This window comes from Passer domesticus, chromosome 3, assembly GCF_036417665.1.
Source record: "Passer domesticus isolate bPasDom1 chromosome 3, bPasDom1.hap1, whole genome shotgun sequence".
NCBI classification, from domain to species: Eukaryota; Metazoa; Chordata; class Aves; order Passeriformes; family Passeridae; genus Passer; species Passer domesticus.
The window spans coordinates 54699084-54826809 of NC_087476.1; the positions used below are offsets into that span (position 1 = coordinate 54699084).

At 39.1% G+C, this 127726-nt stretch overlaps 2 protein-coding genes across 19 annotated transcripts; one reads left to right on the top strand and one right to left on the bottom strand.

Moving 5' to 3' along the window:
• The first annotated feature begins 256 nt into the window (after nucleotides 1-256).
• On the top strand, nucleotides 257-78386 carry L3MBTL3 (L3MBTL histone methyl-lysine binding protein 3). 9 transcript variants are annotated; one of them, XM_064413139.1, is made up of 22 exons: nucleotides 257-489; nucleotides 10296-10407; nucleotides 22851-22962; nucleotides 25106-25265; nucleotides 26245-26383; nucleotides 27652-27736; nucleotides 29883-29974; nucleotides 32445-32549; nucleotides 33875-34010; nucleotides 37436-37527; nucleotides 38064-38215; nucleotides 46925-47001; nucleotides 48406-48491; nucleotides 50625-50735; nucleotides 52333-52447; nucleotides 55584-55686; nucleotides 63225-63371; nucleotides 64765-64929; nucleotides 68552-68643; nucleotides 73024-73187; nucleotides 73967-74029; nucleotides 76493-78386. In XM_064413139.1, exons 1-22 carry the CDS (start codon nucleotides 413-415, stop codon nucleotides 76634-76636), a joined length of 2529 nt encoding a protein of 842 aa, XP_064269209.1. In that variant the 5' UTR covers nucleotides 257-412; the 3' UTR covers nucleotides 76637-78386. The 9 variants fall into 9 exon arrangements, with proteins under 9 accessions (XP_064269209.1, XP_064269210.1, XP_064269211.1 ...); XM_064413140.1 differs by having other exon boundaries at nucleotides 447-579; XM_064413141.1 differs by lacking the exon at nucleotides 257-489 and adding an exon at nucleotides 694-828.
• A 1692-nt stretch (nucleotides 78387-80078) lies between these two features.
• SAMD3 (sterile alpha motif domain containing 3) lies at nucleotides 80079-119827 on the bottom strand. 10 transcript variants are annotated; one of them, XM_064413150.1, is made up of 13 exons: nucleotides 119797-119814; nucleotides 118917-118970; nucleotides 118103-118238; nucleotides 115022-115129; nucleotides 114090-114279; nucleotides 110139-110246; nucleotides 102657-102842; nucleotides 102275-102359; nucleotides 95213-95380; nucleotides 83064-83267; nucleotides 82526-82697; nucleotides 80843-80925; nucleotides 80090-80613 (listed from the first exon to the last, which is right to left on the bottom strand). In XM_064413150.1, exons 4-13 carry the CDS (start codon nucleotides 115098-115100, stop codon nucleotides 80296-80298), a joined length of 1593 nt encoding a protein of 530 aa, XP_064269220.1. In that variant the 5' UTR covers nucleotides 115101-115129; nucleotides 118103-118238; nucleotides 118917-118970; nucleotides 119797-119814; the 3' UTR covers nucleotides 80090-80295. The 10 variants fall into 10 exon arrangements, with proteins under 10 accessions (XP_064269227.1, XP_064269226.1, XP_064269225.1 ...); XM_064413149.1 differs by lacking the exon at nucleotides 118917-118970 and having other exon boundaries at nucleotides 119787-119827; XM_064413148.1 differs by lacking the exon at nucleotides 118917-118970 and having other exon boundaries at nucleotides 119797-119823.
• Nucleotides 119828-127726: the final 7899 nt, after the last annotated feature.

Consider the following 127726-nt stretch of genomic DNA (forward strand, 5'->3'; position numbering starts at 1 on the left):
TCTGCGCAGAGGATGGGGCCAAGAGCCACAGACAGGCTTTCCCGGGTTCCCCGGCGCCCACCACCCGACCTCGGCAGCACCTGGCGGGACCCTGGAGGACCGGACCTCCCCCTCCCCGAAAAGTGCAAGGCGTTATTTTTGAAAGCGCCCAAAATAGCGCGCGACTGCTGCACAAGTCTCCTTATTATTCCTCCAGCGTCGGCAGTAAATCAGGGGGAGGATGCACCTCCGCCGGAGCCTTCGCCGGCAGCCGCGTTTTCGGCGAGGGCGATGCCCGCCGCCGGTGCCGGCTGCCGGGTGCCGGCTGCGGGCGGCCGGGGCGCAGCGGCAGCGCAGGCGAGGGAGGAAGAGGAGCCGCGGCGGCGGCGGCGGCGGCAGTTTCCCCTTTCCCCAGCCCTGGCTCCGCGGGCGCATGCTCACTGTGCCCGCAGCCCTGGACCATATTTGTCAGGACTACTCGAGAGACGGAGAAAGAGAGAATTTGGGGGGGTAAGGAGCGGCGGGTTCCGATCTGATCCGCAAGCCGTTTAGGGAGCCGCGATGGCAAAGGCTGGTGACGGGTTTTAATTTTCCCCCTAGGTGAGGATGAAAGTTAGAGAGAGCGCGAGAGATAAAGGGAGAGACGCACCTCCTCTCCCTCCCTTACGAAACGTATCTGGGGAAGGGGAGGGGGGCTTCTCCCCGACCACCTCGAGCAGAAAGGATGGAAGTTAATGCCGGGTAAAGTGGGCAAGTGACTCGCAAGTGGCTGGGGAGCGGCCGGGGCACCGGGGATCTCACTAAATCATAAGTGTACGAGTGTGAAAGAGGAACAAAAGAAAGAGAGAGGTGCCTGGTATTTCTTTTTCTCTTCCCAAACACATGAAGGGAGTACATGTATATATATATGCGCTGTATATTTATATACATACACAGGCACGCACGCACGTATGTGTATGTACATATATATATACACGGGGGAGGGAGCTGTGGAAATGTGTTTGGGGGGGCCTTTTTTTTTGGGGGGGGGTGTAGTGGGTTCCGAAGGGAGGGGGAAGGGAAGGGGAGAGACATTTTGCAGACTTGCCCCACCAATGAGCTTGTCAGTTGGCTCCATTTAATGACACTTACGGGGCACCGCCGTGCTGTTGGGAACAATGTGATGCGGGTGCCGCGGCCGGGCGGCGGGGGGAGAGGCTGGGGGGGCACGGGTGTGCGTGTGAGCGCCGGGCGGGGAGGGAGCGGAGCGGAGGGAGGGGGCTCGCTGCCACCCGAGCCCCCCCTCTGCAGCCCCGGCTCTTTGTTCGCACAGGCTGAAGGACGGGGAGAAGTGCGGGCTGCGAGGGGGCAATGCGCAGCGGAGAGGGGTGCGAAAAAGGGTTTTTTGGTCGGAAGCGGCGAGAGGTGGCGGCTGCCGGGATATACCGGTTGAATGTGCCGTGGGTCCCCGTGTGCGAAGGCCTCTACCAGCGCGCAGCAGAGAGTTTGTATTTTCCGTCGCTCCTGCACTTTGTGTGATTGTGTGCGAGAGATATTTAAAATATAATCATCTCCCAATTTCCGCCATTTTGGGGAAAGTTTGCACACACATACACATACAAAAAAAAAAAAAAAAAAAAAAAAGGCGAGCTTGTAGCAATTTTTTTTTTTTTTTAAGAGACGAAAAAAAAAAAGTCTTTTGCTCGAGTGCTCAGTTCCTGCCTCTGTGCGGTGCGTGCGCCGCGCTCGCTGCGGCAGACATGTGAGGCGGCGGGGGAACGGCCCCTGCCCGCTTCGGGCTGCGTGCGGCGGCGGGGGCCGGCGCCTGTCACCGCCGCCGGCTCCGCGGGCCGGCCTCGGGGGGCTGCCGGGGGCTGGCCCCGGGGTGCCGGCGGTGTGTGTGAGCGCACATACACGTGAGTGCGTATTTTGCCGACGACGGGGGCAGGGAGCGGGGGGGGGCAGGCAGGGGCAGGGAATAGGACGCGGCTTTTCTGTTAAGTTGCGCGCTCTCGCCTGAAGTGCGGCCGGGGTGGGGGAGCGGCCCCCCGCGCACACGCCCGTCTCTCCCTCCCCGTCTCCGCAGCCGGTGCATATAACAACAGGATATAGGCACACTTGTTCTCGCTAGCGCGTGTGGGGCGGTGTTTTTTCGGTGGGGGGGGCGGAAAGCGATTTTTTTTTTTTTTTCGGCGGGGGGGAGGGAGCGGCGGCCGACGGGAAGGCGCTCCCGCGGAGCGGCCGCCCGCCCCCGGCCGGGGCTTCGGAGAGGCTGCCGGGGCTACAGCGCCCGGGGCGGGGGGCGCCGCGTCGGGGCCGCGGCGGCGCCCGCTCCCCACCCCCATGGTTTTCCCCCCTCCCCGTCGGAGCGGGCGCACGCGAGAGCGTGAGAGAAAAAGTTGCAGCGCGGGGCCGGGCGCTGGCGGCTGCGGGGCCGGGCGGGGGCGAGCCCTCCGGGGAGGCGGCGTGTGCCGGCCCCTCCCGCGGGAAGGGGTGACTTCTCTGCCCAGGGATGCCCGGAGATCGGCTGCGAGCGGCCGAGGAGCGAGCCCCCGCAGCCCCCTAGGAAAAAAGAGAGCTCGCCCCCCTCCTCCTCCTCCTTCTCCTCCGCGCTGGGGGAGGGGAGGAGGGAGGAGAAGGTAACATTTTTTTAATTTTTTTTTTTCCTTTCCACTCGGAGGCAACCTCCTTTTCCCGGATCCCGGTCCCGGGGGGTGGAGGCGAAAGAGGGGGGGGGGGTGGGAAGAAAAAAAAAAAAAAAAAAGCGAGGGACCCGGTAAACAAGCGGAGTCCCTCTCTCGTTGTGCAACTTCCTCAGGAACACTTAACACCCAGTTCCTCTCCCACCCCCGCCCGCACCGCGCTCGCCCCCACCGCCGCCCCCTCGCCGGGGCCGGGGGGCACTCTTCCCCCGCTCCGTTTAATTGCCCGGGGCGGGGGCGAAGGATAAAAAGGCAAATTCGGGAGGGAAAACGGAGAGACTCGAGAACCGCTTTCCCCGAGCGCTCCTCCCGAGGAGCCGGGCGGGCGCTTTTGTCTCGGCGGTTCTGCCTGAGCCTGGGGAAGACGCGGACCTGAGCCCGGGTTTTCTCCAGAAAGTTTCAAGTGCAGCAAAAACACGCCGCAAAACTGGCCAAGGAGGGACCTCTGCTGGTAGGCCGCGGGCTGCCGGCGCGGGGAGCGGCGGCCGCGCCCGCCGGGCCTCTCCGCAGCGTTCCGGCCGCCGCCGCGCTCCGCCGCGCCGGGCAGCGGGCGGGGAGCGGCCCCGGGCGGGCGCTGCCGCGGGCACGGCCTGCGCGGGAGCGGCGCGGGGCGCGCTCCGCGGCCCGGCCGCCTGTCCCGCTCCAGAGCGCGGCTTGAGCCCCCGGGGTTTTTGGGCTTGAGGAGGGGTGCGCGCGTTAGGAGGGCCCTGGAGATGCGGCAGCCTCCCCCGGGGCGTGAGGGTCACGGCCTGTTCCGTGTCTTTTAATTACCTGTGCTTTAGCAGCGCGGTGTAAAAGCTTTACAGCGAAAGGCGGCAGGAGTTACGTTTTTAGTTTTGTTGTATTTTCCTTATTTCTTCCGTATAGTTGAGTGGCACTGGACCGATCATTTTTGCCGTGTCTACTCATGAATGGATGCTTGATCGTGGGTGCTAAAAATCAGGTGGTGAGCATAAATAAAGCTCATGATATAAAAAGTTCAGCCTATGTCATTTTAGGAAATAGTCTGTGCTCAGGATTGTAACAGTTTTCTTAGTGCAGATCTTAAAGCTGTTCAGGAACCAATGCTTTTTACCAAGAAAGTTACCACGTTCCCAGAAGTCTATGATGAACATCTGTACTTGAGAAACTCCCTGGAAGTAGTGGCTGAAGGCAGCAGAGCTTTCCGCTTTTTTCCGGGTAGTGCCGGGTAGGCGTTATTTCCCGGTGAGGCTTCAGGAGCTTTGGCTGTGGTCCAGTTTGTCTCCTGAACTGGTGCTCTAGTGAAGGTGGCTGTAGCAATCATCTCGGATGGTGTCAGTTGGGCAGTGGTAATAAACTCTGGTTTAGTTTGTGGTGTGTGTTTTCCCTTCAGTTTACTGAGGTTTTTTTAGAGTATTACTTTAAAAGTTTCAATAACTTGTGATGACTTCTTTTCTGCTAACTTGTTGAGGTTTCTTTTATGGCATCACCTGCTCTGTGAAGAGAGGTGCTTGAGTTTTAGTGGGCTGTTCATTTTAATCTTGTCTGTTTTTTGATACTGCTGGTAAGGAGGATGATGGATTGTGAGTGATGGGTGTGAGGAATCAGTGATGAGCTGGCATGAGGCTTACTGAAGAAAGTGGTAGCATGTGTGTAGTCAAAGCTTGTTAGTGCTCCAATAGTAGGACGCTCATCACAATAGGGGATGCCAGCAGCTCTTTATGAATGGGGGAGAAGGGAAAGTCTATAAATGCTGTAATCTGCTGCATGTGTTTAGAAGCTAGAAAAGGTGAACTAATTGTTTATGAACAGCAGAGCTTATGGAAGCTGATAATAACTGAAGAGGAGAGCATGAGTCAGACAAAAGGGATGCTCAGATTATTGTATTAACTTTGGGTAGGAAATAACAATTTGAAACAGGTCAGGTGGTAGGAGGTGTGAAGATTCAGTGCAGGCAGTGTCTTCTTAGGGGAAGGAAGAAGGAACAAATAAACAGAGAAGATTTTGTAACTTTCTGTGCCTGGTTCAAGCACTTAAGAGAATTTAAGACAAAGGATTTCAGAGTTTTTGTGTACAACTCTTACTATCTGAGTAGGTTAAATCTCCACTCAGGCCTGCACAGACAATAGCAGAAATAAGGGAACCATGAAAGCTTTGCAGAGGAAATACTTTTCTAGTGTGAGGTACAGGCTGTTTATAAACAAGGAAAATCTGTCAGTGGTAAGTTTCATTAGATGACAGAATAGCTTTGGTATTGGGTAACTATTGTTGTAGTGTCTTGTGGATATTTGAAAATGAGACAGTAGATGGAGGCTGTGTGTAATTGTTACCCAGTCTGCAGCAATGGTACAGCAATAACTGTGTTACCTTGCTGACAGAGACCAGACTCAGATGAGGACAGCATGAACCTCCTTTAAGCACTGGGGCAGACCCAGGCTTTGCAGTATTCTTTAATGCTTTTGTGGCCAGATTCTTCCTGTAGGGAAAAAAGGTGTAAAGCCAAAATGTTGGGAAGGAGGACCGAACATACACAGTAGCCTTGGAGCATCTATTAGTCAGAAGAGTAGCAATAGATAAAATAAGAGTAAAAATGCTAAGGGGACATCATCCATAGGAACTCTTGTCCTTTTCCTGTTACAACCTTTGAGTGGCAAAAAATTTTAAATTGTGTCTCTTTGTGAATACATATAAAAGCTATATCTCATCTTTAAAATACCTTGCTTGTAATAAACTTCATGAGCAACAGGCAAAATAGTGAAATTTACTCAGATGACTTTTCAACACAGAGAATAGAAATATGGCAGAACTAGTAGTTTCTAAACAATGAAAAATAAGATTTTTTTGAGAAAAATGGGTATCTGAAAATACTAATTCTAATGAAATATTAAAATAATTAAACCTTTAAACAGTACAAGAAAAAACACATATTAAAATGTGGTGGGTAGCATCAAAGAATTATACCATTTCCTGCACTGTTCCTGTTGTGGTTGTTTTTCTGTAAGTGAAGAGTCTGGTGCAAAGATATGAAGGGTGAGAAAAAGGCAAGTGTGAGATGTGCCCAGCTCAAAGAGAGGACTGTGAAGAGAGAAGAAGGGCCCACCCCAGTGGGTTTACAGTCAGCTGGTTTTGCTTTTGCTGTCATGAAGCTTGAACTCACTACTGTTGTCAAATGTAGGGAATGTACATTGCAAGGAGTAATTCTGCTTCATGTGGCTTTGGGAGTGTAACAAGTCAGTGCTGGTAATATTCACATTCTTACATGTTAAATAAAACTAAGCTGAGTATCCACTTGTCCCTGGTGTCTAGAAGTTGGTGTATTTGCAGCTCTGGTACACGGAGTTGTTCCCTTCAGATCCACTTTGTTTTCCTTATTTACTGGTTATGGGGAAAAGTGTCCTTTTAGCTCATGAGTGCTAAATCAGGCAGCCTTGGAGATGTCCAAAGTAAATGTATACAATATTAGGACAAAAAATGCTACTGTTGCCTTTGTTTCTGAACTCCATCATTGCTGGTGTCACCCAGTCCTGTGGGGAAGAGGGACCATGGCTTGCCTGCAGAAGGATATTGTCTCTCTTGGGGTCTCTTTTTCTATTAGAACTCACTCTTGGTGTCACTTGCTATGATCTCTTCTGGCTCTGTGTTCCCAGTTTTGGATCTCCTCACAGGAGCTATCAGAGGATCAGTATGGGGCAAGTCTGCTAGGCTGTCTTGTCATGGCAGCTACAGAAATCATCAAAAGTACAAATAAAAATACACAGAGATGAATGAGAAGAAATGGCAAATTACTGTGGATGTGTTATACCAGTCTCACAATGATGGCTGGTGGCTTTACTGCTGAACTCTTTCTGCTGCCCAGTGACCATTATTGAGTTGACCCCACTGGTCAGAAATCATACAGGCATTTCACAGTTAGCATCTTACCTGTTAAAAATTCACGTAGGGGTCAGGTAATTTTTTAAAGCACTGACTGGAAGGAAGACTCTTGTTACTACTTTCTGATGTATTCACTACATAACCCTATAATTACTTCAAAAACTACTTGTAAGTCTAATTGGCATATTCTGTCCTGCTTCTTTGCTTTGTTTCTTTCAGTCTCTCACCAGATGAAACTATCTAATTTTTAGTGCTGTTATTCTCAGTAAGTATCTGCTCTGTGAGGTACACATTTATCACTGAACCTGTTGGTAAAAATGAAGGATTTTCTAAAGGACGTGTCTTAATCTTATTAAATGTGCTTGTTTATTTTAGTGGCTTTATTACATATGTCTGAAACAAAGTTAATGTTGAAATATTAATGTGGAGCACACTTCTGTTATGGCTGCAAGAACTGAGATAGTTACATCCCTAAAGGCAGATTTTGGAGATGCTTTTGGAAGATGACTGCTCCAAGTACTTACTATTATGTCCTTTCCTTCGCATTTGATGGCATTCACTGACAGGCCCCTTATTTGTCTACTATTTTACCACTTTTCTGGCAGTGCAGCAGCAGCAATGGTACCAGATGAAATCATTATAGAAAGAGTTATACTAGTTCAAAGAACTGCATCAGAGCTTTAAAACCAAAAAAATTAAAGGTGTAGATAAGACATTCTTTAGTTTCTTTGTTCTGAGATTTAGATGTAGCTATTGCAATGAGTTCTTCCTTTTTTAGTACCTCAGTGCTGTAACAATTTTACTAGTCTGTATCTTGTTTCTTGCTATCATTAGTGGAGAGATATAGGCCTATCTTTCATCTGTTCAAAGTCAGCAAAGCTGGAAACAGATACTTTGTTAAAAGTGATTTCTTTTTTTAAATTAATTTCTATCTGTGTTGCCCTGTGACCTTTTCATTCCCACCAAGAACACTTCTGAAGGCTGCAGAATGTGAAACATACACAGATTGTGCCTTTGACGTTGAGTTAATTTCAAAAGGAAAGCAATAATGAATGTCTTTAGACATCTCCAGAATGTATCATTATTGCTGTTTGTTACCTGAGGAAAGTTTCTTATGTGCAATTAAGTCAGAATTTGTATGTTTTCTTGAGACAAGTATGCCCTGAACATTTCTGTTACCAAGTTTTCATTACCTTTCATGGTTTACTCCCTGCCTAAGTAGGCTAGACTCTCAGTTTCCCAGCCCCCGAGTAATTTTCGTGTCTGTAATGGGAGTGGCACTGTGGGAGATGACAGCATTTGATGGAGCAGCTGTGCTGTCCGAGGCTCCTTGCTCTGTGGTACAGCAGCTGCTGAGAGGTAGCATTTCTCCACAGCCTTCCAAGTCTTTTCCCAACTCCTGTCATACCTTCTGCAGAAATCATTGGAGCGTGTTTTCTGTAATAAACCGCAGGAGGGTTGAGCGAAGTGTCCTCTAAATAGAATGATAATTTAAGATTACTTAGAGACTTTAGTTAATGCAGAACACAGCTTTGTGTTTGCTTAGCCAGGCTAATCCTGGGGAGCTTGTTCCACCAATGTGCTTGAACCAGCATGTTTTGTGTCCTTAAAACTTCACAGGCGCCTGGAGAGATCCCAGCTTTTTCAGCTACTCCTTAGCAGCTGGGGTCTTGTGTTCTTGAGGAAAGGCCTGTGCCTCTGCCACTGTGCTGCAGTCCAGTTTGCTCAAGCCTGCTTGAATTGGTTTACACTGGTACCTGGTACTCAGATCAAGCAGAGATCCCAAGTTGTGTTGCGGGAGCTTGCCCTGAGGTAGGGTGGTGGATTTTGCCTGGGCGTGATTATAAAAGATGAGATCTATGGCTTTGGGGAATTTCTCAGTTTGTGCTGAATTTGTTTAGATTTATTGATGTTTTTAAAAATGAATTTTTGTACGTTTTTTGTTATGGTTTTCAATACTTTCCCGCAGAGAATTACCTAAAGGTGGGAAAGACACATTCAATCATTTTGTTCTTCTTACTTCAAACTTGTCATGTGAAAAATGTGAAGTTTGCTCAAAAAGCATTCTGTGAGCCCTGCCTGCCATATGAAATAAAGAGGAATGCAAAGTCTTTTACTCTTAGCAGTGGATGCTGACTGAGGTCCAGCTCCTGTTATCTTGTTGATAACTCTGTAGTTGCTGTAGTGTAATGAAAGAACTCATGGAGTAAGGTGTTGCTTAGGATTTTAAAGACTTCTGCTAAAAATGAAGAAGAAACCAAGGAGAAATGAAAGGGAGTTCAAGTTGGGTATCCCAAACCAAACTAGTATGTGTCTGTAGTGGTGATGTTACCGTGATTGATACTATTTTTCCAATGAATACAATGTAAATTCAATTATTTTTCATGCAACTAAGTGTTTTGCTCCTCAACCTTTCAATAAAAACCTTCTAGATGACTAGAGTTTACTTCTGCTTGGTTTGCATGTTTTTCTGTTACCAGAGTGAACAAATAGGACCTTTTTGGTTGTTTGTTTGTTTGGAGTTTTTTTGTGAAAAGTGAGGATCTCCAGAGAGTATTTGCAGATTCACAGTGGGACCTAAGTTAGAAATTAGGTTTTAGAAAACAAGGTTAAACTTTGCAGAAGTTCTCTATCTATTTGAATTTCAAATACTGATAATTGCAGCAAAAGTTTGCAGTCTCCAAATGGGGTATGAGGCTTAGAAAGCGTTAGTTTAAAAGTTCAGAGAGTTTACATTCCAAAAAGTTCAGAAAGTGCAAATTTCAAAAGTGGTGAGGTTTTGCTAATAGTTCACAAATAATGACAGCTAATTTTGCCACAGATTATTTCAGCTGCTAGGCATAATGCAGCCATTCTTCCGAAACAAAATTAATAAGTCAGATTCCACATTGCACAAATAGTAAATTTAGGTGCCAGGCCACAGATTTAAAGATTGCTGGGTTTTGAGAAGGGGAAAGGAAGAAGTTGGTTGCACTCACAACTGGCTGCTAGATGTTGATGGGGTGTTTGTGGCAGTGACGAGTGGTGAGCTGAAGCCAGGGGTCAGAGGCAAGTGCAGTGCACTTCTGTGGCTTGTGCAAATTTTTTATCACAGAAAGGGATGTCCAGATGCACTATTTCTGAAGGTAAATATTATCTTCTCTCCATTCACTGTTCTGAAACAGAGGGATCCAGTAAAGTCAACTCTTGCAAAGCAGTAGGTTTCTCTGGGTATATATGTGCTTCTCTACATGGAAGCAAGTTTTAACAAATGCAATTCAAAATTTATCTGTATGGAAACAGATAAAGAATGTTCAAGTGTCGTAAGTCAGACCAGGAAACTTACAGTTTCAAATTAATTTTGAAATTTCAATTTGAACTTGGATAAAGCATTCACATCAGCATGCTGTCCAGTATTAAGAAAATCCAGTTCTGTTAATCAGTACTTAGTGTATTTATTAGAGGCATGCAGTCATGTCTTGCCTTTCTTAGAACAGATGTTTTTAGGTGCACTTGACATGTTTTCCTCATGTCAATTCATTTGCAGTTTGAAATTTTTCTTTTCTCTCCAGTACAGCCCCATTGCCTCCTAGTGTGTGAAATGGGTATTGTTTCAGAGTTTCAGGAAGATTTCCCCTTAATTTTATTACATCATGTATGTTATCACCCTTGTCATCAGTTGTCCACGTTGCCAGTGTGCAGAGGGAAGCATTTGATACAAATCTGTGAAATGTATTAGAAGAAATATTTGGTGATATAAGCATTAAACCACTTATAGAATTTTCAGATAACTTTTTTTCTTTTTTTTTTTTTTTTTTCCAGTACATGCATCATGAATGAATCTGCATCTAGTGGAAATGGTCAGGAGTTTGATGTATTTAGTGCAATGGACTGGAAGGATGGCATAGGTACTTTGCCAGGAAGTGACCTAAAGGTAAGATATGTCATTTTTTTCAATAAAAATATTAAATGACAAAAGGAGGCATTTGAAAAGCTGGTGTGTAGGTATCTGCTTTTATGAATAAAACATGAATCTGCAGTTCTGAGTTAAGAGACTGTAGCCTGTTAGGTTTTAGCTCTGGAGTTTCTTGATTCAGTTTGTGGTGCTGGCACAGACAGCCGTCATCCCCGTAGGAAGGCATAAATTAGCACTGCCTCACTATACAGACAGAATTAATCAAATGCACAAAATCTCAAAGAAATCTCAAAAGTGTGAAAATGCAGTCCACTTAGAGCATTATATTACTCTATCACTAAGAATTTTCATACTGTCATTGACTCTCATGGTCTTACATTCTTAGGTCTTTTTATTTCTAAAAATAGTTTATTTTTGCTATGCTTTTGTCATGTGGGTGCCTAGAAAGATGAATAAAGTGAGTGCTTCTGAGCTGGTTGCAGTTTAGAGATTTGAATCATATCAGAGTAGTAATTTTGCTTACATTTCTCACACTGGTTGAATTTCCTGAAGTAAATCACAACTCTTTTGTTTTCAGTTTCTTTTTATGTATCTGTCGTCAGAAGGTATCCTTTGCTGTGCTTGCAATTTTGATGTTAGAGACTGTCTTGTACCTATTTCCTCTTGATTAAAGTAAATATTTTTTGTATAATTCAAACTAATATGTTTTGCTTGTAGTTTATGTTTTGAAATTAATCTCACAAGAAAATGTGTGGCATTTAAAACAAATTTTATCTTGTGGTGCCTGATAGGATTTCTGTTTTAAAAAATGTTTGAAGTTTGGGACATACATGTTGTGAATGTGGTTTTGTGTTGGTGTTTAGGTTGTTTGTTTGTTTTATGGGTTTGTTTGAATTTTTGCTTTTAGTCACAGAACAGTAAAATAAATTTACAGAATAATTTTCTTTGCAGAGGACTTCAGGCCAGCACCCAAACTGAGTATCCCAGACCTCAGGGTGTGTTACATCAGGTTGCTCAGGATTTGGTTATCTGCAGGGCTGGAGATACCACAGTCTATCTGGGCAACTTGTTCCAGCATTTGTCTACACTCATAGTAATTTTTTTCCTTTTATGGTTACTTTGTTGGAATTTCTCCTTCTGTAGCTTATGCCTGCTGCCTCTTGTCCTCCTGTGCACATCTGAGAACAACCTGACTCCATCCTCTCTGTATCCTCCCAGTAACTGCTGGAAGACAGCAGTAAAATCTCTCCTGTTCTTAGGACTGAGCAGATGGATTCACCCAACTCCTTGCATGTCATCTGCCACAGCCTTACCTGGTTTGGTGGACTTGCTGCAGTGTGACAGTGCCTTTCTCCTAGCAGGCACAGCATCCTGCATATGCTCTCATCAGTATTCACTGGAGGAGAATGGTGTGTTCCCCTCTCCTGCTGGCTGCCCTCTTGCTCAGGCAGCCTGGGGTGCTCCTGGCCACCTTTGCTGCCAGGGCACATTGCTGACTCATGTTCAACACTCAGGTTTTCTGAAAGCTGCTCTCAGGTAGTCAGCCCCTGGTCTGAGCTAGTGCACAGAGATGCTCTGTTCCAGGTGCAGGGCCTAGTGCCTGCTTTGGTGGACCTTCATGGCATCTTGTTAGCCCATCTTCTTCAGCTTGTTGAGGTCTAGATAGACCAGCAGCCCTGGCCTTCAGTTCATCAGCCATTCCCTTCAATTCCATGGTTTGATTTTCCTTCCTACTCACAGAGAAGCCTTTCTTTTTCCATTTGCTAGTTTATTCTCTGGCTGAGTTTTGGATTTCCTAATTCCATGACTGTACACTACAGTTATATCACTGCATACCTTGTCTGTGAAGTTTCCTTTTCCATGTTCTGCTTGCCTCCTTTTCCTTTTTGAACTAAGTCAGGAGTCCCTGGTTCATTCATGTTGGCCTTCATCCACATTTAACTTGTTGCACACTGACATGCCTCATTCTCCTGGTGTGAAGTCCTTGGGGAGAGAGAGAGACAGATTTCCTGGGCATTTTACCCTTTAAAACAGTCTCCTGTATGATCCTGCCAAGCAGATCTCTGAACAAGCCAACATATGCTTCTTCTGAAGTCCAGGGCTGCTGTTTCATTATTTGTTTCTCTGGCTTCTTTCAGGATTTCAGACTTCATCATGTCATAGTGATGATGATAGCCAAGGCTCTGATGAGCTTCCACATCCCTGAACAGTTCTGTATTTTTAAGTCCAGGCTTTCAAAATTTCTTTCTATTTTAATATGCATCATTGTGTGAAAGGGAACCATAGTGTTGCAGTATTTGAGCAATACAAAAGGAAACAGTGCAGGAAAATATAATAATCTCATATAAATCACTGGTTTGTGCTTTTTTTCAGTTGTGGTTACCCTATGTTGAACAAAACTAAAGCAAAGTTAGAATCACTAATGAGTAAAGGAATGGGAAAGTTTCCAAGTAAAGTAAGGGAAAGGAGCTGGGAGGTAGCTCAGGGTAACTTCAATGAATCATGTAGAAGATTCTGAACTATGTCATTTTTAGAAAAGCATGAGCTTCATTTTAAGGCTGCTCTTACGGGTTTTTAAAATTTATTTATTTTAATTTAGAAACAAACATTTGATTTTTGGCCAGAACTTCTGTCTTTGGTCCAAGCATTAGGGGAGGTTCATTCGGAGGGGCAATAGTAACCTTCCCAGAATGGTGAAATATACAGAGTTTTGGCCAGGCAGCTCCTTTTTGGGTTGTTATTATTTGGGGGTTTGTTTGCTTGTTTGCATTTTGTCAGCTACAAAAGCAAGGGGTTGAAGGGATGAAAGGGATGAAATTGAAATGGAGCCATTTTAAGACTGACTGAAGGAAGAATGTTTTGTAACAATGCAGAATTATTCCAAGAAGGTCAGTGTACTGGGGAACATCAAGATTCAGTGAGAGACTAGGTGTTCACACAGGTGCCAAAAAAACAATTTGAGCTGTTAAAATAGTAAGAACTTTGAAGCTTTTATGATAATTGTAACCACTCATATTTCAGGACTGCTTCTAAATAGTGATGGTTAAAATGGTGACTAATCACTTGAAATTGTAAATGTGATCATGGAAGATATGCTATGTTCTTTGTGGAATTCTCCGAATGGGTTTAATGAGGATTATTTACCTGAACTCTCCTGGTTACAGAGTATTTTACTATTGTCTCCTGAACCTAAAGAGAATGACCTTACGTTACTTATTGTAGGCTTGTGTAGCAGTTTCTTATTATAAGCTTGTGTGTGTCTTTCAAAAATTGCAATAGACTGGTTCCACTAAAGGCATCAAACCATTGTTGTGTATTTACATTGAAATGCACTTGAAAAATCTGGTGAAAACACTGTAATGGCAAGATACTTAAACACAAATGTTCTATTTTTGCAGCTTGGTAATAGATTAGAGTGTCTGAGACATTTTATAACAAATAATAAGCAATAGCTTAAATATCCATTGTAGACAATGTATTTTTTAATTTCTCACGTTTAATATTTTCTCTTTTTACAATGTTAGGGGAAATTGAACAGTCATATTTGGTAAACTGTATTGTATCAGCATATTAACATTCAGTTAAATGTATACCAAAATATTGACATGCTGGTTTTTAATATAGACATTTTAGGGAGTTACCTAATTAAAGTCCTTATTTTTAGTTGTATAAATAATAAAGCATTTTCTTGTCTTTACTGCTTGCATGATGAAGTGTCATGCTTATTTTAACGTATGCATATTTTAAGAAATCTCTTTTATTGTGTGCTTTATTAAAATCCAGCCTAGGGTTATCAGGCAAGTATATATGAGCAACCATTCTTTTTAGAATCACTTAATTTTTGTGAATATGAATTCCTGAATGATGAAAAGTTGGTAAAACACTATTGTAAGTAGAGAAAAATGTTTCTGAAACATCTAAAAATAACTTTTCTCAACATTTTCTTACAATTTCTTACATCTGTCTTTTCTTACAGTACAGAGGAACATCTAAATTAGGAATAGATACTTGGATTATTTCTTTTTGTTATTTCCCAGTTTAATCAAAATGAGGGAGCCAAATCAGATACCAAGCTTCTGTTCGCAGCCATGCCACAGTCTCTTATTCCTGAATCTGTTTCTATACCAGTAAAATGCTGAAAATGTTCTTTTCCTATGACTTTGGGCACTGTTAATTCTTAGGGTTTTGTCACTTGTAGTTGGAGAAAGCTGTGGAAATACATTCTTATGATTTTGTTAAAAAAATCTTCAGCAAAAATAGTTAACACTCCTTGAGCACTGCTTTGAGCATGCTGTGTGACAGATAAGTAGTGAGTAGTTGTGGAAAATGCTAGAATTTCAAATTACACAGGGAATGGAGAGAATTAAAAATTGTACAGGATGATGCACTGAAGACTGTGAACAAAAATTTTAGCATTGTATATTAGTTCTTTCAATATGTTTAAATAAAACAGAAAACTTGAATTCCAGTAGAATTTAAAATAGTTTACAAATTACAGAATGCCTTCATGTGGCAGGCAAAGTAATGTATGCTCATCTGAAAAACATCAGTGCTTACCAGTTACTCTGCATGGTGTGAATGTAAATGTGAAACACTCCTCTTTTTTCCCTTTTTTTTCTTTTTTTTTTAAATCTCTGTGCTGAGTGCACACAGTAACACTATAGCTTCAAGATTTAAATATACTCATTAAATTGGAAAAGCTGTAATAATTTGCAGTCACTTCCTACTGCAGTGACAGAAGTTTATGAAGTACTTCTTAATGCATTTTCTAGTGCTGTGTTTGGAAAGTGAGCAGTTATAAACTGCGTGGACAGAATTTTGGTTATTTCCAGCTTGCAAATTGTGCTTGAACATAAAGGAAAAAAAATTAAAATTTAATGATGAAGAAATCAACCAGCAGGAAGTATTGTAGGAAACCTGACAGAGTAGTGGATGTGAATGGTGGAATAATGACCAGTGGTGTTTGGTATTTCCAGCAGTGCTCTAAAGAAGGTAAGAGTGGTTTGGATTTCTGTGTTTCTGTATGCAGGCGTGCTGCAGCAACTCAAGGCAGTAAAGTACATCCTTCCACCTGCCTGTTTTGGAGTTGTGTTCCAGCTTGCCTGGGATAATTAATGATTTTAGAACAACTTGTTTTCTCACACTGTTATGGAATCGTCAGTAGAGTCTCGGGTGATGACTTCGTACAGTGCTTGTACAGTGCAACGCTGCTCCTGTTCTCTCGTGGTGGCATGGGCTGCACTCTGAATCTGGAGAGGAAGGGAGAGTCCATGAGAGTGGTGTCCATGGGAAACATCACTGGTAACTGGTTAAATCACTGCCAGCACTGGGAAGGTGCTGCTCCAGAGAGAAGATGGATTCCCTTCAGGAAAGGTGGTGAGGAATAGCGTGGGGAGCAGAAAGCAAGGTAGATGGGTACTTCCTCTGACCATGTGTGAGCCCCAACAGTTCTACCTAGTGGCCTGGTCCTTTCCACATGAAATTAACTTTATTCTGTTGCAATCTAATGTAATTAATTAGCTCTTGATCTGCTTCATTGCCATAGCTTTCTGGTTAAAACTTTGCAGTGTCATAAAATGAATGAACCTTATGTAAGGAAAAAAAAAGACCAAAAAAGGAAATTTCATTATTAAAATCATTAAAACTGCAAAGGCAAGAAATGCTGGATTTAGGTTTGCCTTTGGATCTTTATTTGGGTTCCCTCATGTGTATTCATGGTAGTCTTCCCTTAAGTGATCACATGGTATTTTGCTACAAAATCTCCTGTGCTGTTTGCTGTAGATGCTGTTAAATTTGCAAACAACTGGGCAGAGGGTTTTGGGAAGGAAAAGGAATAGTTTTGTGGCTATTGCAGGTAGATCCCATACAGGAACGCTTAGCACCGCACTTGTTTCTACCGCAGCCTTTCTGCGCAATGCTGAACAACTCACTGGAACCAAATTTTTGGCAGGTAGCCATTTCTTATTTGCTTGCTAGCTTGGGCTTCCCATGAGATGTTAGTGTTTTGTATCTAGAAATATTCTGGTCAGAATAATTTGGAGCCAGTGTTGCCTTGTAGGTCAACTTCTGGATCAATAAGCGTCATCTTGGCAGGCCTTGACTTCTGGCTCTGTTGCTGATTTATGTGTCACCTTAAGAAAGTCTGTTTAGCTGCAATTTCCTACTCAAGTGGAGATAATAAGGCAGACTGAGTTTGCAGTGTAGAGAAATCAGTGGGAAGCCCTCTGGTACAGAGATAATTCTTGAGCACTTGAAGTGGGATGGGAGGGGGTTTGGAAGAGCCTGAGGAGTGTCTAAGAATAAAGTAGATAAACATTACTGCAGACAGGACTGAGGTATTGGTATATACTGGGAAAATGTCAGTCTCTCTTACTAAAGAGATATGTTTTCTGATGGTACCTTAGCTTTCTGTTCAGCAGTGATGAACAGAATGCTCCTATTATTTTTATTTTTGGAAGGATATAATTTGATAGCAATTCCTTCCTGCTTGTGCCTGCCCAGATAGGAAAAAGCCTTTCTTTTTGGGTGCAGATTGTTCTCTCTTCTTTGTTACTTCAGGATTAGCCTATTGCAGTGTTACTGAAGCATCTTAAAATCAGTCCAAGATTGGTGGAAGTGCTTGCCTTTCTTGCTGACAACATCTTTCCAGTGAGAGTGGGTCTGGCCTTGCCCCTCAGTCGTGGTGAGGAATTTAATTTCTGCTGACTGTGATTTAGGGAGCCCTAGATACCCTGTGATCCCGCTTAAGTTTGTCTTTTGCCATACTTTCAGAGTAGCAGTGTGCAGGCAGGCTCCTTTCTCATGACTGAAGAAGCAGAATTGGCAGGTGCAGGAGCAGCACATTTCCCCAATATTCTCTGTCCCTAAAAGAGTCAAAATTTTGTGACAAGTGTAAGGGGTCATGTGCTTACTGAGTGCTTTAAAATAAGCTGGGAGCAGAGTACTCAGAAGGATGAAGAGCTACCAAACGGAGAGTTTTTTCTTTTGTAAGTGGCTGAGAACAGAGATTTTGTTTCAGGAGTTACTTTACACTGTATTGTAACAGTAATTGCTCGAGTGCCTAAAGCTTTTTTAGATACGTGTTCTTTGTTGTACATAGGGGTTTTTTAAAAAAGAAAATAAACAGTCATTCTGCTTTCAAACCATGCAGAGTAAATAAGACTGGCTTTGCTGCTTGAAGAAAGAGTATAAAAATACCAACAGCTGCCTCATTTTGCTGAATGCTATTCAGCCCTTGCCTGGGGCAGGGGTTCTGTGGAAAAAGTAGTATGTGATTGTGCATGTAAAGAGTGTATCACACACACAGGGAAGAGGGTACTGGCTGAATGGACAAACTCTGGCATTTAATAACTTATCCAACTTAAGTAATATGTTAAAAATAGTTCAGCATGTAACTGAATGTTCAGGATGTCGTTGGACAATTCAATGGTGACAGGCAATTCCTTCACTTTAAAAAGACTGTAAAATGCCAGGAAAGCTCTGATTTATTTGAGGAGTCCCACTGAAACCACTGTGACTAAATAGGGATGATAACTTTTTTCTAGCTCAAGATCAGTGTAGTTCTTGTATCACTGAAGTCCCAGGTGTCAGACTTCTTGACAAACTGCTGTGGAATTCTGCTACTTTAAGCTTAGCTACTTCATAGGCATTAAGAGTATTGAACATTTACTCAATTTACTTGTGGTTTGGATATTAAAATCTTTGCAGATTTCTTCTGAGAGTGTCCACAGTCACTGTTGTGGTGTCAAGATATGTTTTGTTGCTGAAGTTGCTGTCAGAACGCAGCAACAATTGTCTTTATTGCAATGAACTCTTTGTCCTTGTCTTGCCCAGTAGATGGTGGTGTTGGCTGATTTTTCTAATTTATTTTAAAGCTGTGCATTAACATATGTGGAGGTTTTGTTCTTTTGTTTTTCTTTGCACTTCAATTGTTCTTCCTTTTTTTTTTGTCTGTCATTCCAAATAATAATTTTACCATATATAAAACAATAGCAACTTTTATTCTGATTTGATACCTGTGGGAACTGATGAGATCTTTTACATTCTGAAGAGGGCGCAAGCAACAGCAAACATAGATAGTTTGATCTGTGTTGCTCTGAACTGGACACATGTAACAGTGGGGACTTAATTTGAAACTAGAATGTATGCATTTGCTCCCAACAGGTTTGAGTTTTTAAGAATTAATCTACAATATGATAGACATTTTGCATTGTTTGTGATTTTTGTTCATCTCACAGAGAAACAAATGCTCAAGACTACTTCTATGAAATGTGGAAAAGAGAACTGAAAGCCCTTTTAGCATTCAGTTAGCCCTATATAAAACCACAGTGTCTTCCAGCCATCAGGGTAAGGCAAAGAACTTCCATTAGAAATGGAAATTCTCTAAACCCACTGGAGTTACGCTTTGTCACGTTCCCTGGGATTTCCATGGTTCAGTGTAGCACATGGTGGACGAAGAATGACAGGCTAAAAAGGAAGACAGAGAATATTTTCATAAGAGCAGAAGGACCATATGCTTAGCACAATAAAATTGAGTTTGAGGAGGTACATAATTCCTTGCTCTATCATATACCAAGAGAGTAAGTGTTGGGGTACTACAGCCATGTAATCCATAGGATGATGTCCCTTAAGAAAAAATAGGTACAAACTGACAATGAATACGTGGAAATTAAAATATAAAAGGAAGTTTTTCAAGAAAGAAATTAATGAATTTTTAGGTTCACTGGTAACAGAAAACATGTCTGTTTCCAAAACATTTATGAAATATTTTGGGTGATACTATTGCTTGTAGTAGACAAAGGCTTCATATCAGTGGCTTATGCTACTTGCTTCAGTCCTGTGTAAATTTTCAAACAATTTTAAGTTTTTGGAAAATGTCTAATGAAAGCAGTTTTGGTCCCAATAGAAAAACTTAGCAGGTGGATGCACAGGAATGGTTCAGAAAGTATTGATAATGTTTGATTATTATTTATTTATGCCTTGGATTCCCTCAATTATCTATTGAATTAATATTAAAATCTTCCTGGGAGTAAAATCAACAGTCATAAAAACTGAAGTTTTAGTATATCAAGGCATCATTTCCCAAAACCATGAAAATGTATCTCAGCTCTGAGTGGAAGGCATCTCTAATGGTGTTTAATTGGAAGCTACTGTTCTTGATCCTTGTGGAAACTGCAGACAAGGCAGCTGAGTGAGTTCTGTGTTGTAGACTTACCTGTTAGGAGCTGGACTCTTCCTGCCAGCTCAGTTACAATATGTTTGCATTAAAAGAATTGCAGTTACTTGAGCATGTGTATTTTTGCCCTCATTGCTGGCCTGTACATGAAACTTTGGAAGTTAAATTTCCTATCCAGATCTAATTTGTTCAGGAAAGCTCTTGAGGTTTCTTTCTCTTCTCTGTTGCTGTCTGATCTTTTAGGACCATTGGCTTCATAGCACCGTTAGAGATTACTTAAAATTTGCAAACAGGCATTTGACAAAAGTCAAGTGGATTGAAGTTATACACAATTAGCCTTATAATTTATTATCTTTAAAACATTGAAGTGACAAAAATCAGTCCTTTTTGTGAGTTTATTTGTTAAGTGCTTGGTTATGGCCTTTGTTTCCATCAAGGGGAGTTTCACTGTTTGATGCAATGAAGGCAGATTTAAAGGAAATCCCTTTATCCAATGCAAATTTCTGTATTCACTTAAGGAGTTTTGTGACTTGAAAACAAATTTTTACTTCTCAGAAAGCTATGGATCCATCCTCAGAAGTTGGCTTAATGGCACTGTCACCTGCTGTGACATTTCAAACTGTCAAGACACCTAGGAAAGTGTCTGGGAGGACTGCCCTTACTGTATTTTGGCTTGGAGGAAATACTATGATGAAACCTTTACTCTTTAGTTTTCTGTTGCCTACACTCTTAAGTAGAAGAGGCTTACAAATGTGTTGAATTTTTTCATAGGCACATAAACCACCATTAATCTAGATCCTTTTTTGTCATGCTTCCAGCAGTATACACTAGTTGGCATGTTGCTCTGGCAGCTCTTATCCTGTGATGACTTTGTGCAGCATGCTGCTTTGTACATCTATTTATCCTCCTTTTAAGCAGTTAACCTTTGTCACAAGCTGTTCATGTCTTTTTCTCCCCAGCTAAAACCAGAGGTTACTTCCCAAGTCTGAGGTATTGTTCTGGTTAGCCACAAAGAGCTTGGTGTATACATTTGTGCTGATTCGGGAGTGAGAGCAGTCATGAATTCAAGTTTGCCTCCAAACAGGAGCTGGAGGCCTCTGACACCGGGAAAGGCAAGGCTGCAGGCAAAGCCAGAAGTTACAGTGATCAGTGAGGCAGTGCCCAGTTGGACTGTTGTGCCCTCCTGCCTGCTAAGGCAGTGGCAAGTTGTCACTCCCCGTCATTGAGACCATCTGATCATGCTTGCCTGGCTTTGAGGAGCTCCTTGAGGAGCTTTTCTTTAATGGTTCAGATCTTGCTGCTGTTAACAGCCTCCAGGGAAAGAGTGGCTGGGAGCTGCCTTACCTGCAGTCATCTGTCTTCCATTGTTTGGTGCTACCAGTGAGCAGTGAGCCCTCTGGAGCCAGAAGGGCTGGCAGGTCACTGCACTACCTGGGGGGATGTCCTTGCATTCCACAGTAGGCCCCTGCTGGAGGAAGAACATGTGTGTGGTGTCAGGGCTGGCCATTGATTGAACCATGCAGAAACATCCCAGGTATTTAGGTGTCCCAGGACTGTTCAGAAACACCTTTGGTGCATGAATCTTCCAGCTGACACTGTATGAAGGTGTGGGAGAGTGTTTCGAAGAGCTGCTCAGTAACCTCCCTGTGCCCAGCCTGCAGGTGTCTTGGCTCATGTTCACAGCTTGCCTGCTGTGAGACAGCTCTTGCAGAGTTGGAGCTCTTGAAAGCGAGGAAGGTTTTCCCTCTGACATCCACCTGTTGCAGAGACAGCACAGCACAAATAGCAAAAATGAGCCTAACCAAAATAGGAACAAGACTGAGTGCGTAAGTCAGCTGTAAGACTTCTGAATAGTAACTCTGTTGCTTTTCTATGGTTGGAACAGCATGAATGTCTCTCCACAAACTGAAGCATCAGCACGTGGTGTTTAGTGCATTTGGTTGCCTTTCAAAGTTGAACTCATGGTGTTTCAGTCCAGATGGATTTATCAGCAGTTTGTCCATGTTTTCATATCTGTTGTGAGCACAGCTGATCAGAAGCAAAAATCTTAGCTCCAGACATCTTATGCTTGTGTGAGGGCCTCTTCTTCCTTTCCTTCCCCCCAGCTTATTTCTTAGCTGTTCACATTCCTTAGGGCTGGAAGGACTGTATTAGTGAAAGCACACTTTATATGTGTATGAATATGGGGGTCACCTTTGCTTGCAGCCAGAAAGGCTTATTTTCAGTACTGTACTGTGGCAGGGTCCAAAGTGAGGGGCTGTGATGTGTTCAACAGCCTCTGGAGGCACAGAAAGGGTCAGTGTAGTGCCAGGCAATTGTTCCTGTTCTCATTTTCACAAGGTAAAGTTGCCTGACCAGAGAAAAAGAAATAGGCTTCGTGCTATGGCCTTGAAGCAATATCCTCTCTGGTGGATGCTGGGGAGCTTTGAAGGACTCTCTCAGATGTAATTTTCCCTGTAGAAAGCTGTTGGTAAGAGCACCACACTGATAAAGACCTGTTCTCTGTGGCAAGGGCACCCCTTCACTGTTCAGAGCAGGCACAAAACACTGCCTTGAGCTAAACCCATGTCACCAGCTGGGCTTGCAAACCACGTAGTGACTGGGAAGCAGAATTATTTTCATGTGGTAGTGCTGTAATCACTACAGCATTGGGAAGAAACTTTTCTTCTGGCAGCAGGACGGCTCTAACTCGCAGTGCTGCAGTGTAAGCACAGCATGTGGGGCATTGTTGAGCCTTGTGTCTGGCTGACAGTAATATCACATTCAGCGTGTAATTAAACACCTCATAAACTGCCTTGAGATGTTTGTTTATGTGTGCTTTTTAATGGAGAAGTACTGTGTTTTCAGAGGATGCTGAAATTTCTGTACTCTGTGAAGCATTTGGTGTGTGATGTTCATTCAGCTCCCTTGTCCTCAGAAAGAATACTCGCTGTCTGGAGTGTGTTATTTTGCTGGCAATGAAAAACATATGGTATGGGGATGTTCCCATGAATGTGTGTTACTGATTTGGTTTTTTTTCTTTAATATGTGTGTGTAAGTTAGATATTGGAGACATCTGTATCAGTATCTATTGCAAATTAATATTTACAGATATCAAAATGAATTCACATTTGGCTTGATCAAAACAAGAATGGCTTGTTTTGAATTCCATGGGGATAAGCAGAAACACATAGAAAACAGGCAATGTGATGACGACACCATGTAAAAACTATATTGAATAGAAGATACTTCAAGAGACCTCCAGTAAATTTTTACTATGCTCTGTGCCATTTGTTTTGTCTTACAGTTTAGAGTCAATGAATTTGGGGCCCTGGAAGTAATTACAGATGAAACTGAGATGGAAAGTGTTAAAAAGGCAACTGCTACCACAACCTGGATGGTTCCAACTGCTCAAGAAGGTCAGTTAAGAAGCAGTAAACATTTTCTGTGGTAGACTGTAGTTTCTTTAATGCATCAACTTTCCTTAAAGCTTGCATCCAAAGTAAAAAAAAACAAAACAAAAAAACAAAACAATTTACTTGCTTTAATGGGCAAAGTATCTCTGATGAAGTAACCTGTTTCTTGGGATATAAATTACTGTGAAAATAAATTCATTTCAATTTATAATTCCACTGTTAAACATCTGAAGTTTAATTACAGCCACATTTTTTTCCTTACAGTAATTTTCTCTAAATTTAGAATTGGTATTTTCCCTCTATTTAAATTGCAAAATAGTGAATTTCTTTTAATTATTGAGAATTTAAAATTTTAAATTATAGAATTTTTTGTTGAGCTGGTTCTCCCAGGCTGCCCACAGACTTTGCTAACAGCCTAGAGTTGATTTGTGCACTGCAAACTGCCTTGGTGTGGTCAGCACAGCTGCCACCACCGATGTCAATGTTAGATGTGCGGTGTGTACCCCCACAGATGCCTTGTTCCTGCCAACCATGCTTTTTTTGCAGCATTAAAATCAATCTGCAGTAATGGCTAATGTTTATCTTGAATGGTGAAATTCTTAGAGTTGTAGTATCTATCTACCAGATAAAGTGTTTCCTGGATTTAAAATTCTGAAGAAGCACCTGTTTTGTTCAAGTTGGTTTACATGGTCATAAATCACTGCAATCTTTTTACACTGACTCCAGTAATGATGGAGTAGCGTGAAAGAGAATATCACAACTGATTTTGTGATTATTTACAACTACCTAGTTTTTTTCCTTGTTGGTATTACATTTTATCAATTTTCTTTTAAAATATGTATTCTGTAAGCCCTTTGAAAAGCAGACATCACAATTTTTGTTTCATAATCCTCCCTATAAGCATGAGAAGTGAGTGAGAGCTTTCCTTTGCTGCTCCCTCACCGTTAGTTCATAATTGTCATGTGGGACATTAACACTGGTAGGAAAGTGGTTTGGGCCCCCCTTGAGGTCTGAAGCTGCAGACCCCTGTTAATGTGTTCTTTAGCAAGGCTGTGATAGTTAATTTGGGTTTCAAATCTGCGATGAGAGTAGCATCATGTGACAGTGTAGTAACACAACAGGTTCTCTGCTCAGACTGAGAGATCAGTTACTGACAGCAGCTGCATTCCCTCCAGTCTGACAAACTTAAACAAAAACTTGTGTTTCTACTGAATTGAACTCTTTTTATGGACATGTAGAGGTATTGAGTAAGCATTCTGCTACTACCCTACGCCATCCTTGATTAATTTAGTGCTCCCCAAAAGTAAAAACTGCTAAAATTTTCTGTTGTGAGAATAAATAGTTGTTTTGAACCACTTATGATGTTGCTGTGTAGATATAACATACATTATATATTCTTCTGGGGGAGGTAGCCTGCATACAAGAGTTCATTTGACTCTGCTTTCAAAGACAGTACAGTGCTTAAGCAACATAAATAGTCTGTGACCTGAAGTTTGCCTTTTGGGGAGGTACAAAGACATCAACCTGCTCTAGAGGCTGGAGTACTTGACAGTGCTTCATACTTCCTTGTGAGGGAAAGTAACAGCACTCTCTCCTACATATAGCCTCTCCTAGGCTCTATGTGGGGAAATTTCAGTTTAGGATCAGTTTAGTCTTTGCTACAAGTTCAGTGATGTTTCACTTCTGGTGGACCTCAGGCAGGTTGAGCAGTAGCTGCTGCTAGAGACTGCAGACTGTAGTCAGCTATTTGCTTCCAGAAATAATTTCACCTAATGAAAAGATACTCACCTCAACCTTTTTCTCCCAAATTTAGGTATAGGCATATCAGCAAGAGATGAGGTCATGGATTCTGAGTGGTGATAACTCTGTGGGCAGTCAGTGCCTGTCACAAAATGCAGTCCTTCCACAAGTAGCCACATCAAGCTGTGACTGAACCATAGAATAGTGGTTCCTCTCTCCTATTGCAGTGTGAAAACCTGACTTGCTTGTCAGCAATGTGGACCTCATACAAACACTAATTCCTACTTGTTCATTCTGACAAGAGTGGTGTGGCTGATGTTTTTCTGTTTGCTTGGCAAGGCCTGCTAAGGATATTTGGGAATGTATCACCTCCACCTAAGTGAAGTTAACTTTTGTCGTTGTGCAGCCTTTTCAGAAAAGACAGGGATCCCCACCAGGTTGAAGGAAACTGCAAAAGTGGATGGACTTGTTTTCTGTGAAAACTGTTACCGCTATGGTTCCATAGAAGAATTTGTTCCTGAAGGGAAATTTTGCAGCCAGAAATGTGCCCAGCAAGTAAAAAACAAGTAGGTGCTATAACAAAGCATAGAAACAAAGAATTTGTCATAAATGCAGCACAAGAGTGAAGTGATGGGATAAAATGTTCATGGTGAGGCAGAGGGAGGTATTAAGCAGACAAGTTTCAGTGTCACCATTGGTTTATAATGTTCTTTCACTGTTTTTTGTGTAAATGCCTTAACAACATTTGGTTTTGTCTAACACTGGCATTGAAGGCAGTCTTTTTTACTTAGTGTGCTGTGTTCTACTGTCAGATGCAAGCAGTAAAACAGTCTATGGGATGTATGAATCAGTGTCAGACTCCCACCCTGTTTCAGTCATTGGAATTAAGATAATCAGTAATGAGATGGTTGGGGTGGTAAGTTAATTATAATTAAGTGCAAGAGCTGTTTTATAGTTGACAGTGAGTGAAAACATGAGCATACTGCAGTTTCTCAGCTCCTTTTTTTTCAGTTAGTGCATTTCATCTCATCATAAAAGCATGTTTGTGTCAGTGTGTCCATTTTGTATTGCATATTGCTAGATTATGGCAGTTTTAAACATTTATGATTTTGGACATTTGCCTTCATTTTAGCTAATTGCTTCAAAGTTTTCTGTTCTGATTTCTTGTTTAGCAATTTGTACAGTCACATACCAGCTTTCTCCAATTGGATTTGTCAGACTTAACAATTACCTGTGCCTTCCTCTCTCTAAACTGCCCTGCAGTCCTAAACATTTCACAGTTTGCTTCTCCGAGAGACTTGATGGTACATGAAAAAAGACACACTGTTTAAAACATGTAAAACTTGTTCAGCATAAGCTGACAGCTTTCCTTTTACAGTTGCTATTGTGTGTCTCTCAGATTAATTCTTTTGACAGACTTAATTTTCTGTAGTATTTCTAAGAATATATTCAGTGTAATACTATGGGACCCACACACTTGCTTTTTTACTGGTTTTATGAATATGAGAAGTGAAATAATATTGGCTTTGTGTCATTCTGTGATAGAGAACCAAAGGAGGAAAATCCCAGCATGGAATGCAATGGGGAGGATGATTCTAAAGGCATTCGGAAAAGAAAAGCAAAAGTATCTCTCAAAGAAGAACCCCGGGATAATGGGGAGAAGAAGGAGAATCCAGATGAAATTGTTAGTATGCATCATAAACCCATTCCTGCAAGTATTTGGGTGGGAGTTTTGCCTTGTATTGCAATGTCAGTAGCTCCATCAGTCCACAAAGAAAAGAGGCTTCATCACTCTGTCAGAGCCACAATAAGTAGTTGTTTCGTTTGCCAATTTAATTATGCCTCTGCAGTAAATTGTAATTATTGACAATTAATTGATAAAAGCTAGTTTTGGTCTCTTTCCCCTGCTTTTTAAAGAGCAGAACAAAAAGAATTTAAAGGAAAAATGATCCTAACATTGACTTGACATGTCTTCAGCATGGAAAAACAGGAGTACACGTTTCCCAACACCCCTGTTATTTTGTCATTGTGCACATGAATAAATAACTATAGACCAATAATTTATTTACAAAGAAAGCTATGCTACAGTTAAGAAGGGAATACTTTGGATTTTCTTAGTGTAATTTGCCTTTAAAAATCATAGCCCAAAAATTGTTTTGCTTTTGTGTTGCAGTGTAATTTGCTTTGGGGCACCTTTTGGGTTTTTTTTCCTTTTGTATTTATTCTTGATTTTAGAAAAAGCTTACCCCACAGTACCTTCCCATAATGCTTGTTTTCTGTAGTATGTGTTTTCTTCCCAATAGCTGTCACACTGCTGGGGGTAGCACAGTTTTCAGGGAGAAGGGGAGAGTTCTGCAGCTACAGAATTGTCAAAAGGATGAAGACACTAGAGTTGTCAGGAGGGAATTTGCTGCTCTCCTGGATGAGTACTTACTCTGCTCATCTGCTCAGATGTTCACAAAACTGTTAATACAAAAACAGTGAAAAAATTGAAAGGATCACAGTGCCATTTTGTATTTATTAAAACAATTGTACATTTGAAAAAAAAAAACAACAAAAAACAAAGAGTAAAACTGTGAGAGGTTTTCTTTTAAATTGTTTTGGAAGCATGAACATGCCAAAGGTACTGTTATTATCGGTGTCTCAGTGGGGTCTGCTGAAGGCTTCATGATCTGTCTCTGGGTCAGGCAAGGCTGGCTGGCTGAGTGCCAAGTGGTGAGAGTCCTTCTGCCTGCCATTTTCACTGTGTTTGTTGTGATTTGTCGCTGATGGCTCACTTTGCTTCTATTAGACATCTGCATGTTTGTTTGAGGTAGAAGAGAGCTTGGTCAATAGCCATTTAAATGAAGTCACAGTTTAAACTTCAGTATCTCAACTTTTATCATGCTAGACTTCTAAGATAATGAGGTTACTGTACTTTTTGGTTTTTGTTTCTTTTTTTTTCTAATTTAGGAGGACAAACCTGAAGGAAGGATCTTGAGAGTCTCGCAGAGAGCCAGGAGGAAAAGAAAAGGGGAGATAACAGTTTTGAAACAAAGTAAGTTATATTATGAAACAAAACTCTCAACCATCAATTCTTTATGTAATAGCCTTATCTTATTGTGAATTGTCAGCATTGTTTCACAAAATTTGTATTCCCTATTGATTTTTTTTCATTACTGTAAAAAGACAGTGACAGTGTTATTTACAGCAATTTTAAGGCAGCATAGGGGAGGATCTGGTGAGTGTAAATGCAACTAATGTGCATTTTAGGTTTTTCTCTTTTCATCCCTCTAAATAGTGCCAGTATTAGAGGGAATCAGCTGCATTGAGTTCCCAGATGCTGAAACACATGTATCAAGCAGAAGTGAAAGTTTACTTTTGTTTCCTTGGGGATCAATTTTGCATCTTCATTATGTGCTGGAAATAGACATGTTTATGGAACTGTTTAGGAATAATTACTATAATCAATCCAAAGGGACATATACTGCATCAAGCAACATAATAAAACATATTTTAAATGAGTGCTGTTCTTTCAAGCTATTTGTATGATAGATAGTTTTAGGAAAAGTGGGAGAATCAGCTGCTATTATACCTCAGTGGTACACCAACCACAGACCTACATCTTGCCCTCCAGAGTGCTTCTTATGGTAGATGGGGAGACGTTAACAGAGGTTGCCAGGCCACTAATCAACACAGAACTCCAGTTAGCTCTGATGTACACCAGGCAGATGAGCTACTGGTTGAAGATGCAACAATAAATGTTATGAAACATCCCCCTCCGAAGAAAGAATCACTCCTGAGATGTTTCTACAGTTGCTTCTAAGGCTGAAGAGATAAGAATCATGTGAGACACAAGCACAAAGCTGATGCTTTGTGGAAATCACTGCTGTCCACTGACTGATTTACAAATGTCTTCTGTTGTTTTTTAAAAAAAATTATTTGGTAAAACATCAGTATAAAAGTATAAACTGGTATCAAAGACCAATTTGTATTCAGAACCAAGCACAATTAATTTCTTTAATGGAATAGATAAAAACTGGGTAAATCCCAAATAAAATTAATGTGGTCTAATAGTGTTGAGCGATTACTATCACTCTGAAATTTATTACCTTTTGGTTACATTATTGTAAGCTTTCTTCAGGAGAGTTTGGCATTACTATTGTTATTGCTCATGTTTTAATCATAAAAATGCTAAGCCAGACTGTTACTTAAAGGATTTATTTTTCCTGTGAGTAGCCCACAGTCTGGATCAAGCCAGAATCACAGTGTGGACTGTGATGAATCCTTCTGACAGTGTGAGCTTATGGTCTGAAATGCTAAGCTGCCTGTGCAGAGAAGGCATTTTAGGTGAAGATCAGTAGAGCAGAGTAGAGGTGTATGAAAGTAGATACATAACATGGCCATCTGTTCTTGAAGTTGCTGGCTATTGCTGTTGTGGAGGTAGTGCCTTATCTTCAAGGCCTGAAAACTGTGTGACTGTAGCCATTAAGATGGACTGTAAGCAATACTGCAATTACTGTGCAAGTGTTCATGCTGTGTGAAGAAACCTGAAACTGGAGGTTTCTGTCATATGCTAATGACATCCTGAGGAAAAAAAGCACTGGTGACAGTTCTGAAGACTTGCAGAAAATACTGTTAAATCACTGCCTTTCTACCCAAAACCATCAAACTACAAAGTGATAGAGTAGGTGAGAAACAGTCTGAATACTGTTAAAGAATAGGGTCTTTCAATCCTGATTTAAAAAAACTTACTATGAGCAGTATCCACTTGAAAATGCTTTCCAGTTAAAGAAGGACATGGGGGGAAAAGAAACCCCTTAAAATACTGAGCTATTTTGTGATTTGAACTCATCTTTTTACACATTTGCAAATTGTGTATCTTAATACTTCTTACGAGCAATAAAGAAAAATGTGTTGGAGCAAGACTTTGTAAGTTGTTTTTGTCACCCGAAGGAGCTTTTTCTTGTTACCATCAAGGTTTGAACTGCTGGAAATGTTTCTGGACAAACCAGGAACCTTTGTGTTCCTGGTGCCTTTCAGCCTACAGAACTTCTTTTTTCTGAAATAAGTTCTGAACAACACCATGAGTGCATTTCATAAAACGTAAATTCAAGAATGTTATGAACTTGTGTTGTGGATTTTTTTTTTCTTGAGAGCTTAACAGTTACAGAATTATTTCACTGTTTTATGCTTCTTTGTAGCTGTACCCTCTAAAGGAAGGCAAGCATGGTGTTGGGCATCCTATCTGGAGGAAGAAAGGGCCATTGCAGTGCCTACTAAGCTTTTTAAGGAGGTATGACCTTTGAAATTTAAGTCAGTCAACCAGCTAAGGTCATGAAATTCCTAGGAAATCAATAAAGAAAAATAATTTGAAGATGTTATTCTTTTCTCTGCAAAATGTGCATGATGAAAATAATGCTGTGTCCATCAGCAATTAGGAAAGCAATTATCTCTCTCTGTTTTTTCAGAGAATTCTGTTGTAGATGAGTGCTGTCAGATCAGACTGCAGAAAGCAGATGCTCTCCCAAAATCTGCTGTTCTAGCCATTCCTTCTAGTCTCTGAAGCTAAAAAATGTGATACCCACATTTTTTCATGCCATATAATTTTCTTTAAATATGTTTAGAAAGGTGGTACAAAGGTCATCTTTTGTCTTGTTGTTTTGATTATATTGCCTGTCTTCAGCTTCTGCTGACATTATATTTTGTTACTACATCAGATACTACTTTGTCTGCTTCTCCTTTTGCCTGTCGTCTGATTGGATGTCACATCATCATGTCCTGCTTGTCCTTTGCCTGCTATACTTTGTCATTTCAGTGCTTTCATTAGTGCCACTTCTCTTGCTTGGAAGAGAGCTCTGTATCCAAATCCATAAGATTTCTGTGCTGTTGTCTTCCCTTGCAAAACCTGGTGAAACATGTGAACATGTCTCAGCTGCTGTATGTTACCTTTTTTTGGACAATTCTGTTCTTACTTGTAGTCTGTTTCTTGCATCCATTTCTTTCTGTATGCTTCATACTTCAGCTGAAATCATCCCTGTAGGAATTACCTTTCAGCTTACACATGCTGTGTGATGCTGGTCTTTAATTGGTGGTTTAGTTGCTATTGAGTTAGAAAAGTGAAGAACTGGGGTTTCATTTTTCCAGAATCCACAGATTTGCAGGTGCAGGAACAACAGTCCCCTGACTATCTTCATTTGTGAAGACAGTGCTATATACTGGCTCAAAAATTAGCAAGAAAACAATCAGGATAAAGAGTGTCCTAGTGGGAAGGTAGATTTCCAAAGCATTGCTCTGCCTGTCTGAAGGCCCACGAATAGCTATGGCAGTACAAAGGCTTTGCAGGGCACTGCATAGTACTGAAGTCTGGAGTTAAGCAATGTTTCCTCCACATTGTACCTTTCTTATTCAGTGCATCTTAATTTACTAGTTTCTTTCTAAGCCTTTAGCCCCTGAGTAGTGCTTGATTTAGTGTGCAGTATTTAAAGCGTGTAGCAGAAAGAGAATTTTTAATAACACTCAGAATTGGCCAGGTAATTTTTCTGCATTTTACAGATGAACGAGCAAGCCACATAGACAGGATAAAAAAAACTCATACCAAACATCACAACCAATCATGAATCCTTGATTTCTGTTCGGATTTTGAGAATTACTCCTTTTTTCTTTTTATTTTACCATTTCAGAAGCAGTACTTTTCACTGTGCTGTTTCTTACCCTTAATTAGGAATAGTCAGGATGATGGAGGGTCCTTGCTATTTCCTTAGACCTTAGAGTGATTTCTAAGCTGTGTCTCACAAGGTTTCCCATCCTTCAAAGTAGGTGATACCTCTCTCAGTATTTGCTTTGGTACCCTTCTCTTCCCTTTGACTGCAGAGTACTGCAGTTGACTCAGGAACATGTGTCACCTAGGCAGAAACAGAAGGGAAAGGGAACGTTTAAGAAGCTTTTCCTGTGTTTTTTTTCTGTAACATAAAACTGACTGTGAATTTTCTAACCTGTGGAAAACTGTCTTCAGTTTTGTTTACTTATTTTTCTGATCTTTCCTCCAATTTAACCTTAATATCTGCTACCTTTCTTCCTCTTTAACAGAGGAAGAGATGGTTGATGATGATGCCTGCTGATTGAAAAGGTGGTTGATCCATCCTGCTTAGCCTCGTTTTCACTTTCTGTTTTTTGAAAGATATTCTTCTGGGTTCATTGTAGTGTGATGTAAGGGTAGTCATGTTCTTGTGATGTAGAAATTCTCCTGGAAGACTACATAGTCTGGGCTTAGCATGTAAAGGACAGCAAATAGGCCATCTCTACATACAGAGTGTTCCATATTTCTGCCTTTCAGTTCATCTTTCATGGCCTGAGATGTGGAACCAAAAAGGCAAAACAGAGCATTGTTGTGATTATTATAGGAATTATGACCACCAGGAAAGTGTCACTGTACAGGCTGAAAATTAAATAATTAAATTGCTAAGATATTTTACTGTCAATTAGTGAAAAAAGTTGAAGAAAAATGGTGTCATCTTTCCATTGACTCTTTTGCTAATTCTTCCTAATTTTCTTACATGCTCTCAGGTTTCAAGTCATTGTGTTTTTCAAACAATCATCAATTTCTCTTTTCCTCTCCACTTTTTGAAAACGTGAAACTTAAAGTGATTTATTAGTTCCTTCAGAAACATGAATAATAAATAATGAATGTTCTGTTCCTTGTAAAGATATTGTATCTTTCTCTGGTGTACTCTCAGAAGTATTGAAACTGCTCTTTTCCATTGCAGTATCAGTCTTTCCCATACAACAAGAATGGATTCAAGGTAGGGATGAAGCTGGAGGGCGTGGATCCTGAGCACCAGTCGATCTACTGTGTTCTCACGGTGGCTGAGGTGAGCAAGCAGCCACAGTGCTGGGTTACAGTAGAGACTGAAATGAAACAGCAGCAGCTAAAAACCCTCACTCTTACCTAACAGGCAGACAGAAACTATATGTAGGAAGATGATTTTTAAATTAATAATGCTGTACTATTTCTGCCTGATAGACATGTAAAGAATATATCCAGTGTCAATGCAGCAGTACATATATTTAACATACACAGAAAACAGTATTAGACTAGTTGGATGGTATGTGGTTTTATCTGTAATCCTGTAGTTTTTTATTTAAAATAAAAAATAAATAGAAAACAAACATGGCAACTGATACACAGCAGTTTTATAGAAGTTTGATAGTATTTGCAGTTGCTCCATTCACTGATACAAATACCTAAAAGTTTCTCATGTTGCTGTAGTGCTACAACTTTTTCACGCTGACAGCTAAAGAAACTGCCTGTATTAGCAACCTGTGCAAGTTAACAAAAAATATATACACAGGTTTTTCTTTTTGCTGTGGTTCATGAAATAGTTTTTCTGATGAACAGCTTCTTGGCTTTTAATGGAGCCTGCTTCTCAGGCGTATTTTGAATAACTTTTAAACATACCTTACTTTAATTTTTGCATAGTTTTAATGGGTTTTTGGATTTCATTTGTGAATTAAAATGGGGAAACTGGAAGTTGTGTCAAAGTACAAATTAAATACAAAATAGGGTTGATGTTGAGATTTTCACTGATGCCTGCAGTAAATTTGTGGCATTTGGCATTCAGGGAGATGAGGAGAACTTCCCTGCAGAGACAGTGTTGTGTCCTGTTTTTATCCTCCTCTCAGTGGTTGACTTATTACTTCATGGAATAATGAAGTTCTGGGGAATATCTCCACTGACTTCTCATCTTTACTTAAACAGTTTTCAGTATCTCTCTGGAGAGCCTTTTGAACATACTTTTTGTTCGCTGCTCCCTTGCATGCCAGTTAATCAGGATAGCTTGAAAACCTCATTATCTGCACTTTGTCCTCAGCTGTATCAGATGTATTCACACTCTTCTGTAGGGCTTATGTTTTACTTTGATGCTGGGTTGAACCATTGTCAAGTTTTTGAGCACTACTGGCAATAGCCAGCTTTTAGTTAAATTCTTTTGACCAGAAGAGGAGGCACCGAGACTGAGAATAGCTTTGCCTTTTAATTCTCTCCCTATTATGAAATGAATTTATTAATCCAATGCTGGATTGGGCAGAAGTAAAAAGCTGACTGAAAACATACAGTTATTATACATAATATTGAATGGAAATGGTTATGTGTAGGGCAAAGGTCTTAGTGTTGTATGTTGTCAATTCTTGCTTTTAGGTTTGTGGCTACAGAGTAAGACTACATTTTGATGGATACCCAGATTGTTACGATTTCTGGGTGAATGCTGACTCTTCAGACATTCATCCTGTTGGATGGTGTGAAAAAACAGGTCACAAGCTTCATCCACCTAAAGGTATTGCTTAGTTTAAATTTCCGTGTCTTACACAGTTCTGAGATTGAGAGTACCTGTGTAATGCTGTAGCATTTTTTTGGCAGAAATGTTTTAGTTTGTTTAGTCAAGAGTATTTGAAAATGGCAAATTAAATACATATCTTGCCTAAAATTTCAAGTTGGAAAGCTTGCCCCTTCTATTCAGTGGAAATTCAGAGAAACCAAGAAAACAAAATGGGCTATGAGAGTCATCCATAAGGCATTAGGAAAAAAAATACTGTGCAGCAAACCTAGACCCCAGCTTATTCCAAGGAAATTGGCAGCATACTGGTGACACATATGCTTAAACTGAGGTCTCACAGGCATCTGAGGATCCTTTAGTGGAAGGTCTTAGGACATTTTTGCTACTGCATAGTGATCATTGTTACTGTACAAATGTTGGTACAGACTAATAAAGACTGTGCTATTTCCACAAAGATTAAGTCTGAAATAGAGACAAAAATAGGAATCAGCAGATCAATAGGGAGTAAAAAAGGTAAGATTGCAAGCCTGAAAGTGTTATTTGTACATGGATTATGTAAATGGTATACAGGTATTGAAATGTGTGTAATTTACTTGCATAATTTGCTTCCATTTCACATTGTGTAACTTCTTTTGGCAGGAGGGCATCTGCACTGAACTGTACTATGAAAAATAGATAAATGTGGTCCTTTTGGAATATGGAGGGAGTATGTGGGGTGAAGGGAGCAAGTCCTGAAGTCTGAAAAGTGAGAAATAAATGAATGTGCCATTTTTGCATACACAGTGAGGGTAGTATAATGTGATTTAGAAAGGCTGGAAAATGAGGAGTGCACAGATTCAAGAGGATGTGCTTGCAGAGAATTATACTGTAGATGTAAGGGCTCAGGTGTGCAAAAGTGACAGTAAAGCCACTGGAAGTGTAGGGGCAGAGGGCCTGCCAGTGTGTGAGAGGATGGTATTTCTTTGTGTGAGCCTTGAGAGGCATGAGCTGCTCTTCTGAGTGCTTTGCAAGCTCCACTCTGATTACAGGGTCCTACTTGCTTTGGGATGCAGTTCTGTATAACTGGCTGTGTAGAAATAGCAATTCCTTGAACATAAATAAGAATTTCTTAGAAGGATGGCCTCCACTGATGTAATAACTTGTATGTAGCAAATGGGTAGTTCCCAGTTACAGCATTCCTGATGTTATTACAGTGTGCTTAGTAAGTTTTGTATCTGTGACAATGGTTTGTCACCTTTTACATCTTACATTTTAGAGAGCTTTTGTTTGCCAAGAGTGATTGCCCCTGGAAGAATTTGGTGGGGTTCTGCTTTTCCAAGGGGAAGGATAATATGCCATTTGTAGGTTCTGTTTTAATTGGAATGGACAGATTGGTTGTATTTTGCTGTGTTATGACATTTTAATAATGATTTCTGTAGTGCCCGTTGCAAATTTTGCAGATGCTAAAGCAAATGAGAGTTATGACATAGGGCACAGTATTTATATAAAATAGCACCCCAGAGAAGAACTCAAAGGTTTGTGTTAGTAGCCTTTAATTTTCCATCTAAAATACAGATTTATGACCTTCATGGTGTAAACCCTAGGCAATTTGGAACCTGGTCTGACTTGTGGGTGGGCAGGGGGTGGGGAGTGAGGGACATGAGACAGGAAGAATATTATTCTGGATGTTTTCTGAAATGTATTTCTATCCATGTTTATTAGAATGGAAAGGGTGGGTAACTCTTAGTGCTGCTGGGCAGGACAGGTCTTGTGATGGGATGTCTCCCACCCCCCACAGCAGCAGGGGCAACAGGCAGCTGCTGCTGGGCTTCCAGCAGGTGTAGGAGAGCTAAGAGGCAAAATTGAACTAGATTTCACAGAAATTAAAAAAGATGGTGGTCAGGACACTATTCATTTTGTGTGGAAGAGGCCACTTTTTTATCTCACACAGGCAAAATCTGCAGTGAGAATGGAGGTACATGTATATATATGCATGCAAAAATTACATTGACTGATCTATATTTGCAGTGAATAAATCAAATTGACCTTTGGTCTTTTTATGAGAGATGAGTTAGGAGCTTAAGATCTCCCTTTCTCATTTGGTGGCAGGAAGACCCACACTGCCCAGAAACTGTTTCACAGTCTAATAAAACCAATTTTTTTTCCATGAGCTTTGTCCTCATCCCAATAACTGATCCCTTCACTCATGCAGTAGGTGGGAGTTTTTTATTGCCTGCTGTGAGCTTGGACTTAGGTTTGAATACTCTCTAGAATTACAAAGCAAAAATGAAAAGCCTAAATACTGTATTGCTTTAAAAATGGTTTCAAATGATCTACAGCTGTAGAGTATCAAGACAACAGACAATGGGAGGATAAGGAAAGTATTTTTGTTTGGACTTGTAGGTTAATTTATGTTGACTACTAATTAAAATGAAAAGTGAGAAATCCCTATGCAGAGAACTTGAAGGGTTTGAAACTTGCGATTCCTGGGATAATATGAGAATATAAGATGGTTATAATATCAGAAGGTTAAACAAAGCAGTTGTCTCTGGCATATTTGAGTAATACTTCGAGTAGTTAAGAGGTGACACATTTCAGTAAAGGCTGAAATTTGTTGTGGTCTTGGTCTTACTTTACTGGGTTGTAACATATTGACTAAAAGAGATGTTTCTACAACTGTTACATAACAGAAAAATGAAGGAGGAAATCTATTTGCTTCCAACTCAAAATTAAGGAGGAAATCTATTTGCTTCCAACTCCTACCATTGTTTTTTAGATTAGAACTACAAATGGTATTTTGAAGATTATGTTATGCAGTTCAGTATATTAAGAATTATATGTAATTTTTTTCCCCTAAGAAACAGAACACTAACAGAAATAGAGTTTTCTTTTCTAGTGTTGTATACACTGAATAAAAAATATACAATGTCCATGTGGGGGACAGTTTATACTGTAAATTGAGAAGGGGTCCTGAGGCATTGGTAGTGTAAACAACTGTTTTGATATAACCTAGGGGGGTTGTTTTAAAGCTAGTAGTGATGATGCTGTATTAGTGATAGCCTGATGATGTAATATGGTGAAGTCTGGAGGAGGAGGGTTTGGTGGTTTTTTTGGACTGACTGGCATAGTGGGAAGAACTTCAGGATCTGTAGGTCTTTTTCTGAATCTGAAGTAAAAGCAACAGACTGAAAAGCAGCTGGAGAACCCTTTGTTGGTCTCATTGACACACACACAGAACCAACAAGTGAACTTAGGTGGTACCTGTGAGGCAGACAGGTGGTGGAAAGATGAGGTTTTCTTGGGGAGAGACAAAGAGGTGACTTTTAGCCCATGCTTCTTGGACATATTCGTTCAAAGGGAAGAAGATAGAAGTATAAAATTGGTCTCTTACTGATATGTGTCTCATGCCCATAATTTCTTGCTCTTCTTTTACAACCCTCATTTAGGTTATAAGGAGGAAGAATTCAGCTGGCCCTCCTACTTAAAGGCATGTAAGGCTCAAGCTGCTCCTAAATCACTGTTTGAAAACCAGAATGCAGTAAGTACTCCCTTGTTACTAATGGTGTAGTTGAGGAAGCATGCTTGTGTGTGGTAGAGACTCGTAGCACGTTTCAGTGATGGCAGACTTGAGTCTGAAATTTAAAACAAAAGTGTTTACAGCAAAATGAATAACATTTTAACATTCTCCACTGCACAGCTAACCACTGCAGTTCCAGTTCATTACTCTTCTACTTATCTGTTTAAACTTCTGATGCATTCTTAAATTAAAGATTTGTTATTTGTACTGTGTCTTGCACTGTAATCTTGTGGGACAAAAATGGTCTTTCAGAGAGAGTATTTAAGACAGCTAAAACTAACACATTTCATTTTAGCAGCATGTTTAGGACTTTTTTCTTTCATAAACCGCAAGTCTGTGTGTGAGCATCTCTCATGTCAGCTAATTAGGCTGCTGCTACTCTGTTGGGACAGTTAATTGAGAAATTTGGAAATGGCCTGAATATATTGGTTGTGGACAATGGGGAGATTTCTGGATTTATAGTATTTATCTTCAGTTAAATGTCTTCCTCTATGTAGACAGTGATTCCGTCGGGATTTCGAGTGGGGATGAAGCTGGAAGCTGTAGACAAGAAGAACCCGACTTTCATTTGTGTTGCCACGGTAACAGACATGGTGGACAATCGTTTTCTGGTTCATTTTGACAACTGGGATGAGAGTTATGACTACTGGTATGATGTTTTTGTTTTGTATCCTAGTGAGATGTATCAGAAATGTGTTCACTTTAAGTGCTGTTTTCTGTGATACTTTCCAGACTGGTGATACAGTTACCATACCAACTTTTGCTGGGTTTTTAAGTATGGCCACCAAAGTAGGTCTCAGTGGCAGACTGGAGGAATTAATTTTCCCATGTCAAGATTCACATAAAAAATGCCAAGGTTGTGTTAAAGGAGTGTTCGTGTGTGCTGCTGCATCTGGAGTTGTGGATTGATGTCAATTACGTATTATCTCTGAGGCTGATCTCTTCAGTGGAGAATATACACCATGATAATGAGACTAAGTGTACTTGGAGTTAGTTTTACTTATAACTGTAAATTGAATGAACTGTAGTCATGTTCTATAAAGTATCAGGATAGTGGCAAAACCTGCTTTTGGTCCTCTGTGTTCTATATTCCAGTGGAATGTGAGATCCTGCTATCCTGACCTGTGCTAGAGGTGACCTTTCTGCAAGCTTTATGGTGGAGGGGCTGTGTGTATCTATAGGAAAGGCAGTGGAAGGAGCAGGATGTACTAGGAGCACAAAGACAGTGAAGGAGATTTAGGCTGTTGCAGTACAGGTTTTTATTTGCACTTGGATCTTCATTTGATAGATCATTTAGAGCAATGTAGTTTACCTTACATTCTTTGGAGAGGAAGTTACTGCAGAACAGGTAGAGAGCATTGTTATGGATCCCCTTTATGGCCAGGATTTGGCAGTGGCAACTTAATTGTATAGCTGAGCCTATAAAATAAATGAAGAAAAATTTCTTTTTCTGTATTTGATGACTACTTTGCACTCCATCAAGGGGAATGTCACAAGACTATAAAAGTAACTTCAAAACTTCGTGAGGCCATCTCTTGAAATAGTAATTTTGTAGCCAATATGACAAATAAACTGAAGTAGAACTGAATTATTGAAGCAGTAGTGAACAGTTAAGTGAAGTCAAGAACTGAATATCAAGATAATAGCCCATATGAGTCAAAGACCAGAAAGACCAGAAATTATTTCCACAAAAAGTAATGCAAACCATACATTTTCTCTACCAAGCATTGGAAAAGTGGGGACTGGGGAAACTTAGTCTGAATATCTTGGCATTTGACTGTTCACTAATAATAGCTATGACATTAATTAATAATTAAAATGGCAGTTAGTCAAAGCTTTTCGGGAAAACACAGTTTTCAACTGTGTTGAAACAATATAACCCATGGTTTGTTCAGAGGTAGCATAGTCATCTTTCTAAAATACTGCAGTCTATATAGCAGACATATACTGAATTTCAGACTTGTTAATATTCCAGTGTCAACAGGAACTTTGTCCACCAGTCTTTTCAGAGGAGGGAGAAGCAGTTTTCAAGTACATAACCAAGCTTTACATTTATAGTATTAGTCAGAGTTATAGTATCCTGAAGTGGTTTTTCTGAATTGTATGTGTAGACTACATGACATAAAACCCTCCTAAAGGATGAAGAAAATTTGAAGTGGAAAGTTTATAGGTTTCCCTATAGGTTTTCAGAAATCACTGGAGCTGTGTTCACACTGAGGTCAAGCTTAAGTTTTGTTCTTTTGGTGAAATTGTGAAATACCTTTCTGGAAGCAGCAAGGACATGTTCCTCGAAGTACTGTGCATGGATATTAAATTCTCAGTAATGTGGTACCTCTCAGCATTGCATTGAGAATAGTGAGTAGAGAAAGGAAGGAAGAAAGAAGAAAGAAAGAAAGAAAGAAAATTAGAGAAAAGAGTGGCAAATGAAAATAGCAGTGGAGTGTCTGACCAAAAGAGAGCCTGAAAATATAACCTGAATGCATCCCACTCACATTTTTAATTTTAGATATCAGGTTTGTAAGTGCCTTAAAATATCTTAGGTGCACACATTTCATGTCTACCAACTGCTGTCTCTAACTAAAAACAGAAAGGTTTTTTGAGATTATCCAGGCCTGAATCTCAGTTTCCTTCTGCCTGCATGTAAGTTTCAATCTCTGAATAATAATGAAGATGAAATTACTTATTTTGTGTATGTTGGTTATTTTCAAACAAGTACCTCTTTTCTCTGTATACCTTCTGTGTTTTATTTGGAGAAGACTGAACTTTCTCACTGAGGTTAAAAAAAACCTTTTCTATTTTTGTATATGTAAAAGAGAGTTGACTGATATTACTGACTTCAGGCAACATAAACCCATTACGATTGCCTAAGGCTTTTTAGGCTCCGGGCACTCAGCCTGAAGATACTCTTCCTTACTTTCTTTCTGAGCATTAGAAAATACATTTTTGGTTGAAAGTAAGTACCCTGGTTAGAATTAGTCATTACAGCAGCTCTTTAATGCATGGTCATGCTACTTTCAGTGTATTATAAATCCTATTAAATTTTCCTTTGATAGTGGCTTTTAGATGGAACAAAAGTGAACAAAATTGTAAAATTCAAGATTTTTTTTAATGAAGGGAAGTTTGACCTATAGAACATAAGCCTCCGGGTCCTTTCCATCTGTTCCATCTCTTTGATTAAACATAATACTGCTTTGAAAGCTGAAGGCATTCTTGTTCAGTGGAACCTCTCAATTTTCTTACCATTGTCTGAACCTGGAAATGGAATTGAGAATATTTTGGTATGTCAGAACTATGAATTAACTACAGGTCCATCCTATATTCCTGCATTCCCTTACATCAGATTTGCTCGCACACAGATCGATGTTGCCTCATCTTCCTAATTTTTTTGTGACCAAATGGAAACACAGCCAGAGCTCATGGAAGAGGTGAAGCTGCACCAGCTTGTTGCTGTTTGCCCACAGGAGAAGTGGTGCATTGGCTGTGCTGCACACATTGCATCCCAGACTTGCTGCATCAGAGGGCTCTGGGTGCCCTCGCTCATCCTTGGCTTGGTCTGAACTTCCTCTTCAGAGAAGGTTGCACAGGCAGATTTTGGGATCCCCTTACCAGGAGTATGTTAAAATACAATGGCCTGTGTGCCGCTCACTGCTCTGTTCCTGTCTGTCTTGCATAGAAAAATGATTTCTGAAGCCTGCTGTGAAAATAAAATAGCTTTTGATTTCTGGAACCATTTTTTGATCTGTAGGACTTAAGGAACAGACTTGACTTTGTAATGAAGCTAAGTAAGAGGCCAGGCCTGTTGTCCATCAGTATTTATTACTTTTCTAGCAGCCAAGTCCTTAAAAGTTGCACTCTGCTTGTTTCATCTTTGAGATAATTAACTTTTCTTCACTCTCTCTTTGAAAGGAAGCATGTTTTTGGAGGGGTGATATTACATCAAAAAGAAGATAAAACAACCGTAAAGAAGCATGAGTCACAGCGCATGCGTTTAACTATTTAAATGGATAATGAACCATTATGTGACCCTAAGTTTCCTGTGAATCACTGTGCAGCTTTCTTATCAGACTTAAAACAGAAAATACGATAATTTTTTATGGTAGTGCTATACCACCTCTCGATGCATGCCATAACCTCCTGGATTACATTTTCAGAAGCCCTGACCTAAAATTGTATCAGCTTTATACTCGTCAGTGATGAAGTATTCTCAATTATGCACTAGATGGGGCTGCAGGATAGTTTTTATGGTTTTTTTTTTTTTTTTTAATCTCTTGATGACTGACCTGTCACAATCAAGAACTTGTATAAGTAGCATTCTTGAGAGCACATTATTTTTTATGGGTGTATGGGGCATATGTGTGTAAGTGGTTTTTGATAGATAACATTTTCATTACAGACTGTATCTACACTTATTAAAGTGAATATCAAAATATCAAAAGGTTTTTTCCCAAAAGGGAAAATCAGAAATAATTTCAAAATAGAAAATTATTATAATAATGATAACAATTACTATAATTATTATAGTAGAAAATTATTATAAATACAATGCTGACCATTTAATTAAAAAATCTGTCCAGAGCATGAGGTGGAGACCTATTTAAGAAAATACTTTGCTGAAATAATTGAGTATAAACTTTTTCAGCAGCAAGCATTATCATCCATCTCTCTTGATCTAGTTGGGATAAGCTGTATATGTGAAACAGAGTTTTAGGAAAAATTAGCAGGACAGGTGAAAGTGATCAGTAGAAGAATATTAAGCCATCTTCCATGTGTGCCTCCCGCACTGGGATGTGCCCTCCTGCCGTGAGTTAAGGACTGCTGAACCTTACATGTGTTCCTTTCAGGCAAGGTGGTGCACACACTGGGGAATCACCTTGTCAGCTGCCCTTGCTTTTCCTTATTGCAGAGTCCTGTCTAGTTGCATCATGCAGCTCTTCCCTGCTTTGTTGTTTTTTTTCTGTAGTTAAGATGTCTACAACTCAGCAAACTGTCTCTTGTTCTGTCCCTCTGTGTGGCTCTCCTACGGGTTCAGCTGGTGCATTCTGCTGCTTTTGGCTCCACTTCAGCTTTCTGGATTAGCTTCAGTTTCCAGTATGGGTATTAGATTTCTATTTCTGTCTGCATATTCTCAGACAACAGAAAAAATGGTTCACAAGTGACATGAATTGTGTGGACATTGTAATCTTGTTTTATTAGCCAAGCGTGCATTTGTCACATTTCTACCTCTCGGCAGAAGGTGGTGTTGGTGCTCTGCTGTGGTCCAGGGGTGGGTAGTTGGAGGTGCAAAATCCTTCAACTCTTGCTAGCATTGGTAACCTTTATTGGCCTAGTAAGCATCCTCACAATTCATGGATCATCGTGTTTTATGAAGCATGTGAGCTGGATGATCTGCCTTCTGTTTTGGAACAAAGGAAATAGAAAGCTGTGGGATGTGGCAAATTGATTGTGAAAGGTTAGCATAGACTTTAACATTCCAGTTGACAACTCTTGAGGCTTAGTCTATTGTTGTTCCAAACTGGATACATGTCCATTAAATAACATTAAAGCATAATAATTTTACTTTAAATTGTGTGTGACTTTTACTGATCTCCTCTTTCTATTGTTAAATTAACTGTTAGAAGCTAAAATGGGTGTGTGAAATCATTAGGTGAAGATGGACTGTGTGATCTGATTTTGCTGGGATCTTTCTTTTCCCCAAGTCCACTGCAGTTCCAGAAGCTGCTCATCTGTAATGACTGGGTTTTTTCTTTTAAAGCAAGTCAAAGTTTGTAGATGTTTCATAGTGCTATTTTGCTGTTGAATCACAGGTTGCTTTGTGTTCCATGGTCACTGTAATGTCAGAGCATTTTCCAGGAATGCATCTTTCATTGCAACATTCCTTGGTCATTTGCTTCTTCTTGAATCTTCAAGGCAAGAAATGTGTGCAGTGGCATTCACTTTTCAGAGTTCTATTAAAATGTATGTTCAAACTATGCTTGAGAAATCAAACCAAACCGAATGCATTTAGGAGGTTTGTCCTCATAAGTGTTTTTACACATCGGCTTGATTATTTTAAGTATAATACTGATAATACCATAGTGATCCTGAGCACGGGACTTGTTCCCAAATTTAACTTGGGAGAGTTTTGAAAATAATTTGTGAACTTTACTTCAAAACATTTTAGGAAGTAAGAAGATATGTCTTTTCCATGCAGAAGTATACCTCATACATGTAAAACTCCCAGTGTGAGAGGGATTGAAGAGAGGAGTGCTGCCCCACATTCTTGTTAGCTTCTCTTCAGAGTTACTGTAAAGAGAAAGGAAGAGGGCAGAGGTAGCATGAAGGACTCACTGGTTTTTTTTCTTATTTTTTGGAGGCAAAACATTTCTAGGAGTCAGGTGCTGAGTTTTAACAGTGCTAAATTACCACAGAAGGTCTCTTGCTTCCTTTTATTGATGGCAACTTCAGCGATTTAGAGAGTACCTGGTGTGATACTATAAATATTAAACACATACAGTATAGCTTTTTGTATTGTAGGAGGACAAAAAGTTGCTATTTGTGAACTGAGTTAAAATCCTTGGCTATTGTTAGAGACATTACAGAGTCTATCTAATGTAGGTTTTATCTGCTTGGAATTACCTGATTGGCATCATTACAAAGAAATACTAGCAGAATTCTTTCATATGTATAGCCTTAAGATAATGATGTTATGTTGGCCAGTATTTTTCATCATTAGTGCTTCTCTCTGTTTAGGTAGAAGGCTGGAGGGATGCTTGTTATGAGACCATGTTCTGGAGCACCCAGTCAGCAATGCTGTTGTTGAAGATTATCCATACCAAGTTTTAGACACCATGTAAAATACTTCTCAGATTTAAAAAAAAAAAAAAAAAAAAAAAAGTTGCTCTGTGTATTTCAATTATGGTGTTCTCCTTAATTTTTCTTTTATGCAGTGAAGGTTCAAAACTGCAGTGTGGTATAGCCCAGGGTCTAGTCTACAATTTTTTCTGTGCTGTATTTCCTTTTGCAATTCCTAAAGTATGTTTGTGTCCCACATCTGCAGACCTGGTGTTTTGAATTTTAAGACTATGGAGTGCCTGCATAATTTACCTTTAGTTTCTTCTCTTCTCATGCACAGTTCATTGCACCCTTTTAGGTATTGCACGTTATCAGCATGTGATATTTTAGAAGTATATTAATTAAGGGAACCTAATTAATTTGAACTACCAGCATGCTAATACTTTCTGGGTAGATACAGATAAGGATTATTTTATAACACTCAGAGAGAGCAGCCCATACTGTTCGGTATTTTGCATTAGTAACTCAGGTTGAGATAAAGTGGAGAGAATACCTGTTATTCTCCAGCCTAATGATGGAGACATTGACTTCAGAGAGGGATTAAACAGAAACTGGGTCATGGGTGGTTTGGTGTTTTGCTCAGTGATTATTATATGAAGTATGTGTCTTCATGCATGGTTGCTCTCTGTTTGTCTTCTTTTCTCATTAAGTATTTGAGAAGTGTTTGGAAAACACAGGAGGGGAAACACGGTCTTTGAGTCTAGACTATTGCTTGGCTGCTTAAGGTTGGTTTCTTGATCTCTCCCTGGGGAGCTGGGAGTGAAGGCTTTAGCTACTTCAGCTTACTCGGGCTTCACTTTTTTGGCCTTGCTGAGTCGTTGGAGTGAGTGGGACACTGAGCTCGTGGCCAGTTGGAGAGATGGAAATACTGGTGGGGTTTTCCAGAAGAGAGAGGTGGGGCATAGCTGGAAGTATTTAATGTCAGCTACTGAAACAGATTTAGGAATAGGAAATAGTGGAGGAGAAAGGTAGTGCACTGTGATACTGAATTTATTTAACTAAAGAAGAACTTAGGTGGGGTAGGCTCCTAAGAGCAACGAGGTCCTTAAGGGCAGATCTACATGAGTATTACATGGTTATAATATATTAATAAGTAGAGGCAAACAGTGTGTTTGCACAGCACAGTGCAGTACCATGCAGAGTGATGCTGGCCTTTTGTGTCAGCAGCATGTTTCTTAGTCATCCTGGCTACATAAATGCTAAAAAAGCACTTTCACTTGTTCAGCCGACTGAAAAATCATCAGTAAGTATCAATGCACACATAGGGATGGTACATGTTTCACAGTAGAGTCTGATAGCTTTTTACTTTTTCTGTAGATCAGTCTTACTTCTTGCCTTTACTAATAATCCTGAGTACTAATATAATAATTGTGTTTTATTGTGCAAATTGTGATCTGTTATGAAATAATATCCTAATATGTAATAAGGATATGTAATATTATATTACATATCCTTATTACATATTAGGATATTATAATTTAATATTACAGAAGACTTAAACAGGTTTTCTCTTGTCTGCTTTTAGAACAGTTTCTTTACAGTGTCTCTTTTGTTTGTTTTTGTAAGAGGACTTGATAGCCAGCACTCACTTTTGATTTCCTCTGTGCACAATGTAACTGACCCAGTGAGCACAGTGAGAGTGATCTCTCACTGCTTGAGATGTGTGCCAGCATATGTAACTCACCCTGCCTCTGTTAGTCTTCTGTGGCTCTTTTGGCATGCCACAAGCAACAGCAGTAGTGCAAATTAGGATGCGCTTTACAGAAAATATGGGAAGTTGCTAACCCTTTGAGTAAGAGAGTTTAAACTGTTTTTTAAGAGCGGTTTGCAGTCTTGGATCACTAATTCTTTCATGCAGTTTGTTTGTAAAATGCTTGTAAAATGTTTTGTTGGTTTTTTGAGTTGTTTTTTGTTTTGGTTTGGGTTTTTGGTTTGGTTTTTGTTCCAGGGTTTTTCTCAGAGTTTGCTTATGTGCTACTGGGTTACAGTAACATGTTTACAGCTCCATTTAAGCCACTCAGAATCTAGTTCTGAATTTTTGCTTGCTATTGGCAGTGTGTTGCAGTTATACATGATTTGTTCTCTGCCTCCAGGTGCAACCTGGACCATTAATCAAGATCTTAAAGTTTTTGGTTTCAAATTTTGGTCTTGGCATTGCAAGACTCCATCCGTCTTTGATAGGATTATGGTGTTCTTGCAGCTAGCCAACATGATTCTACCAAGAGTGTCTGCTTGTGAATTTTTCAGATCCAGCATCATAGCTTCTCAAAAGAGATCTACCACTAATTTAAAGGACTTGATTTTCTTGATGTTCCAGCAAAATTGTAAATAAAGCCTTATGCTTGCATAGGTGGTAACAAGTCTGTGTTAGATGTGTTGGTGTCTTCAGGTTATGTTTGCAGTTTAAGTTGAAGGTGTTGTGGGTTGTTTGGAATTTAAGTCTCTCTTGTAGGTCTTGGTTTGTAAGCATAATAGGATGTCTGAAGAGCTGCAATTTCAGGCCCTTTTTTTCCTCCCCTTCCTCCAGGTGTGAGGCAGCTAGCCCACATATTCATCCTGTTGGATGGTGTAAAGAACATAAAAGAACTCTCATCACCCCACCAGGTTTGTATATTGTTGCATGTCTGAAAGATTTAAGGTGGCTGTAGTCAGCTAGCATTGTTAAAATTTACAGTAAGATTTCTGTTACCTCTCCTGAATTTTTTTCTTTCTGTAATCAGGAATTGATATTTGCAGAGATGTAAATTTTTTTACAGGACTTAATATATTGAAAACTTAAGTATAATAGATGTTTGGCATTAAGTATGCAAATATATACTGATTTAGTAAAGAGACATCTATTCAAAAGATATCCCTTGAAATCTGAACAAGTTTGTGATTTTGGCTGAATGGCTGACGAGTACTGTAAGACAGTCTAAAAATGCTCATAAAGCAAATTCCAGGTGTCTGAGATCATTGCATAAGAGAAACATCTTCATGTGAACTGTGTGCAAGGTAATGGATTGATGAGAAAATTGTATTAACATGATCAAAGAATCAGACTTGTAAGGGGTCTTTGAAATGAAGGAAAATGCTATGAGAGAGGTGATAAAGAAGGAAGGAAGTGTATTTGTTAGTGTGAAACTTGAGACTGTTTTTCAGGACTGTTGTGTATGGCTGGATGACCTAAATGCCCTGTTGCAGAAACTGGCATCTGGCGTCTGAGAACATGGGAAGTTTTAATTGGTTAAAACCAACTTTAACAAAAATTCTAATAGCCAGCACTCTTGAAAAGTCATAAGCAGTCTATCTGCCGGGAGGTTAATTGCAGCCTATTATTCAGTGAATCCCTTGTAAACCAAATTAGAATTGGTTTTGTTCTCTTCTATCTTATGAATATTAATATTTAAACTTCAAGTTAAACTTCTGGTGCAGAGTAAAGGTGAAGGACAGGCACTGCCTTTTCTTTAACAGCCAAGCTGTCTTTGTGTTTCTTCCCTAGTGTTTATAAGCATGACATTTTCTAGGAAAGGCAACATAATCTTTGATGATGTCTGTAGATTATTCATAAATGTCCAGGGTATTTTGTGACAAACTTAGTAAAAAATTTCTCACTAAAAGACTAACAAGTAGTTAGGTGTGCTCAACCATGGTACAAAGCTATCATGATTAGATTATTTACCAGTGAATGACTGTTCATTATTTGAATTAATTTCCTCAGTTAAGTGGACAGATTTTTCTATTCCACATTATTTATATTGCAAAGGGAATGACACAATATTCTCATATCCAAAGCAATTGTGTACTATAGTTATTGAGTAGTGTGTATGAGAGGATTGTTCTCTCTTTTGACCTGTATGGTGAATTTGTCAGAGACAATTTAGAAGAGCCTTTCTTGCAATGATTTTGTAAGTCCAGTGTAAAAATCAAAACAGTATTATAAACGTTGCTAGGCACTCTGTAAATTAGACATTAACTTCATTTTTTGCACTGCTGTGTTTAATTTTGTTCGTGTTTCTTCTGTGCCAGATTATCCGCACGCTAAACATTTTTCTTGGGAGAAGTATTTGGAAGAAACCAGTTCACTACCTGCACCTGCAAGGGCTTTTAAAGTGGTGAGAAAATGCTTAAATTTCTTTCATGCTTTTAAGTTCATGTAATTAATTTGTTTAAGAAGGTAATACATCTATGGTGTTCCTATATTTCTAAATGTATCCAATTAATTAGATGCATATAGGTGATTTATTTTTATGCAAGTTTGGAGTTCACTGTTAGAAATCAGATTATTATAAATAACTATTAATGTATTATTTTAATTATTATAAATGGGATTAAATGCTACAAATCTATTACTAATGAGTGTAATTTGCTATGGAAAATTACTGCCTACTTATTACAAATAATGAGATAGTTACTGCATCATGATAACATATTTTGAAGATTTGTATTTCTGTTTATATGATGCAATAGATACAGTGTAAAAATGAATGTAAGAGGTTAGTTTGCTTGTCCATCTAGTCCATCGTGTTGGGCTCATTTTCAGTGCCCTTTAGCAGACTTTTTCTTCTGCTAGCTTGCAGCTGGGGCATGTGGGCAGCATCCACAGGCAGCTCCCCAGCTTAGCTGTGGTGTTTGTGGGCAACATCCTTTTGTTTTATCTTTGTACTTGCTAGTTTCTTTCAGTGATTCATCTTTTAGAGCTCTTAAGATTTCAGTGATGGTCAGTACTGCAGAAAGGAATCACACAATGGCTTGAGCTGGAAGGAACCTTAGATATCATCTGGTTCCAATCCCCCTGCCATGGACAGGGACACCTTCCACTAGACCAGGTTGCTCAGAGCTCCATCCAGCCTGGCCTGGAACACTTCAAGGGGAACACTTCACATTTCTAGGCAAACTGTTCAAGTGCCCCATCATCCTCACAGTGAAGTATTATTTCCTAGTGTCTAATCTAAACCTACTCTCTTTTAGTATGAAATCATTTCCCCTTGTCCTGTCACTACATGCCCTTGTACAAAGGCCCCTCTCCATCTTTCTCGTAGGCTCCCTTCAGGTATTGGAAGGCTACAATTAGATCACCCCTAAGCCATCTCTTTCCAGGCTGAACAAACCCAATTCTCTCAGGCTTTCCTCATAGGAGAGGTGCTCCATCCCTCTCTTCATCTTGGATTGCTGTTGGGAGCCAGCATTGGGTGGCTGGTAGCTCCCAGCCCTTGTCTCACAGCACCACTGAACCATCTTTGCCTCAGCTTTTCACATTAGGGACACTAATTCTCAACTTTGCTAAGAGCTGGATTAACAAAAGGCAAAGCATGGTGTTTATAGCAGTTCCTGGGGTCAGTAGATTACCAGAGGTTATTCATGACCTGTGGTTTATCACCTAAAGGTGTGTCTGTCTTGGTAATGTTTCTCAATCATACATTCTCAGCCAAATACCCCAAGCAATGATGAGGAAGTTATTTGTTTATATCTGAGACAGTAACAGTGTTTTGAGTTGTATTATGGGGGAAAACTGAGTTCTTAAGCTGCAGCTGAAGGAAAAACACCAATACTCTGCAAAGTCCTAGAGCGACAGATACATTATTTTCATTAAAAAATAGAGTAAACTTAATAACTTGTCTTGTGAATATGTTCCTTTAAAATGGAAATAATTTTGCTTTAGTTTTCATAACTACAAGTGACGAAATCTGATATTCCTACCAAAGACACTAATTTTATCAAAATAGTATTACAAATCCAGGCATTTGGTCCCCTTTGTTACTGTTATGCTGTGAATTAGTTATGTTTTCAGTAGGAGACTGAAAAAGGGTTTGATTCATGAAACAAAAATACATACCAGAAAACACAAATATGTTTCCGGTAGACCATTTCATAGACATTTCAGGCAGCTGGTATGTAATGCCTTATTAATTACTGTAATGAAACTGTTGGCCAAAACCTCTAGGGTAACTGTTCTAGAGAATTTAGGGGAAAAAAAATTGATTAAAACCTAAGATACCCATTTACATCCTTGGATGGCTTGAATCCAGTCCACTCCAGGAGAACCTAGAATCCCAAAGTAATTACCTTGTTTCACTATATTGATAAACACTAGTTTGAATTATGTTTTTATGCTTGAATTTCTAATTAAGGGAGGGCAGATTTGAAAAAAATAAATGTATAATGTTTTTGATGGATTATATATATTTTGTAGCTGCATCAGATTTTGAAGTTTTTTTGTTTCACATAATATTGTTCTTCTTTTGTAGAAACCTTCTCATGGCTTTCAGAAAAATATGAAACTTGAAGTGGTTGACAAGAGAAATCCAGTATTTATCAGAGTAGCAACCATTGTAGATACAGATGACTATAGAATAAAAGTAAGTTTCTCTCTCTTAGTGTACTGTCCTACTTAAGTAAATTATGAGGACTTCGTGAAACCAAAATCCTGTAGTTGTAAAATTAACCATGTAATGAAATAAGTGTTAATGCTCTGTCCTGCTAAACTTTTGCTCTTGCTTTTCATTGATTGATATATGCATGATTCCTTTGGAATGGGTTGTGTTACTGTCCTCTTAGATACTTCTTCTGAGGTGGGTAGTTAGAGAGCAGAGTTGAATACATTGGAAAATTGCTTTGGGAATAGTTGATAGAAGACAATTGTCTATTCTATCAAAAAATGTCATTATTTAATATTAAGTGTCAAAGGGCTGCTTTGATATTTGTATTAGGGACCATAAAATATTTGGTCTAGGTTAATTTGATCTGTTTTTATAAATTTCTAATGGGAAGAGAGATATATGTGAGATATGAAACAGCCCTAATCTTTTGACCTTTGTCATTGATTTCTGCAATTCTGAAGTTTCTGTTAATTATGGGCTTTGGATTGGATTAAGCTAAGTTAAAGTATTTTAAATGTGTTTTGCAGAAGCTGTGTACTTGAATTAATTCTCTTTTGTTGTATGAGACCAGTTTCCACTCTGAAGGCCCTAAGTGTTAAAAGGGATAACATATACCAGATATCCAGTTAGAAATGAAGGATGTGCATGTTTGCAGTTTGTACTGATTTACTAGGCATACCTGTTATTTCAAGTAGGAGATGGAGCTGACATTTCATTTTGAATCATCTGAATTAACTGCTGGTACGAAGTCATCAGAACTAGCGTCTTCACACCTACACATTTTCCACTTCAAATCGGACATGCAAAATAAATAAAAAAACCAGAACAAGAAACCCCATCCCAAATTAAAGCAAAATCCCACTCCCCAGTCTGATGTATTAAATGACAGGATTTGTAACTTCTAGGGCAGTAATTTGACTCTATTGAAAGAGCTCTGTCTGTGTGTACATACATCCACACCTGGGTGTGTGAGAGATTGGAGAAATTTACTGGTACGTGGGTCATGAAAGATTTGAAGATATTTAGCCTTCATGTGAAAAAAATGTGTGCATAACCCATACTGGTGCTGTCCTGTGAAGTCACATGCTTCATTTTCTCTTCAGTTTCAACTCTTTATCCTGTGTAGTCTGATTTTAGTAAAATTGTTGCTTGTATGATGGGGGATTGTTTGTCTCTTATAGATAAATTCAATTTTTGTAGTCCTTTGCTTTACTTCTCTGCTGTTCTTAAATCCAGTTCAAACAGAAGATTTAAAAACATTTGGATTTTTGTGTGTTTTTTGAGACATGAAAAATGCAGCAATTCATGCTTTAATATAAGTATTAATGTGAGAACTGCATTGTGTCTGGGATTTGAGCCTGACAACACAGTAAACAACCATATAACATATGTTTACTTTAGTGAGAGTATGCCTGAGTCCAGAAGGTAATGTACATGTATTTTCTGTGTAACTTAAATAGTTCTCTGAAAGTGACTTCTCTACTGGACGTGTAATTTCTAGAGATTACTCAGATAAACTGATTACATGGAGAATTTTCCTGATCTAAAATGCACTGTTCTCCTTTTTGTATTTTAGGTTCATTTTGATGGCTGGGATAGTATTTATGATTATTGGACTGATGTCGACAGCCCTGATATCCATCCTGCAGGCTGGTGTACGAAAACTGGACATCCTCTTCAGCCCCCACTTAGTAAGGGAAACCACTCTGTAATGTAATGATGGTAAAAGGCATGTGTGCTGTGCTATCTTTTGTCCCTGCCAGTGCCATTCAAAGAAGAGAAGCCACTAGGATATGCAAAATAATTGCAAATGTGACATTTAGTGCAAAATCAACAGTCAGTAATTAATCACTTTTTAGTAGATGGTTTTATTGACCCTTAGTGCAATGGAAATACAAGAACCACAGTCAAAACCAGAGGTGATGTAAAAGATCTGTTGTGTAAAATCCTGGTCCTCTCAGAGCCAGCACTGAAGCTGCTGTGGCACTCAGTAGGGGTGTAGGGTATCACTCTTAAGATCCTTTGTTCACATCTCTCTTGATGGTTACTATGCTTTTCGGCTCAAAGGAGTCCAGAGTGCACTGAGAAGGCACTGCTTTCAAATGCTGTGGCAAATCCTCAAAAACAACAAACTTCCTTTTCTTCTTCAGCTGAGCAAAGAGGGATTAATGGTGCCCACTTTAAAAATAAATCCAACAGAAGCATGGTACCAATAACAACACTGGATTTACCAGCTTGTCCTCTCTGGGGATTTTGTTTTACTTGTTGAAGAAGTGGGAGAGGTTGCAGGGAGAAGAGACTTTTTGGTAAATATATCCCTGCCTAGTCCACTGTGTTTCTGGATAATGGCAGTGAAATCACTTTAGCCAAACTTTGGACAGATGAGTTTTTAAGTGAGTGCTCTTCTCTGCAATTGGTTTATGTAGTGACTCTGAGGTGTGGTTTACACAAGTGCTGACTATTCACAGCTGTTAGAAGGTCAGAAACAGCTGTGCTTGGAAAATAAAAAATGCTGAGCAATGCCAAGTATTCAGAGAAAAAATTAATGTAAAATAACTGAGATAAGTCACCACACAGTGTGAATGTGTTACCTGAAAATCACAATACCTCAATTCAATGTCTCTGAATGCCAAGAAGAAATTATTCCTATCCAGAGTGTGATCAGAGTATATTCATTAGTTTTCTGAGCACTCCAGCAGTACAATGATGACTGCCTGTTAGGAAGTTAATCATTCTGCCTTCAGAATCTGAATAGAGTGCCGTAAGTGCCAAAGCACAAAGAGAATAATGAGGAGAAGACAGAATGCTGCATATCTGCTTCTTGATCTGAGATGTGCTGTCCTGTGTGCTGAACCAGCAGCCCAGAGGGAAAAGTAGTCTGTGGCCACATATATAAAAATTGTATCATATGGCAGAAGAGCTGAATAAGGTTACAACATTTATATTATGTAAGATTGATATATAAATAAAATTCTTAGCCTAGATGGGAGTATAAAATATGTAAATTCATTTTCTTGAGACATTAAAAGAAACGAGGTACAGATGCCCAGCACTATTAACATGTCATCTCCTCTAGGTGGTGGCTTATCCCTTTTAGGATGTGACTGGTAGAAGTAAATTTCTGCTAAGCTACAAAAATTAAGATGGATGATATGACAGGAGAGGAAGTTGACCGTCCATTAAATAGGAAAAAAGTAATAATCTGCACAAATACTTATAAAATAGAATTATTACTGAATAAAATATTAATCCAACAGTATGACTTTGTTTTATTACCATGTAGAATATTTTAAAAATGTTAATATTGCTTCCAGGTAAGTTAAAATACATTTCCACACTTCTCTAAAGAAAATATTTTGCAAGACAGTTTCTGCCTTAGTCTGTATCATAGGACTTTCAATGATGAAGTCGGGATCTTTGCCTTTCACATTAGAAGTTTTTGTGAATGCTGTGCAATGTTAGCAATATTAGTCTAGGGCAGTTCACAGTATTCATACTGTTTTCAGATGAAAATGAAGTCATAATGAAGGATTATGACCTTTCTGATAGCAGTTAGGGAATTAAGAGCCAAGTATTGGTGTTGATTTTAACATTGTTTCACAATAATGTGAACAGCAGCTTCTCATGTAGACATGGACAACCAGTTGTAGTTCTTTTAAATTACATTTTTAGAGTTCAAAATTTTTAAGTGAAGAGAGAATACTTCTAGGGAGTTAATTTTTTCAAAGTCAGCACATCAGTGAAGGAAGACTTCTCTTTACAGAAACATCCCTATTCAGATAAATCTTCCTCTGAGTCCACTTGCTATATTATAAGCATGATTTCTGTATAAAGGTAGAGAAGGTAAAATTCCCTGTTCTCTCACCAATTACAGTCATTAAAGGCTATACAAGTCTTTGGACTTCAGTGTAGTGATGGTTTTGTAATTTTTGCATAGCTGGAACACTTGGTAAAAAAGGCTTTTAGACTGCTCTAATTATACATAATAATTCTCTGTCTTTCATTATCCATCTGCGAGCAAGAATCTTTCATCTGGAAAAATATTTAAATAGACTTTTTCGTGTTTGGATTGTTATCTGTAGGGGGAGATACAAGTTCATGTGCTGTTCAAGAAGAGCTGGTACAAGAGGGGGCCAGTGCATTCCTGCAGAGGCTCAGCAGGTGTTCCCAGTGTCATGTACTGGAGCACAGCTGTCTCTCACTTGCTCTGAAACTGTGGGTTATGTATTATGTTTGCTGGGGCCTCAGATCTCCTTTTGACAGCCTTTAATGTCTCTGCAGGCATCATTGCACAGGTTGATGAAAATCAGGTAGACACATAAATTCGGAGAAGTGAAAAAGTAAAAAAATCTCCTGATGGCTTGTTCTTTTTAGCAGTATTTTCAGCCTTTGTTTTCACATCGTTTTTACTGGAAAAGTTCAGCTAAAAATGTGTAAAGGCAATACACACTACAAATACATCCCTGTCTACAGGAACAGGGATGGGGTAGCTTACTTTTTCTGTGCTCTTCCAAAACAACCAGGTTCCAACTAAATGTAGATAGTAAAAGAGAAATTTGATGTCATGCAGCTCCTTCAAGATCTGTGTTCTTTATATAGACATAGTTCTGTTGTAGAGATTTACTTGCATGGAATAAAATTATTTCTCCAGTGGATTAGGTTGTTTAAATCTCCATCATGCTTTTACAGAATATATTATTAAAGTATTTCTGTTTACTTATTTCTTCATGCTTGCTACGATGCACTGGTATTCGTGCATATTTATATAGCTTTTAAATATTAGATAATTTTCTTAAATCTCATTTTGTAATTTCACCTGGCATGCAGGTCCCTTGGAACTGGTGGAAGCTTTAGAGCATGGAGGGTGTCCCACAGCAGGATGTAAGGGAGTTGGACATATTAAAAGAGCAAGACATATCGGCCATCATAGGTATGTTCTGTGAAACTGATTTTATTCTTTCAGTTGAGGGATATGTGCAGATGGTTCTTTTAAATTGTTGTTCGTAAGAAAACAGATCCAAGCTGGAAAAAAATAGGAAGTCTTGTAAACCTAAATATGCAGTTATTTCAGTTGCCATGGTGAGCATGCTGAAATAAACATTAGCAATCTGTAACTTCATTTCACCAGGGAGTGCTGAGATAAGATTTGCTGTACATTACTTTTTGTCACAATTGGTAAATTCAGTTACTCTGTATTTTGTTCCTTTGAGGATTCCTCAGCTTGCTGTCCAGTTTGCAAAATATCACAGGCAGATACATATAATCAATAACTTTTGTACCTTTTGAAATACGAGGTCACTGATTTTATTATGGCTTGGGTGTTCTTGTTCTGCTTGGTTGGTAACGGTTTGGGTTTGCTTGTTGGCTTGGAACAATGCTAGGAAGGAAATTCCAGTTGACATATTCCTGAATGACAGCTCGTTGCTTCTTTATAGTGTTTCTAAGGATGCTTTGTTGGACACCTTCTGAAGTAAAATTCAGAAATATGGGCATCCCATCCTAGAGAGTAGTTGATATTAGCACTGGAGAATGGAATGGAAGGGACAGAGAGACAATGACCGAGTAAATAAAAAACATCTCCCAAGTTGAAATTTTATTATTTTAAAAATATTTACAGTGTGGGGTGAATCCAGACTGTTTCAGTAAGGGATGTACAAGTAATGTAGTGTGTTAAGTTGAGAATGAAGCACCATAAATATCATCCTCTTACCTTTTCAGAAATTAGAGCTTCCAAAAGCTGTAATTTGTCCATTACACATTTGTCCATTTGACATTGAGACAAATTTGTCCATTTGTTCTTCCTGCTCTCTGATATGGTTAGATGACTGCTCTTTGGTTATTTATCTATACATTTTTTAAAGTATCTTTTCAAACTGCCTTGATGTTTTTGATGAGATCATTATGTGCTGTTCACTCAAGTTATGCTACAAGGTTTTGCTGGTGTATCACCATGTGTTAAGGCCCTGACTAATCCCTATCAAAGATACCTGGCCACAAAACTCACTGTATTACTGCATTTTGATATGCAAAAGGCATCTTCTGCTGCAAGTTCTTCCCTGTCTGCAGCAGAAGCATTGTTTTGTGCTGTTAGGAACAGAAGGGCTCCTGATGCTAGGACTTTAGCTTTATCCCCAGGAAGGGATGTAGCTATGATAGCTCCAGTGACAAAATTTGTTGCAGTATGAGCTGTGAAGGGGTTGCCATGACACAGTATGCCACAACTATCTTTCAGATTATTCTCACCCTCTTCCGGTTGTCTTTTTCTGTCTCTGTTATTTTTCTTTTCTTTTCTTTTTTTTTTCCTCCCAGTTTTTCTACCCTTCCCTTTTCTACTTTCCCTTTATTTCACTCAACAAGTAGGGTAACTCCTTAAACAGTCAAGTCAGTCGTTAACAATATTGTAACCTTCTGCATTCATAGCATTAGTCCACTGCAAATGTGAACTAAACTAGATTTGCCTAAAAAGCTTCCTGACTGCTTATCTGAAACCTATTTAAGTTCATATTCTAGTAGACTTGAGTATTGTATGGTTTATTATTGCATCTAGTCTGGGAGGCAATAAATTCCAACTCCTTATCAAGTGCTATCTCAATTACTTAGAATCAGGTGGATATGCCATGGGTTTCAGCCCAAAGTTAAAACTTAAAATGAGAAAAAAAAAGAAAGTAAATTTTTGTGAAAAGTTTTTCATTTATGATCTCTCTAAATAAATATTGGCAATAAAAGTTCTAATGTTTTAGATGGAAAGGATGAGTAAGAGCTGAGCTATATGTCTATTTACTTTGTGTAGCCTTTGTTTTTATAGCTACGTTTTCCATGCTATTTAAAGGTCGTTATACTTACTCATCCTAAATATTAAGAAAAGAAACAAACTCATGGCATTTCATTGTGCTTCTTTTTACTGTAGTCTAAGCAATCCAATTATTTGCACATTAACTGATAGTTCTAGGGTATAAAAATATAACCAAGGAGATTTTGTTGAACATAAGACACATATTAGCTGTTTCATAGTGAATATATTTTACCAGTAAGTTTCTTATTCACTAGCTATTGATTTGTCCTTTGTGATGATATTCTAGTTTTGTTATTGAGTATCTCTATGGAAAATAATGAGATTTGTTCTCTTCTGGAGCCTACATATTTGAGGGTCCAGGTTTCCACAAAAATTTTAACATTGTACCACCACTTTTTCCTGAATTAACCAAGAGATTTTGAAATTTGTACAATTTTCCACATCAGGTAGCATTCCTGTGGCTCTTTTATCTTGGCAATCCTGAAATGTATTTAACCATGCTTATCTTGTTTTTTTGCGATGAGGTGCAGCACACAAATGCCGGTGTGCAGAAAAGATGATAATTTAAAATGCTAAGTAGTTCTGAAATAATTTTGAGAGCTTGTTCCTTAGGAATCAGATGAAAGCCTTGGTGATTAATTATATAGCAGTGCTAAAACATTTGCTTTTTGGAAAAGTTGATGTGACTAAGGACTTGGTGTCTATCAACAGTTGATCTAGGATTATGTGTGGTGCAGCTGAAACAGCCTGACATACAGATTGTTAGCATTATGCAGATCACCTGCATATTTATGCTTGTGAATTGTGTACCCTGATGTTTAATGCATGCAGTAATTCTCAAGTTCAAGCAGAAGCACAAAGAGGTCAGTTATAAGTGTGGTTCATTTGAGTTTTGAGTAATTTCTTCATGAGTAAAGATTTTTGCCTGAAACTTCAAACTTTCCATGCATTATGTGTAAGTTGAAGTGAACTGAAGTGCTGTGTTGAAAGAGAACACATGTTGTATAAACATGGAAATCTCAGGTCAGCAGGAGGTCACATCTTTTTGTTCAGTGGTTTTTGATGCCAGTCTCAAGGTGGCACCTGCCAAATCTGTTCTAAAGCACTCTTGATTTCTTGATTCACCTTTAGACTGTTGAAGCAGCTTTCTCCTGAAAAGTGAATGCTTTGATGATAAACATGCACTGCAATTTGTGAAAGACAACAGTGGCATTGATTGTTTTGAGACTAGTTAAAAATGTTTTCATAAAGTCTGAAGTAAAGAGATCACTTAACAAAATCCATCAGAAAAAAAAAACAAAAAACACGTCCCTCAGATGCTGTCAGGATCTTTTCCATGAAGTTTTCTTGCTAATCATGTATTGCTACCAGCTGATGTGATCACCTGGACACAGGCTGATCTAGATAGTCTAAGCCATTCATTAGTCCAGTCTGGAGTGCTCATACAGCTTCATCCCTTGGCAGTGCTCAGCAGTAACTTGCACCTGAAAGGCACTGAGGAGCTCGCGTTGGTGACATTTCCAACCAACACAGCTGAACCAGGACACTTGTCTGTGGCTTAATACAGGTTTGCAAAATATTCCAAGTGTTCAAAAGGACTAATAATCTAGATTTAATGGTATTTCATATGCAAGTTCTTAGACCTAAGAGAGTGCTACCTAACTCTTCTTTAGTTTAAGAGAGAATCCTGGCCTATGTTCCCTTCTGATATTAGGAGTAGCTGAGAGTATTGTCTCTGGACTCTGTGCTTCAGAAAACTTGCATACTGCTACGAGATAGGAGCATCTTCAAATGTCTGGAGAAGACTAAGGTCCATGCCTATCAGCAGCCCAGTTTTATCCTCCTACCCTTGAACTTTACAGAAAAGAGATAGGGATGTAACTGCACCTAGAGACAGATCTTGAATGTGACAGAAGAGCAGTTGCAAATAAAGACAGGTGGGGTGTGCTACTCAACTTCTGTTCCATCAGACAGTTCTGGAAAGGGCTAGTAATGTAAAACTTCTGTTGACTTGAAAATCCCATGCCTGTGATCAGAGTGGTACATTGCCTTTTTCTCTTCATCTTTCATTATTCAGAAACTTATTTTAATGCTCAGTTTTTACTCAGCATGTGCAGGACTCTGGAAACAGGTCTCCCTTTCCTCGGAAAACCGTGTCATGGACACACACATTGCCAGCCAGTCTGCTGCCATTTCAGCGGTGCCCTGCAGACAGCTAATTATTGTGCTGTGCTGATCCCTCAGCGTTTGGAGACAGCTGATTGCTCTCGTGTGTGGGGGTGTGTGTGTGTCAGGTGCTATTAATGTGAATGTTTGTTTACTGAGGCAGCTCCAATGATAATTGAGATCTTCATGTTGGATTGGTTCCAAAGCTCTGGGGCAGTGCTGGGGGCTCTGTCAGAAGAATGGCAGAGGTTTCACATTGAGTACCTGTTGCTGCTTTTGCTTCCTGCCATTCTTTCTGAGCCTCTGGCAGACCTTGGTATACTCAAGCCAAGGGCATCTGATCATTTTGGAAACTAACTTCTGCACTGGTGCTGTTTTCAAACTGGTGTGCTAAAGCACAGTGTAAGCTGGAGCAGAAATCCAGGTTTAAGGTGACAGAAGAGTTAAAAATCCTTATTTAATATTAAATAACCGAAACACCAAGAATTCTGAGCCCTTGAGATGAATTGTGTTAAAAACTTACAGTCCTATATTAATCGAATACTTGTATTATGTAGGAATAACAAGATTAATTTCTTTTCATTTTTGTAGTAGACAAGTTAAACTGAACTGAAGGCTGGAGGCATTGAGGTTCAGGAGGATTTACTGATTGAACCAAAGCCATACGCAGGTTCATTCATGCTGTGTTTTGTTGTAACCTAGCTAACAGTGGAAACCACATGGGTTCTTTTTGTTGCCTCAAGTAACAGTGACATCAAAGGACTATCAAAGAGTTTTTTAAAAATTGCACAGCAACTTGAATGATTAATTACAGAGAAAAAGTCATCTGAATGTAGTGTTCCAAAGCATTGTTAATATTATAACTATTGTTGACTGAAACTGTCATTCAACTTCAGTTTTTCCAGAAAATACTAAAGAGAAAGGTGGTATATAAGCAGGCAAGTTATAATAAAGGACTGAATTTTTAGGCTTTTTCTTAGGTTGTTTTTTTTTTTTTTTTTTAATTTAAAACTTTTTAGTGGTGTTGGTAAACAGAAAACCTGCTGGAGTCTGACAATTATATTGTCAGATTTCATTGGGAGCGTAAGGCTTGCTTAATAACACACAACTGAAGTTAAATACCACATTGGTAGTGTTCACTGTTTCCTTGTGACAGCCCTTTTACTCTCAGAAACATGGCTCAAAACACCTCTGTGAGCCTAGGAAGCCAAAAGAAAATTACATGCTTTGCCCTGTAGCAATGGCAGGACTGAGATTAACCAATATATTCATGAACTTCTGAAAACTGTATTTCATCAGTGGTATATGTTTGTCACAGCAAGAACTTTAATCACACTAGCATTGGTGCCTTAAAACTTTTCTCTGAGCAGAAGCCTGTATCTTTTATCTTGTATTTGTTTTGAAAGAGAAAAAAGACATCATTGTGATAGATGCAGCAGTGTAAGTGATCTGGCAGAGGCTAGTCCTAAGACACGCAAAACCAGTAGGCTGAGAATAAATGTAAACATCTATAAATAGATTTTAAATAAAATGCCCCATTGTGCTTAAGAGAAAGTAGAAATAAAAGGTGAAGGTTCCAAGTTAATTTCTATTTGTATATTTTCTTCCATGTATCTAAAAAATTTCATTAACAAAAGCATACCATACTTCAAGTTTAGTGTTTTATAGACAGTTGGGTGGCTGGACTCTATCTGATTTGGATGTGTAAACAAAAAGTTTAAGAAAGCAAAAAGATAACTCTTTTGTGCTTCATTGGATCACCTGGGGATATGGCTGCATGTCCCTTAACAGCACTGTACAGACTGTTACATCTGCTTGGAGTAGCCTTTAACAGGGATCCCATCTTGATTAGAAAAGCAGAAGCTATTATATATTTTTTTCTTTTACAATTCAAGTTCAGCATAGCCACTCAATTATTTTAAAATAATATAATATTTAAAAAAAACAAAACTTGATACTGTCTTGTTTTCAAATGAGCCAACTGAAGAAATCAGACATACTGTTGATATCCTAACGTGATGAACCCAGCAAGGGCTGACTGACTTGGCCTTAAGGAATTTTCTCCTTTTATGCAAGTGCTGATAGAAATGTAAGTTTCCACCAACTTTTTGTTTATCTTGGTGACATCAAAATTAGATTACCCATATTGGTCCAACCCCATTATAGGAGCTGTTACATACTCATTTTTGAACCCAGAGCTTTGTTGGTAAGGGAAGAGGAGAGTGTACAGCATATTTTAAATTAAAAGGCCGCCTTCTTTTTTAATGCTGTGCTTTCTAGAAAGAAAACTATAGTGAAAGCTGTTGTTTTTCTATTAATTTTTGAAATTTGGAGGTGGCAAGGCATATGGCTGTCAAGGTAGAGTTGTTTATATTAGACAGTTCTCTTTGGAAATCATGCATGTAACTATCAGTGAAACAAATGAACCATTGCAGTGATTTATGGAAAGATGGGCAATTACAGCCTATCTTGAAAAGAAAAGAAGCAAAATTGAGAACATGGGGCTTTTACCTTTTAAAATTATGGAAGTCATTGTAACAGTACAGGTGAGTAGGAAAGCATAATTTCAAAATATAGTTAATGTCATAGCTCATGAGCCACAAATGGAGCATCATATTTAGTACAGTCTGTCCTGTATCTTACATAGTTTTGAAAACTTGAGTGTGATGCTATTCACAGTTGTAACATGTATATACTATTCAGAGTATAGGATATTATCATTGATGTGTTGAGTATGTGGTCTGGCTGACTAAACAGCACTAAAGCAAAATCCTAGTTCAGCCCCACGTGTTTCGGTTTGTGTTGCTGTTTTTCCCTTTACTACTTCTTGTGCAAACACAGGTTTTCTGACTTTGGTACAACTTTCACATTTCTTAGAGCGGTATTTAAAAGTCATTGTGTCAATGTTCATTGTCAAATTATTTCCCTAGCAGGAGTGTGGGGAAATAGGGAGTGTTGAATGTTAAGAAAGACTGTAAAAGTATCAGTCTCTTAAAGGAGTATGACAAAATAGCATTTGCAAAGATGGGGCACTCACTCTGCAGTAAGAGGATGTACTCCAATCCTCATGCTTTGCTCTTGAAATGCAGCTTCTGTGTAGATATTATATAATAGAAATATCCTCCTTCACATAAATAAATAACCATGGTAATAAGACTTTATTTGGAGAGACATGGGTATAGTCAAAGGCATCCTGTGTTCTATTATAAATACCATTAAAATTATGAGGGAGCAGGCTAAACATTTATCAAGCAATTTTCCACAATGAGTGTTGTAATAGAAAATAATACAATTTGTGTTACACAAGTTGCTGTCAAAAGGAAATGCTAAATTGAGGTTTTTATTCGATGGATTTATTAACATTTTAAAGTACTACTACTTACTGCATTTTAAAAAATCATCTTTATTTTAAGTTATTGCATCTACTTCCAGGAAATTCCAATGTCATTTTGTTTGAAATCAGTAAAGTGTTTGAGAATAAGGAGTAATTGTTGTTCTTCAACTTCTAGTGCAGTCAGCTGTCCATATTCAGAGATGAACTTGAACAAAGAAAGCCTCTTACCTGACCGATTGAGTGGGGAGATGCCTGCAGCCAGTCCTATCCCCAGAAACAGAAAAGCGGAAACGAATGAAAGATCCACCTCTCCTGTAATCAAGTAATTATGATTGAAGCGATGTCCGTGACTAACAGCAGTATTTCATTCCTGTGTTCTCCAATGCAATTTATAACTCTGCAATGACTGAATGGTTTCAGAAAGGCCTACCTATTTATCTACATTTTCATTTACAGGGAAGAAAAATGTTTTTTTCAATGCTTATCAAAAAGGTCATGGAGCTGTCAAAGACTGATACTGATTTTACTGCTTATGGTTTAATAAGAGTTTGGTTTCATCTTCAGTGTAACTATCTAGACTACTAAGTGGTTAATTGGAATTTAAAATTGAATGTTGACCAGTTGGTTTCCCTTTAGAAAATTATTTCTTTGTGTTCCTTTTGTTTGCTGTAGTGGCATTATTGATGTGACTGTAAATTAATGTAGCTCTTTGAAGAACAGCCACTATTATGTCTTTACAGTGGGAGTGGGGAATCAAATTACTGGGCCTGAGTTTTGCAAGAATAATGCTGAAGTCTGTAGCTGAAGCTTTTAAACAGGAGCACTGGGAAAAAACAAAGGAGTGTGATACCGAGATTATTATTTTCAGATGATTATTTTATCTCAGAAATTGTGGATACTGATTCCTGTGCTTATTTTCGACTGAAAGGAAAAATAGAGAATTTAAGAAGAAAAGGAAAGGAGGAGAGGCTTTCCCTTCTTTTCATGGCTAACATTAATGTAAATGTGAAAGTGTGAATGATGTGAAATGTGAAAATGTGAAAATTTCCAGTTCTCACTGTAATGACCACATATTTTCAATAGCTGGTATTTTAAATTGCCTTCTCAGAGACAGTTTCAGCTTCATGCTTTAAAACTCAAAATGTTCTGCTGTCTAAGAGTTCTGCCTGATTTGATTGTTATAAATGTAGGGTTTTAGAAATCTGAAGTGACTTAATTACTCCCTGGCAGATAGTCTGCTTGCCATTACAGTGAATCCACTGGAAATTTGAGCAAAGTCCTTAGTGGCAGGGACTGTGTCAAGTGCTACTTTTTTCATTGTCGCAATTAAGAGGCTGCATAGAACACTTTAAAAGCTGCACAGTGGTACGTTATGGGAGAGAAGGGATAGGAGGAAAATAATACCTCAAAGTGTTCTTGTGTAACAAATATTTGACGTGGATAGCTTATTATCAAAAGTAATATTAAAAAAATTCTGTTCCTGTTGAATTGCCTAATCATTTTACCATTGACTTAATGGAGAGAGAGTTCTTTATTTTGATTTCTGAAAATGCCAGGTATACAATTTTTTAGTGGCAAGTAAAAAAACTTCTCTATATTTCTTAACCAAAAAACCACCTTGAATGTTTTCAGTTTACTTTTTGTGAATAGAGAAAATAAATTAAACAGCTTTTCTGCTTCCACTTCTAAACATTTTGTTAATTTGTTTTAAACAGTGACAGAAAATGCCCCAGCCCTGGTCATGTAGGTATGAAATCTTCACCTCACAATCGACCATCAGGGAAAACTGTACCAGAAACAACCAAGCTGGAAGATGCAGAAAATAAATCTCCTTGCAAGAAGCCCCTGTTATGCAATGTGAAAGAAAAGAAGGCACCTGGGTAACTCTCAGTTCCTTTCAAAGTAATGAGTGTTTGGAGTCAGTTCAAAAAGCAACTTACCAGGCAAAGCAGTCCAGTGATTTGTCTGTGGAATTCTTAGAAGCCGTGGGGAAGGAGATGAATGCTATTCAGCTCTTTTTATCTTAGAAATAGAGGGGAAGGGAGTATCACAAGGTATATAAGAAAAACATGTCAAAGGAGAGGAAAAATACAATACAGTTATTGGAAATTGAGATTCTTCTTCATAGGTTTGTGTCCAAATTATTTTATATATACAAATATCTATAAATTAAAAGTAATTCTTTAACTTTCAGCATCTGGCACGCATTTTTGACAGAAAATGATGCGAGAACTTTTTTATACCACAAATATTATTCCCCAGTGCACGTTTGGAAAGTATCTTTGAAACTAAAAGTACACAATTCAGTGTTTTCATGGGGATATGTGAGGCAATAGGATTCCCTAAATTTTTAATTAGTTACATAATTACTACATTTTATTATTGACTATTTTCAAACAGAAATAGATGACATCCTGGAAGATGATGTGTCATTTGTGATATATTTACATGAGCTACATTATTTTTGTTCATAATATATGAACTGTGTTAGCAATAATAATGTCTTGAGAGACAGAGAGAGGAGAGTTGGTATTTTATGGTAAATCGCCCACAGTAAAGCTGGTGATTGAAATGGAGCTGTTTGGTTAAGAGTTGGACTTTGATAATCTTTATTGGATCCCTTCCAACTCAGGATAATAAACAGCATTCACTAGTCATACTTTAGTGAATTTAAATATAAAAGAAAAGAAGACGGCTTCAAGTGTAATTTAGAAATAACCTGTGTTAAAAAATAGTTGTAATTTATCATTTTTATCATACTTACAGTAAATTCAAATTTTTCTTTAGAAATATACTTTGGCTTTACAGACTACCTCTTAAGATTAATTGAAGAAAAGAATTTTCATATTTTATTTTTTTTGGAGGGTGTTACCTTTAGAAGACTTAAGATAAACAATACTTGTGCTATCTGTTCACTGTGTTGAGTCAGTTTTGTTAAGAGAATAAGTCTTGTGCCAGCTTTGAACTACCCAGAGACTTTGCAGCTTGTATTTCAACTGTTAGAAGACACTGATGACTGGCTGCATTTTATCATCTAGCTTTCCTCATTCATTATGTATCCAGCAAAGTCATGGAGGACTTTCAGTTGAATAATCTCCCTTTGAAAAAGGCATGAAAAATAATGTTCACAACATTAGGTATATATGAACTGCTGGGGTTATAAAATATTGAGCATCTGCTTATTGCAATACCCAGTGGATCTTTTTAGATGTGTATTCAAAGTACACATGCATAATTGAAGACATAGATACACACACTTGTGTGCTTTTTAGTTGCTGAGCTCATACTGTGGATTTAATTATGTTTGACTGCAGTTCAATTGTGTATACCTTTGTATTCAAAGGTAATCTTCTGTTTCATAGAAGTCTTTCATTGAGGAACCAACCACAAATGATCCCAAACATGAGTTTTATTTTGTCATGTTAAATCTAAGTGGTACTCAGCTAATCTCTAGTTCCCCTTACTCCTTTTCTTCTCTCTCTCTCTCTTGCTTTTTTTTTTTTTTTTTTGGCTCTCTCTATGCGTCAAATAAATATACTAGAAAATTTTGGTTTGCAAGAATATAATTATGTACATAAATACTGCAGTGTGTCCCTCTGGAATGTTCCTGACACTAAAAGTCATGATAAAAATTACATACCTACAGCATATTGAATTTTAAAGTATCTTCAGAGTAGCAAAAGAATTTCACTGTAATAAACATTCTATTCTCGAAATCTTTACAGTGAAGGAAGCTGAATACTCAGACTTGGGGAATCAAATTATACTGGCTCTTAAAAAAAATTCTATTTGTCTTCCAGCCTCTTAACCAAAACCTTCAATTCATGATACAGTTGTATTTAACTAATGAGGTCAAATTTCTGTATGTATGCTGCTATGAAAATTGCTCTCAAGAAAATAGGGAGTACTTGTTTCCTCACAGGATTTGGTGATCTCTCTTCCTTAGCAGAATTACAGCTGTCATTTCCTTTGCCTTTGGAATTAATTGCACTAGTTATTTTAGCATGTTACTTTAGAAAGTTTTCTGTGTTTGTGGAGTTTGGAAAATAAGTTTTAAGTGAATAAATCTTTCTGAGGAAGATACTGTGGAGAAGTCCTTTGTGGCGGAAGAAGCTGTGCATGCTGTATGTATTCCATTGATATTGGTTGTCATACTATTATTATTTGTGTGCTGTCATACTAAAAAGCTGGATTTCCTGATCTGCACTGTTCGTTTTGCACCATTACTAGTGTGATAATTATATTTTTGTTGAAGTCAGTGAACCTGAAGCTCCTACTTGATTTAGTCACAGATGTTTTCTTGTATATAATATATAAATGGGATTCAACAGTATAAATGTAAACAGTGGAATTAAATAGGTCTGTTTCTTCTGTGGATTTGTGTTTTGAGGTTAGCTAATCTTGATGCCTAACAAAGTGTTAGGTGTGCATCTGCTTTTCCTCTGTGATGTTGACATTTGTTAAGGTGTTCTTGTTGATTCCTTCTGAGGTAGATGGTAAAGCGTCAGTTCATATGGTAGTGGGATTTCTTGTAGTCTTTACTCTAAGAATCATTCTGGTGCCCATTTTTAGAAAATGCTCATTTGTACTTGGTATATCTGAGTGCTCTGAGTATCTGGGGTGGTTTAGTAAAAATTGGCTAAAGTATTCTGAAATTCTTAAAAAGCAGAAGTAAGTAGACACGTAATGTCATCAAATTCATGTCACTTCACATTTGTAAGAAACCAGGAAGTACCAGGAAATACCTCTGGAAATACCTTCTGAAGGCAGAGTTTGAAAAGGAACTTCCCAAGGGCTGACGGGAATTCACACACCCCACACATCCCCATCTTGAGAAATTCTCTTATTTCCACATCTCTTGCCCAGTTATTCTCAACAGGGGGAAGACATTCCCTTTCTGCAAATTTTTGGGCTGGCAAAGCTTAGGGAGCAGCTGGATAAGAAGTAATGCAAAAGCAGATGCAAAAGAATATAGATATTTTCAGTGATATTTTCAGTGGGATCATTAGCAGCTGCACAACAGGGTGTCAGTAATTGTACTGACAAGGAGTTGATGCCCTGTAGAGACGAATGTTGGGCAGAGGAAAAGGAGTGTTATTTCAGACAGCTCCTGAAAATGGCCTGCATAACCAGCCAGGCTTTGTAGGACATGCAGCTGTATATGTGAGCTATATACTCTTCCCACCTTATGATGTGAACACATCCACTGCCTCCATTTGTGTATTTTTTAGTTTCAGTTATCAAGTCAGGTGTGTTGGTATGGTTCACATAATCTTAGTTTAAACTATTCTTGAGCCTTCTTTGCAAAATTCATGTCAGTCATGCCATTCTGTGTAAGTCAGAAATAAGATCCTCTCTTCCTCTCTTTCTTTATTTTATAATGATACAGCATCATTTGTGTGGGAATCCTGGTGTGTCAGTAGTATTGCTAGCAAGAGATTTTATCATGCTTAGTGATTTTTATGATGTGTTAATAAAAATTGAACATCTTCTTTTCCTCAGTGGAGTACTACAAACAAAGGATGCCATAAAGTACAAAGAGTGTGAAGATGAGGAGACAGAAAATAAGCTACTCATTTCAAATGAAATCAAAGGTAAATTGGCAGTTCTTAATTTGTTTCAATTAAGTTTCACTGCAGAAGTGAAGCAGTATGATGTCCCTTGAAATTCTCATGAAACTGTATTGCAAGTTCTTTTCCACATTCACTGTCTGTGTCCAAAAATTTCTTGACAGCAACACTTTGAGCATTGTGTCCTGATTTGGGGCAAATTTGGAAGGAACTTCCAAAGGGATGTTCCTTAAAGGGAAAAATTCAGCAGCCCTTCTCCCTACCTGTTCGAGAGATTATCTTGTATCTGTCAAAGGCTTTTCCAAGAACTTTATCACTGTTATAAGGATGAGTGCAAAATGAATGGCAATATAAAAAAAATCTCATTTCAATTATGTTTTTCCCCTGACTTTTCAAAATAGTTTATTAAACCATTCTGAATTGTAAATGTACAACGTTCACTTATTGCCTCAAAAATGTATTGAAATTTAAAGAACTTACACATTATAGATATAAAGCAAAATTAAGGTGATTTACTTAACCCAGCCTCAGTCTTGTTGAGGGGTGATGGACAGATTGTGGTTCCTCATTGGTGAGACAGGGAAGTTCTCATATGGTCTCCAAAGATTTCTTCCAATGTGGACTTTTCTTCTGTTCAGTGATTCTGAGTGGTTGTATGTGCAGCTGTAGCAAAACTCTTTGCTGTTCACAGATCCACTTGGACAGATTGAAGCAGCTGTTCATTAATGATTTTTATCCTCATTGTTTAGAAAGAATACAGCACAAATCCAGAATATCAGAGTCTTAGATTTGCTGATGTTTTCATGTGTGAATCTTAGTATCAGGCTTGTTTTTAGACTGAATCAGTGCATTGTTTCTGTGCAGCCTTGCTGCAACAATTTTATTAACTGATACTAGGTCAATGCAAGTTAAGTGTTCTTAATTTCCTAATCTTAATTCCTTGTATTTTTGGATTATTTTCTTTAGAATTTTTTTTGTACAACAGCAGTTTGTAAGACTTCCATCAAAATTGAGTGTTTGACTTGAGTAACTCTGTTTCTTTAAGAGCTACATGTCTTGCCTGTTAAGTGAGCTCATCTCTGTAAAATGCAGGAAATTCTGTGATAGTGGTAAAGCTTGCATAAAGATAAAGTTAAGGTAGTGGTTTATTTTTAAATATTAACCTGATGCATTTTTTTAATCTTAAGGCATTATTTATCTGCCAGTACTTTTCAGATAGATCAGAGGCACTCCGGTGAGTGTGTAAAATTTGAGAGATCCCATCTATTGTAGGAGCTGTGAAAAAGCCGTGTTAGTGTTTTGAAACGTGTAGTTCAGAATTCTACAGAAAGTGAAGCATTAAAAGAAGCAAGTCTCTAAAGCAAATAGAAGAAACTTTTTAGTAATTTTAGCTATTTTGTTTTAGCAGGAAGGAAATATGCAGCTTTGATGTTAACCTTTGCATGATTTGACACAAAAAATTTCAAATAGTTGGAAGCATTTGAAATTGTCTGGTATTATTCTTTTAAATCTAAGAAAACTGGCCTGATTTTGTGAAGCATTTTGAGTTTGACAAAATTGACTGTTTTTGACCGACAACCTCTGCTTGCTAGGTTCTTGCATAGTTAGATTTAGGAATATAGAACATTTTCTTACATTGTTGTCTGGAAAAGTTGTCCTTTTTAAACACATAATGTTATGTTATTATATGTTTAAGTAGGATGGCACATTTAAGCTGTAAGATGAAAATGGATCTTTAAGTTCTTGCTGTCATAGCCATGGAAATCTCAAGATAAAATAATTGTGAATTTATGAACTGTCACTGCTGGTACCTGTGCTTGTTGCCTTGGTTTTTTGGCCTGTCACCTACCTTGTTATTCTTCAGCCTACTTTTGCTGTACTCACTTGACCAGTTCCCTACTGATAACTTTATGAAATGTTTACTGCTCTCCTCCCTTTGTTTGGAGAAACATTATTTGGAGCTAAAGAACTCCACTGAAATCACTTCCCCTTCATACTAACTTTTTTTACGGGCATAAATCTTGTGCTAAAAATCTTATATATGCTCCTGTGCAGGAGGCAATGAGCAGTGGTAATGGTCTGTCATTAATGCTAGAAAGTATTTGCCACTTACCTTCTTTGAAATAAGCAGATTTTGTTTCTTCACTTGAGTGGTTGAAGAACCTGTTTGTGGCTCTGTGATGGCTAACCTCTGGTGCACTTCAAGTTACTCTTCTCCTAAATGTCCCAGTTGAGACATAACTTGGAATATATCTCATATTTTCTATGGCCCAGAAAGACAGATTGCCTCTGTATGGGAAGCAGGGCGTGCAGAGTGAGAAATACTCCAGAGCATTCCCTACTCCAGAGAGTAGGGAAAAATTTTAACTGTCTGGTGTTAGAGATATAGATTGTAGCCAAAGTGGTGTGTTCTGGACTTCCTGTTACAAAGTTACCCACACTAAATCTAAATTTCCCTTTTTATTTGATGTTGTGGTTATATCTGCTACAGGGCTAGGGACTTTTATTTTAAATTTTTTTCCATCTATTTGAGTAAATTAGCACTTTGCATGGTCCATTTGTGCTCTTTGCCTTACCTGTGAGGCAGATACTACACAGACTGAGAATGCTGCTCACCATGCCTGTACCTGTGTGCTGCTGTGTGTATACATATATTTAAATGCATGAATACAGGGTGTGCTTTGTGTGGTATTTTCTTCACACAGCATTACAGTCTGCTATTTATGTGGCATTATCAATATATTGCATGTTTTGTGAATGAAAGGGAAAAATAGCTGAACACTTACATTTCCAACTCTTAAGACACCTTGTCTAGAAGGAAAAGATCAGAGGGAAAGGACAGGGAGGGGATTCAAGGAGACAATTAGAAAGATACTGTTCAGTCAAATATGCTTTACACTCAGCAGAGTTGTTACCTTTCACATTCCTTTCTCACTGAGATTTTTATTAGTATAGAGGCTCTAAGGAGCATTTGTAAAACAACAGTGAAGTGTAAAAAGACATTTAGGGAACTCTCTTTGAAGAATGACAGTATAATGGTAGTAAAATATTAAGGAGTCTATTTAAAAAAAATGAATGAGTGGGCTGACAGTGCTGACTAAACGGCTTAAGAGTCCTCCTCAGAATAACAGGCATTAATATGGAATGAGGACAGATCTTGAAAGTAACAAAAAATTAGGCTAGAGGAGCAGAACAACACAAGCAAATGTAATAACGTTCTATGTTAGGTGTATTATAGATCAGCCACACTGTGCTGGCAAAAACCCATGATGGGAATTTGTTCCCTAGTTGTTGGGTGCAAATGTGTGAAAGCTAGAACAGTAAGGATTGGGAGAACTTGTGGTTAATAGCAACTTCTCAAAAATGAAAGTAGAATGGAACTGCAACAGGAATGAGCAATCCAAACAAAAATAGCATAGGGATTTGTGAGTAACTGCATGAACCATGTCATTAAGGAATATTAGGCATTAAGAGTGTACATTGTTGACTGTTCATTAAGAAGTGAATTTCAGAGATTTTCCACAATTAAAGTTGGCAATTGGGAAGCATTTGGGCCTGAGTTCAGAGAGCAGGCATGTTGCTTTTGCATTGCCAATGGATCTAAATGAACAGGGATGTCATATGCAGTTTGACATCATTTGAGGTATGACTCTTCACTCTTTCCTGCTGCACACATCTGCAGCTGCTGCTTTTCTCCACATGACAGCAGCATTTGTCTGAAGGCAACCTCCCACCAGTACATTACCTTTGGGAACAGTGGGATGGGAGATCATTCCTTCCTTATGGATGAGTGAGATAAAATGCAGCATGGAGGAGTTTAATGTTATTTTCCAAACAAAACATTCAATTAAAGTAGAAGCAGAGAATTTGCAGACATTTGCGTTTTTTTCCTCAGAAGAACTGAAAAACATTTTTGTTGTGGATGAGCCATAAATGTTGTGTGGGCTGGAACAGCATAACTGATTCATTTGGAATTTTGTAGCAGTGCAGTGCTGCTTTTGATTTTCTAACAGCTCAACCCCAAAATTAAGTTAATTCTTGTATTGCAATACTACTATTAAATGTGAGTGTGATTTATTGTACCAAAATATTTAAAATTGTTTGACCTGTGGTGTGTTATGCTAACAGCTCTGATGGCATGGAATTGTGTTGTGTTGAAAGAGACTTCTTCCATGTAGGAGTAGTTATATTTATAGAGAGCCAATATCATGATAGTCATACTAGTGGAGAACAGTCATGGCACTTCCAATTCTGGTATGGCATTCATGGCATTTTACTATTCAAGCAAAACTGTACAGCTTGTGTAGGGAGGCCCATGAATAGAAATGAATGTGCTTTTACTGTGACTGATCTCATCATCGACGGAAGGATTTAATTCTTGTTTCTTGCTTCCTGTTGCTGAAGATGTTGAAGAACCCAACACACAGAGGCTTCTCTCTCAGCCAGTTATCGTGTCTTCTAAGCTGCAAATCCCTGGCCTACCCTTGCGATGGGAACAGCAGAGCAAGCTCCTTCCAAGTGTAGCTGGGATCCCAGCCAGCAAAGTTTCTAAGTGGAGTACAGATGAGGTAGGTTCCCCCTTTGTCTTCTGTCTTATTACCACTGTCCTCGAAGGCTGATTCAGAGCTTTGGATTATCCCCATAGATTAAGAATAATACATGAGTACTCAGAGGATTAGACTCAGTCAAACCTAATGTAACTGATCCCCAAAATGCTCATCCTGCTGCCATCCAGCTCCAGAAGTATTAATTAATATGTGTATTGACAGATAAATATGTGTATATATATATATATATATATAAAAAAGTATATTCATTGGTGTTGTAAAGAGAAGTGCTAAATGTATCGCCCAGCATATCAAGTGCTCATTGTCTCCACTACCAACATCTAGTCCCCACACAAACGTTCTGGAGAAATGGACCCCAGTGTAGGGGTCCTCATGAAGCAAGAAGCTGTTCCTGGTGCATAGTTTGGATGTGTCACACTGCTTTGGAGAGTGAGAACATAGTGCAGAGAGGAACTGCATGGATATGGTCAGGCTATAACACCTGATGTAAAGATTAGAGCCTCTGTTCAGGTATGTAACCAATGCTTGGACAGACAGAATTTTGTCATTGCTTTACTTTCACAAGTACCTGTGACTGTTCTCTGCACCTGTGGCAGTTGGATCTCATTTAATCAGAGAACGAAAGAAGCATGACTCTATGCACTTGCAGAATAAGGTGAAACATCTAATATGAGACTGTAAAAACAATAGCTAAAAGACTTTAATGATTGTCAGCCTTAAAGACTATTTTGAGAAAACATGAGTCTCACTAAATCTTTTGTTGTCTGCTTTGGTGGCAGGTCTCTGAATTTATACGAAGTTTACCAGGATGTGAAGAACATGGCAAGGTGTTTAAAGATGAGGTGCGTGAATTTTATTTCAAAAAGATGGAGACAAGAAAGCCTGGTAGAAGTACTTGTAAATTAGTAGGATGAAGTGTGTGGAATCATAGAATCATCAGGGTTAGAAGAGATCTTTAAAACATCGGCTCTAACCCTCCAACCTATCACTATCCCTCTAGCCTCTAAACCTTACCAACCAGCACCAGATTCAGATGCCTCTTAAAACTCTTCCAGGAATGGTGACTCCCCCACCTCCCTGGGCAGTCCATTTCAGTGTCATATTGTTTAAAGTCAGATGCAAATGTATGGAAGATTTGGTTGGTTTTCAAGTCATGATATGGGAAAAAAGTAAAGAGAAAACCAGCCAAGTGTCAGCCAGGTGTTTTTCCAACTTTGTTCCTGCTGATTGAAATTACTTACAAACTTTGTGATTTACTACTGTTCTCTCTTGGTCTGGTTGGACAAGATTTATAAGCAAGTATGTTATTTTACTTCTGCAGGATGTTAATAAGTAAAACAAAGCAGGACAGTGGTTCAAGATAGCCATCTCTTAAAACTCTTTGCGTCTTGTCTCATCACGTTTAGCTATTGATGCTCTTCCTCCTGATATAGCCAATTAATGGATGTAATTTAACTCAGCAGGAAGTGAGAAGATCATGTAGTTCAAAGGAGCATGTACTCACTCTGTGAGCATGTGAGGTGTGCACTTCTGTCATCTGAGAAGATTATTTTTCCAAAGTTGTCACTAGGAATGGATAGGTATTTTAGATATATTAGGCATTATAAGCTAGGTTGTCTTATTTTTTTTCTGCCCAGAGGTTTGTTATTCCTGTTAATGCTTAGCTTCAAGAAGGCAGTCTGATCACAGATGCCAGAGTGATCAGGTGCTTATCCCAGCCAGATGACCTGAAAGGGCAGAGTCAGCCAGCCTTTCAAGTGAAGAATAATTTTTGGTGCTTAGACTTGGGAAGGCACCTCCTGAGGAAAATGCATACAGATGGCCCTGCTAATCTCCTGCAACAGAAGTCTTCAGGCTGTGCTGTAATGACTATTACAGCTGCTTATCAAAGGACTGAGAGGCTGCATTTCGCACTAGCTCATATGTTGAGCATTTTACTGTTCAAGCCTGGATCGTCTCCTATGTCACTTAGGGTGTCTCATCAATGAATTTAGAAATAAAAGTTGGCGTATTGCTAATCAAGTCAGCAAACAGCAAATGCTACAAGAGATGCTGAATCCTTACACTTTCATTCTCAGAGGTGTGAGAAAATATTTCCCTTCTCTAGGATTCAGCCTCTCAGGCCTTTTCTGTGACTAGTAAATTAAATGTCCCCCACTGAGGTCAGTGAGGTCATTGAGGCATGGAGTGGCTGACATCAGTAGGTAGAAGATGCTGGTTCAAACTTCTACTACGGAAATGAACCCTCAGCCTGCTTCTGTTAAGATGCTTCAGCTTTTTATTTGGGGGCCCCAAGTTCACCCACTTCAAGGTCTGAGCCCACCAAGTCTGGCTTTGTGTACGAAATGAGTAGAAAGTAATTGTGGGTTACCACATGGAGCTGTTCTGACTGCTGTATTCCTCAACTTAGAGTGCTGGGGTGTCCTTTGCAGCATGTCTGATTCAGAAAACTTGTTTCCTAGCCCTACAGGAATTTAGATTGTTTTTATCTCAGGTTAGTATCTTTAAGGCTAAGCAGTGCTCCTATCTAACCACAGTTGCATTTTATGTATAGATATCCAGCTTACACTGAAAGTTTACCAAAAGTTTAAGTGATCCAAAGGTTATATAGGAAATGTTGGCCCCATTGAAGCCCCTGAAGTGAGGACCCTGGGGGCTAATCCTGTTGGGATTTAGCACTCCTGCTGAGTGATTTGGTACAGGAGAATGTTCATTTGTAATGTTTAGTAAAATATCAACAATACAAAGAAAAAATATTCCATGTTTTGAAATGTTCTGTTGTGTTTGTGTCAAAGAGGCAGTTTTATTACCTGGCCCCTATTTTCATCTGTGATCAAATTAATTTCAGTTTGCTATTTAGTGAGCAGAGAAGTGGTGGCCTGAAGGGGATTCCAGCTCTGTAGCTGGGAGTGAGATCCAGAAGCTTCTCCTGTGGATGCTTGCATAAAAGGAATTGCTAAGATGTTTAAAAGCATTGCTGTGCTTCAGTGTAGTTGAATTACACTTAATTTACCCACTTTACTTTTCAATAGGTTTTATATTGTCAGTATGAAAATGAGAACTGCTTAGATAAAAATTAGCCAGACGGTTGTTTTCGAGCAGGAAGATGATCATCCTGTTCTCTTAGACTAGCTGATCTGTCTAAAGGTTGAAATCAAAGCTCTCCTGAAAACATTTCAAAGTGTTTGTATTCAGCCAGCCCTTAACTTTGTCTGAAGTTGCTGGAACTTTCCTTTTCATGTTTTCTGAAACTTTTATGCTGCTGCACTGCACTATTGATAGCTTTGTGTGTTTTTCTTTTAAAGCAAATTGATGGAGAAGCATTCCTGCTAATGACCCAATCAGACATAGTCAAAATAATGAGCATTAAACTGGGACCGGCCCTAAAAATCTTTAATTCCATTCTGATGTTCAAAGCTGCAGAGAAAAACTCACACAATGAACTCTGAAGATAATGGAAAATGTGCACGAACCAGCTTTCTCCACTGGAGCTCATGTTTTATTCAAAGCACAAAGACTCACTAGAAGTGTTGAGTAAGGACTCTCAGAAAGGAAGAAACTTAAGTTCAGCACTGGTGGACTATTTATATTCTCCTGGAGCCAGTACACATCTGAATCCTTCTGGGAAGTGTTCAAGCTTTTGAGAAGGTACTGTGTGACAACCGAGTCAGCTGGTCTTATTTACCAAACTAATGGCGCTAGTTCTCCATGGATGGTTAGGATCCCTAACTCTCTCTGGACATCAAGAAAATCTTCATTAATTATTTATGCTGTATTATATAAGGGAACGTTAATATTTTCTAAGGATTCTTGAATTGTACTTCATGTACCCATTTTACTTTTCAGAAGCTTTTACTTCATTTTATCAAAATAAAAACTGATCAGCCAAAAATTAGGCTACAGGTAGCCAGATGAGACTGTTATGGCTAATGTGTATTTGTGCCATAGTCTGAAAATGAAACACTTAATGTTACATATGTGACACTTTATGCTACAGCATATTACTTTACAGATAATAAAACTGTCTGTTTGCTTGTAACAAAACAGACCTTGTTGGGGTTGAAATTATAATGCTTTTTTGATAACTGAATGTTTTTACTTTTGCACGATTACCAAAATGTTATGTGAGTTTTGCCACCAGCATCTTTCATGTATTTTATCAAAAGACCAGTATAGAGAAGGCTGCAACTGAAAAATAAAGTTTTACTTCATAGAAGATTTTTGTTTATGCTGCACAATAGAGTCCCAGCCATTTACATGGAATCTGCTACAGTCCTTCAGAACATGGAAGAAAATAGAAGTATGTTGAGGCAAGAAAATTAGCAGAAAAGAAATTACATTCAATTGTGTCGGCACTTCCCAGTCTTCAGCATAGTTACCACAACAATGGAGAAAAACTCTGCTCAAGCTAGGACTGCTACCCTGGTTTCATATTCAGTAGAGGTTTGTTTTCCCAGGGCTGGGAGAATTATTTTACTCACCACTTTCTAGCTGAAAACTCTGATTTGTAAATTAATAAGGCATATGGGGAAAGGGAAAGCACAGGGAAAAGGATACTTAAATGCTTGTGGTGCACCGGCACATGCTAGGTGTAAAAAAACATGCAATTCAAACTAGGTCATTAGCAGGCTGCAGGTGTCAGCAGCAGGTACTGAGGCGAGGCAACCTCCTTTCTTGGAGGATTTTTATAGGGAAAGTTGGAAAGTCATTGCACGTGGTATATACACACACAAGGTGTAAACCAGATGCACTTTATATGGGAGAAAGCCTAGCTGCCTGTGTACTGAGAGGACTGCTCCAGAATTACTTTGCAAGAAGAGAGAGAAGAGTTGGATCAGGTTTTTTGGCAGCACTCTGCTTTAGTGCTACAGTGGGCAGTTGCTCAGCTGTCGAACTGGGAACAAACAGAACATTCCCATTGCACAGAACTGGGAGAATGTTACATCTTCCCACAGATTTTGCTAGGCTTTTCTTTGGCTGGAGTTCGTAAGTTTTCACTCTGTGTCCCTTCCAGATCGTGTAGGTGACTGGTACCTGCCATAATATGAGGTGAAACAGGGTCAGTATTAAGTAAGTTGCATTGCTCTGTTAATTTCCTCCCATGGCATTGCATAAATAATATTTTTACATTTTGTTCAGTATGTGTACGTTCAACTTGCACTCTTATTGTACTACAATACAAATAAAACCTGAACTGGAGTCTCTGTTACCTTTGTGTGTGCCCAGGACTCCCAGATGAACCCAGCTGCTTCTGATGGGTGTGGTGTGGAGCAATTTCTCACTGTAGCTCAGTGCAACCAGTAGTTTTAAAAGAGCAACTTAGCTACTGCTGTGTGCCCTCTCCCTCAGCACTTACTCCCAAAGCTCACATCCCCCTGGCCATTACAATCAGAATTCCATTTATAGCCCTGGACTTTGTCACCAGCGGCAGCTGAAGTTGCACAGACAGATCAGTAAAAAGCCAAATTCTTCTGTTTTCTTTCATTCTCTCCTTCCGTGTAGTTTATTTTCCTCTACCCTCTGTGTCAGTCCTGTGTGCCAGGTCTACAGCCTGCAGTGATAACCAACAAAGAGATTTGCAGCTCAACAGAGATTACTTGGGGATGTTAGCACCTCCCTGAATTTTTATATACAACTAGTTAACAAAGTACTGTAGTTTAAGAAATGGATTTAAGTTAATACTGTTTATGAGATGTAGAATAAACCTCACTTGAGCCAATTTTTTTATTCACACAGCTATCACACACAATAATGAGCACATCCATAATCCTTACTTTTATATCGCATATGATGAAGTAGCTTCCCATACATCATTATCATTCCCATACTACATCCTATATGATGTAGTATAAAAACTACAGTCAACAAATTCACTTGGAATATAAAACCACTTATCAGACCTACTGGATCTCTGAAATGGCATTGGTTTTTGTTTTGTATCAGTGATAGCCCAGCCCTCACACTGGTAAAGGTTCCATGCATTCCATGGGATCCATATGAAGCCTACAGCAGGAGAGTTTGGCCATCAAATGCAGCCATCTCTTCTCATCCTGAAGGATCTCCCACTGTAATCACTGCCTTGGAGTCACCCCTGCACAGCCAAAATGTAACAAAGCTCCTGTGACCTTCCAGGCTCTGTGTTTGAGTGTTTAAAGAATCATGGTGAGCACAGGTGCTGCTTTGCCTATGCTGGCATTTTTGGAACTGGTAGGAGATTGGTCTCCAATAGAAGGCAATGTTTTAATAAAAAGCCAGTTCTTAATTCTAATTAATGCAATGGGTCCTGGCTGTTGTGTGTTCCTATCACCAGGCACTTGTCCAAAGCCATGCACTGCCAGACAGATCCCCTGGGATTTTCAGACAGGAGTTAAGAATAGAGTGTTGGGAAAGAGAGAAGGCTGTGGAAGAAGAGAGGACAGGACTTCTGCTCTGTGTGGGCAGACAGAGTCACCATGTGGAGAAAGCTGATTTGTTCCAGAGAACAAATTTGGAAAGAAATGTTTCCTCAGCAGCACCAACGCTGTGGTTACCAATGCACATGGCAGCATCCCAGATACATCATTCTTGCTGCTTTGAGAGTTGGTCTTAGAATCCCTATTTAGTAAATTCAGGATTAATGCTAAAACAAAATGTTTAATGCAAGAAGAAAACAGTAAAAAGTCATCATCCTGTAAATTGAAAATCAGGCCACCATTTTAAACTGCTAAAATCATATTAGGCTCTAAGCAATCATAACATCATGAAGTAATGGTAATAAGTAAATGTTTAATTTGTGCCATTTCAAAACATTAACTGTATTACCATCTAAAGCAGTGAAATGCTTATGTTGGCTCATATTTTTTTTAATTCTTACAATCAAAATATATTAATTTTTCAAATGCTCCTTATTGAAAAATAATACATAACACATGAAGTAATCTAGAAAATTTTATTATATCTAGACTGCTCTGAAATCTACATTTAAAATAATGAAATTGCTTGAGTTTTAATTTTTTGTTAGAAGTAGCCAGTACAATAAAAAAAGGAGGGCATGACTAAACATAGCTTTTAAATATACATACACTTTCACTAGAAAGAATGGCACAAAGGGATTTATTTTGACGAAATATCAAATGCTCCTGAGAGGAGTGCTGGGTGCACCATCAGATACTGGATGCTTGGGTGTCTCCAGTGCTGTATTTACCAGGGTGGGCAGGGACGCTGGGTTCCTCACCTCAAAGACCAGGGACTCCAGGAAGTTCAGTGTCCTGTGGATTCTCTTTGGGCATGGGATATCAAACACATGGAATGCAGCCACCAGTGCTGCCAGAGCCATGGTGCAGTCATCCAGCTGGGCAAGTTCTTCCCTTTCTATGTACAGGGCAAACTCACATGAATTCACGTTGAAGGGATTTTTCACTTCCAACACTGGTGTCACTGCCTTTACCTAAATTGAAAAAAGGGTATTTCAAATGATGCCACAACATTGCTATGATGAACAGGTCAGAGAATGAAGTAAGGCTGATAACAGTGCTTTGAAGTTCTATGACTATTTCTACTCAAAAGACAGGCTAATGTCACCTCTTCCCAGAACTAAGCTGAGCCACCAAAAGGCCAGGTGATGTGCAGGTGATAAAAGGAAGAGAGACCAAGGCTGCTGGTGCTCTGTCTCCTACCTCCTCATTCACTGCAGCAAACAGACTGGAATCATCTCCAAAGACCTCTGGCAGGAGTAAACATGCAGCAGTCATTTTCATGTCTGTCAAAGGCAAGGATTTCTACTAAATTACAAAAGAAAACTTTCTGGCACTGCAGTATCATCCTGGAAAAACAGATTGCAGCCTATATAATAGTTAACAGCTCATTAGTGAAGCTGTTGTTCAGTCCAGTCTGGAGAGTAGTTTGTACCACAGTCAATATTTAGGCAACTCAGCTATGATAATGAATATTACTGTCAAATAATTCATGGGACTCTGCTACTCAATATTACAATTCAATTTTCCTCACAATAAGTAAGTTGGCCTTCAGGCTGCTTTTAGTTGAGTTTATGAGCTGAGTAGTCTTCCTGCCCTCACTGCCCTTCCCCAAACTCCTCTCTCCCCAGTAAACTGGAAGTCCGGGGAGTCCTGTTTCCAGGACTCTGCCTTGAAGGCTGTGGTACCAGCTGGTGTTGCAGAACCTCCTGGTACCTGCCATCCCTCTGGCTCAGCTGTTATTGACTATAACATCTTTTTTGCAGGTCAGGATTCTGGTGTCATATGCTTACTGAAATTACCTTGCTATGCATTTATAATCTAGATTCCAGGTCAAGCTGTTTGTGAGAGAAAAGCAGAAAAGGCTTGGGACTTTACTAAGGCACTAGTCAAAATCTCTGTGGACATGCTGTATAAGAAAAGGGGAAATTACTTACTATATCCATAGATTTCCTTGGCCAAAGCTATGGAAACAAAGTCCATAAAGGCTTTCTGGGTTAGACTATTCATTGAAGAATTTTAATCTATCATGAGTACTTTTGTTTTTAATCTTAGCGAAGGAAATCCCCAGAATTTTAACCTACACTTGCTTCTTTCAAAGACAACCTGGCAATAAGTGGAAACTGCTATAGGACACACATGTGTCCATATGGTGTGACCTTGGATTGACATCCTGGCATTATGCCTGTTTGACAGAAACTGAGTCTAAGGAGGACTTCTCAGAAAGCTCAGCTTGGACACAGGCAGCAGCAACTGGGCAAGAATGGCAAATCTGAGTGACTGCTTGAAAAGTTTTGTCCTGGACTTCTCAGACTGAAAGAAGCTGAGTGTCAGCAGGTGTTTGCTCCCCCACAGCCAGGGTACATGGACCTCACCAGAAGCACCACTCTGTGCCCTTTTCCCTGCAGTGTGTCTCTGCAGAGATGAGAAATGGTTAGTGGGAACTACTTCTTTAATTTTACTGGGGTAAAGATTATAACCATAGAAACTTGACTTGTAAAGGAAATTGTGTCTTTTTTATGGGGCTATTTCTAAAGCAGAAAATTAGTTTTCTGTGGGTATTTTTAGAAAATAATATGCACTCATATCTAGAAATACATACTTCTTCTCATCTAGCAATACTTATTTTAAGGTAATTACTTACTTTATCAAACCTGCAGTCTTATTCAGTGAAAAAAAAAAGTTTCAATACTTGACTGACTTAATTTTCCTACTAATTTAGTAGCTTTTATTCTCAATGCTTCACCATCATTCTATATTTTCAAAGAAACCATAACGCTTTTGAAATGTGTTTGCAGTACAATTGAAACTAGTTTAGTTACATAAGTAAGAACAATTAGCTGCAACAAAACTCTGTTATTCAGAGCATAGGAGATTTGTACTGACATTTCAGAACGTCTTCCTCTGTGTGCTGCTTCAGATTTTCTTGCAGCATAATGTTAACTGGATTATTCCTCACCACATACAAGGACAAAATGTTTTCTGAATAAATCTCCAAAATCTTGACTGTTTTCTTATAAATATCCATGTGTGTGAGAAGCTGGAACTCCCTAAAAAGCTAAAAGAAAAACAAGTATTTGGTACTGCAAACCTCAAAACCAAAACTGTAAACAATGCACTTTGAAGACAGGGTAAAACTAGCTCAGTTAAATAAGATTATAAACTCAAGACAGTGATGTAATTTTTTTTCAAAGCAGGGAAGGAATACATCAAGTAACACCAAATAGTGACACTGGTGGTATGTGTGGCACCTTTAACTCAGAATTTAACTGATGAACCTTTTAAAATGGGATTAGCTTCAATGAGTTAAAGAGAACATTGCTGATGGATACTTCAGTTGAAACATCCTATGAAATACATGTCTACAGATGTATCATATCTATAACACAGGATTCAATGTCATTATTAAAAATAGTTCTCTTACCTGATAAGGGCATCTTAAGAAAGGAAATAGTCTAAGAACATCATTTAAAGGTGCCTTATCACTGATCATCTTTCTCCGTATTTCCATTGTCACATTCATTCTGTTATCCACTTCTTCCCAGTTCCTCTGAGTTTTCATATATTCTCGATTAAGCCACTTAATGTGTAAATCCATTGCACTGCCTTTAAGATGAGCAGATTCTTCCTATGGAGAAATCAAGGACAGAATTGTAAAAAATCAGCCTTTTTATCTGATTATTTAGCTTTTTTAGTTCGTGTCATTTGATGTGACCTCTGTCATTTGAGTGTAGTCGAGCTCAGCAGAAAGAGTGGTATGGTTTCAGTTCCAGCTCTCTGAACTCATCCTCGTATTCTAAGTTAGACTAAGGTCTGTTTTCATACAAAACTATACCTGTCAGCCAAGTCCCCCAAGCCCAAATTGCATATTTAAGGCTGTTAATGAAATTCCTGTTCCTGTGTCTGGTTTGTCTCATTGTGGTTTATTGGAAATGAGTAGTCAGTTCTAACGACAACCCAGTATTTAGCAATATTAACTCTGTATCACCAAGGGAATTTTTAGTATATTCCTCTTACCCATATAGGTCCTAAAAGCAGGACAACTAACTTTCACATTTATATAGCTGGAATTTTTGCCCCCAAGGAGACCAGCTGAACTAAAAAAACTCTTATTGAAAACCATTATTTGAGCAGTTTGACTGTTAGTGTTTTCAAAAAGTATTTTTGTACGTGAGGATAGTTAACAACCTTCCTCAAAATTATTGTTATTGTCCCTGATGTAATTCCAAAGCCAGTAATTACTAAGAGGGGTGGATAGCCAAAGCAGTACACCAGCTGGAGTAGCCTGGGTGTGTATAGCTTATCCATCATTGGGCACAGTGAATTTGCTCACTGAAACAAGCTGAGGGACATAGAGATGCTCAGTTGGTACAGTTCCCATCCTCAGGTTGCATTGCCTCTGGCTTTTCCTGTCTGTATTGTCACTGATGTAGCTGTGACTACACATATGGGCAGCCTGTGGGTCAGTGCCAGAGGGAGTTGAGACACTTCATAATGTCTCCCAGAACATTTCCGACACAGAGCTGTGAAATACACAACCTCCCAAACCACTTTGCAGTGCTCTGCATGTGCAATTAAACTTTCCATTTTAATTAACATCCTTCTTTAAAGTCATGCATGTGATATTCCAAGAATGGTTGCACAAAGTACACAGTGAAAAACCTGCCTCTCTCCCAGTATATATATCCATAGATACCAATAGCCATTGGCATCACAGAGGAAAATAAGATCTGCATGCAGAACAGATACTTAATGTGCCCCCTGCACGACTCCCTGGCCCTTGCTAGGGTTCTGTACTAGCACATTCTGCTCTCTTTCTAACAGGGGATTTCAGTCTTCATTGTGCTACAACAGTAGTGTTTGTTTGTGACCAGCTTGCATAGGCATTCCTAGCCTCTTCCTCAGAGCACAGGAGCAGAAGTGGGGAGATGAGTTAGTACCATACCCTCCCCTACCTGCCTGGGAGAGGTGTTGGAGAAAAGTAAATGATGAATATATGGTGAGTTTGTCAAGAGTTCACTAAACTGGGGATTGTGGACTCCCAAAGTATATATTTAATAGCCTCCAGTCTTTATAGTTATACAGCCTTCAGTAGACTTTTTTTTTTCTCCTTCAATTATTTCTCCCAGTCACTTTTCCAACTCTCATAAAATCATACCTTCCACAAAATCCTGCCTTAAATGTGGCAGTTTAACTATACACTGTCAGAGGAAATGCATTTATTTGTTTTTCTCCTGCTACTTCTTCTTCCTAATTATCATACTGGATTCAAAACCTATTCTCCATCTCCATGCCAGATATGTCATATTCTGTCCTTAGCCATCTCTTTTCCAGCCGAGACCATCCTAAGCTATTCAATCATTCCACATATGAAAGCTTGTCCATACTTTCAATTACTCTTGTTACTGTCTTTGCAAATTTTCTAATTTCACTGTAGTTTTTATGAAATAGGTGCAGTATAAATTAAAAGTACTTGTTGAGATGTACTGGGATACCAGAGGGGCATACAGTGGAATAATGCATTGCCTTTTGTTCCTGCCCTTTATTCTTAAATAATTCTGTGTAATCAACTTTTTTTTTGTTGTTTTTTTGGGGTTTGTTTTTTTGGTTTTTTGACTGCTGCTTAGCATTTTGCCAGATATTCTTTGGCCTAGTATAAAAATAGCATTTGTGAATGGTACTAATGAGCTCAGAGCCCATCACTATAAGTGTTGTTAGGACTGGGTTTTCTCTTTGTGCCTTATTTTCCATCTATCAGAACTGTTTTTCCCCCTGGAATGGGTTCCTTCTGCAATTCTTCAATCTTTGTCTTTAGTATCCTTGGTAGCATCACAAAAAGTAATCTGCCAACTAGTCTACTTTTCCCAAGTCATTCAGAAATACATTGAACTGCTTAAGCTAAGCAGTCATAATCTTTTCCACTGTAAACCCCAACCATTTCTGCATAGCCTTGTTTGTTCTATCTTTTAACTGTTTATCCATTCAAGGACCTTCCTGTTTATCCCCTCAGATTATATCCTCTAAGAGCCTTTGAAAGGCATGTGCTAAAATCTCTTCTGAATTTAAAGTAAACTGTATCAGCTGGAATGCCTGTGTCCTCAGGGTTATTGAATACTTCAAAGAACTAATGAATTTGTGAAGAATTAGGTCTGTTTACCAAAACTTTGTTGATTCCTTCCTAATGTGTTAATCTCTTGGGTCTGCATTACAGTTCTTGCCAACTTGGCCAGCGAAGACAGATTTCTTCGTCCATATATTCTCTAGCTCTCTCCTAAAACTCTAGAAACTGGCATCAAATTAGTTGCCTCCAATTATCTAATATGAGAAAAATTGTACATCACAATTTAAAAATTACCTGTTTTATCCTTGGACACCACAAAAAATTTTATGCAAGTACTTGATCCTGGAAATGTGTTACTGCTCATTTTAGTGAATTATTTGGTCCCCTTTACTGACATGCCAGTCTTGAGAGAGATGCCCTGAAGAATGCCCATGAAGAATGGTCCCAGTAATGTGATCATCTGAACTCACCTACTGAGAATCCTTGCAAAACCTCTCTGGTTTTTCTGGTATGACTTTATATTCTGCCAGCCATCCTGTACCTAGGGAATGCACCTTGAGCTCTCCTGTCCCTTAGCAGCATCAGGCTTCCGGCATCTCACCCTGGGTGAGAAAGCCTTTATAACCAGTGCAGAAAAGGCAGAAAGCCACAAAAAAGAATTCTGTGTAAATGTCCATCAGATCACTCAGAGTCACCAGAGTTTTGTTTTGCTGCTGGTGTGTCATCTCTGCAAGCTTCCTGCATCAGCCTTTGATGATTTCTGGTATGTAATTTATATTGGTTACTACTATGAATACCATCCTAGTATTCACATATTCCCAGCTGGGCCATTCAGCTATTCCTTAACCTGCTAACTTGCCCTAAGTTGGACAGGCTGTCCCTTGCTTCACTGTGACCAGTGCACAGAACCAAGCGATGACCCATTCTTGTCAGTCTCAAGATATCCATGCTTTCTCACAGACACAAACTTGGGCAGTTGTTAGGGCTTTTAAAATTACATTTATGTTTTTATGCTGTGCAAGAGCTAGCTTGAAGTCTCTGACTCCAAACAGTTCATTCACGACTGGTTTCTCCTGTGGGTCTGCTTTCAGGCCTCCTGCCCATAAAGCAGGAACTTCTTCAGCCAGCTGATGTGGAACATGGTGGCTTATTCCCCGAGGGCCTGTCTCCTTCACTGTCTTACTTGCAGAGACAAGAAAGCAAAACAACTCAACCCAGTGTGCTGCGATCACAGACTGACTGACTGGGTTGCTTAGAAACAAACACAAGAAGAAGCTGTGACCTTTACGCCAGCTTCTCTCCAGCCCCCTTGTCAAGGCAAACACTGCTTGATTTGATGGACTTTCCCTGTGGTCAGCTCTGTCCTTGAGAGCTAGTTTAGCTGATGATATTAATTAGCTAAAGGAGACCACGTGACATTTTCATCAGTGGCAATGGCAAGATACCAATAGAAATATGTCAGCAGTATAAGGAAGAATTGCTGTCATAGCTATTTATTAGGGGGCAAAAATAGCAATGGAAGGCCAAACTTCGTAGTGTAAATCATCTACTACCTGGGAGTAATACAAACAGAAGTCAGTGTTAGAATTGGTTGCTTTGCAGTGTTCCTCCTGCTTAAAGCAATCACTATCTGTAATCTTTCCAACTTCTTTGATTGTAAATAAGTTGGCTTTTAAGGTAAGTGGAAAGATGGCTTTCTTTGGTGGAAATAAGTTATCTCAGTGGGATGCCTGTTTGATGGCAGAATAATTCCAAGGTCATTTAAAATATTTTATAGCTAACTAACATTGCAGGAGGAATCTGGGTTTGGGAAGCTGGTTACTGAACTGGCCTATCAACCCACCAATTCCTTATTTAGGGAGGACTCTAGATCCACTCCACTTCAACCATCACAGCGAGAAAGACAGTTACCAGCACAGCAATATTCCAGTAAAATTTGACATAAGGTCAAATTTTGATAATGTGCTCAAATTTTGATAATGTGCAAAACCAATCCTATCTAGACCAAAGCTGGGATTTCTTGTCTCAATGTCTGAAGAAGCCACAGCTAATAGTTCAGCATGTATACCAGACAGAACTAAAATGTAGCCTCATTAAATGAGGAATCTTTACCTCTTGAGGTCACCTGACCCCTCTGGCCAGATTTTCAGTTGTGTCCCCAGTAACAACCATTTCAGTTGCATGCTTAGTTTATAATGTAAAGGTGTTTTTCAACTTTCTTTTTAAACAGTAACATTTTCATTTAAAAAATATTTCTGGAGCAAACAAGAATTTATCTCAGTGTCTTTAAGTAAGAAACTGTCTTACCATCACAAGCTCAGGAGAAGTGCAGCTGAACAAAGAAAAAGGCAAAAGGATGTGGAAAGTAAGTTAATGAGGTAAGCAGAGTAAGCAGAGGTACTCATTCTGTTGGATTCACACTCAAAGGGTGACAGCAGTAAGGAGCCCATCCTTTAGTGCCCATGCCCACAAACACTCTTGAATTTTTGGCATCTCAGGTATCTGTGACTGATGACACCAAGACTGGGAGGCACACAGGTTGTAAGGTTCTTTGCATACACTCCAGAGGCCTTTTGACTGTGACTCCCCACCTGCTATTCATGGTTCCACCTGGAACCATATACAAGCAGATTGTGTTAAGCTCACATTAAAACAAGAAAACATACAAACAAAAAATGACTAGACTCCAAATTCCTAAATCCTCCCATCTCCTGAAGCAAGAGGATAGTGATTTGATTGGAAGCAAATTTCTAAATAAAGGCCTGATTCCTAAATGTCCTTTTGATGGATCTTGATTCTTCCCAAGATACAAGATTGTATTAGCACCTTCGTGTAAAAAAGCTCCAGCTAGCAGGGCACTGTTATGAAACAGTGTCACAGCCAAGGCAGTGGTGAAACTGCTACATCAGTTTGTGAGGAGGGAGGGAGCAATTCTTATGCATGATGTGATCTCCAAGGTCTAAGCTTTCAGTTGTTGTTGAAAGCCAGCATCATAAATCCTAAAGGACATGAATGTTAACGCCAAACATGACCGCCTAATCAAAGAGTGATGAAAGCACCTCTGGTGTGGACAGCAGACAACTCTTTGCTCTTTACATGGGTTTAGACCAATTCCTGAATGGTAAATGTGGCCTCATTGTTGCCAAGGACAGAGATGTCTTTTTTGATTAATGTCAACAGGACCTACTGGCTCCTCAGTCTGAGAGAGAGAATTCAAATAGGAGCAGCGGCGTTAAAGAGGTATATATGAGACCATTACTGCATGCTGTCAGTCTGCTCACTGCCAATCAGTGATCCAGGTTCCTCACCTGGGATGCTCTGGGAATATTTCTTTGAGGCAACTCATTTGGATGGAGATTAATCTGTTTGTTGGAAAGCATTGTAAAAAACATGTGATGGTAATGAGAACCATCTCCTGCTCAGTGGCAGACAGGTTCAGTGGCATCAGCACTGAATGGGAAGTCCTTTTACACCATACATTAGGACTGGGATGCTGATGGGTAGTAGTGCTGGTACAGCCTCTGTCTTTCATTATTATTGCTCTTGTCAGCTCCCAGAAGCTGCTAATAATATACCCTTTGAAAAACACATTTCGAATTTTCCTTGCTAGATGCCAATGCATATTCCAAGTCATGTTATTGCTAAGAGCATTGATGCTGCTAACACTTCTTGATTGCTGGGTCTACCTGCATTAGTTAGCATCAGCGCTCAAGGTACTCACACAAGAAAGCCTGACAGTAGTTAGGACTCTTGTTTGGAATAATCTTTTCCATTAATTAGCTTTTATAACTTCAGGGTGAGAAGCAGCTTTCACAGTTACTTAAGCGAGCATAATCTCCATGTCTTGATATTTGAATACTGAAACGTGGGTCTTGCTATTCTGAAACTCATACAGACACAAGGCATCATAAAAGCACAGTGTATAGAACAGCTTCTTGCTACCACTGTTGTGAGGGACAGCCCTTTTTTCCTGTGGTGACAATCAGGGTCATTGGAGTGACATTTACTATGATGAACATTGGGCCATTTTATATCAGAAGGAGTAATCAAAACAGGCAATGAGAGAAAGTGAAGGTCTGCTCAAAAAAACCCCCAAACACTGCAGAATGATCTGGAACAAGGTTGAATCTAAAAAGGCAGGCTGTAAACTGCGCACCGCTCAAGCCCATCTTCTCATCCTGGATGGTGGAAGAGAATTGAGAAGACATCAAAACCATGCCCCACCTCTGACATGCAAACACTGCACACAAAGACAGGTGAAACAGCATGGACAGGCTGCTTTCAAGCAAAATGAGTCTGTAACCATCAGCAGGATCCACACTGACTTGTACTTCAATGAGATGTTTAATTAAGGCAGGCTTTGCTTTAATTACACATAATTGCTCTTTTGAGCCAGGCAGGCAACTTCAGAACTAGATTTACTTGCCAGTCCTAACCAAAAACTTTCAAAGTAAGCCAGCCTATTTCTGACCACAGCAACTGCTTTCTTGTTTTGTAAGCTGCATAAGCAAAATGACAGAAATCTGTTTTCCTCTACCAAGGGACAACCTGTGCTTGACAATTTAACTCACAAATCAATGAAGATACTGCCTGACACAAATAAGAAGGTGAAGTGCAAGATGTATGCCAGGGATTTGTGTTTAAAGCTTTTGTTTTAACTTAAAAGCATTTTAAAATATTAACTAAGCAACACCACATGCTCAAAGTTTCATGGATGCACATCAAAGTTTTAGTGGAAAGATCACATTACAACACTTCAGTACAGCCATTGAATGATCATTTATATATGCATTCTCACATTCTGGCTGTGCAAAACATTCAAATGCTTAATTTGGAGACCATTAATCTTAGGTGCTATCACCCCTGTTTCATTTGAGTATGGCATTCTCAGTATCGATGGTACCTAATGCTGTACCTGCTGATAGTGCCATAAGATTGAGGCAAGAGAATTTCAGCATCTCTTACACAAGCTGTTCATCCTCTGAGAATTTTACAGACATTTAGCTCTTTTCCCCTTGCTGTTGCCTTATTTTTCTCATTCCTCCCTTTTTCTCCAGCCATCATTTTCCAAATCCTATTCTTTCTAGAGCCCTTGAAATCTTGTTTCAAGTTTCTGACTCCTGCAGTGGCATAAGATCATTGACAAACATGATATTAGTTATCACCTCAAAGAAAGACATATCCCTAGGAAATGTCTACCTTGCCTAATTTACCTAATCTGAGATTAAAGAGACTCCATCTCAAGGTAGACTTCACTCAGTCCTGATTCCTCCTTTAATCAGAAAAGACAGTTTCCAGATAAAACCAACAGGGTAAATTTCACCATTCTTGTACTGCATGATACCACCAAAGCAAGCATAAACGGTGCTCCTCCTGGGCCAGGGGTCTTCTCTGCTTTTCATTCAGTCCTCTTGGCACAGAATTTGCACATTCACCAGTTTCAAAATTCCTGCTAATCTTCCCTGTACAGGAATATCAATAGATGTCCAACTTTGTGAGTTAAAGTTTCTGCAGAATCCTTCTGCTTCTCCCAGTCAAAGTTCTCATCAAAGCATTTCTTGTCTCTATCCCACTGACACAAAAAGAAGATGGTGTGCTGGTGCCCCCTTTATAAATTGTTTTCATTTTGTTATTCCTGGCTCTGCTGGGTGTGGCAAATACTCCCATTTATCTGCAAACACCTACCGCTATCTTAGCTGACATCTTGTCAGAGCCTATTTTTTCTTTTCACACCTAACTCCAAATTTATTTGTGTGACAGCTTCAGAGAAACCCTGATGACCTCACAAACAGGCTGTCATAAGATGTAAGACATCAGAGGCTTTAGAAGAGGGGTTGTACTCTCTCTCCATTTTTGTTTACTATTAAGAACTATGTGCAGTTTTCTACCTGTTATATTCCCTTACATTTTAGGAAGCTTAAGATACCCTTGGGTAGTCCCTTTGCTGAGATATTTTCTTATTTAATGTCGGGGATGGATTGAAGGAGCTTAATCCAGCTGCATAGATACAGCCATTTAGTGGCATTTGAGATATCATAAGGGTATCCCAGAAGCCTCTGGGAGTCACGGAATATGATACTGGACCTATGGGAAACACACACCTTTCTGAATTGGCAGATTAAGCCATGCAGGAGATCTGGGGGCTTTCTCATTTCTGTATTCAGCTAGCTGAGTTCATTGTGAAGTCACACATTCCATGAGCAGCACCACTTGAGACTGGCAAGATTTCCAAACTGAAAAGTCTGAAAGGGAGAATTTGCTCTTTGGTCACTACCCCTGGGAAAACTAAAATAGTGTTTGAGCCATAAGCCCTCAAGGTATGTAAGCCAATCATCCGCTCTAACCCCATTTCCTTCTCCATCACCTTTTGCCTTCTGACAATCCTTTGGCCAAGGACCAGGAAGGTGCTATCTTTCTGTTTTTTCTGGCTCCCCCAAGTCTAGGGCCCTTCCTATTACAACTGGCAAGAGGTGGTTTCCCTCACAGCCTGAAAGACCATAAATCAAACAAGTCCTTAGGGCAGAGGAAGGGGCTTAATGCTAAAAAATTAATGAGACCAGTCAGAACAAGCCACTGAATAGCTGGTTTAGCAGTAATCTCACCCTTGCTGCAGAGGGGAGACTGGCTTGCTTTTCTTATGTATTTTAACAGTGTGAACATCCTTGTCATGGAAAGTACCTTCCATATGCAGCAGATGAAGGTCATTATCATTACAAAACACTCTCTCCTGGATTACTGCAGCTCCCAGATATTTGCCTGACTGTGGAAAATGACTTAGAAGGATTCTCACACCACAGCCATAAAATTTGTTGTTTATGGAGGCTTTCCTGATAAAACTCTGAGTATCCCTCTGACACAGAGGCTCAAATTAATGTCTGTCAGGCACAGTCCAAGCTTCTTTCCCTGGCAGTGCAACCTGATGGATATTTGTAGGGAGCATCATTTAAATAAAAATCTCCTTTAGTGACAGACACCTCTAGCATGGGTTTATGTGCTTACTTACCATCATCCTACTGCCCTGCACTTGCTCAAGACTTTTCACATGATGCTAGTCACTAGAAAAAAAGAGTAGCTACTCTTCAATCTTGTTTGAATATAATGCTCGGTAACGAGGAATACATTAGCAGATGTTTTAAAGAAACTGGAGGAGAAAGACAGATGCTGCTCCTGCAAGCAATGCCCTGCATGGGAGTGTACCCTGCCGAGTATGGTCGAGCTGCTTTTGAAAGAAGAATGCCTGGTTGCAAGGTAAAGGGGCTTGGGCTGCCCAAGGGGCAGACATCATCTGGCTCAAAACATCACAGGAAGATTGTCCTTGCAAGCAGCTGGATTTTCACATGAGGAAGTAAAAAGACTTCTTAAGGGTTTTATTAGTAGTAATAACTTTATTACTCTTCTCATATAAACACAAATGCCAAGTATAACAGTGAGACATTTCCTATCAATATCTTTTCATCAGTTTCATGCCATTTACAATCCAAGACTATACTGACACAAAGCACACATGACAGGCTGACAGCTTATGACTGCTCAGAAACTAAAGCTGGATATAAAGTCAGCCGTGTGAGTGGTAAGTAGGTCATCTGCTGGGAACAGATGTGCTCCCTCATCTGCATAGCCCTGCCAGTCGGATTTGACCCATAATGCCCTAAATGTCCTACTCTGCCTAGCTAAAAGAGAGTGTGGTGGCCCAAAGGGACGAAGAATCCTTCACTAACTATTCTCCAAAGGTCTCCTTAACCTGGAATTCATTTTCTCCCATTTTATCTGAATTAATTTTGATGTGCTGGCTTCTAGTTCACACAAGGCTGATTCATTCTTCCAGTCTTGGAAAAGGGATGAAGACAAGGGGATCTGGCTAACAATAATTTGAATATAATTTGGGTTTGCCTGTGGTATTGGCTTCTAGATAAAATATTTGTGTTTTGAGACTAAGACACTTCAACAGTTTATATTTTTCATAATCAGTGCAAAGGATTGGCAGGAAAGTGCCTTTATGTGTGCTCCTAAATGTATAGAATGAAAATCTCCACTGCTTTTGTTAAAAATATTAAACATTTTGTTCCATTTTGCAGATATATAGTGACATAATTTAGGATCTCATAGTCATACATTGCTACTTTCATTGTAGAAACACATTTAAAACTGACTTTTGATGCCCTCAAAATTATGGAATACATTCTTAATCCTTAATAGGGCTCACAAGTGTTGATTCTTGCATTTATATTGGTTTTTTATTTATGTATATATGTCCAGGGAAAATGAGATAGAGAAAGAAAGGAAAGTTGTTTAGGGATATTCAACATCCTCTCACCACCTTTAAGTTTAACCCTTAATTTTCTTACAACATTCAGGCTAGCAAAAAAGGCCTAGGCCTTTAGAGGAGATGCAATATTTGTCTTTAATTTCTAAAGCAAACAAGGGTGACCAGTGATGGCCTCGGGCAATGCAGTTAGACAGTGGTGATTCCTGGTCTGCAGAAGCACAGCACAGTGCAGTTACACCCTCTCTAGAGATAAAGCAAGTTTAGCATGCACTCCCTACAGGATCACTCCAAAGCCCTTCTCAATGAGCTCATAAGACAGAAAAGATCCACATGTGCCCTTTCCAAGCTTTAGCAGATAAAGGATGGTTAACTCTTAACATGCACACAAAACCAGGAGCTTGTAATTTCTCCTTTACTGGGTGTGAGACTGTTTATTGTTTTGTACCGAAGTCAGAGGTTTCTTAATTCACACATGCTGCAAAACCTTCAACTAAAGCAGGCAAGAAGGGGTGTGTTTATTCCTGAACATATTAATCCAAAGGGAATAAACAGAAAATACTGACATTTCTAAAAACCAATGCAAACATGTATTTGCATTTTGTATAGGAAACTAAAGCCACTTTCAATCACAAGGGCAATACCTGCAGAAATGCGTCCAATAAACCACACTTGTTCTCTAAATACAGGGTCTAGTAAAAAGCAGGATGAACATGGATAAGCTAAAGATAAATATCTACTTATGTATCTTCTTTATTACATTTGTACAATTGTTTAAATTTTACCATGTTTTAATTGCAGCACAAATAAGTGTGGGCAGTATTGGCAAACCTGGAACCTTAATGAATTTATGAAAGTGTATAAATTAATTAATATGCTTCAGACACTTACTGGACAGTGATAACTCTCTGAATTCTCCATCTAAAGGAATACACAGCAACTGCATGCATAGATTTGTAAACATGCCTATGTATATCACACATCTACACAAACAGATTTTATATAACAGATGTGACAGTAGGATTTTTGCTACTAGCTCAAATACTTCTTTGCACTTTTGCAAGGCATCCAGTATCAGGTTTAGCTCTGCTATTGATACCTAAAAAAGTCAAGGATCTAGCAATATGACAAGCTCTATACGAGATGAATTTAAATGGGATGAGATCAGTTCTCCCCTTTACTGGCTGGTGGCCTTATTGTCAACAGAGGAGCTGAAAGACTGAACTCAGTCAAGCACCAAAACTCTTACCTCTACCTGCCCCTGGACATCATCAAGAGTATTTTCAGCAAAAGAAGATTTTCTGCTCTGTCCTCTCCTGTGGCCAAATTTGCATTTGTTCCTCAGGACTTGCTCGTCATCTTCAATGGGTCTCCGCACGTATTTGAAACGATCTTTAAGGGCCCGTTTCCACAGCATCTGTGGTGGGGGGAAAACATAGTCATTACGAGCATCTGTCAAGAATTTGCCCCAGCCTAGAGCAGGACAGTTTTTTTTTTTAACCAACTCTACAAAAAAGTGTTTGCCATTAAGCAGAAAAAGGCTCATAGGGCACCACCACCACTGGCTTCAGGATGGAAGGAAACAAAAGCACCTGTGGTAAATGGCTCTACAGCAACCAACAGCTGGGCTAATGGCACTGCTGTGGCTTGCTGAGGATAACAGTAATTGAATCTAAGGGTTACATCTACCCTAGGCTACCAGTGAAACTGCACTGTTGTCCCTTCCTCAGCTCTTACTTTATGCTCCATTCATGACATTGGGTTGTGAAACTACACAGTGAAGCAGATCAGCTCACAGATACAATAGAAACTGCTGTGGGGTTTGAGGGCGGGGGAGTTTGGTGATTTGTTTTGGGAGATTTTTTTAGTTTAGTGTATTATTTTTCCTTTGCCTCTGGCAGTATCTGGTTGCACTTTTATGATTATTGTATCTAAGAGAAGGGAGTGGGAAAGACACAGTGTGGCACTACCTTTTGCTTGGAGCCTACAGGATTCAAGTAGATCAAGTATATATACTGGATCAAGTAGATTTTTAAACTGAACTGCTGAATTAAGAGAATAATTTAAGTAGGTCCTAGCATTTGTAAGACATCTCAAGGCATGTAATGTGCAACTTAAAGGCATTTCTGCAGTGCAAGCAGATGCAGGTCCTGATTAATGCAGCCATTCATCATTCTTTGGCAGTCAAAGGCAGAGTTTAAGCAGCCCCAACGCTTCTGTCACCCTTGCGTATTCCTTTATTCAGTTATTGAAAAGTCACTCCTGAAAGTTGTATGGACAGCAACTTCCTCATGCGTCCTTTAGGACCAATGGTCATTTGCGTGTGGCCCAAAGCTGGATGTCCATGGCAGGAGCTAGCCATGCTGTGCCACTGACACCCTGGGAAGCAATTTCTAAGGAAAGACTCTTCAACACATCTGCAGGCACAACCTGCAATTTTGAACAATCTGCAGTTTTTTTGTCATTACTCAAAATCACTTGCATATTCCAATTACTGGGGAGTATTCAAGAGTCAGAGGGAAAAAATCAGTCAGAAAAGTGACTGCAAATGAAATGATGTGGAGAGATTCAAATATCTGTTACTTCATTTTCAAAAACTGACTCCAATATTACGCTCACTTAATATTATACTCAAGCCTGTACCCACTGACATGCTAAAACACTATATAAACAGAAGAATGAGTACCCTAAATTTCTTACCAAAATGGTGTCATTTATTAGTCAAGGTCACATGATATGAAAGGTTAACTAGCTGTAAACCAGATTTCAGTAGAAGTAGACTAAGCAGTACAGTATCTCTCTTTGTAATGAGTCAGACATGCTTGCCTTGCTCACTCACAGGATACAGATGAGAGGGTTTCTCAGGAGATGGTGGTGAAGGCAGTGTGACCTTGCATTTCTCCTGCCAAGCCTATTGTTCCCACTCCCCAGGTTCTAGCTGACCTACAGGCCCTCAATCCTAAAAGCAAGACCTCTATAAATGGAGAATGGAAGAGCTATGAGACTACAATCCCTGTGGTCTCTACTTCAGCTCATTTTGAGCAGCCCTGGGCCTACCAGGGCTGGAGTGCCCTTCCCAGGGGGACACTCTCTGCCACCCACCTATGTGCCCTTACCAAACTATCTTTTCACACTCACAGTTGAACACCCAAGAACTGGAAAGCAAGCAAGTCCATCTGCATTTCTAGTATGCAAACTTCAGGCCCAGGGTTCTGTCAGAACAGAAGTTACAACAGCACTAACCTAAAGATAATGATTAAAAATAGAGTACAACTACTCACCCAGTCTTCTCACAAGGCATAGTCACTGCCTCAAGATGAGTATTACACCTCAGCACCATTTTCAGAAGCAGTAAGGTGACTACATGCATTGAAAATCCCACTTGTTGTTCACCTGAACCATTAAAGTCCCTAAATACATTTATAGTTCTGGCCTTATGCATTAGCATTATATGCTTAGCAAAATTTGTGCCTAACTTGCTATTTTAAGGCTGCTAAGAAAAGCAAACAAAACCCTTAGTTTAATGCTTCTTTGAAGTGTTTAACAGATGTTATTATATTTTAAAACATGTTCACCGCAGAATATATTAGCAGCTGACAATTTCAGCATCCCTGCAGTTGAACTTCACACTGTTTCTTTCTTTTCAAAATCTTTGTTTGCCTAGAAGATATTTTTGCTTATTCTTTCACGTTAAAGAATATGCTGACACCTATTCAAGGCTTTAAATATCCCACAAAGTTCAAAACTTTCAGCTGTTTCATTCTCCAATCCCCCCAACATATTAAGAATTTTAATTAAATCTATTTCTGTAATAGGATTGTCATGAACTTAGGCAAGTCCCCTCTCGCATACTGTTTCCAGAATGAGACTGCAGACACATACATTTATGTGATTTTCCTTGTGGGTAATGCATGCTCTAAAAAGGATGCTTCTGTTACCATTTTTGAACCAACAATTTTATTTTCTTATAGTTTTCCTGCTCTCCCCAGCTTCTCCCAAACACCACCCTGGGAAGGTTTACCTTCCTGGTGAAAGAGAAGGAGGATTAGCCTGTCTCTATCTGACATAGGAGAGAAAGGATTACACACAGATTAAAATCAGTCATTTACTAGCAAATAATCACTTTGCGTGCAGCAGTTACATAAATCAGTCATGCCAACACCACCATCCTGGGTTTCACAGGCACCACTCACAGGCAGCCACAAGCTCAAGGGAGCTGCTTATGCAAAGCCTACCCAAAAAGGCAAGTGGTGTGGAGCAGAGAGCCCTGTCTCTCCCTTCCTCGTGTCATGTTTTCTTGACACCATACGATTTTCAAAAGGTTGGCTGAAATGAAATGGAATAAGGGAAATTATTCTTTCCAAATTGTTAGGTTTAAGCCCTGTAAAATGGACAAGCATAGACAGGTAGAACATCTTGCAAGTTGTCAAGAAACAGTGTCAGGCCAATTTGCTTTTGACTGCTGTGTTTATGACCTTCACTTTTTCTATACAAGCTATTTGTCTGTAACTTACAAACGCTGTACTGGTTACAATATTCATCACAAATCTAATGAACGATTCCATGATTAAATGAAGATTTTTTTTTTTAATGTCATATGTTAGTTTAGGATAGCATTGTTCTGTAAGTAGAAGGAAATGCCATGGGAAAATTTCCTTATGCAGTCACTTTAAAGCACTTATAAAAAGTTAATCTTGGAATTCATTTCATTTCAGGTACCCCACTTCTTAAATAAGTTTTACTATTAGTAGAATTTTTTTTTCTAAATCATTATTTAGAATGTTAGATAATTCTTAATCCCTGCTTCTAGACTGACTTCATAAATAACATTCTTTCAAAATTCATAGTACAAAAGTGGCTTATTCATTACTTTATTCGTAAATTAATTTATTTAGGGTCATTATCATTGTCCTGACTATATTGAATTAGATATCTTTTGAAAAAGGACTGATGCCACAGAAGCATATTTTTCACACTGCAAAATTAAATGGAAAAAGTTTTAACCAAGAAAACAGAATTGTGAATAATCCACTAATAAATCTTGAAACCACAAACTTTTAATGACCTCTCATTGCAACAGTATGAGATTGAAAATATTAGACTATAGTTCTACATAACACACAAATTGTTTAAATTATTTGTTTAAAATAATTTGGAGGTGTAAAAAAAAGGAATATTCAAAGTTTTGCAAGTAACTTTTTTTCTTGTCGTGACAATTCTGGTGGTAATTTAGGTGCTCTTATGTTTGGTTTTTGTTGTTATTCCTCTATGTTTGCCAAAAATCTTTCCCTTTTCCACTGGTTCATTTCACTTCATTTCTGCAAAAATGTTGCAATAAAATGCTGACATTTACAGTTCAAAGCTTCTCCATCCATGCACATCAATAACATCAAGTTCCTTACATTCTGATTTTCTGTGCTTGGCCAGAAGAAAATATTAGTTCTGGAATCCCAAAATCCCTCATGGGATGAGTTTTCCCTTTCCTCATCCAGGAAGCCCAGCTGCCTGCCCCTGCCCAGGCACACAGGCATGCACACTGAACAGTTTCTGCTGCTCCCTTCCAGCAGCCAACACACTCCATTTCTGCAGAAGGGCTTTAAACTGCAAGACTTGTGAGTTAAACTTAAAATCACACCCACCACTGGTAGACCTTCTCAGGACATCTCTAAGAACTACTGCAGCCTTCTGCAGAGCCCAGCCCATGCTGTGGCTTCTCCTCCACACCAGAGGCTGAGAAACTGCTTTCCCTTTAAGCATAACTTTCCAGTTAAAATGAATATAGGAACTAAGACATAACACAGCAACACATAGCAAGCAGTAAATGAAAGTCACTAACAATACAGTGGTATAGAGCATTTTACATAGCAGAAAGGATAACACTCAACAGCAGAAGTGAGCTCCAGCACACCAGAGGGAGCACAAAGCTTTGTACTCCAAACTGCAGTCAGCCCTTTTGGTTTCTAAATCCAATAAGTTATAATAGCAACAAGTTATAATTTCTTGTCAAAGTTGTAGGAAAAATAATTCCAATAATTGAAAACAGAGCTCTTGGTATTCTAAATAGTCCCCAATAACTTTATTGCACTACCATTACTGGAAACCATTATTCTCAGAGGCCAGCCCAGCTGAATTGCCATGTTTGGTGTCTCCCATTCTCCAGCCTTACAAGACACAAAAAGGAGGTGGTTATTCATCCCCGCCCAAAGCTGACACCAAAACCACATTATATGAACTGCTTCCCTGGAAGTTTATATATAAATGCTACTTAACAAAAATGTAACTAGCATTTTTGCTTGAAATAATACTCTTGTGCTAGTTTTCCTTTTTTACATTTACCTATCAGTACCCTTTTCCTCTGAATTTTATTGATGGTCGATTTCTTAAATGTTTTCAATGTACTATTTTAAAAACTGTAACAATAACAACTGTTCAATTATTATAGATAAACAACTTAAAGATATTCAAAACCTCTCAGTAATCAATATTTTACATCTTACATTTTCATACTATTATCAGAAACAGCAGGCAACAATTATAGTCCCTTAATAGCTGGAGCAGTTTTAAAAGAAAAGTCTACAAAAATTTTGCTTTTTTTAATTGCTGAAGATCCTTCCAAGGAAAAAAAAGAAAGATTTTTTGTTGTCAATTTTTTTTACTGTTAATTTGCTTCTTAAAGATATATTCAATTCAATTTTACTGCAGGTCTTGTGGTAAGTAGTTATGCATATATTGTAGGGTTTGTTTAAGCTGTCACTGTTGTAACACACAACTGTCTCAGATCAAGAAAAAATATGTATTTATGTGTTTATGATCAAGTGTTTATGATCAAGAAGGAAGAACAGAATGTCTAACAGTAGGCCAAATAAAAAATACTAATTTGTTCTCACACTCTCCTCCAAACTTAAGAATGCAGGCATGCACCTTTTTTGCAGTTTTTCCTCTCTCAACACAGGCAATGGAGAGGGGCTGGCTCAGAAAGCGGTAGACTAGCAATATTGCAAATTGCTCATTCCAACTTCCTGTTTACATATTGCAGTTATTGCCAGAACGTTTTCTAGTAAGAATGGGGGGAAAGATCAAAAGATAAAGAACAACCACTCTGAAATCTCTGACATATCTTCTGCCAGCACAAATTCTGCCATCCATGCGGCAAGTAATGGCTATTTCCCAAAGAACAGAGTTATAAGTAGTTTCACACAGCCTATGGTACTTCTGCAATTACAGCCCTTTGAAAATTTAGCTTAAGAATCTCTGATTAAAAACAGTTTTTAAAAGTTAAGGGCTGTAAAACTGTCTTCGGAACAAGCTGAATATCATTCCAGCTCCTTGTCATATAGGGAGCCAGATGATGTCACAGCATTACTCAGGACCCTGCCCAAGGACCACCACTGGGGTATTCAGAGAGGTATCCTGATTAAAAATGAGGATAGGCTGTTTCTCTCTTGTCCTTTTGCTCCCTCCCTTCTCTTTGAGATGTTTTTGTTTTCTTTAGTCCCTTCCCTTCAACAATGTCTGGGCTCAGGGGAGAACTAGAATAGTTACCCTTAAGCCTCAAATTTTTTTTTATTCCCAAAATTATTTTGCTTTCTACACTAAGATGTTAGATATATTTTTATATGTGTTTAAAGCTAACAGTCCCCACTGAGGCTCACAAGCTTTTACAAGATGGTATAAAAGTATCACATAGCAAAGTAATGATGTGAAGTGAAAAGGTGACCACTGTCCTCCAAGACCACAGACAGACATCCAAGATCACAAGCGAAAAAAATGTAGTTCAAATTTAAATCATCTTCTTCCACTGCTTTCTGCTATTTCCCCAATGATATTCCAAAATTTATTTTTAAAAGTTTTTTTTTAAATTAGACCTAGATTCCTTAAACCACTAGTATTACTGCATATTGTAATTTCATATCTAACACACAATCATAATACATTACAAGAGCATTGGTCACATGTTAGTCCTCACACAGACAATTTTCTAAGAGCTAGCTTCTTTGTTTTTAAAAATAGAACAAAAAATCAGATTTAATTTTATCCCTAGACAGAAATCAGCCCAGAAAGAAAATATACCCAACAAGCAACAAGGGGTTTCATTTACAGACAGGTCTGCATGGTCTCATAGTAGCTTTGAGATACGGCTATACCTGCATTAATCTTTAATTGACATAATGAAATAAAAATGTGATTTGCCAAACACAGCCAAGTGTGTGTGCTCTGAATAGAGCCAGCATATAAGACATTGATATTGATTTCCTCTGAACTAGACTATTTTCCTGTGATTGATTATGTGGGAAAAGCCTACAATACTTACAAAGCCATTCCCATCTTCATCAAGGAATGGGTATGCCTGGAGCAGAGCGTTGACAACAATGTTATACTGCTGACTGTTCGGATACCTGTGCAAATAAGATGGACATAGAAAAGAAATACTTGGTTTTCTAGACAGCATTAAACACTGGAGTCTATACTGATCTAGATTAAATTATTTCTGACTATTTCTCAGGCAATCAATTGCCCTCCAAATAACAAAGGGCACAGCTTAAAGGTTTACATGAAATCTTTCAGTAGGTGTCAGGCCCTTAGCCTCTTTTATTTAAGCAAATATATTAGAGAATAGTTTTACATCCATTTGAAAATTTATGTCTGCAGACAACAGGTAATGCCCCCAAATAAATTTAATGGTGTTTACTTACAGTGATCCTTCCAGGTATTTTGTCATGTCTGCTTGTAAAAATTCAATAATTCTTATTCTCGTACTGTGATCAGGGCATTTTTTTTCTGCTAATATGCATTTGATGTCATAAGGGAAGTCTGGAAAAACATACGAACTTGTCCACTGCAACATCTTGTGTCTCACAAAAAATGATTTCAGGTTTTTTCTGTAAAAGAAAAGATTGTATCATCACCATCACCTCTTTCTTCTATGGAAATGCAGGCAGGAAGGAAAGATAAATACATGGGAAAACACAACACAAGGAAAAGTTATTGCTATAGAAATTCAAGTCCTGCTGTCATTGTTTCTGCATAAAGAATACCTACAAAAGCAGTGATCAATACATACAGAGTTAAAAAGTAGATGTCAAATATGGAATGTTATAACCAGCAGACAGTAGGAGGTGCTTCCTAACTGAAAGCAGAAGTCAGTGGGGGCTTGCTACTGTTGCAAAACACCTTTTTCTGTCTTCATTTATGTTTCGTCTCTAGTAAAACAAACAGATTAATTGAATAAAATACTACACATGACATTATTTAAGGCTGTCCTTTCACAGGGGAAGGCAAGGAAGGGATGGAGGCGGTTATCAGCTCATGGAAACAAAGCAGACACAGCCCAGCAGCTCCTGTCACAAGAACACCATGACCGCTATTTACAGAAGTCACACCCCAGCTGGCCTGAGCTTGAGGCAGGTTATCACCACTGGCTGCCCAAACCCTAATTCTGAAAGAACACAGGGAAAAGTGGGTCCCAACAGCCAGTTATAGTCTCAATACCTTCTTGAGCAGGTTGGTCTATAACTTTCAACCTTTCTGACCTGCCTATGCTGCCACACCACCTTGGTATTTTTTAATATATCTTGTGGGCTATAAAAACTTTATATCCCTGATATAACTGCACCAATGCCAGCCTTACCATGAATGGCAGTGCAGTGCTGAGGAAAAAAAATATATATAGCTTCAGAAACTGGAGTTTCTGCTTCCAACATCAGTAGAAGTACTCACAGCACTACCATTCCCCCACGCAAAACAGGCACAAAATGGTCAGGGCTGCTGTCTTTTCAAGCTCACCAGATTTCATGGGACACAGATAAGGTTATCAGTAGATGCAAAGTACAGTGAAGTTCTGTTTGTATTTTGCAGCCTCAAAAGAAAGCAAAGTTGTGCAGGAAGTGACAACATATAGACACATTCAGGTCCTTTTTTGGTGATAAATTAATATACAAATAGGAAAATAAAATCCAACTTAGATTCTGAAATCACTTGGAAATCCCTCCTATGCAAACACAGTGCAGATGTTTGATGCAGCATCAGTGAGCAGCTCTGCAGCCTTTAAGTTTGCACCCTGTACCTTCACCAACTTTCCTTATGGAAGTGACATAGCACACAGGCTGCAAGTTACTAGATAATGTTTTCAACATGATACCACTTAAAATTGCTCAAAAGTGGATAGAAGTTTAAAATTTACAGTACTTTTCATCTAAGCAGCACTGAAATTCCTTTTGTTGGTAACACCACTGAAGCCAAAAAGCCATTTCAAAAAGTGGCAGGGTTTATACAAGTTCCATTTGTGGACACTGGACTGCATTCAGTCACCCAAGAAAATAAAATTTTCTTGCAGTTGGGATGGCTATTAATCAGGGAATCATGGCAACTCTCCCATCCACCAGTCCCTTCACACTTGTCATGGCAACAAAAATACTCTAGGTTTCACTTTATCTTCATTTACCTTACCTAACACAAAATAATTCTTTGCTCTTCAAACAAGATCCAAAAATTCCTCTGGTCTCCACAGTGCGTGAGATTAAATATTTTACTAGTTTTAGCTGGACTCATAGCTGTTGGGAAGTCATGTTAAACATGTGCTGTAATATTTTACAATGAAATACAAGCTTGTTTGAAAAGAGACACAATTCCACATAAACTTTATCCTCAGAAACACTCACATGCAAACTTGTTTAACTAAAAGAACAGTTCAGTTCAGCTGTAATGCTGTCCTCTACAATCAAGGAAGGTTTTGGCTCTACAGATAAATCCCAGTGCACACACAGTTTTGAGATTCAGGCACAAATACATGCAGCCTGTTTCTGGTCATACATCTTCTAGCTAACCTGAGGCTCAAATTAGATCAAAGTATTGAAACTGAAAAAAAAAAAACCTAATAAAAATCTCAAACTCTCAAGTTACGTATTTTCCTGTCTCTCAGTTCTTGAGACGTTTGATTCTACAGCAAAATCAATCCAATGGCTAGCTAAGGCAAAATTTCAGCGTCCTTCTCTCTCTGCTGTCACATGTCTTACTTACACACCTTTCTCACTGGTACTAGGAATCCTGCAGCAAGTTACAAGGAGCTACAGTGACAAAGTTCTTAGTTATTCTTTTAATTTCGTTTTCTCACAGTTTAAGTCCCCAAAATGACTTCTCATGAGGTGAAACAAATACCGATTCAGATGAAGCAAGCTGGTCTCTCTATGCTTAGCTGCAGTAAGGAACTGCATCCTAAGAAGCATTTCCTCAGCAAGGAGAGAGCTATTCACAGAGCTTTTACCACTCAGCTTTTGTAGATTGCCACTTTAATGTTCTCAGTCACAGTCCTGTCTCACACAGCTTTTTCCTTCTTTGTCTCCATTGTAACCTTACTCTGCTCATGCACAGCATGTTTAGTGAGACATGAAGCCATAAAACAGCGTTATTTTGGGAGGAGCCATTTGTCTCCTTCAGATGGAAAGATACCCCAAAGCAAACCAGCCAACCAAACAAAAAAACAAACACCAAAAAACCTCACAAACAGCCTTCAAAGACCCATCTATTTGAATCATATAACCCCTAGCATCCCTAATCCCAGGGAATGCTTTGTTTTACTGCCAAAAGACAAAGAGTTACACATTTGCAGTGTCACCCAGACTATTCAGTGATGGCTTTAGATTGCACTGGAGAGAAGAGTGGGGAGTAAACACAGCATCATCTCTTCAAGTTCAGTTCCATACAACATCACACAGACACACACAGAGCCACCTGCATTAGCTGCAACAAGTCAGTAAAAATAATCTTGGTATCAATACAGACAACTCAATCAGCATAGCTGTGTAAAGTGCCACAGAGACCTAGAAACAAGATCAAATACTAGACAATAATAAAACTTCAATTTTTTAAGGTTCTTGAGCATATTGGTAAGAAGGATAAGTTTCCTGCATCTATTTACTTCATTTAGAGGAAAATATGATTTAAAGGCCAACTGACCACACAGATAAACATGCAGTGTGGCACAAGCTCTTCTTATTGTCTGCCAAAGTCCATGAGTCCGGCACCCATTGCTATATCTTGTATCAGCTCAGATCCCATTTAGGCAGAGGACATAGCAGTTAAGAAGAAACTTGCTGACATCAATGGGTTGTTCCCCTTTTGGTATATCCACATAAAACTCAGCACATAGGTGAAGTCTCAATAGATTCCCATTATTCACAAATGTAGGTTTAACCTTCCACATGTCTACATCACACATCAGCAAGAGACTCTGATCTGAAGGTCTGTAGTCTGGAAGAAAGCCCATGTCAACAAATCCAAGATAAAAACAGAGGAGAAAACAAGGAACTTGCAGATGGGAAAGAAAGGAAAAGTCTTCAGCTGTAAAAAAAATTCCATTTCCCTAACACATGCTTTCAATTTTATGACACCATTTAAGGTTGCAAAGGCTATTACCATCAAAAGGAAGAAATTATGACAGAAGATGAAATACCAAAAAAAGTTTTGTTCTTCTCAATAGTCAGAAAGAAAGGGCTCTATTTTTCTATTCTCAGTTCTGATATCTGTGCCTGAAAGATCCTCATGCCATTCTCTTTTAGTGCTTCATTGTCGTTTCCAACTTTTGAGAACAAATACAAGGTTTCCCAGTTATTCCCTCAAGGCTGGGATTTGCAGTCTACCTAGAGCTTGATGATGTCTTATTTTTTTAGTTCCCACCACACATAAGGGAAGGTATCCTTTAGACTGAAAATGAAGTTACCCACAGCAGTGTCAACTTCAGCAAGGCTGGGATGTGGGAGCTGTGAGATGTGCCAAAGCTGCCCATTTCCCAGAGCAGCTCCCACTTCAGCTTCCCCTGCAGTACCCCTTGTGTAGAAACCATCATGTTCAGTATGACCACAAAGTTACAGAAAAAATTAATCTGCTTCCAAAAAAGTTTGCAAGATACAGACACAACCTTCTTCTAGAAGGAGTTCAGGCTTTTTTGACAGTCTGAGGAGGTACATCACAGAAGGGAAGGCTTTGCACTTTCGCCTTATGTGAGGGCAGCAGCTGTAGGTTACAGAAAGGGGAACGAAAAATCCTCCCTAGGGAATCTGACTGACAAAATTGCCAGTTAAATCCAGCCATTTAAAAGAAACAGGGTTTACTTGTATTCACCCCTATAAGATATATTATGCTGTAGCTAAAGAATTTTATGGGTTTTTGGAATTATTGTTGTGCTGCTGTTACGACTTTGCTAGACCTTAATAAGGCAATGCAAGTAGTGTCTTCTGCAAGTCATTTGTAAGACTTGCTCATTTCTGGTGTGGAAAAGACATAGTAATTTTTTTTTTCCCCCTGAAAACTTCTGTGGAAGACTCACAGCTCCATGTCAATAAATTCAGGTCTGATGACCTGTGGTGCTCCAAAACCATGAGTCCTGTTGTCTTGACTTTCAAAACATCAAGGCAACAAGAACAGAAAATAGCTATTATTATGAGTCTTCTAGGTCTTTTAGGTTAGTATCCTTAAGCATCCTCCTGCAATAACAGAGACATGAAATGCTGACTTAAAACAAACAATAAAAACGTGGCAGAAATTCTTGTATCCACATACATTAAAAACCTAAATTTAAAGCATCTCCCCCAAGCCCTGAACAAACCAAACCAAAACTCAGAGACAAGACAGGTTTCATGAAGATGCAATAACAATTGGAATGAAATTATCAGAAATCATAAAAATGAAATTGTTTTTCTGGTATGTTATACCAAAAGTATAATCAAACAGCATCTGACATCTGTATTTCTGAACAAAATAGACAGGCAGTACTTCTCTCCTACTATTGACCACTATCAAAGACTTAACATGTTTTTTTTAAAGTCTGCTTTTCATGTCCTTAGGAGCTAACTGAAAAAAATACCATCAGAATTATTTCCAGTCTCTGTGATGATATCAAGAATAAAGTATTTGCTTAGAAACTAAGAAACTCTTAAGCTACACATTAAAAAGGAAACGAATGATCCATGCAGACCATCATGGCCATCTTAGAGATGGATGCCAAATTTGTAAGGGCAAAAGTAAAGATAATTGCAGATCTTCCAGTTTGTTTTCCCTGCTATCAGCTCAAATTTATGCAGGCACCAACACCAATATTGTCTCAATGCTGGAATCAGCTTTATCGGTATATGAACACTTAGCAGGCCCAGGTTAAGCTGAGCACTCACCACCTCTTCCAAACTCACTGTAAATAGGGAAGGTCAAACCTGTTGAGGCTGGCTGGAAGATCTGTTATCCTGCTTGTGCTCTGAGCAAATTACTCCAAGGCATTCAGACAGTAAACTTGTTACACAGCACTCAAGAGCTACAGAACATGTTTTTATAGAAAAAATAAATGTACAAATAAACATGTACCAGGACATTACTCTTGAGGGAAAACAGCTGGACCATCATAGTGGAAACAGTGGAAAAGGGATACATTAGGGATGTCATTTTGCTAACCAAATATGTTGAGGAAAGTCAGACAACATATAAACCAACCAATAAAAGGTTGGTTTCCCACAGCAGTATCAGGTATTTACAAATAATAAAAGCCTCTGTCTTAGCAACAAGATAAACCCCAGGCTGTCAGGAGCCATAAAACTGCTAGTACTCCAGTACAGAAAAGCAGGACTATGGGAAATGTATTTATTGAATTGTCTTCTGTGTCTATCTTATTGTCTTCACAGGCAGGCACTGCTTCAAGATTAATCTTCTTGGGAGATTAAAAAAAAAAAATGGGCTGGTTTTACTTCTATCATTGTGTAAAAGCATTATTCCATTGCAATAGGTTGCAAACCTCATCCCGTTTCATGTATATCCAATTTCAATACAAGAAAACAAATTATATAATTGCTTCATCCACTCAGTCTTTATTTTTGTGTTTAAACAATTTTCTTTGTTATTTTGGTAATATTTAGTAATATAGAAGAGTGTACCATTGTTAGGATTACCTACACAGGAAACACAGAGAAACTTGGAGCTAATTCACCAGCATTAATAATCCATAAAAGCATCCACTAATTCACTGCCAGCAAAATCATACAGTTACTGAAGCTGTGGCTCCATGAATCTTCTGGGAAAACAAAACCAAAGCCAAAAACAAACCAGAAAAACCCAACACCACAGACAACTTAAAACAAACACAAACAAAACCAAACAACAACAACAAAAAAAAACCAACACAAAATTTTAAGTTTTTCTTTTCAGATTGGATGAAATTAATGAGGAGACAGAGGCTGTAAGTATAATCCTGGCCAAGTAACAATAATTAAAGCTGTGATTTGTGTAATGGTTACTCTGATTTACAGAACCCATTTAAAACTCTTTATACAGCAAAAGGCAAATTAATTAAAAATAAGAATCTTTCAGAAGCACTAGCTAAATATTGCAGGATCATATTAGTGGTTTATTCCAAGGGTTCAAGTGATTTGGGTTTGTTTCTTTGATAACAATTCTGACAGGACCTTTGGAGTTTTTGGGATGTTCTTTTAAAAACAGAAGTACCAGGACTTAAAAGCATTAAATCATATCTGCGGGGCAGAATGGCAGGGGGAGAGATTGTAGCAGGTGGAAATAAAGTGGGATAATGATAAGCACACAAGCCTTTGGAAACAAAAAAATAATTGCCTTGAAAGAGGAACAGGGCACTTTTTCAACACTGACTGCCCATCTCAAAGAAGAAAATCGTGGGTAGGAAAAAAAAAAGAAAAAAACTCATCACATTGTCTTGCCTCCAGTTTCTAGGCAGGCTTATTTTGATAACCAAGGAAAATGAGTGTGCAAATGGAATCAGCATGCCTACCTACCCAAGTGCTATATTTAAGATGCCTCAAGCACACAATTTATTGAATAGCCATATTCTACTGTGTAATGACTAATTTGTCAGATTGCTGTTGAAAACACCTCTGAAAAATACAATTTTTTAAAATCAGATAAATAAAGACAAACGTGTATCTTGCCCTCTGCATGAGGTAACATGAAACAGTGAGCAAAGACTGAGGATGGAATTAAACCATCAGGCTATTTCATCCAGTCAAACAAATTTCTCTTCTTGTTGTTTTCTAAATACACCTGGATATACCTGAACCTGATCTCCAGTAATTAAGATCATTTTTTATAAAGTATAAAAGAAGCAAGATGAAGTGTTTATGTAATTTTCAAAAGGTAAGAAAAATTTAATGAATCTATTATAAACTCACTTTTGCTTTAGCACTCTATGGTCAATTAGTCCTTTTTCGTTTTCAGCTGAACACAGATACTTCTGCTCCACAGGACTGGAAGAATTTAACATCTGTGTGTCAGTAGCCCTGAAAGAAAAAAAGAACAAAAATCACTCTCAGGTCTTGTGCAGCTTATAGAAAAGAGGATGTTTAGGGTTCTAAAATACCAGTGGCAGAAAGAGAAAATGAGAAAAAGCAACATATCAAATATGTCGTGGTTTTAAATGCTCATTTCTCTTAATTTCTCAGTTCAATTATCAAACTCTGACAAATTATAAGGAAAAATGTAGAAAGTTCTGCATGCTCATATTCTAATTACTACACAGTTACAGATCCCAAGAAAATCAGCCTTCTCAGACTTGCAGAGTAACACCCATCTTCATAACCTTGCATTCTCAAATTTCTGGGAAAAACTAACCACTGCAACACGTAAGGGGTGGGCAGAAAGAGCTAATTACACAGTAGTTCAATACATTTCTATTTATCTAGATCTTGAAAAGTTGTTTTTTCTGGAGGGTAAGTCAAAAGCTTAAAGTCAGTTTTGCATTACTCCAGCCAGTCTAGATCTCCAAATGCTTCCTGATCTTACAGTCCACTGTTCCTGACCATTTGCTCCCAGCTCTAGCTCATCACTAGCAAGAAAAACTCTAGATACCCACTTTGCTATGAGCCAGTCCACTACTTTCCATTTGACCTTTGTGTCCACTTCTCTCCCTCCTCATATTCTTGTTTTGGTAGATGTGTTGGTGGAAGCCAACATCAGCAGATTCACCCTGTACTGGGGGAAAGGCAGAGCTAAGATATGGGATACTGTTATGCTGCCAAGAATTCATGGCAATCATAAACCACTTTTTTTCCTGACCTCATCTCTTCAGAACACCTGAACTCTAAAGATGCTCTAGAAACTGTTCCAGCCTCAGTTGCACTCAACACACAAAAGGTTGTTATTGGAAATAACATTAAAGTTTGTCATATTTATAATGGGAGTTCTCCCTTTCCATGAAATAATATATTTCAGCCATGCAGTTAAACAAAACAACAACAACAAAAAAAAACCCCTTAGTATATTCTCTGTGTGGCTCTTAGAAACAATTGATTGTAAAAGTGGAAGACAAGTTAATATTTTTCTGGTTTCTTTCTCATACACACATAAGCAGTTTCTACTGTGTGACTGTGAGCACTTCCACGGAACCAGTGACAGACACAAGATGCTATTTCCATGTCCTAACCCAAACTGCTGGAGATGTAAGCCACATTCTAATTAGCCAAATCTATTTCTTACACAGAGAAAGTGTTCACCTATTGCACTCCAAATTCCATGTCCAGCCAAGGACTTTGTTTCTGTTAGGGAGGAGAGGTCAGCACAATTCACACACAGGCACAGGATGAGCCAAGGACACCAGGATAAGAGAGGTGGCAGCCAGGAGTGCACCAAAAACACTAGAGATAACATTTGTATGAGAAATACAGCAGGGAAATGCTGCTGATAGCTCTAGGAAGTTCCACAGTGACTTCAGCTGACCCAGAAAGAGGCTGGGATGATGATCCTTTCTTTCCTGACCTAAGCAATGCCCTTTCTACCCTGTCACTGGTCCTGGCAGGGCGAGGGACCAGTGACAAGTTCTGGGAACTGGTCTGACTGAGAAATAATTCTGCAAAACAGAAAAGATGGTTGGCTTTCACCTGGGCTCAAGCACTGCATGACACAGGAGCTAGGAGCATGCAAACTCAGATTTCACCGCTGTTCTCTGGCACCACAGGGGCACCACACACCCAGCTGCGGACACTGCTAACTGCAGACCTTAACATGGTTTCTCTACTCACTGCAATTCAGCCTAACATCAGGGAGCAATGGAGGAAATGTGAGTTCACATATACTGTGAACTATCAGAACTATGAATTTTACATTTGTTCAAAACAGTGTCTCATACACTTAAGTCATGAGTGCATGAGAACTTGAACTAGAGCAAAAGTAATTATTCTTACAGGATTTTGTTAAAGATATACCAAACAGACAAAAAAAAATTAACTACATCACCAAGAAAAGCACTGCAGTGTTAAGAGCCACAGCTTTCTGCATATAATGATATAACTAAGTTTTGTAACAAAATATTCTTTTCACTATAGGTGCTTTTCCATAAAGATGCACAGAATATATTGACTTTTTACTCATCCTAAAATACATGACTGAATGCATCTTAAACTTGCTCAGATTTTATTCTGTCTTTCTGCTGGCACAAAAAATATTTCAGGAACAGCAGCTTATTTACTCAACTTCCCTGTAAAGAGAAGGATACCAGCAGCTTATTTTCCAGGAAGGAGACGAGGTAGGGAAAGATTTTAATGTAAATTATATTCACTAACATTTGATATTTTAAGCATTTAAGATTTTTTTGGAATCTGCAGAATTTCACAGCAAAAGTGTTGCACTCATGCTACTGCAACTGTGTGCTCTTTATGGGACAGCATGACTTGACCTGCAAGAGCTGAGAAGCACATGGGAAACAGTCACACCTGAGACAGTCTATCCAAACACCCCTGACAAAGTCAGAAAGCTAAATATCCAAAGCAACATTCTAAATGCCCTAAACATAAGGACATGTTTTCTTCTGAACCCCCTGCTGAAATCATGGTATATCCAGCACACTTTGGATGAAGTACGATATACACTGTAGTCTTCTTCACAGCAGACACCTCTACCCCTAAAGAAGGAGCTTCCTATAAATCAAATAGGCAGGCCCTTGGTGCAGAGAACTGAGACTGGCTGTGATTGCATGCTTCAGGCCTGTGATAAATCTTAGATGTTGTGACTTGGTCTTCTCTCTGCAATCCCCTTCTCTCCAATGGTGCAGGAGCATTTACCTCAGGAGTTTCACAAATACTTCCACAAGGACAAGAGGATGTATCTCCCTGTGCAGTTTAGTTCTGCTCATGAGCTCAAGTTGTTTGGAAGTAACTCAGTTATCACGCTTTTGTTTGGGCTGTTAATCACCTCAGAGTGCACAACCTGGACTCCTTTTGGATGAAGGCAAATGCTCTGCAGTTCTAATCCTCTGGGATTAATCCTACTGTGACTAATGCAGCCTTAGTGCTAGAGTCCTTTTCTTTGAAAAAAATGCGTTTTGGATCCATGGCAATCTGCTCTCTACAGCCAGGATTCTTTGGTTTAAAAGGGACCACTTAGAGGTCAGAATCTCGCTCTTCAGCCAAGATATTCAGAAAAACATAACCCTGAAAGACTTACAATAGATTAGAATGGAGGTAAAGGATGGGAGAATCAACAAACCCCTCATCCAAATATCCTCAAGGAAAACACCCCACAAACTCTGCCCCCTTCTCCCTCCCCTAAGAAACCCCAAACAAACAAAGAAAACCTGCTCAACCAAGAGCCACAACATAATAATTGATGACAAACTCTCTGGAATCTGTTTTCTAAAAATCTATCTAGTTTCACAATAAATTTCCATAATTCCACAGTGGGATTATTAAATGCTTACATCTGGACCAAATCCAGAATTTTCTTTGATAAACTGACTTTCAATACACCTGTGACAAATACTATGTCTGGTTAAGTCATTATTTTACTCCAAGACTTGCAAGCATTTAAAAGTTCTTCAAAAGCTTAATATAGTAAACAGAGAAAACCTTAGCTATAATGAAAGTTTGACGGTGCTTCATCCAAATGAAAACTAGGTCCTAGAACTGGATATGAAGGAAGTTTAAATGAACTAATGGCGTGATTCAGGAATGTTGATGCCCTGTTTGAAACCACAAGGTAAGAACCTGATTTTACATTTCACACTTGCTACAGATACTCAAAATATAAAAACCAGGTACAGATGAAGAGCTAGTAAATTCCAGTTTTAAAATGCCATGAAAAAAACACAACTATACCCAGACTGATATTTGCTGTGCCATGAACAAACTCACCCACTGATTACTTCTGGAAAATTTTGAGAAGCTGTTTCACAACAGTATGTAAGGGATTCTAGCCCACTCATCTGTTGCTGGTATTTTTTAATCAGGTCCATCAGCACTGCCTGGTGCCCAATCTTCTTCACCAGCTGCTGCACCATACGATCATTAAGAGCCAGAAGAGCTGCTCCACTTATTTCTTCTTCTGCAGATTGAAGGGGATAAAGTCATTACTGTAAAATAGATTTATAATTATAGTTACATTCTCTATGCCTAAAAACATTATTATGGAAGATAGGTCAAAGGGAAGGATGCTTTGTACTGCTGACAGTCATCTTCAGCTGCCACCATCCTTTCCCAAGCAGAGCCAGGAGTCCTAATCACTGGCCAGATATCTTCCCCTGACATAGAGCCAAGTCTGAAACACACAGAAGCAGAGGTGACAATTTTAAGGCTTTAAATCAGGCCTTGCTTGCATCATAGGAGACTGTTACTTGCTGATGAAGGAAATAAAGCTTTTTAACAGAGTACACAAGAAATAGGCTGTTCACATTACAGTTTCTTGTGCACTCTATTCTGTAGAGTGTTTATATGCTCAGACATAGAACATTTACGTGCTACATTTGCATTATTTCGAAAGATTTCTACAACATAAAATAGGCCCTGTCAGGACTTTTAAACTGCCAGCTCTGATTTGAGGTGTGTCTATTTATATACAGGCTTAATCTCGTCCCCTAGGATTTCTCAGACTTGGTAAAAAATCTGTACACTTATGTTGATTTACCAAATCTATGTCAGTTCTCACCCTAATAAATTTCTATAAAAGTCTGAGGTTAGCATATACACACATGCCCCAAACCAAAACAAGGTAGGCAGTGTCAATAAAATGCATAGCAATATATACTAAACAAACAGCACCACCCCCCCCAAACAATAAAAATTCTTACCACGGAACTTAGGCACTAGTTCTCCTAAATTTCTCTGTTTCAACCAGTTGCAGACTTGCTCAACTGACCAACTTTCCATCTTCAGTTGTTCCAATGCTAAATTTCCCTCTGAAATGAAAATAGGGGATTATTTTTGCGCTGAGCTCTAAGCCAAACTCCAACATTTCATAGCAAAAAATGCACTTAGCAAATAATATATCTACATGCTCTGAATAAAAACAGTGCAAAATAATCCAGCTAATGCCTGTTGTAAGTGATGGTTTTCTTGGATCCCTTTCCTCACCTCCTTTCCTGTCTCTGGCTTCCCTCTATTCTGAGGCAGCCTCATTCCTTATAAAACCAGACCTGCTCCGTACCATTAACACCCAGGTTTCCACACAGAGAAGAAAAAAGGTGTGAAATTCATCACCACCATCGGGCTCATCAGGAAATGGCTGACATTTTACAGAAGGAAAAAAAAAAAAAACACCAAACCACCCCATCACCAGATAAGAGTCTGTCACATCCATGCTTACAGTCAATCAAGCACCTTAACCCCCTCTGCACCGCCTGACAGAGCAGGTACCCAGCAAATACTTAACCCTGAATTACCAACAGCTAGGAACAAGAAGGGTGAAAGCGAGGAGACTGTTCCTGCTGTTATTTGCTGGCTTCAAGCTCGAGTGGTACCTGGGAGGATGCAGGGGGTGCCTTGGGAAGGCAGAGTCCCTGTGGCAGCCGGGACGGGCACATCCACCCTCTGGATGAATCTTGCACACACCGTGTGCCCCCTGCCTGAAGGACTCACTCGGCTGACGAGGGGGGCAACACACCCCAAAACCACCTCCCCAGAGGAAGATTACTTGTGAAGGCACAGCTTGTTCCACACTGCAAACTTCCCAGCAGCAGCAAACTCTCTCTGAGGGGAATTTTGTAATTATTGTGTTTTAGCTCTACTAACTAAAGGAGCACCAAGTGCTCCATGATCATGCTTGCAATCCACAGCAAAACAACACTATTGCAGTCAGTTTTTCAGACAAGCATATGAGTGTCTGGCATTGTTGGTCAAGCATTTCCTTCCGTATCCTGAGCCTGCAGCAAACTCCAGGCTAACATGAGGATTCACCCTCACAAACCTCATCAACATCCGTGCTCAAAAGAAAAGTAAAAAAAAAAAGAACCTCCTTAAATAGAAAAATATTTCCATTTTCATCCTTCAGCAGCAGAGACCCTCCAAAAGAGATACATTTCAGCCTACACTCTTATGCCTGTCGACTTCAGCAGCTTAGAAGGGTTAAGTTTAAGGGGAATGCCTTTCTGAATTACATGAGTGGGTTTAATTTGATATGACAACAGTAGCCATACAACTCCTCCCCCAGGCTAAGCAACAAGAACAGGGTGTGAAAAGTCATTATTTGTTGAGAACTCTGGTGTAAATTAAAAATCACACCTTTCTGTCACACTTCTTACTTCCTTGCAAGGAGTAGGGCAGTAAAAGAAGACTCCAAAAACTTGAAAGATAAACTGAGTGCAAAGCAGAAAGATACTTCCCTTATCAACCAAGGAAAGTAAAAGGAGAGAGATACATTAAAATGTTGGAAAGGTCCCTTCTTCACCCTAATAAAAAACTAACACCCTAGAACAATTCTTCTAAAGCAGACAGGCAGATACCAACACTTCAAAAAGTGTCAAGCAAACTCTAGCCATGCACAGCAATTTGCATATCTAGACCTGGGTGGCTAATTGTATAGCAAAATGGCCACTTGCACATGGAAATGCAGGCTGCACACTTTATTGAGGGAAATTATGATAGCTGAGAGGCTGTTTTTTTAAAAAAAATCAGATAATACACATTAAGGGTTACGAAACATCAGTACTTTGAAATGCTTCTCAAAAGTGATTTCACTTATTTGCATCTGTTGTTGATAAAGCAACCAGAAAAAGAGCACACCAGTCTTCTATCAGTTTTATGGAGACAACACGGACTGAGCACAGATGCTGGTATTTGTCCTCATTAATGATTCTATTTATTACAGTAGCATCAAAAGACTATCTAGCAAAGGGTTGCCTGTGTTGAGTGTGGTGGAATCTGTGAATATTTATGTTCCTCAATCAAGTCTTGTAAGTCAGAACAACAAAAACCCAATAACAGTAACATTTTAGAGAGCAATTTACAGCATAACTTCAAGTCAAATTCAGAACAGTTCTAAGTGTGAGTGATCTCTGTTTGTTAGTAATACAGCCAATCACTGGGACCCATTTCTTCATACGCCTGGGGTCAATAACTATAATTAGGATTTAACTAGCCCTGGCTAATGAAATTAACTAATGAAATCAATGAAAATTACTTTTCCTTAGAATGTGACAGAACAATATTTCTATTTACTATAAAATTCTTCAAAATTGAAGGATGAAAATATCAGGGTTTAATCAGATCAGGCTGAAGACCTATCAAGGGTACAGATTTCAGCTCACACAGTTGGTTACACAATGGGGATCCTGACCAGCATGCCTGTGCTGGCAGATGCATACTGCACGTGCACCATATTATTCCAAAGCTTGTCCACAGCTGCCATAATCTTGAAGTGACACTTCTAAATGAATAAGCCAATATATCAGAACACTTGAAACATGGTGAGTTATTATGTTTACCTATGAAGGAGCCTATGGCACCACAGACTACAAACAGCACAAGTTTTGACAGGCCTATATGAGGTTTTCACCAATGCCAGAGTTATGGTTGATTTTAGCACATTTTAGTACTAAAGGAATGTGTAAGGCATGTGATGTGTGCACATCTATACATCACAGCTGTGTGGCACATTTTGTAAAGGGCCAGGTCTCAAAGTTACAAGTGTGATGAGTAGGAGTTGGTGCTTACCAAAGACATAAGCAAAGTATCCCATGTTTTATTTTATGCTCTCTTAATTTGGCTTCATCTCTAAATGCACTACAGAGACTTCATTATTTTCTTTCCACTTACTACCAACCTATTTTTTGAAACAATCAAAAACACATTCAAACAAATGTATTCAAGACAGAATATATAATCTCAGATCCAATGCTGAATTATCATGAAAAGAACATCAGTTGTCCACAAACCTTTTCAGTACCATATAGGAAAAGGCTCTGAGGTAGCACTTCTGTCACCTTCCCCATTCCTTGGAGAAAATGCTGACAACATATTGCTGTCATTTATCAGGTGTTTATGCTAGCATGAACCATAGTGCAGAGATGCCTGAAAGAAAGGGAAAAAAATTCCAATATCAGTGAGGGAGCAAATTTTAAAGTCAACATATCAGTTTTCATTTCTGTGCTACTGTAGAGGAAGACACAAGCAGCTGTAAGACAAGGAAAGATGCAAACATACAGCAGATGCAAGAGAAAACACGTATCACCTAGGAGAAAGGCTGTATAAGATGATCCAGGAAGAAAACAAACATATCCATTTGTCAGCTGTAGATAAAAGGAAACAAGCCAGACAAATCTTTTAAAATTTGATCAGAGCTAAGGGAAATTTCAAGGGTTCTGAACATGCCCATCCACTGAGCTTATCAAGTAAACAAATCCTCCTGCAAGAATTAACTTTGAAAAATGTTATAAGAAAAAATATCCTTCCTTAATACATGTGCTTTTGATTAAATATGCCATTTCTAATATTCAAGTTTTTGCTATATGAACTTTAAAAATATTGTCATCTGTACTATCTGCAGTACTACTGGAAAAATGAGTTGTCCCACTTCAACAGCAAGATTCAGCACAAGAATTAAGTTCTCTCTATTACAAGTGTGCAAGTTATTTGGTAATTTGAAAGGAAGAAAATTAATTTGATTGTGATTTAATAGTAATAGTAAATGAAACTCCATTCTTGGTATCACTGGCAACAGTGCACAAAGGATGAAATAAAACACTTAGCTGTAAATGCCTCGGGTTTTTTTCTTTTCCAGAAAACCTTCTGGAAATTAAGGGCCTGTAAAATCAAAACATTTTATATTATCCTTTTGTCATGGTTTGACACTGGCCCAACAGGCCCAACAGGCACTCACAAGAGTCGCTCTCTCCTGCCACAGCTGGGCAAAGAGAGGAAAAAAGTAAATAAAGATTTCATGAGGTGAGATAAGGAACAGGAGAAAAAAAACACTTCAACAGCAAAACAGGCTCAACCTAAGGTTGCAAAGTGAATCTATGACTAACAGAATCAGAGGAGGATAATGAGAAGGAAAATATGCCCTTAAAACACCGTTTCTCTTCTAGCCCCTCCCTCCTTCCCACGGACAGTGCAGGGAGACAGGGCATGGGGGTTTGGCCAGTTCATTGCTGAGATTTCCTTCCACTGCTCCAGGAGAGGAGCCCTTCCCTTGTGAGGCTGTGGGATCCCTCCCACGGGAGACAGTTCTCTGTGAACTTCTCCTGTGGGTCCACTTCCCACGAGTAACTGCCCTACCACACCTGCTGCAATGTGAACTCCCCTCCGCAGCCAGTCATTCCTCCCAAAACTTCTGCAACATGGGGCTGTTTCCACGGGGTGCAGTCCTCCAAGGACAGGCTGCTCCAGCCTGGAAGAAGGGCCCTCTCTCACTGGGTCTCTCACAGCCTCCTCCAGGAATCCACCCACTCCAGCATGGGCTGCAGGTGGATCTCTGCATCCCCCATGGATCCTCAGGGGCTGCAGGGGCACAGCTGCTTCACCATGGTCTCACCACAGCCTGCAGAGGAATTTCAGCTCCAGCACCTGGAGCACCTCCTACCCCTCCTGACCTTGGTGTTGCCATGTTTTTTTCCTTACATGTTCTCACCTCCTCCTCTTCTGTGACTAGCAAAAATACCTGTGACTTTGTTTTGATTTCCTTCTTAAATACGCCATCACAGAGGTGTTACCAGCCTCTCTCATTGGCCCACCCTTGGCCAGCCCCACGTCCATCTTCAGAGCCCTCAGGGACTGGCTCTGCTGGACATGATGGAAGCTTCCAGCACCTTCCCACAGGATCCATCTTTGTGGCCACCTGCTACCAAAAACCAGGCCCCGCAAAACCAATACACCTTTAAGAAAAAAGTATCAAATAAAAATACAATGTTATTGGACAGTGAGAACAGTAAAAAAATCAAGTAAAGGTTAAAAATTTATGAATCACAGAAATGAAATTTCATGTACCAAAAAGAAAGCAATCAGTCTGAAGATGTTCAGTATGACATGGACGCTGCTCCAGAAGACTAAAGAAAAAAAATAATTCCATCTTGTAAGTGATATCATGCTGACTCCCCAAAGTACAAATTTCTCACCAGGACCATGAGTACTGTGTTGATCATGTCGCTGCTTGCTGGCTTACCAGAGGACTCCAGTTCTTGTCACTGGGCAATACAGAAACCTTGGGCACTGCAATTCCCCACTAGCCTGAACTGGCAATCATAATCCAGCCCCCTTCTCTGCAGCCATTCATGTGGTCATGCAATCAGCAGTGCAGACTGAACTGAAAACATGAGGTTTTGGTGGGTTTTGGATGGATACCAGTGTCTTTAACCCACTCGCTGGCCCATTGTGTGAAAACAGATGGTGGAATCATATCTATAGATTTATCATGGTCTACATTGGTACTTGTTTCAATGGATTGGAACAGTGAAGATTTCTATCTTAATGGAGCATTTGTTTGTAAAGTTAGGCCAGAAACCCAAATTGTGAATAGTATCTAGTTTACCTCCAAAAGAAACTGAGACATGTACCCATCTCCTTTCCCTCAAATAATTTTGCTTGAATTATACTGGCTCAGCTTCTTGAAAGGTTCTCTTTCAAGTACCTCTTGAAAGGTTGCTCTTCAAGCTTTTCTAGTAAATAAGGCTAGTAAGATGTGGAATACTTAACCAACAGAGGTTGATCCTCTAATTGCTGAGAAGGACAGATACGAAGTTCTATTATTTGCTTGCTCTGCTTGTGATTTAGAACCACAATCCAGTTCAGAGAGCTGAACCAGCAGTCAGTTGTAGTGACCTTACAAAAAACATTTAATGCTAACTGAAAATAACAATTTACCAAGTGTATTCTCATGGAAAATGCTTACTGACATTTTGTAAGTGGTTGAACTGGCACATCCTCAAAGGTGCTAATGTTCAACAAAGCTGCTTTCTGTTGTTCCCAAGGGATGGATACAGAAACCTTTTCAGCCTGGGCAACATCTAGAAAGTGATGCATATCCTTAACTGAGTCTGTATAGCTGAACTATGACATAAGTTGGGGCTCCCATGTGGATACGTGGCATTTACATGTTTTTCCCATGAGTAAGTGATCTACACAGCTCTTACACCTTCAGTACACAAAAGGTGTTATAAAATATCACTTGAATTTTGTTCACATGCTTTAATTGCTCTTATTATATATTACATCTTGTACTCAAAGTTAGATTTTTCAGCCATGTTTTGTCAATGTAAGATTTAGTCAAGCAGTGACTCAATCATGCCCCAAATCAAGACTGTGCCTCTTACTGAGAAGGGTCTTGACCAGTCTCTGAGAAATATACCATCATCAGGTACAGCCCCATGTCTGAGACATCCCAGCCTCAAAAAGACCTACAAACCAAATCCGGAGATGTTTATCAGGCAGGAAAGAAACAAGATTCTCCTCAACAAAATTTTTAAATTCTCCTGCCATTCAATCAGTAGGATGAATCAGCTAGGCAGAGGAGTGAGAGTTACTGGGAAGTCATTCAAGCAAATCCTGAAATGAACAAAGTACTCTTGTTGGTAAACACAGGTGCCTGGGTTCAATCAGCTTTGGCCCAGAGGCCACTTCTCAGATGGTCACGGTGAGACTGAGGAACAGGGAACGAGCTCTGACCTGCTCAAGCAAAGACACCTTTGGGTTTTGCTTGTCTTGTGCTGGAGACAAACAGTTGTGGGCTGAGTGGGGGCACGGCCCTCTCTCCTGTGCTCGCTCTTCCCTCCTCCTGCAGCAAACTGGGCAAGACACCCCTGGGCAGGACGAGTCATGCACCTGCTGGTAAGAGATGCTGAATTCCTTCAGGAATCACTGACTTGTGGAGTGGAGCACCACTGCTAAGCAGTGCCTGATGTCACCCAGCACTTCTGGATTGCTGTTTTAGCAGACTGAGAATTGCTGAATCATATGTTACTAACCACTGACAATACTCCCCCAGTTTATTCATCATATAAATATGAATAGGATGATTAATAATTAAATTTTAACACATTTCACAATGCACATTTTTTGGTTTGTATGATTCATTAAAGAATGACAGCTCCAGACAGTCATAGATTTTTGTGTTAAGGCATTATGTTGGCGTATGAAGCCAGGTGAGGTGGGTGTAATTGAGCTAGATGGTAAAACCAAACAGGCTGTCTCATAGGCCTGTTTTATACACTAGAAGCAACAATTTAACTAATTTGGCATCCATTGATTCAGACTCTTTTGTTCAAGGTGTTCTCAAGGATGAACTAAGTAATGTAGTATTAATTCAAAAAATATGTCCCCACACAGTAAATGCATTTATTTAGTTCATTGATATTTAGGGCATGCACAGCCCATTTCTTACAACACACTACACTAAACCAGTGATTTCTGACCACTGCCTCAGTGCTGCTGTCTCCTCATCATACCCAGATGAAGAAGTCATGTAACCACTCTACCACATCAGATACAGAATGTTAGTTGAAACCATGAATGGAAAGATAATAAATAATGTCTACCTACACAATGGAGATAGGAAACTGGAAAGTTTGAATATCTGTAAATTCCTATTTTGTTGGGATGATATATAACCATGACATAAGTAAAAATATTCCAAGGCCTCTTCAGAGAACTGCTTCCTCCTGATTTTTGCCTCAATTCCAGCTATGCAAATGTATGATGTCATGAAGAAAACCCCACTCCAAAAAACCCGTATGTGTGTAAACATTTTTTTTAGTGACAAGGGTGTAAATTTCCTGGTCTAAGGATCTAGCAAGATTGTATCCTTAGACAGTATATCAATTAGTGAGCCTACATTCTTGTGGATGGCTGTAATTTGTGCTTTTCAGGACTTCTGATTATTTGTGTGAAGAGGAACCTCCCAGTTTCACTGTGAGTCACCTCAGAGCCTCTTGGTTAGTACACAGGACACATGAAACTGCTTTTAAATCCTTGCTTCAGATTAGGCAGAGCGGTGATTTGGGGGTATGCCTTAAGCCTTCAGACCACCACCCATTACAAATTGGGGTGGGATTGTGGTTTGGAGGGGAGGACATGTCAGGAGTGATATATCAGAAAAGGAGCCATCCATCTCAGCTTAAACACCCTCGCCAGGAGAGGGGCCAGAGTGAGGACTTCAAGGGCAAGTAAATATCTTTTTACAGGTTGAAGATACTGTGTATCAAAGCAGCCACATCACGGTTGTGCTACACTTCCATGGCGCATTAATGAAGTGAAACTTCTTTTCCAAAAGCACTTAAAGAAATCTGCTTTGTGTTTCAGTCTAAGCAGTTACAATATACATGGGAAAATGTAAGAGTTTGCCAATTCTGCTTTGTTTCACTCATTTTGTGGCTCCTAAACCTACATATTTTATAAATAAATATTTTCTGACTGTAGATCTTGTTTACATTGCAGGCAGTCAGACTGAAGCAGTACATCAAAAGAGGTGAGAAATTCTTCTGCATGTGTCTAGAGTTAAGTGCTATCACTTCACTGTTAGAAGGCCAATAATTTTAAGCAAATGCATGCCCCAAACAGCCATATACATTATACATTATTTGTATTTGCTTATACAGTGGCTGAAGATGAGAAAACATGCTGTGGTCTACATGGTTCATCAGGGTGTGGCAGAGTTGTAGAGACAAGACTCAGTGAGGCATGAGAATTATGACATTGATTATATGGCAGATTATGATAAGATTTATTGCTCCTGCAGTAGCTAAATATTGCCTATACAGTACATAATACATAACACAAGCAGGTCTAAAGTGTTATAATAGAAACAGGTTTAGCTGGAAACACACAGGGTTACAGGCTTTGGTGTTACAGAATGCACAACTGCAAAGCATCAAAGTACCTGTGGAGCTACTTCAGGGTTTTATCTCTATGTGACCTAGTGCTTTTACTCACTTGGTAAGAATCTGGCTTAAAACATCTATTGGACTGGTGACCAACTTAAATAATGATGCAGACAAACAGCCATTTTGGAAAGAGCTGCCCTGATGATCTGCAGCTGGAAAGCTGTCAAACCTCAGCTGTTTGGGTACTCCTGCAGACCAGTTTAGCTAAGCGGGAGGCCATCACAGCACTGTGGGCAGGATACCTTCAATCACCATTGGCTGTTTGTCACAATGAGCCTGTGAAAACTTCAGATGCTGAGTGAGTGAGTCTTTGTCATGGTTAGAGATGCACTGATCTCTCTGTATTTGCAGCAGTTCTTACAAATCATATTGGTAGAAATGTCTGGTAAGGCCTGAATGAGAGAAAGTAGGTTTTCCTGCAGGTTAGACTTGCCTTTGGGATTCTCCAGATATTTAATTTCATTCATGTCTTATTGATCCCAGAGTCCTAGGCAATGGCTAAAGCTGTGGTTTCTCTGTTCTTCTGAGGCTGATATTGCTGCTGCTGTTCACTCATGCTCAGTCTTCTGAAAACTGGGTGTTCATGCAATCCAAATTCAGTGCAGAAAAGATTCAGCCTATAGTCCTGGTATGAGCCTCATGGGTCTCTATTTACATGTCTGCAGTGGAAATGGCTGGGCAGTCACTCAGGCCATCAGTGCTTCAGCCACATCTTACTGCTGCTTGGCAGCTTGTTACTCCCTGGTCTCAGTCAGTGGAAGAGAAGGTATTCATGGCCACTTTAATATAAAGTCAGGGCTGAAATCCTCCTTCAGCATTTACCTCGGCCTCCAGCAAGCAGACAGGTTTCATTACCATTTTGATGTGGATGAGATGGCCTTCAGCAATAGGTAAGGGGTGAAGGGGGAAGTCACCATTACTAGGCAACTTGAATTATTTCAGTCTCTGGCATTTGGAATTTCTCACATTACCCTTGCAAATCTTGTCTTCCTTATAAGTGCAGCCAGATGTTTCTTTTTTATATCTTCTTGCCTAAGTGTAGCTGGGAGTTTAGAATCTCTAATAACACCCTCAAAATCTCTGGTCATCCTCCTGTCACAGCATGAGGTCTGGGTTTCTGCAGTGCTGGAGCTCAGATGTCCCATCAGAGCTTATGCCAGTCCAGTACCATGCAAGGCTGTTTCTAGAGCACAGCGCAGGACAACTTTGGGGTTTTTTTCCCACTGAAAATCTGACCACCTCAGGATTGCTTTGTCCTTCTTGTTGTCCTGTTCTACATCAACTAAGGGTTGTTTGTGATCTTAATTGCCAGAGATACACAGATATTTAGATTAGATGGCTGAATGAATCTTTAGTCTTAAAGGGCTAAAAATAATCAATGTGGACTGTTATTACTTGTGTAATTAAAAAATTTAATCAAGGCAATCAAAGGGTAGCATAGTGACTATCAAATGAAATCTCAAATGCTACCATACAACAATACTTCTATCACTCTTTTCCTATAATTTTAAAAAAATGTTTGTAGAGATACACATTATCAACTATATTGTCAATTTTGTTTCACAAATATGTCTGCAAATCTTATTTTACTGAGAGGAAATGATGAGCTATATTTACAGTTTTGACTCTTAGGATCTCTTGAAATTAAAATCTTGTCACCAAACTGCTCCAAAGAGATTAAGAGTTTTTCACCAATACCTCAATAATGCATGTCCCTGCTGGGACAGCAAATTAGGAAAGAAGCGACAGCTAATTCTGCATCACTTAAAAAACACTGACCTATAAACTTGGTTAGTTTAAGAACTGTTTTACAATCACCTCATGCTTCTTTGCTGTACAGACAGCAAATTTCAGAAAACAGACCCCTGAATATACCTCCAGCTGCCTGTGTTTGTGTGTGTGTGCGCGATGTTGTTATATTATCTTATTTACAGCAGGAGTTTTTGGAAATAACTGGCTATTGTTCCCCATTTGGAAGGATAAAGTAAAAATAATTGTATTGTTGGTTTTGATTAAATCAAAGAGTGACTAAACTTTATAGAATTTTGGCACAGTAAAAAGTATCACAGAACACTGTTGGAGCTAACAGCCTTATTCGACATAAGCAAGTGGTAACAAAACAGGGATTTTACTGCAGTTTTTATTGACAATGAATTCTTCCTAGTTATTTTCCTCCAGTTCTGATATTGTATAGGTGAAGAAAGCCCTTTTGTCTTTTGAAAGAGTCAACAATAATAAACTGATGGGTTTCATGGACTTTGAAGCAAAAAAATAAACTATGTTCTTGTGCTTGTCTGCTGTATCCTCTCCCGTAGAAAACCAGACATTATGTTATAAATATTGTTCAAAATAAAACGTGCAATTGTTCTGCTGACATTTCCCATGTCACTGACTCTGACAATTAGCAAAAATATTTCATATTCAGCTCCTGTCGAAGCAAGGGAGCAAAGACCTAGAAGCATCTTGCTAGCCCCTGTACTGCATGTAATTGATGGTTTGTACTTAATGAAGTGCTACAATCAGAAGCTACTTTGGAGACCTGAGATATCTGAGACTTTGGACTCTGCTGTGGCAACCCTAAGTAAACCTGTGTAGTCTCTGTGGCACAGATAAAAACTTTGCCCATGTTGCTGTGTTCAGCAAATCCCTCTGGCTGTCAGTTCAGTGTGTAACACCTTCAAAAGGTGGTGAATTGATTTGCCTTGGCAAAAAATCATGACAGTTGGTAGCAGCATTTCAGTGGGGATAGATTTTATCTCTTATTTTTATTGAAAAGTTCACCCCACACTAAAATAATCTGCATCAGAACAAATAAAATATTTCAGTGGCATAAACAGTATCTGATGCCTGATAATTACACTACTGGTAAAGCAAAGAAAGAGAGATCTAACTTCTCAAGTACCGATGCTTTATATATTCCCAGAGCAGATCTTTCTTTTAAGTTATGCTTCTCTAATAAAAAGAACACAAGCTGTTGCTTGAAAGAATGCAGATACATTCTATAGTTTTATCAGCAGTGATAGCTAAAAGCATAATTTTACTTACACTTATTCTTAACAAATATGGGGGTCATGGAAACTTATCCAGTGGACTGGTAGAAGTAAATGTTAACTAAGCCATGTGTTAACTGCTAAAGCTCTGATGCAGGACACTTGCCAGTTATTCTTTCAATGACTGGCATTTTCCTAATTACATGCAAAATGATGTATTAATTGGTTTTGCTATAATCTCAGTGGGATCTCATATTAATTAATTTATTTATATGCATACTAAGACATCAACTGCAGTCAAAACAATTTATTATTAGCACAGACTTCCTAATGCTCCTGGGGTTTTGAAGCCTCAAGTTACTGGTTTTATCAGAAAACATGAGTCATCTCTAGTCCAATGATATAATATTTAATTGACTTTGCACAAAAAAATTTCCAGCAATTCTATGTCTGGAAAAAATATAGACATAGAATGTCTACCCCCAAATATTCTGGATGTTAAAGTCAGCAGTGGGATTATATTTATTTCAGAATAAAAAGAAAAAAACAACCCAACTTTGCAAAATCCTGAAGTCTATTTCAGAAAATAGACTTGGATCATAGAGTCACGGGGCATACTGGATTGGAAGGGACACACAAGGGTCATCAAGTCTAAATACTGACTCTAAACAGGGCAACCTAAATGTTAAACCAGTGC

Bases quoted from the DNA above. Each gene is read 5' to 3' on its own strand.
- L3MBTL3 (XM_064413139.1), top strand. From the start codon at position 413: ATGCTCACTGTGCCCGCAGCCCTGGACCATATTTGTCAGGACTACTCG. The intron at 50,736-52,332 runs GTAAGTTTCTCT...TTTGTATTTTAG, and splicing joins CAGATGACTATAGAATAAAA to GTTCATTTTGATGGCTGGGA. The intron at 74,030-76,492 runs GTGCGTGAATTT...TTTCTTTTAAAG, and splicing joins GCAAGGTGTTTAAAGATGAG to CAAATTGATGGAGAAGCATT.
- SAMD3 (XM_064413156.1), bottom strand. From the start codon at position 115,100: ATGGAAAGTTGGTCAGTTGAGCAAGTCTGCAACTGGTTGAAACAGAGA. The intron at 95,381-102,274 runs GTAAGTATTGTA...CCCCCACCACAG, and splicing joins ATGAAGATGGGAATGGCTTT to ATGCTGTGGAAACGGGCCCT. The intron at 82,698-83,063 runs GTAAGAGAACTA...TTTTTCTTTTAG, and splicing joins TCTTAAGATGCCCTTATCAG to CTTTTTAGGGAGTTCCAGCT.